Source organism: Mobula birostris, chromosome 12 (assembly GCF_030028105.1).
Source record: "Mobula birostris isolate sMobBir1 chromosome 12, sMobBir1.hap1, whole genome shotgun sequence".
NCBI lineage: Eukaryota > Metazoa > Chordata > Chondrichthyes > Myliobatiformes > Myliobatidae > Mobula > Mobula birostris.
Genome location: NC_092381.1, coordinates 82,568,147 through 82,712,325, shown reverse-complemented (window position 1 = coordinate 82,712,325; position 144,179 = coordinate 82,568,147). Strand labels below are relative to the sequence as shown.

General features: G+C 41.5%; 4 protein-coding genes across 6 annotated transcripts in view; 2 read left to right on the top strand and 2 right to left on the bottom strand.

Moving 5' to 3' along the window:
• The window catches only part of uck2a (uridine-cytidine kinase 2a), a 48,365-nt gene extending 28,172 nt beyond the window's left edge, over positions 1 to 20,193 (bottom strand). The window contains exon 1 of the mRNA XM_072274230.1: positions 19,852 to 20,193. Coding sequence (XP_072130331.1) covers positions 19,852 to 19,932 — 81 coding nt within the window. The 5' untranslated portion in view covers positions 19,933 to 20,193. The remainder of the gene's footprint in view (positions 1 to 19,851) is intronic.
• Positions 20,194 to 25,133: 4,940 nt separating this feature from the next.
• tmco1 (transmembrane and coiled-coil domains 1) lies at positions 25,134 to 41,491 on the top strand. Its single transcript, XM_072274229.1, has 7 exons — positions 25,134 to 25,328; positions 26,479 to 26,556; positions 28,971 to 29,030; positions 29,776 to 29,822; positions 30,166 to 30,233; positions 37,741 to 37,885; positions 40,961 to 41,491. The coding sequence occupies exons 1-7, from the start codon at positions 25,259 to 25,261 to the stop codon at positions 41,057 to 41,059; spliced, it is 567 nt and encodes a 188-aa protein (XP_072130330.1). The 5' UTR covers positions 25,134 to 25,258; the 3' UTR covers positions 41,060 to 41,491.
• A 7,063-nt stretch (positions 41,492 to 48,554) lies between these two features.
• LOC140206089 (4-trimethylaminobutyraldehyde dehydrogenase-like) lies at positions 48,555 to 98,142 on the top strand. Its single transcript, XM_072274225.1, has 11 exons — positions 48,555 to 48,984; positions 67,118 to 67,263; positions 80,372 to 80,501; positions 82,861 to 82,995; positions 84,935 to 85,131; positions 88,552 to 88,692; positions 90,682 to 90,870; positions 92,931 to 93,018; positions 94,998 to 95,139; positions 96,974 to 97,086; positions 97,174 to 98,142. The coding sequence occupies exons 1-11, from the start codon at positions 48,819 to 48,821 to the stop codon at positions 97,266 to 97,268; spliced, it is 1,542 nt and encodes a 513-aa protein (XP_072130326.1). The 5' UTR covers positions 48,555 to 48,818; the 3' UTR covers positions 97,269 to 98,142.
• Positions 98,143 to 98,349: 207 nt separating this feature from the next.
• mgst3a (microsomal glutathione S-transferase 3a) lies at positions 98,350 to 120,686 on the bottom strand. Of its 3 annotated transcripts, XM_072274227.1 has the most exons (8): positions 120,396 to 120,686; positions 117,647 to 117,689; positions 112,575 to 112,624; positions 106,152 to 106,278; positions 103,789 to 103,862; positions 101,236 to 101,293; positions 99,012 to 99,084; positions 98,350 to 98,601 (listed from the first exon to the last, which is right to left on the bottom strand). In XM_072274227.1, the coding sequence occupies exons 4-8, from the start codon at positions 106,266 to 106,268 to the stop codon at positions 98,483 to 98,485; spliced, it is 441 nt and encodes a 146-aa protein (XP_072130328.1). In that variant the 5' UTR covers positions 106,269 to 106,278; positions 112,575 to 112,624; positions 117,647 to 117,689; positions 120,396 to 120,686; the 3' UTR covers positions 98,350 to 98,482. The 3 variants fall into 3 exon arrangements, with proteins under 3 accessions (XP_072130328.1, XP_072130327.1, XP_072130329.1); XM_072274226.1 differs by lacking the exon at positions 112,575 to 112,624 and having other exon boundaries at positions 120,396 to 120,684; XM_072274228.1 differs by lacking the exons at positions 112,575 to 112,624; positions 117,647 to 117,689 and having other exon boundaries at positions 120,396 to 120,685.
• Positions 120,687 to 144,179: the final 23,493 nt, after the last annotated feature.

Sequence of the window (144,179 nt, the reverse complement as noted above, 5' to 3'; positions counted from 1 at the left end):
TACTAGAGTGCCTACGACTTCTGCACAAAACTGTATTTGTCAACGTGGAGCATTGCAGGAGGGGCGTGGAACTGGTAGCAGAGAAAGAGTGCCGGGGTGGGGTGTGGTGTGGGTGCAGACAAGGTCACCAGGCAAGGTCATTTGAACAATTGGTTTATTGATCATTTGCAGAATGTTCTCTGGTGCTTCCCTCTCCCTCCCTTTTCCCAACCATGATTCCCCTCTCCCAGCCTCCTTAGCACTCTCAATCCACAATAGAAACCCAACCAGAATCAGATTTATCATCACTCTGATATGTCATGAACTTTTTGTGGCAGCTGTACAGTGCAATACATAAAACTACTACAGGACTGTGTAACATCTAGGCACTCTAAGTATGGATATTTGTGTCCATAGATTATAAAGAGAGAATATAATTATTCAAAATTTAAGGATGGTTTAATTTATGTTTGTAATTGTTTTTAAGATACAGTAATTACTATGGGAGAAGGTGGGGAATGACTGATTAGACCATTAAGACTTTAACACCACAAAATATAGGAACAGAATTGGGCCATTTTGTCCATGGAGTCTGCTCCACCATTTCATTATGACTGATCCATTTCCTTCTCAGTCCCAATCTCCTGCCTTCTCCCCGTAACCATTCATGCCCTGACTAATCAAGAGTCTATCAGCCTCTGCCTTAAATATACCCAATGACTTGGCATCCATAACCGCCTGTGGCAACAAATTCCACAGATTCACCACTCTCTGGCTAAAGAAATTCCCCCTCATCTCTGTTCTAAATGGATATCCCTCTATTCTGAGGCCGTGTCCTCTGGTCTTAGGCTCCCCCACTATAGAAAAGATCCTCTACACATCCAAGCTATCGAGGGCTTTCACCTTTAGATGAGTTTCATTGAGAGCCCCCCCCCCACCCCCAGAGAGTACAGGCCCAGAGCCATCAAATCTCCTCACAAATCAACCCTTTCAATCCTGGAATCATTTTCGTGAACCTCCTCTGAACCCTCCCCAATGTCAGCACAACCTTTCTTAGATAAAGTGCCCGAAACTGCTCTCAATATCCAAGTGAAGCTGTACATTAAGCCTGAACATTACATCCTTGGGTTTATATTCTGGTCCTCACAAAATGAATGCTAACGTTGCATTTCCCTCCTTACCACAGATTCAACCTGCAAAGTATCCTTAAGAGAATCCTGCACGAGGACTCCCAAGTACCTTTGCATCTCAGATTTTTAAATGTTCTCCCCTTTTACAAAAATAGTCTACGCTTTTATTTCTTCCACCAAAGTGCATGACCATATATTTCCCAACTCTGTATTCCATCTACCTCTTCTTTGCCTATTCCCCAATCTGTCCAAGTCCTTCTACAGCCTCTCTGCTTCCTCAACACTACCTGCCCCTCCACCTATCTTTGTATCATCCGCAAACTTGGCCACAAAGTCAACAATTCCGTTATCCAAATTATTGACATACAAGGTAAAAAGAATCAGTCCCAACACAGACCCCTGTGGAACACTAGATACCAGCAGCCAACCAGAAAAGGCTCCCTTTGTTCCCATTGTTTGCTTCCTGCCAATCAGCCAATGCTCTGTCTATGTTAGCATCCTACCTGTAAATGCATGGCTCTTAACTTGTTATGCAGTCTTGTCAAAGGCCTTCAAAAATCCAAGTACACAACATTCACCGACTCTCCTTTGTCTTTCCTGCTTGTTATTTCTTCAAAGAATTCCAACAGATTTATCAGGCAAGATTTTCCTATGAGGAAACAATGCTGACTATGGCCTATTTTATCACGTGCTTCCAAGTACCCCAAAACCTCATCCTAACAATCAACTCCAATATGTTTCCAACCACTGAGGTCAGGTTAACTAACCTATTTTCCTTTCTTCTGCCTTTCTTCCTTCTTGAAGATTGGAATGACATTTGCAATTTTCCATTCCTCGGGAATGATGCCAGAATCAATCGATTCTTGAAAGATCATTACTAATGCCTCCACAATCTTTTCCAGAACCCTAAAGTGTAGACCATGTGGTCCAGGTGATTTATCTACCCTCAGACCTTTCAGCTTCCCAAGCATCTTTTCTCTAGTAATGGCAACTTCATTCACTTCTGCCTCCTGACACGCTTGATCTTCTGGCATACTGCGAGTGTCTTCCATAGTGAAGACTGATGCAAAAATACTTATTCAGGTCATCCACCAATTCCTTGTCCCCAATTACTATCTCTCCAGCATCATTTTCCAGTATCTACTCTCGCTCCTCTTTCATACCTTATATCACAAGAAACTTTTGCTATCTTCTTTAATACTATTGTCTAGCTTACGTTCGTATTCTATCTTTTCCCTTATTATGACTTGCTATTAATATTGCTTTCTGCTGGTTTTTAAAGCTTCCCAATCTTCTAACTTCCCACTAATTTTTGCTCTATTACAATATATGCCCACTCTGGCTTTGACTTCCCTTGGCAGCCATGGTTGCATCATCTGGCCTGTGGAAAGCTGCCAGTGAGTGAGTGGGCCAGTGAAGGAGTGGAACTTTGAGGTTTTGACTCGACAGGTTCTGGCAGTTGGTCTGTGCAATCAAGATTTGAATAGATCAGTAGAAAACCGTTGGATTAGACAATCAACATTTGAATGGCTCAGACTCAGCAGAAAGCAGCTGATTGGGCAATCGAGGTCAGGTGACCAAGCATTTTGAAAACCTCAAACCGATAAATAGAGGGTAGCTCAAGCGAAGCGGCCTGTGGAAAGTGGCCAGTGAGTGAGTGGGCCAGTGAAGGAGTGGAACTTTGAGGCTTTGACGAGAAGAGGCGGAGGACAAGCTTGATCACAGTTAGTCTTTACAATGCCTCCTGAGACGGTGATGTGCCTCTCATGTGAGATGTGGCAGTCTTGGGGGAACGCCCCTCTCCCGCAGAGTCACATCTGCCAGAAGTGCATACGGCTGGGAGATCTGGATGACCATGTAAGGAATCTGGAGCAGCAGCTGGATGACCTTCGACTCATAAGGGAGAATGAGGCAGTCATAGATGAGAGCTACAGGGAGGTAGTCACACCTAGGCTGTCGGAAGCAGGTCGTTGGTGACAGTCAGGGGAGGGAAAGCGAAGGTGAGCAGATAGGTAGTGCAGAGCACCCCTGTTGCCATTCCCCTGAATAATAAGTTTAACATCCTGGATACTGTTGGCGGGGATGACCAACCAGGTGTGAGCCACGGTGGCAGGGCCTCCGGCACTGAGTCTGACCCAGTGATGCAGAAGGGTGGGACGGAGAAGAGGAGAGCTGTCGTCATTGGAGACTCTGTAGTCAGGGGAGCAGACAGGAGATTTTGTGGATGTGAGAAGGACACCCGCATGGTTTCTGCCTCCCGGGTGCCAGGGTCCGGGATGTCTCTGACCGAGTGCACGACATCCTGGTACGAGAGGGAAAGCAACCAGAAGTCGTGATACACGTTGGTACCAATGACATAGGAAGGAAGAGGGATGAGGTCCTCAAGTGTGAGTTTCAGGAACTAGGCAGAAGGCTGAAGAAAAGGACCTCAAGGGTGGCGTTCTCAGGATTGCTGCCAGTGCTACGTGACAGTGATTGTAAGAATTGGAGGAGATGGCAGTTGAATGCGTGGCTGAGGAGTTGGTCTAGGGAGCAGGGTTTTAGATTTTTGGACCATTGGGATCTCTTCTGAGAAAGGGGGGACCTGTACAGATTGAATGGGTTGCACCTGAACTCAAGGAGGAGCAATATCCTTGGAGGTAGATTTGCTAGCATGGTTCGGGAGGGTTTAAACTAATTTGCAAGCGATAGAGCAGTGAAAGAAGTGAATGGAGTAAAGTCAGATCTAACATATAGAGAGGCTTTGAGGAAAGAGAAGCAGAATAAACTGTGTAAAAGTAGTAAGGTAGAAGGGCTGAAGTGTGTGTACCTCAATGCAAGAAGCATCAGGAACAAAGGTGATGAACTGACAGCTTGGATACATCCATGTAATTATGATGTAGTGGCCATTACAGAGACTTGGCTGGCACCAGGGCAGGAATGGATTCTTGATATTCCTGGATTTCAGTGCTTTAAAAGCGATAGAGAGGGGGGAAAAGGGGAAGAGGGTTGGCATTACTGGTCAGGGATACTATTACAGCTACAGAAAGGGTGGGTAATGTAGCAGGATCCTCTTCTGAGTCAGTATGGGTGGAAGTCAGGAACAGGAGGGGAGCAGTTACTCTGTTGGGGGTATTCTATAGGCCCCCTGGTAGCAGCAGAGATACAGGGGAGCAGATTGGGAGGCAGATTTTGGAAAGGTGCAAAGATAACAGGGTTGTTATCATGGGTGACTTTAACTTCCCTAAAATTGATTGGCACCTGAATAGTTCCAAGCATTTAGATGGGGCAGAGTTCGTTAAATGTGCCCAGGACGGATTCCTGTCACAGTATGTGGACAGGCTGACTAGGGGGAATGCCATACTAGATCTAGTATTAGGTAATGAACCGGGTCAGGTCACAGATCTCTCAGTAGGTGAGCATCTGGGGGACAGTGACCACCGCTCCCTGGCCTTTAGCATTATCATGGAAAAGGACAGAATCAGAGAGGACAGGAAAATTTTTAATTGGAGAAAGGCAAATTATGAGGCTATAAGGCTAGAACTTGCGGGTGTGAATTGGGATGATCTTCTTGCAGGGTAATGTACTATGGACACAATGGACATGTGGTCGATGTTTAGAGATCTCTTGCGGGATGTTAGGGATAAATTTGTCCCGGTGAGGAAGATAAAGAATGGTAGGGTGAAGGAACCATGGGTGACAAGTGAGGTGGAAAATCTAGTCAGGTGGAAGAAGGCAGCATACATGAGGTTTAGGAAGCAAGGATCAGATTTGTCTATTGAGGAATATAGGGAAGCAAGAAAGGAGCTTAAGAAGGGGCTGAGAAGAGCAAGAAGGGGGCATAAGAAGGCCTTGGCGAGTAGGGTAAAGGAAAACCCCAAGGCATTCTTCAATTATGTGAACAAAAAAAGGATGACAGGAGTGAAGGTAGGACCAATTAGAGATAAAGGTGGGAAGATGTGCCTGGAGGCTGTGGAAGTGAGCAAGGTCCTCAATGAATACTTCTCTTCGGTATTCACCAATGAGAGAGAACTTGATGATGGTGAGGACAATATGAGTGAGGTTGATGTTCTGGAGCATGTTGATATTAAGGGAGAGGAGGTGTTGGAGTTGTTAAAATACATTAGGACGGATAAGTCCCCGGGGCCTGACGAAATATTCCCCAGGCTGCTCCACGAGGCGAGGGAAGAGATCGCTGAGCCTCTGGCTAGGATCTTTATGTCCTCGTTGTCGACGGGAATGGTACCAAAAGTTGTCCCCTTGTTCAAAAAAGGTAGTAGGGATAGTCCGGGTAATTATAGACCAGTGAGCCTTACGTCTGTGGTGGGAAAGCTGTTGGAAAAGATTCTTAGAGATAGAATCTCTGGGCATTTAGAGAATGATGGTCTGATCAGGGACAGTCAGCATGGCTTTGTGAAGGGCAGATCGTGTCTAACAAGCCTGATAGAGTTCTTTGAGGTGACCAGGCATATAGATGAGGATAGTGCAGTGGATGTGATCTATATGGATTTTAGTAAGGCATTTGACAAAGTTCCACACCGTAGGCTTATTCAAAAAGTCAGAAGGCATGGGATTCAGGGAAGTTTGGCCAGGTGGATTCAGAATTGGCTTGCCTGCAGAAGGCAGAGGGTCATGGTGGAGGGAGTACATTCAGACTGGAGGATTGTGACTAGTGGTGCCCCACAAGGATCTGTTCTGGGACCTCTACTTTTCATGATTTTTATTAACGACCTGGATGTGGGGATAGAAGGGTGGGTTGGCAAGTTTGTAGACACAAAGGTTGGTGGTGTTGTAGATAGTTTAGAGGATTGTCAAAGATTGCAGAGAGACATTGATAGGATGCAGAAGTGGGCTGAGAAGTGGCAGATGGAGGTCAACCCGGAGAAGTGTGAGGTGGTACAGTTTGGAAGGACAAACTCCAAGGCAGAGTACAAAGTAAGTGGCAGGATACTTGGTAGTGTAGAGGAGCAGAGGGATCTGGGGATACATGTCCACAGATCCCTCAAGGTTGCCTCACAGGTGGATAGGGTAGTTAAGAAAGCTTATGGGGTGTTAACTTTCACAAGTCGAGGGATAGAGTTTAAGAGTCGCGATGTAATGATACAGCTCTATAAAACTCTGGTTAGGCCACACTTGGAGTACTGTGTCCAGTTCTGGTCGTCTCACTATAGGAAGGATGTGGAAGCATTGGAAAGGGTACAGAGGAGATTTACCAGGATGCTGCCTGGTTTAGAGAGTATGCATTATGATCACAGATTAAGGGGCTGTACTCTTTGGAGAGGAGGAGGATGAGAGCAGACATTATAGAGGTGTACAAGATAATAAGAGGAATAGATAGAGTGGATAATCAGCACCTCTTCCCTGGGCACCACTGCTCAATACAAGAGGACATGGCTTTAAGGTAAGGGGTGGGAAGTTCAAGGGGGATACTAGAGGAAGGTTTTTTCCTCAGAGAGTGGTTGGTGCATGGAATGCACTGCCTGAGTCAGTGGAGGAGGCAGATACACTAGTGAAGTTTAAGAGACTACTAGACAGGTATATGGAGGAATTTAAGGTGGGAGGTTATATGGGAGGCAGGGTCTGAGGGTAGGCACAACATTGTGGGCCAAAGGGCCTGTACTGTGCTGTACTATTCTATTTATTTAATCCTGCCTTTAGAACACTACTTTCTGGGATGCATCGATCCTGCATCTTTTAAATATTCCCATAAACTCCAGCCATTGCCACTCTGTCATCATCCTTGCTAGTGTCTCCTACCGATCAACGTTGGTCAGCTCTTCTCTCATGCCTCTGTAATTGCCTTTACTCCACAGTATCACTGATACATCCGACTTTAGCTTCTCCTTTTCAAATTGCATCATATCATATTATGATCACTGCTCCCCAAAGGTTTCTTTATCTTAAGCTCTCTAATCAATTCCAGTTCATTGCAAACACCCAATCCAGAAGACCTGATCCCTTAGTGGGCTCAACCACAAAGTGTTCTTAAAAAGCCACCTTGTAGGTATTCTACAAATTTACAAATTCCCGTTCCTGGGATCCAGCACCAACCTGGCTCTCCCAATATACCAACATATCGAAACCCCCCCCCCCCATGACTATTATAACACTTTTGGGCTTTTTAACATGTATTTTCTAATCACCCATTTTAAATTAAAGCCCACATCTTTGCTACATTTCGAAGGCCTGCATACAAACTCTCATTAGGGTCTTGCTGATTGCACGTCACCTCTCTCGAAAGATTTGATTTCATTTTTTCTCCTTCCCTATGACCTTCCGCATGCAGCTACCCCATTTTAATAAATCTCAACACAAGATGCCTTTTGCATGAAAAACTCCAATTTTTCCATTTAACAACATCATACAAGGCCTTTCCATGCACAAAAATCATGAAATTGGCTGATGTTTGAAACAGGGCCAAGGTGGATTAAAGCAAAAAAAAAAAAGGGAACAAAATGGGATCTGTGTAGCTCTTGATGAGATCATGCTCAATTTCGTGCTGCAGTCAGCATTTTCTCTTCAGAAGGGCATCAGTCCTGAAAGCAAAACGGACTGTGGCCAAGAGCGCACACAGTGGCTGCTATAGAGCATAGGGCACTGTAGAAATGAGGAAAAGGGCTTCACAACTCAAAGCATAATACTTGAGTCCTGGTGCATGAGATAGTGGTCAGGAGGGATACCCTGTGCAAATGGGAATGCTGGGGGGCCAGGGGAGGTGGAATAGGGATGGGTTGAGGAATGGGCAGTAAGGTGTTGGTGCAGGGTAGCAGATTTGGCAGGCACACCATTAGAATGGCTGGCAAGATGTGACTGGGATAGTACCAACCAGGAAATAGAATTCCTCATTTATAGAGCTCATTTGTCACAAGTCATTCAGCGATCTTATAAGTTAAGGCCAATATAAATATTAACATCTGTCACTTCCCACCCTTGCCTACATCACTCTCTACCCTTACTACACAAGTAACACTCCCAACTCCCACAGAGAGGCAAAGCTGTCAAAGTGGCAATAACGAACAGGACACAATGTTTTTCAACACCTCCATTTGGACAGTAAAAGAGAGTCCGCCTTATGGGACAGACAGCTCTTGTGATTGTAGTCTTCCCCAGATGGAGTTGACCAACTAGAACCTTCTCCTTAATATTAACAACGACACCCACTTCTGGGCCCTGACACTCTCACATTTCTGGCATTCCGCTACTGGCAGTGAAGGCTGATGCAAAATACTTATCAAGTTATTCTGTTACTTCTTTGTCCTCCCATTACTACCTCTCCAGTGTCATTTTCCAGCGGTCTGATAGCTACTCTCACCTCTCTTTTACTCTTTATATCTGAAAAAAGAAACAGCTCTTGGTATCCTCTTTATTATTGGCTAGCTTACCCTCATATTTCATGTTCTCTCCTTATGTCTTTTTAGTTGCCTTCCGCTGATTTTATAAAAACTTCCCAATTCTCTAATTTACCATTATTTTTTGCTCTATTATCTGCCCCCTTTTTCTTTTATGCTTCTTCAAATTCCCTTGTCAGCTACAAATGTGTTATTCTGCCTTTAGAATACATCTTCTTGGTTGGGATGTATCTATACTGCATCTGCTGACTTACTCTCAGAAACTCTGGCCTTTGCTGTTCTGTGCCATCCCCACTAGTGTCCCCTCCCAATCAAGTTTGCCCACCTCCTCTCTCATGCCACTGTAATTCCCTTTACTCCACTAATACTGACACATCTGACTTTACCTTTTCCCTCTCAAACTGCAGGGTGAATTCTTTCATATTATGATCACTGGTTCCCAAGGGTTCTTTCACTTTAAACTCCCTAATCACAACAACCAATCCAGAATTGCTTTTCCACTAGTGGGCTCAACCACAAACTGCTCTAAAAAAGACATCTGTAGGAATTCTACAAATTCCCTCTCTCAAGATCCAACACCAATCTGATTTTCCCAATCTACCAGCATAATGAAATCCTCCGTGACTATCATAACTTAGCTCTTTTTACATGCCTTTTCTATGTCCTGTTATAATCTTTAGCCCACATACTGACTAGTGTTCAGAGGCCTGTATACAACTCCCATCAGGGTCTTCTTACCCTTGCAGTTTTTTTTAAACTCTACCCACAAAGTTTCTACATCTTTTGATCCTATGTCACCTCTTTCAAAGGATTTGATGTTTTTTTTTAAAACAGAGCCGCCCCACCCCCTCTGCCTGCCCTTTTGCCACAATGTGTATCTTTGTATGTTAACCTCCGAACTATGATCTTCTTTCAGCAACAACTCAGTGATGCCCACAAAGTCATTCATGCCTGCCAATCTCTAACTGGGCTACAAGATCATCTACAATATTCTGTTTATTGTGTGCATTCAAATATAACACCTTCAGTCTTGTATTCATCACCCTTTTTGATTTTGCTTCCACGCTACACACCAACTCATCCCACTAACTGCAATTTTGCCCTACCATCTTCCTGTCCTTCCACACAGTCTCACTACACACTGTATCAACTTGTACACCGACTGCCGCATTCTCAGCCCTATCACTCCAATTCCCACCACCTTGCCAAATTAGTTTAAATCCTCCCCAACAGTTCTAGCAAACCCGCCTACAAGAATGTTGCCGCCGCGCCCCCCCCCCCCCTCGGGTTCAGGTGTAACCTGTCCTTTTTGTACAGGTTATACCTTTCCCAGAAGGGACTTAAATGACTCAGAAATCTGAAATCCCATCCCCTGCATCAATTCCTCAGCACCACATTCACCTGCCAGATCACCTTATTCTTACCCTCACTGGCATATGGCACAGGTAGCAATCCAGAGATTACTACCCTGGAGGTCCTACTTTCCAGCTTCCTACCCAAATCTTTATATTCTATAATCAGGATCTTGTTCTATATACATGTGCTTCTAATGGCTTGCTGTAGTGCATCACTAGGGCAACTGTTGAATCAGCATTTCACCACTAAATGATGGATAAAGCACTCCATTGCTTTTTAACTGTGAATGGTAAAGCTTGAGTAGCCCACAGCGTCGCTTATGACTTGCAGTCAGCAAATATTCCCTTGAACTAATGATAAAAGTAAAGCAAAGCAATGTGTCCCTAGTTTACTGGAGTTGTTAACACCGATCACACAGTGGAGCTCAAGGATGTCAATTGGGGACAAAGGTTATTGCAGGAATACTAATGATAACTGTGTACCTGAGGCTCGGGACACTGTAAACAGGACTCAGATACTGACACTACTTCGTCCAGGAAAAGTTTGTGAGTGCCTTCCATTCCAACTTAAAATTACTTCTGCAAGCAACTGCTAATTAAACCAAATTTTAAGGTCATCTTGTTTCAACAATTTCAAGTGATTCTGCTACAGTAGCTTACACCTCTGAAGCACTTGTCCCACCTTTGGCTTACACCGTCATCAAGCTGTTGTAGTTGCTGAAAATATATTTAAATATAAGCAGAAACTATGTGCTGGCTTCTTGCACTTAGCTTATTGTACAATAGTTTTCCATATCTTGACTGCAGAATCTTTCTAACCAAAACCAGGAAATTGGATTTCGCAATCCATCTGCGAGAATTTATAACAGCAGGAAAGACTCAACAAACAGAAGGTCTATTCTCCACAGAAAAATACTCTAGCAGACAAGCTGAGGCAAATAACCCGGCTTCTGACCTGAAAATCCCGTTTAATGTATAGATGCAAAGATACGGGGTTGTGATTGGAAGGCATTGTTACAGACATGCTACTTGAGGAGGCTGCAAATGGGCAGATTATGGTGATTTAAGAAACTAAATTGGGTACCGAAGCAGTCAATTGTCAAAAGGTTCAGGAATAGTCAAGACCAATTGGCTTATTCTTGTTAGCTACATGGGAATCTAATGTCTAAGGATACAAATTGTATCAGGACAGGCAGGAAGGTGGGGTGAGGAGGAAGGAGCGGCGTTGCTCTGTTGGTTTAAAAAAAATGCAATCAAAACATTAGAAAGAGGTGACATAGGGTTGGAAGGTGTTGAATCACTGTGGATAGAGCTAAGGAACTGCAAAAGTAATAAGACGCTGGTGGGAGTTGTATACAGACCCCCAAACAGTAGTAATGATATTGACTACAAATTACAACGGGAGATAGAAAATGTAGTTAATTTTACAATAGGGGACTTCAATATGCAGAGATTGGAAAAAAATCAGGTCAGTGCTGGATTCCAGGAGGGGGAATTTCTAGAGTGCCTATGAGATAGCTTCTGAGAGCATTTTGTGGATGAGCGCACTAGTGGATCAGCTATTCTAGAATGGGTGTTGTGCAATGAACCTGAATTAATTAGAGAGCTCAAGGTAAAAGAATCCTTATGGGCAAGTGATCATAAAATGATCGCAATCACCCTGAATTTTGAGAAGGAGAAACTAAAGTCAGATCAGTGTTCCAGTAGAGTAAAAAGGAATTGCAGATATATGAGAGGAGTTGGCCAGAATTGATTGGAAAAGAACACTGGCAGGGATGACGGCAGAGCAGCAATGGCCGAATTTCTAGAAGCAATTCCAAAGGCACATGATATATACATCCCAAAGAGGAAGTAGTATTCTAAGGGAAAGATGACAAAACTGTGGTTAACAAAATAAATCAAAGCCAATAGAAACGCCAAAGGGGCATATAATTGAGCAAAAATTAGTGGGAAGTTAGAGGATTAAGAAGCCTTTAAAAACCATCAGAAGGCAACTAAAATGTCATTAAGAAGGTAAAGAAAGTAAGCTAGCCAATAATATTAAAGACACCAAAAGTTTTTTAAGATATATAAAGTGCAGGAGAGGAGAGAGTGGATATTGGACCACTAGAAAATGATGCTGGAAAGGTAGTAATGGGGGACAACGAAATGGCAAACGAACTTATGTATTTTGCATCAGTCTTCACTGATGAAGACACTAGCAGTATGATGGAAGTTCCAGGTACAGGGGTCATGAAGTGTGTGAAGTTACCAGACAACTAGATTGTAGTGGCATTAATAATATTTCAAGAATCAATTGATTCTGGCATGGTTCCAGAGGACTGGAAAATTGCAAATGTCACTCCACTCTTCAAGAAGGGAGAGAGGCAGAAGAAATGAAATTATGGGCTAGTTAGCCTGACTTCATCGGTTGGAAAGATGTTGGAGTCCATCATTAAGTATGAAGTTTTGGGTTACTTGGAGGCACATGATAAAGTAGGCCATAGTTAGCATGGCTTCCTCAAGGGAAAATCTTGCCTGACAAATCTGTTGGAATTCTTGAAGAAATAACAAGCAGTATAGACAATGGAGAATCAGTTGATGTTGTGTCCTTAGATTTTTTAGAAGGCCTTTGACATGGTGCCACACATGAGGCTGCTTAACAAGATATGCGCCAATGGTATTTCAGGAAAGATTCTAGCATAGATAAAGCAGTGGCTGATTGGCACCCGGCAAAGTGGGAATAAAAGGAGCCTTTCCTGGTTGGCTGCTGGAGACTAGTGGTGTTCCACAGGGACCGATTCTTTTTACGTTATATGTCAATGATTTGGATGATGGAATTGATGGCTTTAGTGCAAAGTCTGCAGATGATATAAAGACCGGTGAAGGGTCAGGTAATTTTGAGAAGTAGGGAGGCTACAGAAGGACTTAGACAAATTAGGAGAATGGGAAAGAAATAGCAGATGGAATACAGTGCAGGGAAGTGCATAGTCATGCAATTTGGTAGAAGAAATGTAAGGGTTGACACTTTTCTAAATGGAAAAAAGAAAATTCAAAGAACTGAGATGCGAAGGGACTTGGGAGTCCTTGTGCAGGATTCCCTAAGGGTTAATTTGCAGGTTGAGTCTGGCGAGGAAAGCAAATACAATGTCAGCATTCATTTCAAGGGGACTAGAATTTAAAAGCAAAGATGTAATGTTGAGAATTTATAAAGCACTGGTGAGGCTTCAAGTATTGTAAGCAGTTTTGGGCCCCTTATCTTAGAAAGGATGTGCTGAAGCTAGAGAGGGTTTAAAAGGAGGTTCACGAAAATGATTCCAGGATTGAATGACTTGTCATATTAAGAGCGCTTGATGGCTCTGGGCCTGTATTCACTGGAATTTAGAAGAATGAGGGCTGACCTCATTGAAGCCTATCGAATGGTGAAAGGCCTTGATAGAGTGGAAGTTTCCAGTGGTGGGAGCGTTTAAGAGCAGAGGTCACAGCCTCAGAAAAAAGGCGATGAGGAGGAATTTCTTTGGTCAGAGTGGTGAATCTGTGGAATTATTTCCCCACAGACAGCTGTAGAGGCCAAGTCTTTATGTATATTTAAGGCAGAAGTTGATAGATTCTTGATTAGTCAGGGCATGAAGGGAGATTGAGGCTGAGAGAATAGATCAGCCATGATGAAATGGTGGAGCAGACTCAATGGGCCAAAATGCCTAATTCTGCTCCTATAACTTACGGATCTCAATCTATTCAAAGAAAAGAAGGACCACTTCCTCTTCAGCACATATTTCACTACTAAGCACATGTGCTCCTGCCATTTATCTGCTACAGCTCTGCACAGAACAGATCTATGCACGGAAGACAATTTTTTTTTAATATAAAAAGAACCAGGAACAGAACATGATGCACATTTATAATAATTACTGAGTATTAAGGGTTTACAGAAAAGTGCCAGATATTTCAAACAACTACATGAAGAATACAACGAAAACATTTTTAGATGCCATTACATATATTCACATCGTTTATCCCCAAGTGCATGATTTTCCGAAAATACCTCCCAAATACAGACTGTGTTAAAAACCCTAATGCATGACCCAAAATTATTTCAGGACTTAAACTGCCACAATTTAAAGCTAAACGTCTTCAGCTGGTTACGAAGGGATTTAAAGATATACAATATAATCAGGATTTAGTGCACTTAATTTTTTCCAGCATGTGGGAATCTTATAAATATTGATAGTATTGCCCTGTCCCAATTTCAAATGGACATGGTCAAATACTCAAAAACAAAAAAAAGTCAGTGCAGAGAAAAAAAAAATCCAAGGTTAAGGTGCAAAATATTTAAAAATACAGAGCTGCTGGTAAGCTGGTAGAATGCATAACTCCCAAAAGTATGTCAGCTGATCTTATAATACCTCTTTTAAAAACTTCTTTGTGGCCATGGACATCAATTAAAAAGAAACATTAATGTTTGCACAAGGCTTACATTTTCGAATTAGCCAAACCCCTAACTAAACCGTTTCAGATGTGTTAAAACACTGACATTGATCCAACAAAATGTAGAAAACTGCACAGCTTGTCCTGTTCATAAAAAGGCAAGGCAAATCTAACCTACTGTAGCTAATTACTATCCATTACACTCTCAGTTATCACCAAAATGGTGGAAGGTGCATTAAAGACCATCAATTAGCATTTACCAAAGAAAGCCCAGTTGGGGATTTGCCAAAAACGCTCAGCTTCAGAATTCACGACAGCCTTGGTCTAAACAAGAATCAGAACTGAAAACCAGAAAGGAGGGGAGATGACTGCCTTTGACACAAAGAGAACAGTTAACTGAATTCCAACGTTAAGGAACTGCTAAAGCCGAAGGCAATGGGCAAAAAGAAAACACTCTAATGGCTAAAGCCAACCCATGCACAAGGGAAGATGGTTATTATTGTTGGAGGCATATAATCCAAGCTTAAGGACATCACTACAGGTGTTCCTTAGGGTAGTCTTGTAGGTCCAACAGTATTTAATTGTTTCATCAATGACCTTTCTTCTGTCATAAGATCAAAAGTGGGGATCTATACTGATGACGTACTATTTTCCATTCCACTTGCAACTTCCTGATAAATGAAGCAATTCATGCCCACATATGTCTAGACAGGGACACCATTCAGGCATGAGCTGACAAGTGGCAAGTAACATTCACAGAGCAGAGTAGAGTCTAAACCATCTACCCCTGATATTCAATGGTACTAATCATTACCCAAATCATTCACTATTGACCATAAACTCTCCCACACTAACATTGTGCCTACAAGAACAGGTCAAAGGCTGGGCATTCTCTGATAAGCCACTCAAAATCCACAGTGTGACAGGAATGGTATATTTCAAGTTAAGAACACATTTCTCCTAATCTATAGTGAAATTAAGGAATCCAAGATCTGTCAATTTGAAGGCTAATGACACAAGCTTCATTCACTGAATAGCTAAAGCTTAGAATTCTTTAAGAACACAGATGGGGAACAAATAAAAGGGATAATGACAAAGCATCATACAAACTGAACATGCCAGAAATACAGATACCAAAGGTAAGGTAAGAGGCAGATAATACAGGGAGAAAAAAGTTAATCTTTCAAGCCCATAACATAGGATAATAAAGCATACCACATTGTGGCAGAATAGATTTTTCAGCTAAGTATCCAGTTTAGGTCTGGCTAGATCACTGATTTAGACAAGTCATTGACAACATCAGATGTTAACAGGTAATTCCTTTAGCTCAACAGCGCTGGGCTGGTTCCTAATAATTTGCTAAAAAACTGGGTTTGTAAATGTTAATTGATTGAATATTCTGTAACACTCCTTTATACTACCCTCACCTTTCATATTATATAGTGCCATTGTTTTAATTTTGATCAAAAGTCTGTTTGCAATTAAAGAAATATCTATTAAGGTTAAAAAGGATTCTTAAAAAAGTAAAGCTAGTGCTCAATTATCGCATCCTGAAACACTTCAATGACAATACTGCTGTTTATGAGTATTTGATCAGGGTAATAACTCTTCTCCGATTAAGTTTACAGACACAAAATCTAGTTCAGAGAAGAACTGTAAAGATCAGGCTGCATCTGCAGAGTAAAAGATAATGAAATTTGAGAAAAAAAGACATGAACTCTTTGCTAAGGGAAGAGACTACATTAGAAACATTACCTGGATGTTTTCTCCTGACTACTTCAACTGAACCAGCATTTGCAACTTGAATCACTAAGTTAGAAATAGTACTCAGAGTGACTTTAACACATGAAACCCAATCAGATGAGTGAGGGTGAGTAACATAAACAATATTACTGAAAAAAAAAGGGATGCAATGAAAGCTGTCAGGACACCTCCAATGAGCAATGCCTCAAGAAGGCAACGTCCATCATTAAGGATCCCCATCACCCAGGTCATACCTTGTTTTTACTGCTACCATCAGGACGGAGATACAGAAGCCTGAAGGAACACACTCAACAATTCAGGAACAGCTTCTTCCCCTCTGCCATGAACACTACCTCACTGCTTTTCAATTACCTTTTTGCACTACTTATTGATTTTAACTTTACTGTAATTCACATTTTTTCTATTATGTATTGCATTGTACTGCTGCAGCAAAGACAGTGAATTTTGTGACATACACCGGTGATATTAAAGCTGATTCTGATTCAATGAGTGTATCTTTCTAGACAAGATTTTTTTGTAACTCGACCTCCAGTGGGTCAAACTGTCAACTGCCAGACAGAACAGTCAGCAGATCAGTGAAGTACAGGATGCTGAACTGACCAATTTACCTATTGCAGCCAATATATACTGGCTATACAGCCAAGACAATTATATTGCAGCCTTCAGCATTATGCAGTATAGCATTAAGCAAGACATAATTGTGCACAACTGGCAGGAATGTGCTGCAAAATTATTTTATACTAATATAATAACACACAAACAATTTCAGCTTCAAGTAACAAATGATGTACAGACAAGTATAAACACTAATTTACACTCCACAAAAATGTCACAGCTATTAGATACAAAACAGTAAATAGGAAACTAAAAACAATTTCAAGGGGGTTAGAAATTGCTAAAACTACACATTCAGAAAGGGAAACAAAAATGTGTTAATAAGCATGTTGCATATTTCTGTACCTCCTAAATATCCTAACTGCCTATCACTACTAAGGACAAAAACAAGCCAATGACAATACCATAATCTGCAAGTTCTCCTCCAACATCTAACCCATAGTCGCTGGATCTACATTCTGGAACAATTCATCTAGCAGCACTGTGGAACCACTTTTACCACACTTCTTGCAACAGTCCTTGTAAGGTGGTGGTGAACTAGTCACTGGCAATTATGAATAGATAACTAATACCTAATTAGTTAGAATATAAAATAATTGAGGGGTATAGATAAGGTGAATGCAAGCTGGCCATTTCCATTGAGATTGGGAACTAGAACTAGAGGTCATAGGTTAAGGGTGAAAGGTGAAATATTTAAAGAGAACATGAAGGAAACTTTTTTCACTCCGAGTGGTGCCAGTGTGGAATGAGTTGCTAACGGAAGTGGTGGAAGGGAGTTCGAGGCATCATTCCAGGAAGTTTTAATAAGTACATGGTTATGGAGGACCATAGTCCAGGGGCTGGTGGACAGAACTATGCAGAATAAGTTTGGCACGCACTATATGGACTGAAGGGCCTATTTTGTACTGTAGTGCTCTGACAATGATCAACATTCACATTCCAAGAGCAAGTTCAGTTCACACCAGCTATGAATTTAATCTTTTAATCAGTTTGAAAAGTCATTTTTATGCATTTTCCATACCATTAAGTAACAAGATCAAAAGCATCAGCAGGGATGCACTTTTATATAGATACCTTGACAATTTTCTCAAACAGGTTATAATCCATGCAGAGATTATATAACAGTTACCGCTTAATGTTGACAAACGTGATGCGAAACTTTATCAATAATTTACTTATCAAGCAATAAACTAGAAGCCTCATTTTAAATCCGTAATTTCAAGGGCTCTTTTTGATTCTGGTGCAAGCAAACACTATGCTATAAAAGCAGCAGGCCAGGCAGCATCTCGAGGAAGAGGTACAGTCCACGTTTCAGGCCGAGACCCTTCGTCAGGACTAACTGAAGGAAGAGCTAGTAAGAGATTTGAAAGTAGGAGGGGGAGGGGGAGATCCAAAATGATAGGAGAAGACAGGAGGGGGAGGGATGGAGCCAAGAGCTGGACAGGTGATTGGCAAAAGGAATATGAGAGGATCATGGGACAGGAGGCCCAGGGAGAAGGAAAAGGGGGAGGGGGGGACCCAGAAGATGGGCAAAGGGTATAGTCAGAGGGACAGAGGGAGAAAACGGAGAGAAAGAATGTGTGTATATAAATAAATAACGGATGGGGTACGAGAGGGAGGTGGGGCATTAACCTCCCCCTTTTCTTTTCTCCCTAGGCCTCCTGTCCCATGATCCTCTCATATCCCTTTTGCCAATCACCTGTCCAGCTCCTGGCTCCATCCCTCTCCCTCCTGTCTTCTCCTATTGTTTCGGATCTCCCCCTCCCCCTTTCAAATCTCTTACTATCTCTTCTTTCAGTTAGTCCTGACGAAGGGTCTCGGCCCGAAAAGTCGACTGTACCTCTTCCTAGAGATGCTGCCTGGCCTACTGCATTCACCAGCAACTTTGATGTGTGTTGCTTGAATTTCCAGCATCTGCAGAACTCCTCGTGTTTACTATGCTATAAAATTTCGCTTTGGGCAAAATTAGCTTCTGCAGCTCTCAATGAATATCATGAATATAGTATCACACAGATGAATATAGAATAAATATTCCAGTCGCTAATCAATAGCTTAATTTAACTTATTCCAATCTTTAAGAATGCAACACAATGCGTTATCTTTATCCTTTGGGAACGCCTTTGCTTTAGATAGAGCAGAGAGTCCTAACATGAGGTCCACGGCACCAAAAAAGGTTGAGAACCCCAGTTTTAAAGGGAGTATAAGTAACAATGAAACAGTCCAAACTGTGCTTAGTTAGTTTTACACGTCAAGTTATTCCGTCTAGCTGGACTCTTCGGTATTCCTCTTAAAGTAAATAATCGGGCACAATTTTCACGTTCAAATTAACTACTCGAAGTATTTCCAGTCGTAGAAACATGCTGGCTTAGAAAGAAGCTGGTGCTTCTTTTAAGCCATTCGGAAATTAAGTTTGTGACTAACCTTGAAGAAATTCTAAAACACACCCAATGGGAACTTAACACATGGCGGGAAGACCGGACACAACGTGTAAGCATGGGGAACAAGGAAATAAATTTAATGCTTCTGGGATAAAACAAGAAGCGCCGGAAACATTCAACAATAATTCAAACAACTGTAACATTTTCCATGTTGATCTTAAATGCCCAGAATTTATACTTTGTTTTCGCTTTTTGAGTTGTTCTGGGCTCAGATTTAAAGCAACCAAGTTCAAATGTGATTTCCTGTCTCTCTCTCGCTCAATCCCCTCCTCCTGAACACCCCTCGCACGTTTATAACTCAGCAGTAATGTACATAATAAGCATGAAAGGCATTTATCCGCAACAGAACCCAAACAATACTCCGCTTCCATCCCAAACAATTCCTCCCGTTAAATCACAGTGTGATATGCCACATTTTAAAAACGCGTTGGTCTTGAAATTCCCATAAAGACAAAGGATGCGGATGCAGTAACTGCTGCAGGGTTGGACCAGCTTCCCCCTATGCTTCGGACTTCGGTTTTCCAAAGCCCCTGCCACGGGTGGCTAAAACATAGATTTATAATATTCTTAATACACTTAACCATTAATATAAATCACTAATTCCTGCTGCATCAAACAATACAACTCTTATAGGCTAACGCACCAGGCGAGAGAGTCTGCACCCATTCCCTCTCTGCTCGGTTTACTCTATAACGCCGCTATAAATCATACTAGAGACCTAGCAGCGAGGGCAACAGCTGGAAGCTTGGAGTAACCACCCAGTGCCGCCGCCGCCGCCGCTTTAACCCGCGCATCAATCGCTGCTGAAACGCGTCAATCGGAAACATAAGCATACTTTCCCGCTGGCGGTGCCCCCTCCAACCCCAATTAGAAAGGGTTTGCGGTTCTGGACCGTCTGATCGCTGTCTCCTGCCATGATGCACACCAGTTCTTGAGGATTCCCCTTCCCCCCACCACCTTTTCGAATCCGGTTTGGTCTGGTCCCAATGAAATAGGGCTATCTCGACTGAAATTTCTCCACCATTTCTGAAGATACCCAAATTTATAACACTATACTTTGCTGTAAATGCCCAGATACATTTCCTAAGATGAGCCAAGCCACTGATTCAGACAATCGCCATTCTCAGGAACACTGCCTAGGCTGTCTAACTTTTATACTGAAGGACGGGGGTGGAGCTGCGTCTAAGCGATGAGGAAACAGCCATTCATCACTCATATTATTCGGAACAACCAATCAATGACACCTAGAGTAGCGAGTCATATATAAAAAACAATGTCATGTTTAAAAATACGTTTGTAAAAATATTTATTTCATAACTTTAAAAAGATCTCAAAGTGGCCATAAAGTTATCTATTTATTGTAAATATTACTGACCATAGTTTACCTCGAAATCTCTTCATTCCATAATTAGGTTCCAATAAAATACTTTAAAAGTGAATATCTTGCTTTCTCCACTGGTGCAAATAAGTTTTGTCACATATAAACCATTAAATACAAGTGGATTGTAAAACTGAAGTACTTTGGATTCTGGAACAACCTGCAATATGGTTTAATTTTCTATAACCTATCCAAAATATATCTAGCAAAAGATGAGGATACAATTTCATGATGAATGCTAAAAAGAAACGTATTTATACGTGGACAATCAAATGCTTATCTAAGAATCCTCCCTATCTGGGTCATGTACTCTTCTTGCTGCCACCAGTGGGAAGGAGCTTTGGAAGACTGAAGTCCAACACTCTGGTTGAATTACCTGACGATTGCTTTCCCACAACCATCAGGTACTTGATCCCTCTGCACAATCCTAATCCTACCTCAACATCAGATTTTTTTTTTGCACTAATGTCTTGTATTGGAATCTTCTTTTCTCTTCACTGTCTTTTATAATTTATCCATAATTTATATTCTGTGTGTTGTCTGAACCTATGTGCTTGTAATACTGCTGCAAGCTTTTCATTCTACCTATACTTCAGAAATTGTGACAATGGCAATAAACTTGACTTAATTTCACCTCAGCTCAACCAATACATAATTTTCTACTTTGCACTTTGTACAATAGTGTGGTACTTTGATAATTTGCAGGCAATTTTGTTTTATGCAATAACTGGGCTGGGTGCAGAATTTGATCATCTATATAGCTTTCTTAATCTTGTCAGAATTAATATAGATTTTCTTAAAATTATCTAGTATGAGCTTGAATATGTCCTTGCCATAACTTACAAAGCAGGCATGACACTGAACTCAATAAAGAAAAAGCTGAAGAAAAAATATAGTAATAATATTCAGGATGATTGAAGATGTAAATAGACCCAATAGAAAATCCAATATATTGTCCTTGTGAACCTTATATATACAGTATAATCAAACTCAAGTTTACTTTCATAGGTGCAAGTACATATATGCACAGGTGCAATGAAAAACTTACCCACAGCATTATAGCCACATAGCAACATTCACAAGAAAAAAAATAGATCTTCCCACATTTACAAGTACACAACTAGAACCAAAAAAAAAGCAATTTTATTGCAAAGTGAATAAAATGGTCAGATGTTGCTGTACTCTAGTGATAGTGATTCAGCTTTATTGGTTGGTCCAAGAACCAAATAGTTGGAAAGAGGTAGCTGTTCCTGAACCTGCCAAGTAGGTGTTCAGGCTTCTGCACCTGCTGCCCGATGGCAGCTGCAAGGAATGCATGACTCAGATGATGGGGACCTTTGATGTTGCCTTTTTGAGTCATTGCCTCATTTAGATACTGCTGATGGTGAGGAAGACGGTGCCTGTGATATATTGGCTGGAGTCTATTCTTCTCTGAAGCTTCTTACATTTGAATTGCTGTACCAGACTTAATGATATGCCAAATATCATTAACCTTCTAAGAAAGTGAAGACACTGCTGTGCCTTCTTTATAATTGCATATATGTGCTGGTACAAAAAAACTAGTGGTGGTGTAATATATTTTAAAATATTTATTTCAGAATATATATTTTGCAATTGATATCAATGTGACCTATATAATTTGACCTCCTTGAAATTAAGCTCTCTGAAATTATAAAGTCAGCAGAGAAAGAGGGCATTTTATCTTGTGCTTCTGTTCAAATATATTAATTGGTGAGCAAATCACCTCTTAGGACAAAATTAGGTCCAAATATAAAGTGCTTGCATTCTACCGTACAAAAGAAAGATTGACTTTTGTCATTTATTGCCAGCATTTAGAGCTGTTTTTCATTACGCTACCTGCCAAAAAACCCATATTGATCTGGTACTTTCAGTGATGATGCAAACCTCATAATTTCTTTGTAGGATAAAGAGAATTGCTCTAATTTAGCCCAAGATCTTTGCTCATGGGTTAAAAGTTTGTATTTATCAAAATAATACAACAAATCTTGGGCTCCTTATTTTAGAAAGGATATACTGACATCAGAGAGGGTTCAGAGAAGAGTCATGAGAATGATTCCAGGAATGAAAGGGTTACCTTATGAGGAACGCCTGGCAGCTCTTGGGCTGTATTCCCTAGAGTTCAGGAAAACGAGGGGGATCTCATAAAAATATTCCGAAGGTTAAAAGGCATGAACAGATTAGATATGGCAAAGTTATTTCCCATGGTAGGGGAGTCTGGGATAAGAGGGCAAGGCTTCAGAATTGAAGGGTGTCCATCTAGAACAGAGATGCAGAGAAATTACTTTAGTCAGAGGGAATTTTAGTCTATGGAATTTGTTGCTACGAGAGGCTGTGGAGGCCAAGTCATTGGGTGTATTTAAGGCAGAGATAGATAGGTTCTTGATTAGCTAGGGCATCAAAGGGTATGGGGAGAAGGCAGGGGGATGGGGATGACTGGAAGAATTAGATCAGCCCATGATTGAATGGTGGAGCAGACTTGATGGGCTGAATGGCCTACTTCTGCTCCTATATCTTATGGTCTTATTTTCAATTTTTCTTGGCAGTATCATCTGGCAATTGTTAGTTTTGTCCCTGACTCATAAGAGTTCTGCAATTCAAGATGGCTAAGGACATTGCTTTATTAAAATATTGGTAACAGGAAGAGGTCATGTAGATCCTCCAGCCTATCCTGTCATCAATTGCGTCATGGCTAATTAAGTATGAAGTATTACGTTTATGTTCCATCTCTTCACATTCATATGCAAAGCAATAGAAGGCAGAGACAGACTGGTTGAGCGGAAGAGGAGAAAAATAGTCTTTACAATCAAGCCATGCATCCCATGAACTTGTAACTCCCTTCACTTTATTGCGAAGGAAATAATGCAAAAAAAATCAAAAGTATTGTTCAAGTAGTTTACTAAACATCTGGATAAGCAACAAGTGTTTTTGTGACACTCATGCTTGTGATAATTCCTAATTATATGCCAAATTACTGACAGATGTTTATTTTGTGGGTGGTCTCAGTACATGTGAAATGCTGATGGTACACAGAAAGTATATAATGGCAAGTTAGCCCACCAAGTACATATTGCGCCCAGCAAACAATCAACATGGCATCAACTACATTGCAGTATAAGACAGAAAACATAAATCATATCCTAATAGATTTATACACTACAATACTGGAGCAGTGGGTAAAGATTCCTCTGGAGACTCCAAACAAAACATCATGTGCATCTGCCCATAAAATGGAAATATCCTATTTCTCCCTAAATATGCACGAGAATGATTACAGCATGAACATCAAAATTCAAAAGTGGTGTACAAAGGGCTCTGTTTAGAAGCTGGGGTGAAGAGATGGGAGGATAGTTTTGTCATTCTGCTGCTGTTGGTATAGCAATGCATAAAATGGGGAAACATAACTACCCTAGTCAAAAAAACATGATCCTCAATGAACAAAATGCAGTCACAGCTTATATGACAAAGCCATGTGGTTAGGGGAATTTGAAAGGAAAAGTTCACTTTTGAGAATTTTGGGGCAAATCTCGTGTGTTAAGTACCGTGAATCATTATTTAGTGTTAAATGAAACACTATTATATAAACATTTTGTTAATGAAAACATCCTAAACTAGTAAATACAATTAATTTTATGCAATCTTTATTATGTAGGTGACACATTTTCTCAGATAGTGTTTTCCATACATCATAACAAAATGGGGGATTTAAGATATACTTATAACAGGAACATTATTAATACATAAATAACAGCCAAAATATATTGATAAATTGATTTTAATCTAACTAGAAATACTGTAGTATTCTGATAAACAACTATTACCCTTGTTCAAGTATGGACACGTACCTTACAGTCTGAAGATTTTCATCACCACTCCTTTTTTTAAAAAGTGTTCTGTACTTAAATTTCTGAGAAAGACGCGCCTAGTTATTTTTTCCCGCCCTCTGTGAGACAAAAGCTTGTCCAGAGGGGCCATTACACACGCTGCGCAATTTCCTTATACTATCTAGACGTTCAAAACCTCAGTTTTGATGTTAACGAAGGACTACCTCTTTAACTGGCTAGAATTGCCCCAAAATTCTCGTGAACTTTTGCTTTCAAATTCCCCTAACCACGAGGCTTCGTTACATAACTTGTGACTTCATTTTGTTCATTCAGTATCATAATTTTTTTGACTAGGGCAGTTATGCTTTTAAATTTAAATGCGGCTCATACTCTGGACATTACTCATTCAAGTCCCCTTCTCTGTCCCTCCTTTACCACTTTGATTCATGGAAATCAAGTAGCAGAACACAGTGATTTTTTTTTAAAAGGAAGTGTGTAGTAGCAATAATGGAGAGAAACAGTCGCAGTTTTACAGCCCATAGGCCGTGATCTTCACAGAAATCAAACGCCCATTAATTGACGTTTGCTACACAGCGAAGAGTGAAGGAAGGGGCCATCATACGGTCTGAATCACCAACTATTATGCCGTCTTCTCTAACGCTCCCTACCCTGCTGAATATTTGCAGCACCAGTTCCTATTTCGTAAGCCAAATATCCCGACAACTGCCTAACACAGCCATTTTATACAAGCATAGTAATAATGGCTGACGCGCATGCGCTATGCCGCGCATGCTACGTTCACCAAAAACAAACTAGTAAAAATAGTTCCAGATATCCATGGGAATACAGGGGTTCATAATGCATATAAAAGAAGAAAACGAAGTACTTAAACCCGACAATAGTTTATGCCCTTCCTCCCATGAGCCACCGCGGTGGTGGCTCGTTGCCGGAATCTCTCCGTCTGGGCCTGACCAGGGTTTTGTCCTTGCACCAAAGTGACCCGTTCACTATCTACGGTCACCATGAGTACTATGTGCGCTGACACCATCCTGATCGTCTTCATCTCGGTCTGCACCGCGCTCCTGGCTGAAGGTGAGTGGGCTTCGTGCTGGCGACCTGCGCCCGTGTCCCGGCGGCCTGCACTGTTTGTAATGGGGGAAGGGGGAAGGGAGAGTGGTTGGATGCTCTCAGATGTTGTGCGGAAAATAGAAATACAGTATTTGCAATAAATGTTTTTCCTACTTATGGTCAAATTCAGAGGTTGTCGAACCCTTTGGAACAGCTGGACATAGTTATCAAACAAGGGAATTTCTGGTTTGGGCATTTCAAGAGGTCATCATCATAGAAAAAAATGAATAAAGTTAATGATCATTTATTACAACAATAGGAGAGGTTTGGAAAGGATCTGCTTAAGTATGATTGTCAAAACTTTTTAATAATGGATAGAAATGGGAGAGGATAACCCAAACAATGTTGTGCTACTGACAGGGATACCAAGAAAATCGTTAATAATCTTTTAAATTAAGTTTAAATGGGTAAATTAAACACAACGGATAAAGCAAGTCTGTTGCTTGGACTTGAGGACCTGAGTTAGAGGGAAAGGTTGAATAGGTTAGGATTTTTTCCCCCTGGAGCATAGGACAATGAGGGGAGATTTGATATAGGTATACAAAACTATGAGGGTTATAGATAGGGTAAATACAAGCAGATTTTTTTCACTGAAGTTGGATGAGACTAGACCTGAAGGTCATTGGTTAAGGAGAATATGTTGAACTTCTTCACTCAAAGGGTAGTGTGATTGTGGAATGGGCTGCTGGTGGAAATGGTGAATATGTATTTGATTGCAACATTTAAGAGATGTTTGTATATGGATGGGAGAGGTATGGCGGCCTATGGTCTAGGTACAGGTCAATGGGACTAGCCAGAATAGCAGTACGGTGCAGACTATAAGAGGGTCTATCTCCGTGCTGTAGTTTTTAAAGAATCCAAGAGAGGAATTTGAATGTTTTGTGATTCTGCATAATATCAGAGCTATTCACTGAACGTTTGGAAAAACTTTGAAAGCCAGGTGAACCAATAGCCCTTGCCTGCTCCCTGAACCTCAATAGTTTTTATGTAACAGCATGAATTACTTCATCTTACATATTCGTGGCTTTTCAGTTTAATAACTGTGGCATTTTTGAATTGTCTTTGATGTAACCTGTAGAGGGGAAATATATATATGTTCATCTTTTATTTACAGGCATCACCTGGGTGCTGGTGTACAGAACTGACAAATACAAACGGCTAAAAGCTGAAGTGGAAAAACAGAGCAAGAAGTGTAAGTATTAAACAATCAAAAAAACAAAGGAAATGCTGGGAATATACAGCAGGTTAAGCAGCATATATGAGAGAGAGCGAGAATAACTTCTCAGTTGAGGTGATTCTTCAATCAGAAGTTGATGCTTTTATTTGGAGTTAGGAAAAGTTAGAATAAAAATGTTTTAAATTGCAGATAAGTGGGTAGAGAGAGCAAAAGTCTAATCAAATAACAGAGATTGCGATGCATTAATGGTGGTCTGAAAGAGGTCGTGAAGGCTTGTTAATTGTAATTGATCGGTATGAAAAATGATACAAGTAGGTGCTGGAGGAGGCTGCAGATGCTGAAATCTGGAGCTACAAGCGATCTGCTGAGGAGAAATGTGGGTCAAGCAACATCTACGGGAAGTTGTCAATGTTTTGGGTTGAATCCTGGCATGAGAATTTATTGGAGATGAATGATAGAGGAGTGGAGGAGGGGGAGAAAAAATGTACTGGAAATTGGAAATAAAAGATAATGCTGGAAGTATCCAGCAAGTTAAATAGATTGGCAAGGGAAAATAAATTAGTGTTCTAGATTGATTCTCTGTCATCAGAACTGGCCAGTTCAAAAATCAGATGTGCCGTGCTTAACTACATTTTATATATCTAAATTTTTTTTTGTAGGGAATTATGGATTCATCATTTCCTGTATCTCATACCTAATGCCACTTCCCAGTTTTTCTTGCTGAAGCCTAGTTGGTAGTCTTTGCTCTGTGCCACCTGATAGCATTGTTGAGCATTGCATATTCAGTGCTTTTGTGTTTGTACGTATAAGCAAGTACGTTTAATGCTGGGCACTTTGCAACAGCTGAGATACAACGTGCTGTTTTGTTCAACTAACTTCATAGCGTCACTCTACATGAGGGCTGATGAGAAAAATTCTAAGTGCTCATATCATTTAATCTTTAGTTAGTTAAGTAAATATTTAGTTAATTTTGCAGTTACATCTAGTCTAGCATACTTTGTCAAAGTGAATCTGTAAAGTTGGTTTAAGAAGTAAAAATTTTTCAGCCACCCATTTACACTAAGCCTATGCAATCCCATTCAATTCCCCCTATGTTTCTGTTAACTTTTCACATGACCTCTCTCCCCCCCCCCCCACACTGCAATTCCCCAGGGTCAGAATTTAACAGCCAGGGTCTTTGAAAGTTAGAGGTAGCAGTCCTCCTAGCTGTGCTACCCTAGTTCTTGTTATTTTTTTATTCTGTGAAAGTGGTACCAGGCTGTCTTGAATTACTGCCCTCTTTGTAACCACACTGGTTACGGTTAGGGATTTCTGATATGTTACTATATGCAGTGCCAGCAGTGGTGTCACTAGCGGTGTCACTTGAAATATCACTGTTTTAAAGGCTTCTGAGGAACTTGGAAGCTGATTGGTTTCTCACGCTATTGTTGCTCCAGGCATTCTCTGGATGGTAATATTCGTGAGAGAAATGCTGCTGAACTGAATTGCCACAGTTCATCCCATAGATTATTCAGGGCTGCAGTGCGCTGCAAATTGAAGGCATATTCATTAACGGGGTACCCATCAAATAAACTATTGTAAATGCTGTTAAAATTCTCAGGTAAAATACAGTTTGCTTAAATCATGCATGATAAAGGCTTTAAATAGTGAAGATTTGACATAAACTCTTGGCCTCACAATCTACCCGATCATTGCACCTAATGATCTACATGCTCTGCATTTTGTATGTAACGCTGCGTTTTGCATTTAGCTATTGTTTTCTCCTGTACTACCTCAGAGTACTTGTGTTCTGAAATGGTTTTTATACACGTCCCACTGCTGCCTGTAAGGAGTTTGTACGTTCTCCCCGTGACTGGGTGGGTTTCTTCCAGGTGCTCCAGTTTCCTCTCACAGTCCAATGATGTACTGATCAGTAGGTTAATTGGTCATTGTAAATAGTCCAGTAATGAGGCTAGGATTAAATCGAGGGTTGCAGGGTGGCGTGGTGCAGTGGGCCAGAGGAATCTACTCCACGCTATATCTCAATCAATAAGTAACTAAATGCCTTGCAAAACAAAGTTTTTCACTGTATCTTGGTGCATGTGACAATAATAAACCAACTCCAAGTTTTCAATCTCAGCCTTGCTTTTGTAGGTACATTGTTGAAATGGTGAATTTAATTCCATTCTTATTCAGAGCAGTCCTAAATTAGTGCTGAGGGAGTTAACAGCATGTTTCTTTGAAGGTTTTGGGAAATTGACTTTTTAATTTTGTACTTGTGCAATATGAATATTATCTGTCAATTAACCCTGCATGGACATCAGTCATATTCACCTGAACACTTCTCCTAGACATTTGTATTAAATAGGAACATAATGGGAATAGCTTGATGTCCACTTAATTCAATTTCTGGTAATTATGATTTGTTTTATTGTTTTCTTTCTCAACAGTAGAAAAGAAGAAAGAATCTATTACAGAATCTGCAGGGAGGCAACAAAAGAAAAAAATAGGTAATTATCAGCAGAGTATCTCAAGGTGACAGTTTCACTTCTAAAGAATTTTCCTATAATTCAAAATATGAGAGATTTCACAAACAAAGAAAATTAGTTTGCTTACTATTCTGTGAGTGATTGTTCCTTCGGATTGTTTTCAGTGGGGTTGTTCAGCGGACAGTTTTTAATCTTAAATTTGAGGATGTCAGTGCTGTGCAGTAGGGTGATCCAGAGAATTCAACGTGTTGTGCATTTTAGAGATGCTCTTCTTCACACCACTGTTGTAACACATGGTTATTTGAGTTATGGTCGCCTTCCTGTCAACTTGAATCAGTGTGGCCATTTCTCCTCAGATCTCTCTCATTAACAAGGCATTTCACCCATGGAACTGCGGTCTACTGGATGCTTTCTTTTGTTTTTCACACCATTCTCTGTACACTTGAGAGACTTTTATGCGTGAAAATCCCAAGAGATCTGCAGTTTCTGAGATACTCGTACCACCCCGTCTGTCAACAATCATTTCACAGTCAAAGTCACTTAGATCACATTTCTTTTCCATACTCATGTTTGGTCTGAACAACAAGTGAACCTCTTGACCATGTCTGCATGCTATTATGCTTTGAGTTTCCGCCACATGATTGGCTGATTAGATATTTGCATTAAGGATCAGGTGTTCCTACTGGAGTGACCACTGGGTGAAATAGACGAATGGAAATATACAGGAATCTATATATAAGCCTATCCTTTTTGATGTTATTTTCAGAAAGACAAGAAGAAAAACTAAAAAATAATAATCGGGATCTTTCCATGGTAAGTTGATTTCTCTTTCAAATGACAACATATAGATTATGCTGGTTCATAGAAAATGTAACAGTTTCCTTTTGGAGAATATCCATCTGCACAATCTGCTAATTATACATTTCATTTGTTTAATTCTGCTTTGCTAACACTGGAAACTATAACAATGAATGGTAATGAAAGAAATACAGCAAGGACTCTTTGAGATCATATTCCATGTTGTAATTTAGAACAGGAGCATTTTCCATATAAAAGTTGTAATTAATCTAATCAGCATGGAATCAGTCTCCAAACTAATATATAGTTCTTTAGAAATGACTTAATTATTTGTTAATAATTTTCATGATTTTGTTAGGTGCGAATGAAGTCGATGTTTGCTATTGGATTCTGTTTCACTGCTTTGATGGGCATGTTTAATTCTATGTGAGTATTCCCAAAGCAATTTCTTGCTTTTGAGTCGGTAATCTTTTGTAGTTAAACAAATTGTTCCAAGTCTGTGTAAGGATCAGGAAACTGATTTTTATTTGTGTATTTTTCACAGTAGACAGTCTTGGCATCGCAGAATTTTATAATAGATAACTGTTGAAATCAGTTTCTGCTTTTTTTTCTCTTTATGTTACTCAATACTACCTTTGCAAAGTTAACTTTAGTACTCCAGGTAGCAAAATATCAATTGATATCATTTTGCCTTGATTTGATAACTTCATAGACAACTTGCTGACATATGATATTCACTAAACTGCAGATGACAGAGATCATTTATTCTAATTCATGTGTAATCATTTTATTAAAAGTGCAGTGCATTCCAGTTAATTGAGACACAACAGGACCAGTACATTTTGGCCCAATTAAGCGACTGCCTCAATTAGCTGAATTTTCACGAAAATAGTAAAAAGGTATTAAAATAAAAAAGATGTACTACTGTTTAACTGAGTAATAATTAATGTATTTAAATGAAATGCAGAACAAATTGGAGGACTACCAATACCTCTACAGTATGATAAAACTGTGTATTAGTTCCTAATAGTCATCAGTGGAGGAAATCATCTGCCGTGTAAAGGACAAAATCAGCACAGACACCCGATAATGGGCTGCCTTGTTACGCTTTAGACAACTGCATCCTCCAAATTTTCATTTTCATTGTAACATTCAATGTCAACACCTTCAAATTATTTGTAATTCCTAACTTGCTGAAGTAATGAAATCATTTCACTTTTACTCCCGGTCGTTCCTGGCATCTCCAAGCCTGAATACTTGACACAGTGGTGAGCAAAACGGTTCCAAATTGTCTGACTACTTATTTCTCACCAACTATCAGTGACCAAAAATTACTACTTTTTGAACACAAACACATGCAACTTATGCTATTTAAAAACTCTTCACTCTAAGCATGGTATAGTGTCTAATGGCCATGCAAGTTCACGTGACTGATGCTAGTTAGAAACTGGTGACAGTCTCCTGCCCCAATTAAGTGGCATGGTATCCCAAATTTAAACAAAAAGGAATCCTGGCTATTTTCTCGATTTAATTTTTGTTCTTTAAGAGTTGACCCAAATAAACAGCTGCCCTGATTAACCAATTGCCCAATTAAGTGGAGTCTGCTGTATGCAAAATGATTGCTGCTGCTGCTGCTATTGGATTTATAAATGAGATTATGTTGTTATTGCTGAAAACACAAAGAATATCTGTGGGCATCTGGAGTTACCAGTTTGCTTGTGGTACCCTGTGATACAGATTTATATGGACCCCAAAAAAACAGGTATTTTAAGGGTCTTACTTTCTATTGCCGCGATGGCTAGTTTGCAAATGTCTTTCAAACAATTACTACATGTCATTTATGTAAGTACAGAATCATTTATTAAAATAGTCTCAGCAACTGAGTCAGCTGCAGTGATGTTTCAAATTTTCATTTTATCTTGCATGAGTTTGCAAAATTGAAAGGTGAGACAACCCTGATGATCATTGAATTTTTTCCAGTTATTTTCCTCTGTTTGCATACTTATTGCTGGTGCTTTTGTGGCTTTAGTCCTTTCCTTTTTCGTTAAATGCTGGATCATTGGGAAATAATTCTTATGATCTTGAAATGGTCCTTATTTAATATAGTATACTTTATTACCTAAAGCCATTTTGTGTCAAACAGCCAAATATTTTACAGTGGGATTCACAGATGGAAAATATTTGGCTACCTCTGCAACCTGTGTAATGTGGTGCAGGTTGTAAATTTCTACATGCCAATTATGCTTTGTTAATCATTGTACATAATGGGAGGCCTTCATTGGTCAGGGTCAGGGTCAACCATGGATGTTGCATCCCAGCTGTCTAGATACGCAAGCCAGGGCAGTGCACTATGGAGAACAAGCTGTTGCCCATGTAGCTAGCTCCACCTCTCCATGTATCTGATGAACCCAAAGGAACCATTGAGACTGATACAGTTTAGCACGAGTGGTGTCACAGGAGTTGCCAGTCAATGTTGGAGCTCAGCACAGACTGCCTTAGGGACTCCTGTTCTGATTTTTCCCTTGGGGTTTACTCCCAAAGCTTTTCTTGTGAGTGGGTATAGCTGCAAGGCAGCGGATGTTTGGGATCGGAGTGCTCCTTCTCCTAGATGAGCTGCCGACCATGGCTGATGAGCTCCACCTGCCCAAAGCAAGGTGCCGGTAACCTGCCTTTACCCCTACTCCTGTCAGTAGAAACAGTTCTAAGCCACTCCTGATGGCCAGGAGCTGGACTTAGTTGTCAGGCTATTTGAGGTGCATGCTATTGGGAGCAATAACCAGCCTCCTCCCCGGACTAAACAACCTTAAGTATACAGTATATAGTAGATGTTACATTTAGCTCCTGCTTTTTGTTCACTAATCCATGAAGGTTCTCCCACAGATGTAAAGGTGTAACTCACATTTATGAGCAGAAAAAATTTATATTGTTGTGATATCTTGAACATGGGCTGCTGCTGAAAGTATTGATAAGTGCAAATCAGTAAATGATTCCATATCAAATTGTGTACAGCGGCTTGTATGATTTAGCTTGGCTATTAATAAAGGAAAATTTTGAGAATTAAACCCTGTTAACATGAAATACGTAGTTGTTGCATTTGAGGACATTGTTTCATATCAGAAATAAGTTCTTAAGTTTTCTGTCAGGAGACTTTGAACTTTTAATTTTTACCATTCCTGAGAGAGCTGCTATTGCAATAACTGAAGCAAGAGATTCTGGTAATAGAAGTGGAAATTGCTTGGTAAGGAAATTGTGATAAAACTTCAAGGTCAAGTTCACTTTTGAAGGATCTTTGACCTAAATCTTTAATTGTTTCTCTTGTTGCAGATGCTGCCTGGCATGCTGAGTTTTTTGAGCATATTCTGTTTTTATTTTGGATTTTATTTGTCTACGTTTGACATTTAATGCCATATACTATTGATCCCCCACACCATAAATTTTCTGTGGGGCACTTTTGAACAGAAACTCATCTGGACCAGGCATATGAATATCAAGGCTGCAAGAGCTGATCAAAGGCTGATAACCCTGCAGTGAGCGACATGCCTCCTCATATCCTTTTCACCATCTACACAGCACAAATCAAAAGAGTGATGGAATACTTTCCACTTGTGCAGAGAGTTGAAGATAGATTGAGTGAGCACAGGTTTGGCAGACAGAGTTAACATTGGTAAATGCAAGGTCATCAACTTTGGAAGGAAAGGTAGAAGATTAGGCTATTATTTAAATGAATGCAATGTGCTGTCATGCAGCAGGACTTGGTGCTTGTGCATGAATTAATTTATTAAGTTGGCTTGCAGGTGCAGTAGGTTGTTAAGAAGGCAAATGGAATGTTGGCCTTGCTTGCTAGAGGGATTGAATTTAAAATAAGGAGGCTATACTGCAGCTCTTCAGCGTACTGGTGAGGTTGCGCACAGACTGCTGCGTGCAGTTCTGGTCTCGAGAATAGGAAGGGATCTTATAGAAACATAAAACTATGAAAGGCATGGATAAGATGGAGGCAGAAAAGTTGTTTACACTGCTACGTGAGAGTAGAACTAGAGGACTTGGCCTCAAGATTTGGAGGAATACATTGAGGACCGAGATGAGGAGGAACTGTTTTTTCCAGAGAGAGTGGTGAATCTGTTAAATGCTCTGCCCAGGGAAGCAGTAGAGTCTACCTCATTGAGTATATTTAATACACAATTAGATAGATGTTTGCATATTAGGGGAATTGAGATACATGAGGAAAAGGCAGGTAGGTGGAGCTGAGTCTGTGACTAGATCAGCCATGATCTTATTGAGTGATGGTGCAAGGTCAACGGACAAGTGGCTTACTTCTCCTATTTCTTGTGTTCTTATGTTGTATGGGTGATAGCAGCAGCAGGAATTCTCAAGAAGTGCAACACTATTTTGTACAAATCAATCTGATTGGCATCATTAATCAAGCTAAACATTCATTCCCTCTGCAATAGTTACATGTGTGCATCTTCAACTTGTCCTTTCTTCTCTGAGAGTATTTACAAAGACATTGTGTTTACTAAAAAGGAGGACAAGAGAAGCAAATGATTGGGACACCACCGGTTGCAGGAAGTATATTGTCTTTTTCCGTATATCACTGGTATTGATACTTACGTGACCGGTTTAGTTGAGTTTCTTGCGTAAGGTATCCCTGCAGGATATTTATGGTGAGATGATATCAGTCTTGGAACTTCCAATGTAATAGCAGTCTACCTTTACCAGAAGCACTGTAAGTGATTGATGACAGCAGCTAATCTCCACTTTATATGCTGGTTTTAATTATATCTAGATTACGAAGAAACACTGCTGATGGGTGTGGTCACGAGTCAGACCATCAGTTCTATCTTTCTATGATAAGCTTTAGAGAAATTAACATTTAGAATGAGAAATGGCACAGAATCGGGACCTTCCCTAAATTGATTGTATGGAATGATGGGGGTATATTTATAGTATGTTTCTTTTATTTGCTTTCTCTTGGGAAGTTGATTTGACTTTGTTTGATTTCCTATGTGATTATTTCATTTTTAGTCAAAGCTTGACGATCACATATTAATATGAAATGACACTACTCGCTCATCTGAGATTGGATATTTTCATGAGAGGACTTAACAAGCTTTTGTCAAGTTTGAAATCGGATTCGTTTTGAATTTAATCTCAACATCCTATTTTAATAAGGGATTCTGAATTCAAACTCTTACACATAATAACTTTAGAAAAATAATATTTCTTGTACCTTGCAAAACTTTGTATTTTTGTAAATTTCATTTTGTATTATACAATTGGCCTTCATTATTCTCTTTCCTTTGCAATACTTTCACTCCTTTGCTTCCCTGTATTTTTGTGAAGTACAGGAAATAAGGACAAGAATTTACGTAAGGAAAAATGAAGTTGATTTTTTCACATTTTAATACTTGACAGGTCTTCTCAAGTGTTTCTTATTTGTAGCATCAGATAAGCTCTCATCCATGTGTTGATCCATCATGTGGCATGCTTTTGTTGTCATTGATTATATTATGGGATAAATAGAATGGAACTAGCTGGTTTGCTCAGTGATTTTCAGTTTATTGGATGTCGCTAGAAATTTTGAATAATCTTGTTTTCTCTTCCCACCTTTTTGTGAACTCAGGGACACAGTGGAAAAGTAGATCAGTTAACATGATGTAAGTTAGAATGAGGAACTCTGCAACTTCAGACAATGGTTCAAAACCTCTTCCATTGTGAGCCACATTGTAGGTCTTCCTTTGTAGTGTAATGTTCTCCATAACAAACAATGCCTATCGGGAGGAGAAGATGGTGACGCGACACAGCGCGCACGGCCTCTCTGGTGATGAATATCTGTAATCTGTCAAGTAGGAGGCCATGCACAATTCTGATTTGATGGAGACAGACGTGAGAGCACGGAGGAACATCTGGTGAAACTTCTGAAATGCCTGTTTTGCTGCCGCCGCTACTGTGTGATCCGAAATCTCCAGAGGGGAAGGCCCCGAGTCCTCGGCTTTGCCTGTTGCTTGGCGGCCGGGGCTGAGGTCGAAGCGCTCGGCAGAGATGGTGCTCGGTGTCGGAGGGCTGGTTGGAGGCTCGAAGTTTTCGGACGGACTCAGAGTTGGACTGTGGTCGGGTGCTTCCAGGATACTGCAGTGGCAAGTTTGCGGCGCTGGAAGCTCATGGCAGGGAGAGTTTCTTCCTTCTACTGTCTGCGTGAGATGTTGGGGCTATCGGGACTTTGAGACTTCTTTTTTACCGTGCCCTTGGTCTGCTCTTATCAAATTATGGTATTGCTTTGCACTGTTGTAACTATATGTTATAATTATGTGGTTTTTGTCAGTTTTAATCTTGGTCTGTCTTGTGTTTCTGTGATAATCATACCGGAGGAACATTGTATCATTTTTTAATGCATGCATTTCTAAATGACAATAAATGAGGACTGAGTATCCTCATAATCTAATCTAATCTGTGTAATGTTTTGAAATCAGCTGATTAATTAGTTTCCTGTTATTCAGATATGTCAGGATTTCTGAATATTTCCAATAGTTGAGTGTTAGTTCCTTTGAATGACATGACAAATGAGAACAGTAATGAATCCCTTGTGAAAGGTGCATTGTTTTCAATGCCAATGCATCTGACATATTTTGAGGTTCAGAATCTTTCATCCTGCTTATGTTTAAGCCCCTTCCATTGTAACATAGATATCAACTGTTGTCAAATATTCCAAGTTACTTGTGATTTAAAGGACACTGCTAACATGAAAACAAGGCTGATCCAAAACTGACTATAGGCCATTTAGACTCCACAGTGTATGCATAAATGTAGCACAAAATGTAAGCTTAAAGTTCAAAGTAAATTTATTACCAAAGTAGGTACTGTTTATATTACCATTTACTACCTTGAGATTCATTTGCTTGCAGCCATTTACAGGAAAAAAAGAAATGTACCGTTTTTCATAAAATTCTACCATAAACAGATTGGTAAGGGCATCAAAGGTTACAGAGAGAAGGCAGGAGAATGGGGTTGCGAGATATAATAAATCAGCCAAGTTGGAATGGTGGAGCAGACTCAATGGGCCGCTTAGTGTGCACCCTTAAAGGCAACTTCCATGTGGTAGTGTCCCCATACTTTTACTGCCCTTGCCCTCCTAGCTGGTAAAGATTGTAGATTTAGAAAATGCTGCCTAAGAAATCTTGGTGGGTTGTTGCAGTGCCTCCTGTAGATGGTACAAACTGCTGCTCCTGTATGTCGGTGGTGGAGTGAGTGAATGATTATGAATGGGGCACCTATCAAAGGGGCTGCTGTGTTCTGTGTGGTGTCAAGTTGTTTGCGTGTCTTTGAAGGTGCTACCTTCTGGGCAAGTGGAGAGTATTCAGTCACACACTTCATGTCCACTGTGTGCTCGGTGTACAGGCTTTGGGAAATTAGGAAGTGTATTACTCACTGTAGGATTTTTGCCTCTCACCTGCTCTTGTAACCACATTGTAAATATGGATGCACCAGTTCATTTTCTAGGCAACATATTCTTGTTTTATACACCATTAACTTTTAGTTTTATGGGTGTCTTAATGTTTTTAATGGTTTTATTGGTTTGAATGTCTTCTTAGTAGTAACAATATAATTCTCTTGTATTTTCTCAGTCATATGTTCAATCTTTTTAATATAAGTTGTTTTTATTTTATGTGCACAATAACAATGAAACAAGTAATCAATGCAAATTTCTGAGTTATTAAGTCTATGCTTATGGTGTTGTGTTTTAAGTATGACTATGATTAAATTGCTTAATATTTGCTTTCTCTCTATTGTTTTTAGATTCATAAGCTGACATATTATGCTAATACATATTGGGTCTTTGATTATCTTTAATATTTTATGTGCACAAACCTTCACGTTTCTAGTCATGAAGTTATGAACTTTTGATTACCATATGTAAATTCTAGTTGTTTTCTTCTAGATTTGATGGCCGAGTGGTCGCAAAACTCCCATTTGTCCCTTTGTCATACATCCAAGGATTATCCCATCGCAACCTCCTTGGAGAAGATTACACTGATTGTTCTTTCATCTTCTTGTACATTTTATGCACAATGTCAATTCGACAGGTAAGCATTGTTGACTTCAGGAATAGAAAATACAGATTAGAAATGAAATAAAATGTGGGAATTAAAGTCAATATGTTGACAGCACTTGGCTGTCAGCCAGATGCAACTGGAAAGTAAATTCTAACTAGATGTCCATCTGTAAACTCACAGTTCACATAAAAATGGATTTTTCATAGTTATTTCAGTGTTTGAGAGGTAATAATTAGTGTAATAAAATTCTAGATGTAGAAGAAATTGTAATGCCTTTGGATTTTTTTCATTTAATATCAACTTAAATGTCATGCTAGTGACATCTTGGTACACTCTTGTTCTGATATGACTTGCACAGCATGGTATTTCCTGTAAGGGATAGCTGTTTTAAAATCAACACCTTTCTCTTGAGTTTATCTGTTTATAACTAACTTGAATTGTTAAAGTTATACTTCGCTCCTTGATCTTTCCAACTCATCTCTGCATTCTCATATTTCAGTAGTTTAACCCAAAGGCAACTTCTCTCTGGACTTTGTATTCTAATATAGTGTTTAAAGTTTCAAACTTTAAATGAAATCATTGTACTGATACTTTGATTGTTTTTCTTCCTTATCATATTTGATTTAGTAGTGTTAAGTAAATATTGTTTTGTGTATATTTAAAAGCATTTAAGTTCACTGAAATATTCTTACTGACCGTCATGGAAGAGAGGGGAAAAGTCTAAATGGTGCCGTAAATTGTTACTATGCATTTCTTTAGTGTTTAGAAAATACAGATGTACTTTGGATTCAGCATCACTGATAACTAATTTTTGCTCTGGAGAGGAAAGAATGCAGATACTGGAATCTGGAGCAATGATGTGTTGGAGGAAGTCAGCAAGCCATGCAGCATCTGTGGGAGGAAAGAAATAGTCAATGTTTCAGGTTGAAAACTTGCATTAAGTCTGAGTACAGAGGTGAGGTGGCCAAAATAGAGAGAAGGGAAGTGGCAAGATGGGATTCAGAGGCATCAAATGTTGTTCATTTTCATGCTGAGTTCCTTCACCATTTTGTGTGTTACACTGGTTCCAAATGTTTGTCTCTTTAATGGTTCCCATTCTCACTTCCTTTACATATCTGAATCCAGCTCTGGTAGTACTTTGTTTTCCTGCTTGTCTCCCATCAGCAGCTGTTTCCTGTCGTAACACTTGCATCTCTCACCCCATCTTGCTCCATCTTTTTTTCAAATTTTGACAGCATCCAGCTATCATTCACCTGCCACAATCTTCCAACTCCACCACTGTTCACCTCCGCAACCTGGTACTACCTACTTGCTTTTCTCAGTACCTTCCTCAGTCCACTGATTGCCTTGGAATCCTTTCTTACCAGTCCCCTCCTCCTCTTTATGGTGGCCATCTTGCCTCTTCACTCTCAATCCTGTTGCAGGATTTTGACCTGAAACTCCCATCTATTCCTTTCCTCCCACAGATGCTGCATGACTTGTTGGGTTCCTCCAACAGGATGTTTATTGAACTAAATTTCCCCATCATTATATGTATTAATTCAATCTTTCTTTGATTATACATTTGTATTTAAAAGTTTCTTGTTTTGCAAATAGAACTAAATTTAGTTTTTGTCATAAATATTATTTTAAAATAAAATGTTTGCAATTTTAAAAAATCTTTCCCAAGTGTAGAAAATCTTAAAGTGGTTTACACCCAGTGAACTGCCTTTTGAAGCATAGCCATTATAGGGAAATGACAGCCAATTTGCATGTGGCTAGATACCATGAGTAGCAGTAAAATGAGTCTGCATTTAATTATATTTATTGAGGAATAATATTGATTCGACAATGAGACAGAACTTCCCTGCTTTTCTAAATATAGTGATGGAATAATTTGCATTTAGCTGGAGAGGCACCTGAAGCCATGACTTGGCATTTTTTCTGTAAAAGCTGCAATGTTGCATCAATCTTATAAAGCATGACATAGCAATCTATAGTCTTGCGCTAAAGCCTTTGAAGTGGAACTTGCAACCTTTTGGCACAAGACAAGGATGCTGCCAACTGAACTACTACTGACAAATAGTTACTTTGCAAGCCCTTAGTTATTAGGATATGTTGTTAAGCTGAGTACAGATGTAAACAATTTTTTAAGTATTGTACACTTTATAGTACGTTTGCAAAGCCAACATAATTGATGCTGTTTATTAGCAAAATATTCAAAGATAATTTAATAACTTATAATTAAAGATGGATACAATTGGAGTAAATCAGAAGGGTTGACTCTCTTGGAGGGTTGTCGAAACTGGGCAGCACATATATTAAAACTGGAATGATGCATGGCCCCTGCACAAGTATGACATGCAAATTCATGAAGCTGTGCGGTAGCGTAGCAATTAGCACAAGCTGCTGCGGCACCAGTGACCCAAGGTTCAATTCTGCTGCTGTCTGCAAGGCATTTATTTGTCTATCAGTGACTGTGTGGGTTTCCATTTTTCTTGCTTCTCACATTTCAAAGATTTACAGATAAGTAGATTAATTGGTCACATTGGGTGGCGTGGGCTTGTTGGGTGGGAGGGGCCTGTTACTGTACTCCTAAGTAAAAATAGCATAGATTTAATATAATTAGTAGATTAAGAGAGGAAATGAGGACCTTTTCTGATGTGAAAGAGTGGTATGAATAAGAGTTCACCCTTAAAAGGTCAGATGGCAAAACCTTATCTTGGTGGTATCTTGTTGTATACTTGGAGAATTGTAACCTGAGGAAAGGAGGAATGAAGTTGGGTAGCTTTTTTATTTTGGACCAGCTTAAACATAATGGGCCAAATGGTCTCCACTGGTGCTGGAAGTTTTTCATTATGCTTCTATATTCTGTTTAACATAGTATATAAAAATGTGTTTGCCTCTTTAATGAAATATCTGTAATTGGGTGAAGGTCAACATTTCAAGGGAATGAACTGATTTTTCATTTTCACCATTCGTCTGCATAATTTTCTGAGGCCGAAGTTAAGAAAGATTCAAGCATTTGCATTGTCTTTGAATACAATTGCTTTCATTGTTGAAATTATAGGATCTAATTATACTTGTATATACTTGTGATTTAATATTTTCCTTTCTGCTTCTCAGAATATTCAGAAACTACTGGGTCTGGCTCCATCCCGTGCAGCAACCAAACAGGCTGGAGGATTCCTGGGACCACCTCCTCAAACTAGCAAATTCTCATGATGGAATGGTAAAATAGTATTGAACATCAAATGTCAGCCTGCTAAGACTCTTCACATCTAAAGAGTCAATTTAAATTCTTCCTCTTTCCATCAATAAGGGAAATATCTCTTGGATGCCGGTATGTTGAAAGGCTTTTGCGTAAAATGTAAATGAAATGTGATGGTTCTGGAAACAAGAAAAGATACATATATGATTTGCAGTTGAAAGGTTGTTCACACTGTTAAACAGTCCGTGCTGAAGGCAGGTAAAACTTAAAAGTTCCAAAGCATGAAGATTATTCCTGATGTTTGCATCCTGTTTACATCAGGAATGTGATATACACATTGAACAAAACCATGTTTTATCTGAAACAATATTTTTTAATGCATGGACCTACGAAATGCCAGATTATTTTGTGTCAGGAATGAATAAAAATATTAATTTAAAGTTCAAGTTGTGGTCAGAGTTTTTTTATTATCATAATATTAAAAGAATAAAGCTAATTTTGCCTTCACATTAGAGTTTGCAATGGAACCGACCTGTTGGAAAGGTAACGAATGTCCAAAAGCCAAAAGATATGGAAACTTAGTGTGGGAGCAATACAGGCAGTATTGAGAAACAAGTGTTTTTCAAATTGTTATTGAGCTGAAGAACATTTGCTGTAGTAAATTTAATATTTTTCCAGCTTCACATGCAGTACTAAAAGGCTGACAGGTCAGCTGCAAACTTGGTATTTTTTTAATTACATAATGCATGTGAAATCATCAGAAAAAGCTAGCCAGTATAACTATCTCATAGTTTACATTTAAGATAGTACATATATTATCAAATTATGTATACTATATACAACATCGAGATTTTTCTCCTTACAGGCAGCTACAAAACAAAGAAATCCAATAGAATCCATTTAAAAAGATCATCAAACACCCAATGTAGAAAAAAGAACAAATCGTGCAAACAATAAGAAATAATTTAAAAACATTCAGAACTGAAGTTCACAAAGGTGAGTTCATATCCACGAAGCCAGTCATCAATGCAGCCAGTCCAGGAGCTCAGTAGTTGCAGGTCAAAGCCTCAGTTCAGCACAGAGACGGGTAAACCTTTCCGAATGGACGTGGAACAGTGGTTACTTCTTTTAAGGTCTTGAAGCCTCTGCAATTTTTATGGGAATGCTCCGAGAACCTGCATTACTTGATGGGCTAGTTGACCTTCAGTGTCATTGTATATATAAAATGAGAAATGAGAAGCATCCTACTATTGTTTACATCTAATAGTATGTCACGTCCTTGGTGGCCACAAAACAAGAAACACAATAGAATCCTTAAAAACCCCACAGAACAAAGACCTTCAAACATCCAATGTGCGAAAAAAAGAACAAATCATGCAGACAATTAAAAAGTAATACACAGAACATTAACCACAGAGTCCCCGAAAGTGAGTGCACAACCACTTTCAGTGCTGAGTCAAGTAAAGCTGGTCTAGGAGCCTGATGGCAGCATGCCATAACCATGGAGTCAGTCCAGTGCTGAAGTGAGTAAATCTCGCAAAAGCAGTGAGCTGAAAACCAGTTTGTCCTTCACCCTTGCCCTTGATGCCTTGATCAAACCATGCAAACAGTAAAAAAAAGTTAACAAAAACACATGGAACATGAACAACAGAGTTCCCATAAGTGAGATTACAAAGTGAAATATTAAAATAGATTCGTTTAGATTAGATTATGAGGACATGCAGTCCTCTTTTATTGTCATTTAGTAATGCATGCATTAAGAAATGATACAATATTCTCCGGTGTGATATCACAAAAACACAGGACAGACCAAGACTGAAAAACTGACAAAAACCACATAATTATAGCATATAGTTACAAAAGTGCAAGCAATACCATAACTTGAAGAACGGGCCATGGGCACCGTAAAAAAGTTCAAAGTCTCTCGAAAGTCCCACATCTTACGCAGATGGGAGAAGGAAGAAAACGCTCCCTGCCATGCCTGACCACAGTCCGACTCTGAGTCGTCCAAAAACTCCGAGCCTCCGACACCGAGCACCATCTCTGCCGAGCGCTTCGACCCCAGCTCTGGCCACCAGCAGCAGGCAAAGCCGAGGATTTTGGGGCCTTCCCTCCGGAGATTCTCGATTGCACAGTAGCAACGGCAGCGAACTGGGCATTTCAGAAGTTTCTCCAGATGTTCCTCTGTGCTTCTCATGTCTGTCTCCATCAAATCAGAATTGTGCACGGCCTCCTACTTACAAATACGGTATCATTTCACTGGAGAGCTGCACGCGCTGCGTCGCATCCCCATCTTTTCCTCCCGCCTCAAGATTGGGAAATTGGAATATCTTGTGCATGACTACTGTTTTATGTTGAAAATTTTTATGTTAAAGATATTACATAAATCCAAGTTAATTATATACTCTGTTACTTTGTAGTTTACACTTCATGTGCAAATAGTTCTTATCATCCTTCAATTATACTGTTAATTTAGCAGTATTGTTGCTTCAGCAGGTAATTAAGATAAATTTGATTTAAAGTCCCGGAATGGAACACACTATGTTAACTCAATGTTTTCCTCAGAGTTCATACAGGTTATATACTCCACCCTTTGCTAACAGAGGTGATGACAACTATCAATTACCCATTTGTACAAATCCCACAATAATTGCATTTTCCCACATTCTCTTCAGCTTTCCTTCCCAGCCTCCACCTGAGGTTCCACCATTCACCTGCACGCTGGCAGTAGTTATTCATGGCTACTTGAGCTACCAGCTTTTGTGTCTTTGGAATGTGGGAGGAAGCCTAAGTGATTGTAGAATGAGCAAACTCCATACAGACAGCATCAGAAGCCAGAACTGAACTCACATTGTACAAGTTAGAAGACTGCAGCTCTACTAGCAGTGCCACAATGAGCTGTTCATTTTTATAACTTAATTCCTAAGAAACACAAACCGTGGCACAGTAGCATAGTGGTTAGCACAATGCTTTGCAGTGCCAGAGATCAGTGATAAGGATTCAATTCCTGCTGCTGTTTGTAAGGAGTTTGTATGTTTTCTGCTCGACTGCATGGGTCCCCTGAGCTCCAGTTTCCTCCCATATCCCAAAGATGTACAGATTAGGGTTAGTAAGCTGTGGATATGTTATGTTGGTGCCAGAAGCATGGCGACACCGGAGAGCTGCCCTCAACAGGTTCTCAGACTGTTAGTCATTGATGCAAGTGACACAATATGTGGATTTCACAATATATTTTATATACATGTGACAAATAAAGCTTATCTTTAGCCAAATGCTGCCACATTCTGAATTATTTCAAAGTATACTTGAGATATTCTCACATATACACAACAGAATAGTTCTGATTTTGCACTTAGATAGTATAGGCTCTGATTGAGCATATTTTTCCCCTACATTCTGAAGCAGAAAAGCTTAACATGGGCATATAGCAAGTGCAATTCAGCTATTGAAGAAGCAAATCGCATTTATGCCGTCACAGCCTCATCATTGAAAACCTTTTTGTTTTCTTATTTAATGGACTTCAGAGGCTTGAAGGAGTTAGTAGGTCTGATTGTTAAAGGGACCATACCATTAGGCAGCCTGTCAAAATTGGCAATGATTGTGCTGTTGTGTAACTGTATTTCACGCATCATACTGTAGCTCTTTCTGAATGCGACTCAGTTTACATTTAATGTTCAAAGTTATTAAATAATTGAAATGAGTGCAAAGAAATAGATTGTCTAGTGGACTGGATCTCTTAAAATAATTTAAGATATAGTTTTCTAAAATCAAGTATGTAATAATACAAGGAATGACTTTAGTGTAAAGTGAATTATTTGTTTATACTGTATAGCTGTAGTGGAACAGCTATCTTCATGGACATAATTCCTGAGGTTTGCAAACCAACAGCACATGTTGGTCTTGTTGGCAACACACACAGCACATAAGTGAATAAAAGAGAAAACAACAACTACTTCCGTCATATTTTCCAAGGTTTTCTACAGATGCAAACTGCAACAGTAATTTGAGTAAAAAGGAAAAGCTCAGTAATATCTTTTACAACACACATTCGATTTTAAATGTAATTGTTTGATTTACTTCCATGGTGTACTATTAAAAGTAATCATTTCACATATTGGTGTAATTTTAAAATTTCTGAATCAGAACTGCTTTCTTCAACTAACCCATATCTCTTGCATTTTTCATAGTCATAGTCATACTTTATTGATCCCGGGGGAAATTGGTTTTTGTTACAGTTGCACCATAAATAATAGTAATAAAACCATAAATAGTTAAATAGTAATATATAAATTATGCCAGTAAACTATGAAATAAGTCCAGGACCAGCCTATTGGCTCAGGGTGTCTGTCCCTCCAAGGGAGGAGTTGTAAAGTTTGATGGCCACAGGCAGGAATGATTTCCTATGACGCTCTGTGTTGTATCTCGGTGGAATGAGTCTCTGGCTGAATGTACCCCTGTGCCCAACCAGTACATTATGTAGTGGATGGGAGACATTGTCCAAGATGGCATGCAACTTATTCCACATTATATTGCATCTGTTACATTCTTAACCATTTACTTGTCTTTATTCTCTCTGAGAGGCAGGATTTATGAACATTTGGAGACGTATAATATTCGCATGGCTTTGCCAAAGGCAGGTCGTGCCTTACAAACCTGATTGAATTTTTTGAGGATGAACGTAGGGCAGTGGATGTAGTGTATATGGATTTCAGCAAGGCATTTGATAAGGTACCCCATGCAAGGCTTATTGGGAAAGTTGGGAGGCATGGGACCCAAGGGGACATTGCTTTGTGGATTCAGAATTGGCTTGCCCACAGAAGGTAAAGGGTGGTTGAAGACTGGTCATATTTGACATGGAGGCCGGTGACCAGTGGTGTGCCTCAGGGATCTGTTGTGGGACCCCCTACTCTTTGTGATTTCTATAAATGACCTGGATGAGGAAGTGGAGGGTTGGGTTAATAAATTTGCTGATGACTCAAAGGTTGGGGGTGTTGTGGATAGTGTGGAGGGCTGTCAGAGGTTACAGTGGGACATTGATAGAATGCAAAACTGGGCTGAAAAATGGCAGGTGGGGTTCAACCCAGGTAAGTATGAGGTGGTTCATTTTGGTAGGTCAAATAGAATGGCAGAATATAGTATTAATGGTAAGACTTCTAGCAGTGTGGAAGATCAGAGGGATCTTGGGGTCCAAGTCCATAGGACACTCAAAGCTGCTGCACAGGTTGACTCTGTGGTTAAGCAGTCATACGGTGCATTGGCTTTCATCAATCGTGGATTTGAGTTTAGGAGCAGAGAGATAATGTAGCTATATCGGACCCTGCTTCGACCCCACTTGGAGTACTGTGCTCAGTTCTGGTCGCCTCACTACAGGAAGGATGTGGAAACCATAGAAAGGGTGCAGGGGAGATTTACAAGGATGTTACCTGGTTTGGAGGGCATGCCTTATGAGAATAGGTTGAGTGAATTCGGCCTTTTCTCCTTGGAGCGACGGAGGATGAAAGGTGACCTGATAGAGGTGTATAAGATGATGATGAGAGGCATTGATCATGTGGATAGTCAGAGGCTTTTTCCCAGGGCTGAAATGGCGAGCATGAGGGGGCACATTTTTAAGGTGCTTGGAAGTAGGTATAGAGGAGATGTCAGGGGTAAATTTTTTACACAGAGAGTGGTGAATGTGTGGAATGGACTGCCGGCGATGGTGGTGGAGGCGGAAACAATAGGGTCTTTTAAGAGACTCCTGGATAGGTACATGTTCAGCACAGCTTTGTGGGCAAAAGGGCCTGTATTGTGCTGTAGGCTTTCTATGTTTCTATCCTTCTTACATCCCACCTTTGTACCATAAGCTGTCTTACATATATTACTCTTGATCCAGATTATTGAATGATATTGTGAACATTTGAAGCCCAGCAGCACCAGACAAGCACAAACTCCCTACCTAAAAAGTCTAATTGTTGTTTTGTCTTACAGTCCATTTATTAATCCTTCCGATATGCCAATCCACCACCCTTTATACTGTGTGTCCTAATTTTGTTTATTGCTCATTTTTTTGTAGTTTATCTAAGGAATTATTTGGATTCTGAAAATCCAAATAAACCACATCATTTGTTTCACTGTTATCTATTTTGCTAGTCACAACAAATAAAAATCATAACACAAACATGAGGAAATCTGCAGATGCTGGAAATTCAAGCAACACACACAAAATGCTGGTGGAACGCAGCAGGCCAGGCAGCATCTATTGGAAGAGGTACAGTCGACATTTCAGGCCGAGACCCCTCAGACTAACAAAGAAGAGATAGTAAGAAATTTGAAAGTGCGGGGTGGGGGGGGGGGGAGATCCGAAATGATAGGAGAAGACAGGAGGGGGAGGGATGGAGCTAAGAGCTGTTAAATAGTAGCAGACTTGACAGCCTTGAACTTCAACATGAACCCATGATAACACTGCCCAATACATTTATTATTTTTCACATGCCTGTTACAACTTTCTTATTAACAGCATTCCTCCCCCCCCCCCCGCAAATCAGGCTATCTATACTTACCTTTTTCCCCTGTCCCTTTGACGAAATAGGGTTGCATTTGCTGTTTTTCAATCTATGGGAAATTTATTAAAATTATTCGAAAAAAATAAGACCGGAATCTGGAGCAATAACAAACTGGGAGGAACTTGTGAGCAGAATCCGTAGAGAAACTGTACGTACTCCAGGTTGAGATACAGGGTTAGGAATGAAAGGTGGAGTATGAAGGAGCTGGTATAAAGAATGGAGGAGGGGTGAGTGGAGGAGTGGAGGCAGTGGGTGATAGGTAGACAGAGAAGAAATATGAGGTGATATATGAGGCAGATAGAGCCAGGTGGAGAAAGGGAGCGTGAAGGCGTATTTGGAAAAGTCATTAAAAACCATTGGAAATTTGCATCCAATATCTCCATAGACACTATTAAAACTCGGATGCAGGTAATCAAGTCCCGAGGACTCGTCCTGCAGACCTATTAATTTCTCCTTTTTAATTCTATTACTATTTTCTTTGATTTCCTCATTCACTCCAGACCTACAGTTTCCTACCGTTGGAGGTAAAATATTTTATTTATCTCCCATTCCTTATTCCACATGATCTCCCATCTTGGTCAGTGAGGGACTCACATATACTTAATTAACATTTTCTCCGTTATATATCCATTGAAGTTCTCTCCGTCTGTCTTTACCCTACTCGTATTCTAGTTTCCTTTACCTTTTTCATTATTTTGATGAATCATTAAGTTTTCTCAGTCCTAGAACAGCCTATTTTTATACTAGCAACGTTTCCTTTTATCTGATACTTAAACCCGTCTTCTTTAACCATTAGTTTAAATTAGGCATCGGCTCACTTTCCAACGGGGCGGGCTCCAAGCTTGATCGGCAGACGTATTATTCAATCAGCTTCACCCTGCCCGGTACTTCCAGCACCTGCCGTCTCGCTTGTATCTATCTCTGCTCAGCCCGGATACAACTTTGTCAGTATACGCCCCTTTTACTCCGGATTCCTGCAAGCTTCCTCCAATCAGAGCGAGAAACGGCCTTGCAACTGTAGTTCAAGGGTTGATACTAAGTTCTTTTATTACAGAGTCCAGTTATTCGATTGCATTTTTAAAAAAGCATCTGCTTGCTCCCCTTAGACATTTTGAAACAAAGAAAATACGGCAGATTCTGCTGCAGAAGTTTTTACTTTTTGCAAACTGCTCTTCCATTCCTGTTTTACTGAAGCACAGTGGCCAGCATAGCTGGGCCCAGCAAGGCCTCGATGGAAGTCTTACGCACTCGGCTGATTCCAATTTCTCTGCTCCGTGCCGCCTCCACGGGTGCTTTCCAGCTCAAGGAACCGCTCAACTACCGACACGGAGGCCGGGTGCAGCCGTGTGCAAGCGGAGGGGGCAGCAAGAGGGAGCAAATACATGAGCCCGCCACAGGTACAGTGTTTGGATGTGGACTGAAGGTATTCCCTGCAGCCACCGCGACTAGAATTATGACTGTTAAACGTAGAAATTAGGAACAGGAGTAGACTATGCATTATGAGGAAAGATTGAGTAGATTAGGATTTTATTCCTTGGAATGTAGAAAATTGAGGGAAGATTTGATTGAGGTATACAAAATTATTAAAGGTAAATGCGAGCAGGCTTTTTCCATTGAGGTTGGGTGGGACGACAACTAAAGGTTAGTGGCGGCGCCAGAGATTTTTTCTTGCTGGTGCTATGGAGGGGCTGAATGATTCAGTGATGGTGCTGAGGGGTGCACTGTATTGTAATATGTATTCGCAAGGCCAGACGCGTAGCGTTAAAAAGTCAGTTTCAAGCATTATGTGCCTACTATAAATGTCTCTGTTGATTCACAAGCAACAGCAATTGATAGATCTAATATAGAAGTGAACTGTTACAGTGTCAACGGCATTGGAGACAACCTGGGCTACATGGAGCATAAACAAAAAAAAAACAGCATCTGAGCAACAGCGGACAACGTGAATCACGCACCAATCCCGCAATCAGCGTGAAATGCGTGCTTTTCAACTGAAAAACACAAAACGAACCCAGTGCTATTCGCATTAGATAGACAGCGATGCCAAAAGATACACCGTTATTAAAGTCAAATAAGGCAAACAACAGATGCAAGGCTTTACCAGGAGTTGGACAAATCATACTCTGACCATGCAATACCTCAATTAATTCTGCTATTGAATTTAAGACAAAAATCAATAGAATCACCATTTGGAAGTCTAAGCAAAACCAGTAGGCTTAATAGCAGTAAATGTAATATTTTAGGATTTGCAGGAAGCATCAGGACTATGAGGTATCCACCACAAAATAATAATAATAATCAGCATTAGTCTTGGCCCATATTTTTAAAAAATCAACTGCACTCGCCATTAATGTTTTCAGAGAAGCACAATCCGTCTGTTGTTGTGATTGGTGGTGAAAGCATCAATGATTTTCTGGATGTCAAGTGCTTTGGTCCTCCGGCTGTTTATGGCCAACAGGGCCAAGTTGCTGCTCCGAGCATCGCCGCTGCTACTCCTTAGGCAGTTTTTGACGCGTTTGAGGCAAGAGAAACTCCGTTCGCATGAGGCAGATGTAACAGGCAGAATTAGTGATATGCAGATTAGTTTGTATAAATCTATAAATGCATTGCGGTAAAGTCTCATTAGAGCTAGAAATTCCACTGTCATTCATTGTCTGTCCTTGCTTTTGTTTTATTTACAGCAGACGCCGAACCTGATGTAGCTCTGCTGTCAGGTTCACTTCAGTCACTCCATAGTATTGGGCCATTGGCCAAAGACATTTCTTGTCTAGGAAGAACTTGTGTTTGAGACTAAATGCTGAGACTCCATTCAGAACACCCCCAGTCTCAATTGAGAACTGTCTTTTCATTTCAGTCAGAAGTCTGTCTATAACCGGATAGAAACAGTGGTTGCGAAGGTCATCAGAGGATGTGACAGGTGTGCGTTCAGTTTGGGCCTCAACAACAAAATCATGTAGATGGCGGGGTGGCTGGGCCTGTCTCCTTTCATGTGGTCTGCTCTGTATACCGGTCTTGATGCACAGGTCCCTAGCTCTTGTCTGAATTTCATTCCATGATTCCTCTCCCCGTTTTGCTGAGAGTGCATCGGTAACAGACTGAGCCAAATCCACAGTGGATGAAGGATCCAAACTAGGAGATTGTAGTTGGTCTGACATGAACTTAGTGACTCGGAATAAATCCTCAAACAGAGTGAGAAGTAAAGCAAACTGCTCGTCAATCAGTCCATTTACAGCTCTGGCCTCCATTTTCCTCGGTGCATTTGGTTGACCCATAATATCCTATAGTGTAGCTAGAATGGCAGGGAGTGATTTCCTTATAGCCCTCAAAGCTGTATACTGCCATGCCCAGCGTGTATCTGACAATTTCTTCAACTCCACGGGCTGTGCAGTTGATTCCAGTTCTCGCTGCTTCTTTATGAAAAGATCGTGGGCAACAGAGTTTGAAAAGAAGTTGTAAAGCAGCTGCACAGTTTCAGAAAACTCACCCTTCCTGCTTGTTGTACATTGCTCACAACATCCACTAAAACAAGGTTCAGTCTGTGAGCATGGCAGTGTCTATATAATGCCTGCGGGACCTCCTTCCTGAACCTCTCTTGTACCCCGTTATTGCACCCGGGCATCACTGCCGCCCCGTCATAACACTGACCTATACACACATTCTTATCAAAACACACTGGGTGAGTGTCTGTTCAATGCTTTTAAGAAGCAACTCTGCGTCCAACCCTTCTGCTGGAGTGAAGTGCAAGAATTCTTCAAGCACTGTTTCGTTATTCAAATACCGCACCACCACTGATATTTGCTCCTTTTTACTCAAGTCTTTACTTTCATCCACCATGATGGCAAAATATCCAGCCTCCTTGACTTCTGCACTTATTTGACATCTGACCATACCTGCCATAATACCCATAATTTCATTTGGATATAGTGATGGGTGTCTTTTGCATTTCCAGGATTGTCCTTTTTTAGCTACAGTTTTATCAAACTTCCCAATTACACTAAGCAACTCAACAAAGTTTCCCCTATTGCCAGATCCATCATTCTCCCGGTGTCCTCACTGGGCAGTGCCTTGGCACGCGGTACAGCATAGAGACTCAACCACTGCTCTCAGATACTCACGATTTTCTTGGACAATCTTTGCATGTCCTTTGTCAAGCATATTTCCCAATCTTGAACCGTCTTGTTTTCTCAATCTGAATTTGGCCCATGCCTCCATCGCAAACTTATGAGCTGCACTTACATGGTGGGTTTTGAAAGCTGTTGTAGCTTTCCGCCAGTTGCGGTAACCGGTGACAGTGAAGGTAGACACAGAATGGAACCCATGTCCTCCACACAGGAAATGCCTGCATGCGAAGCAGGATGTAGCATCTATTGTGATTGAATATTCCGGCCAGGAGTACAGGTCAAACCAGCCACGAATACTCCTTTGCTGATTGCCAAACTGTTGCGAAGGGTACTTTTTCAATGCTGGCCGACGGGGTCCTTCCTCAGGCTGCTGGCTAACATCGCTAACAGTATTCCCACTAGCACTAAGAGCAGCTTCATCCACATTCTCTTCCGAATCCCGCTCCATTTCTTGTTCCTCTACTTCACCCTCACACTCCTTCAATGAACTGCTGTCGTCCTCATCCCCACTTACTTCTTTCTGCATGTCACTTTCAATTAAGACATGCTCTGGCTGAGACACCACTAATTCCTCTGGATGAGGTCGTTTTCTGACTAAAAATTGATCCGTTTTTCACGCCGGCCAAAATAATGCACGGGCCAGGCCCACGCTGGCTTGTAAAAGCACAATTTGTGTGTGTGGCATCTGTTAGTCTCGCGAGGTCACGGATCAGCGCCTGGATGTATACTATCAATCTCTCGCGTGAGTGAGAGTGAGTGACATCACCACCTTAAGTGATCATAGATCAGCTTAACTGATCTGAGGACAGCAACGGCAAGTCATTGACAACGAACGAATAAGCAGAAGTGTAGGGTGGATCTGACAGAGTTTATAACTTTATTGCTGCATGGGTGCTATGGTAATTGGGGGCGCTGTTTCACTAGATCAACCGGAGAAACAAGCTGTATTCAAAACTATACAGAGAAAGCAAAGCAGCTGCAGTTAATTTCTTGGTGGTGCTATTGCAATTCCTGCTGGGGCTATAGCCTCAGCTAGCACCACCTTAGCGCCGCCCCTGCTAAAGGTCATGGATTAAGGGTGAAAGGTGAAAAAGTTTAAGGGGAACATGAGGGGAAACATCTTCACTCAGGAACATCTTCACTCGTGAGTGTATGGAATGAGCTGCCAGCACATGCGAGCTGGATTTCAACGTTTAAGAGAAGTTTGGCAATAGGTACATGGATAGTAAGGACACAAAGGGCTATGGTCCCAGTGCAGGTCGATGGGAGTGGGCAGTTTAAGTGAACTGGACGAGATAGGCCGAAGAGCCTGTTTCTGTGTGTACTTTACTATGACTCTTTTGGGCGTGCTCCGGCATTCAATATGATCATGGCTCAGAGGTCATCTACCTCCTTGAGCCTGTGGTATGTGCTTTCAGGATTTTGTATCTTCTGTTCAGTGGAAGGGAGAAGAGAGAGTGGCTGGGGTGGGTGGGATCTTTGATTATGTTGGCTGCTTTACCGAGATAGCGGGGAGTGGAAATGAAGTTCACGGAGGGGGAGGTGCTGAGTAACCTGCTGTTCTGAGCTGTATCCAAAATTGTATTTTTTTTTTTTTAAATTTGGCGACCCCAGCTAGAGCAGTTTCCATACCAAGCCGTGATGTATGGAATATTTCCTATGATGCATCTGCAAAAATCGGTGAAGGTGAACGGGACTGAATTTCTTGACCATACTGCCTTTGTCATTGGACTAGCACAGTCTAATCCTCCTTGAATGTACTTAATGATGAAAATAAATTTATTATCAAAGTGCGTATATGTCACCATATACTACCTTGAGATTCATTTAGAGTCATAGAACTTTACAGCACAGAAACAGGCATTTTGACCCATACCAAACATTCTGATGAGTCTCATCGACCTGTATCCTGATCCTAGCCCTCCATACTCCTCACAGGAAAACACAGAAATACAATGGAAAATCAGTGTTAAATTATATGCAACCCTCTCACCAGCTGCCCCACCAACTTGGCTCATTATAAAGCAAGTACATTTACCTATTTTCAACTTTATCAAACTGTTAACAGAGAAGGAAAAAGAAATATAAAGGGGCCGATTACAGTTGAACAAATCTAAATGTGCACATAAATGTCAGAGCTCATTTCTGTAGCAGCTGGGAGTAGCTTTACTCATGGCGCTGAATTCTCCTTACCGACCACAGGTCTAACAGCCCTTTAAATCCTCCACCTCGTTAAGCAGTCCTTGCGATCGGGTCTCCCCTTCGGATGGGATACTCCAATCGTCTTCTCTTTGCCCCTCCCGCCAAAAGACCCAAACCAGACTACTGTTCTTCAGAAAAAAAACTTCCTGCCCAGCTCCCGAGTATGTTCCATGCCATCCCACTCCTGATTGGCTGACACAACATTCCTAAGTTGGACAACATGGCTCTTTATCTTTAGCCGAAGCCAAAACACTTGCTAGTGGGACACACTGCTTTTACAGAAAACTGCTGAAGTAAAATACAAAGAACTAATGTTCAAAAGAAGACAAATTGTGCAAATAAAAGTAATAAGTAAATAAATAACATTGAGAACAAGAGTTGTGAAGTCTTTGAAAGTGAGTCCATAGTTGTGGAATCAGATCAGTGTTGAGTTGAGTAAAACTGTCCATGCTGGTTCAGGAGCCTGATGATTGAAGGGTAATAATTGCCCCTTCCCTGCTGGTGTGGGTCCTAGGGCTCCTGTACCTCCATCCCAATAGCAACAGTGAGAAGAGAGTGTGGGCTGGATGATGGGGATCCTGTAGCTGCACTCCTTGTAGATGTGTTCAGTGGTGGGGAGGGATTTGCCTGTGATGGGCTTGGCTGTATCCCCCACTTGTTGTAGACTCTTCTGTTCTTGGGCATTGGTGTTTCTATTCCAGGCTGAGATGTACTCAGTCAGAATACTCTCCACTGAGGTTTGCCATATTTGACAAATTTGCACAAACTTCTAAGAAAGTAGAGGTGCATCTGCTGTCCTTTATAGTAGAGAATTCAAGAGGTTCACCACTTAGGGTGGAAACAAAAATGATCCTAGACACAGTCTTAAGACAGTAGCCACTTGATCTGGAAGTGTGGACATCTTTGCATTTAGCCTGTCTGGTCGTGTATGTTTTCTTGAGGTCCCCTCTTATGTTTCTAAAACTCCTGCAAGTTTAAGCCCAATTATCCTAATTTCGTGATGTCAGTCCTGTTAGCTCAGGAACCTTCCCTGTACTCAAGGAGAGCGCAGTAGCACAGGTAGTGGGGCTGCTGCCTCTGAGCTCCAGTAGTTTAGTCACAAACATGAGAAAATCTGCAGATGCTGGAAACTTGAGCAAAACAAGCAAAATGCTGGAGGCATTTGCTCCAGCATTTTGTGAGTTGCTCTAGATTTACAACCTCTACAGAATCTTCTGTGTTTATAACTGATTGGCTTTCTTTCCACCTCTCAAAGATGTGTAGGTTGGTGGATTAATTGTAAATCATTTGTAGCATGTAGATTAGTTGTAGAATGTGGGGTTATGGGGAGAAGAGGAAATTGGGATTAGTGAAATGTTGCTATAAACAAGTGCTTACTGTTCAGTGTAGACTCAGTGGCCAAAAGTGCTCATTTTCCCTGAGTCTGAACCTTTTTCGGATAGAGGCCAAAGTTTCAAACAAATAGTCTTGATGTGGTCTGTAATGCCTTGTGCAAATGCAGATACACAACCCTGCTTTATCTACTTCTGCTGGCCGTGAAGAGTAACAAACCTTTTGTTGTCTTAACCACCTGCTGCATTTGGATGTTTATGTTCATCAACCAGTACACATGGGCATCCAACTTTCGCTGCACCTCTTCTGAATGTGCCGTGAACTCATTCATTACTCCTCTAGCTATTGCCCTTCCACTTGGTATCGGATCTGCTTATTCTTTACGGTTTGCTGTCTACCAACCAGCATTCCGTTACGTTGCAGCATATTACACAAAATAATGTGTGCTTTAGTTTTGCACGCTTCATATCTATGGAACCTCCTCGAGAGTCTTCTGAAAGTCTAATTGCATCACATCATCTAGTGTTCTCAATCACTGCTCTACACTTCTCAAAAAAAAATCCAGTAGATGGTCAAGCATGGGCTCTTTTAAGAATTCATGCTGCCATTGATAGATCTTAAGCTTCTTTTTACCAATACTTTGCTATTACGCCTTTAATAATTTTCCTTGCTATAGATGCCAGGTGACCAGCCAGTACTTCCCTGTTTTCATTTTTAAATAATGGGATTAAATTAGCCATTTTCTGGTCTTTTGCAACTGATTTAGAGTTAAAGATTTTTGGAAAACTAACAGCTATGCATGCAGAGTTTTAGGATCTTTTAAATATGCTGCAATACAGGGAATGGATTTTTTTGCATTTGTTGGCCTCCAATTGTATCAGTTTCCCTGTACTAATTTAGATTTCCTTCATTCCCTCTTTCACTAGATCCTGGGAGTTTACTTGCATCCTCCTTTGTCAAAACAGACACAAAGAATCTTTTACGAAGGGTCTTGGCCTGAAACATCAACTGTTTACTCTTTTCCATAGTGTTCTTCATGTAGCATATTTGTTCCTTATTACCAGTAACAATTTCCAAACGCAATGGTCGTACATTTGTCTTCACCAAAGGTTCTCTCTTCATGTTCCCATAGAAGCTTTTACAGTAAGTTTTTGTGTTCCCTTCAAACTTATTTTAATACCTTATTTTCATCCTTTTAATCAATCTCTTAGTCCTCTATCATGCTCCAGACTGATCTCAGACCTTAGGTTCAATGCTTCCATTGCCAATTTTTACATCTTCTCCTATCAGTCTCTAACTTCACTTGTTTGGTATCCTGTTTAAATTTTGTCCCTGTTAGGACTAAATGATTGTTGTAATTCATCCATTCATTCCATAAAATGTTTTCTATTGCCAATTCAACATCAACTCCATAAGCACCATTCCCCGATCTATTTTTACCAAACGTTGCCTCATACCATTGTAGCTTCTGTTATCACAAGCATGAGAAAATCTGTAGATGCTGGAGATCCAAATGAGCACACAACGTGCTGGAGGAATTTAGCAGGCCAGGCAGTATCTCTGGAAAAGATTAAACAATTGAACAGTTGACGTTCCAGGCTGAGATGTCGGCTGTTTACTCTTTTCCATAGTCAACAACCTGGTCTTTCAAACCACTATCTCTTTCTCCAACTAAATGAAGAGTTCTGACACAAGACCATAAGATATAGGAGCAGAATTAGGTCATTTGGCCCATCGAGTCTGCACCACCATTTTATCATGGTTGATCCAATTTTCCTCTCAGCCCCAATCATCTGCCTTCTCCCTGTATCCCTTCATGCCCTGACCAATCAAGAATCTATCAACCTCTGCCTTAAATATACATAAAGACTTGGCCTCTACAGCTGTCTGTAACAAAGAATTCTACAGATTCATCACACACTGGCTAAAGAAATTCCTCCTCATCTCTGTTCTAAAAGCGCGTCCCTCTATTCTGAAGCTGTGTTGTCTGATTTTAGACCCCCACATCCACGCTATCTGGCCGGCTGGTGGTGCAGTGGCATCAGCGCTGGACTTCGGAGCGAAGGCTCCTGAGTTCATCCAAGTCGGGCCACCCCCTGAGCACGCTTTCCATCCGTGCCAGGTTGAGCGTCGAGCTAACCACTCGGCCTGGTAAAAAACAAGAGTCGCGTCAGGAACGTTCATATCGTGACCCAGTTAATCCAAAAGGAGACCAATCCTGACACTACGCGCCAGAAGAGAATGGCTGACTGGTATGACACGCTAGGAAGGATCCACTCTATCAAGGCCTTTCACATTTCAATAGGTTTCAATGAGGTCAGCCCTCATTCTTCTGAATTCCAGTGAATATAGGCCCAGAGCCATCAAATGTTCTTCATATGACAAGTCATTCAATCCTGGAATCATTCATGAACCTCCTTTGTACCCTCTCTAGTTTCAGCATATCCTTTCTAAGATAAGGGGCCCAAAACTGCTCACGGTACTCCAAGTAAGGCCTCACCTGTGCTTTATAAAGTTTCAACCTTACATTCTTGCTTTTACATTCTAGTCCTCTTGAAATGAATGCTAACATTGCATTTGCCTTCCTCACCACAGAGTCAACCAACAAATGAATCTTTAGGGAATCCTTCACAAGGACTCCCAAGTCCCTTTGCATCTCAGCTTTTTGTATTTTTTCTCCATTTAGAAAACAGTCAACCCTCTCATTTCTTCTACCAAAGTGCATGACCATACACTTCCCGACACTGTATTCCATCTGTCATTTCTCTGCCCATTCTACACACACATTGCACTCATATCTCCCAAAGGGGTTGGGTGATGATGTGACTATGGAGTTACCCAGGAAATTAGAGACAAGAAGAGAACAACAGTAATTGTGGGTGACTTTAATCTTTATATAGATTGGGCTAGCCCAAGTTAGTAATAATACAGGCAAATGGAACCTGCTGAGGTAGGCACCGTGGTTGGCATAGAGCAGGGCCTGTCTCTGTGCTGTAAAACTCTGTGACTTTGTGATTAGTGTAAATACGTGCTAGATGGTCAGCGCGGACCTTATGGACTCAGGAGCCTGTTTCAGTCAATGGAGGTAACTTGAGCAAGCAAAAGTGGACTGGAGATTAATTAGTGGAAGGCATGCTCTATATTTCTAGAATCTCTTGGGGTTCTCCTTTACAGCTATCTCATATACTCCTTTTGCCTTATGATTTCCTTCTTGAATACTCCTATGTCCCTTACGCTTGAGGAATTCACTTGACACCAGCTCTCTCTACCAGACGTGCACCTTTTTCTTTACCAGGCCTCAATGTACCTTGTGAACCAGGGTTGCCCAATCCTGCCAGCCTTGCTCTTCACTCTGACAGGAATATACTGTCCTTGAACTTTTCCTATCTCATTTTTTTAAAACCTCCCATTTGTTAGACGTTTCTTTATCTACAAACGACCTCTCCCAATCTACCTTTGCAAGTTCCTGTCTACTGTCATTAAAGTTTAGCTTGCCACAATATAGGATTTTAAATTGTGGACTAGTGTTATACAATTTTTCCATAACTATTTAAAAACTAATAGAATTATTGTCACTGATCGCAACATACTCCTTCACCGACACTTAAGCCTCATTTCACTGCTGTCCTCTCTCTAGTTGAACCATCTACATAATACTTGAGAAAACTTTCCTGTACATAATGAATTCTGCCATATCTAATCACTTTGCACTATGACATTCCTCGTCACTATTAGGGAAGTTAAGATCACCTACTGTTACAATCCAAAGCTATCTTGGATCTCCCTATGTATTTGCTCCTCAAATTTCCACTGATTGCTGCAGGCCTATTGTACAATTCCATTAAACACCACCTCCTTATTTCTGAGTTTCACTGCACACTCCTCCCAGGAATATGCTCTCGTGTGTATTGCCGTGATGCTGTCCGGAATCAAAAATGCAACACTCTCCTTCTCTCATATCTTCAGCTTGGTAGCAACTGTAGTACAGAGCACTGAGCTGGCAGTCCTGCCCCCCTCTCAACCAGATTTCTGTTATGGCTGTACTATCCCAGTCCCATGTACCTATCCATGCCATTCAACTGCCTAGCCTGGCAGGTTTCTTACATTAAAATAAATGTTAAGCAGCAGACCTTGCTTGTTTGCTGTTGTGCCCCTGCCTGATCTTGCTTACAAACTTCCCCCTTTCCCATCCGTTCCTCTCAGATTCAACCATTCAGCTACACACTAGCGGCTGTTTACACTTCCCAGTTAACCTACTAGATGACACATCTTTGGCATATGGAAAGAAACTGCGTCACCCAAAGGAAACTCGTACACTCAGGGAGTGTGTTGGTAACTGCACCCAAAAGGCACCTGAGAACGGGGTGGTCTGGGTTTCTGGTGCTTTTTGGCAGCAGCTATGGTCACTGCACTAGTGAATTATCTGAAGCAACACACACAAAACGCTGGAGGAACTTGACAGGTCGGGCCGGGACCTCACTTCAGGACTGAGAAAGAAGGGGGAAGATGGCAGAATAAAAGGTGGGGGGAGGTGAAGGAGGTATAGCTGGAAGGTGATGGGTGAAGCCAGGTGGGTGGGAAAGGTCAAGGGCTGGAGAAGAAGGAATCTGGTTGGAGAGGGGAGTGGACCATAGGAGAAGGGGACCCCGGGGGTGGGGGGGTGGAGAAGTACTGTGCAATGTGCTCTGTGTTTGCATTCAGATTGCACTGGATTTCCCTACTTGCAGTGCAGCTTTGTAGCTTTGGAAGCAGATACTGCTTCTGAAAGATACCTGCAGCATTAAAGGAGTCGAACTGCCTCTGCTTGTGGAGTTGCTGGGATTAGTTGATGCAGAAACTTGCCACATTACTGCTTGTAAAACTGGGAAAATTGGCTCATTGGAACACTGAATGGAAGTGATTTGCACTGGATTGACTCAGACCACCATCCTCCTGAGGCTGAGGTAGGCCCTGCCCCAGAGTAACAGGTGTTCAGAATGCGAGAGCAAACCCTCGTGAAGATACCACGAAGCAGTTTGCACCTGGCAGTAGCAGTTGCTAGTGCAGCCATTGTAACATGCTTTGCCTAGCGATATGCAGTTTATAAGAGTTGTTCCTCACTGTGCCATGTGGCACATTGGGTGGAAACCTTGCCATTTCTTTAGCATTTGTCTTTCTTTTTAACGAGGCCGAGTTGCTAGCTCGGTGCTCAACCCAGCACAGATGGAAAGCGTGCAGGAAGCCAGCTGGATTCGAACCCGAGACCACTCACCTCGAAGTTTGGTGCAGATGCCACTACGCCACCGGCTGGCTAGTTTATGAGTAGTTTTGTACTAAGCGCAGTGGATTGAAGCAGGTTGTGCTCTGATTTCTTTTGAAACATGCAGACATTTAAAAAAAAATATTCTCATAGCGCTTTTTCTATTTACTTCGTGTTCACTCAAATGTACTGTTGAGGCTTATTTGTCTCCTTTGCCTTCTTTCCTACATTCCAAAGTTTAAATTATTATAAAGTTGTTCCTGGTACTGATCGTTGTAGGATCCTATACAGTGGTATGCAAATGTTTGGGCACCCCGGTCAAAATTTCTGTTACTGTGAAGAGCTAAGCGAGTAAAAGATGAACTGATTTCCGAAAGACATAAAGTTAAAGATGACACATTTCTTTAATACTTTAAGCAAGAAAACTTCTTTTATTTCCATCTTTTACAGTTTCAAAATAACAAAAAAAGGAAAAGGGCCCGAAGCAAAAGTTTGGGTACCCTGTATGGTCAGTACTTAGTAACACCCACTTTAGCAAGTATCACAGCTTGTAAATGCTTTCTGTAGCCAGCTAAGAGTCTTTCAATTCTTTGGGGGATTTTCGCCCATTTTTCCTTGCAAAAGGCTTCTAGTTCTGTGAGATTCTTGGGCCATCTTGCATGCACTGCTCTTTTACTCGCTTAGCTATTCACAGTTACAAAAATTTTGACCAGGGGTGCCCAAACTTTTGCATACCACTGTATGTCATCTTATGTCAATGTGAATGCTGACCTTCTTCCTCTTTATTTTGATATCTTTCTCACTCATTCTCTGACCCTGCATGCTTTAACCTTATTTAGTGAAGAGTAAGCAGAAAATATAAATATAAAAAGGAACTGGGGGAGTGTTAGATATTTTTGAGGGGTTTAAAGAAATGGTGATGAAGGCAGGATCCAAAATTGTTTTCAAAAAGGAAAATATGAACATTTGAAAAATTTTAAGTGCATGTAAAGAGAACAAGTGGGTAACCCTTCAGATACCTAACAGAAAAAGACATTGTGTTCTCATCATTAAGTTCAATTTGAGATATAAAATAGAAAATGCTGGAAGCACTCAGTAAGGTAGGATAGTGTCTGTGGAAAGAGAAATGGATTTAATGTTTCAAGCCATGACTCGTTTGAAAGGACTTGTTTGACAAAGGGTCCAACATCTGAAATCATGACTCTTGGTTTTTGAATTGAATTGAGTTGACTTTATTGACTTTATTTCTTACATCCTTCACGTACCTGAGGAGTAAAAATCTTTACATCTCTATCTAAATGTGCAATCATAATGATTTATAATAATTTATAATAAATAGAACAGTCAATGTAATATAGAGTACACTCAAATCAGCGTTAGTTCATCAGTCTGATGGCCTGGTGGAAGAAGCTGTCCTGGAGCTTGTTGGCCCTGGCTATTATGCTGTGGTACCACTTCCTGGATGGTAGCAGCTGGAATAGAGTGTGGTTGGGATGGCTTGGGTCCCCAATGATCCCATGGGCCCTTTTTACACACCTGTCCTTGGAAATGTCCTGAATTACGGGAAGTTCACAACTACAGATGCACTGGGCTGTCGGCACCACTCTCTGCAGAGTCCTGCGATTAAGTGGGGTACAGTTCCTATACCAGGCAGTATTGCAGCCAGGAGAAAACTCTTAGGATTTGGGGGCCCATACCAAACTTCCTCAACCATCTGAGGTGAAAGAGGCGCTGTTGTGCCCTTTTTACCACACAGCTGGTATGTACAGACCACGTGAGGCCCTCGGTGATGTGGATGCCGAGGAACTTAAAGCTGTTTACCCTCTCAACCCCAGATCCATTGATGTCAATAGGGGTTAGCCCATCTCCATTCCTTCTGTAATCCACAACCGGCTCCTTTGTTTTTGCGACATTGAGGGAGAGGTTGTTTTCTTGACACCATTGTGTCAGATGACTTCTTCCCTGTAGGCCACTTCGTTATTGTTTGAGATTGGGCCAATCAATATAGTGTTGTCGGGAAATTTAATTAGCAGGTTGGAGCTGTGGGTGACGATACAGTCATGGGTATATGGAGTAAAGGAGGGGACTCAGTACACAGCCCTGAGAGGCACCTGTATTGAGAGTCAGAGGGTTGGAGGTGAGGGAGCCCACTCTTACAACCTGTCGATCTGACAGGAAGTCCAGGGTCCAGCTGCACAAGGCAGGGTCAAGGCTGCGATCGACCCTGGATGGAACTATGCTGTTGAATGCTGAACTGTAGTCCAAGGTTCTCACGTAAGCATCCTTCTTCTCCAGATGTGTAAGGATGGTATGTAGAGCAGTGGCTATTGCGTTGGTACGTGAATTGTAGGGGGTCCAATTTGGGGTGTAGCAAGCTGCAAATATAATCCTTGATCAGCCTCTCAAAGCATTTGCTTATTATTGAGGTGAGTGCAACAGGACCCAGTTGTTCAGGCATGTTACCTTGGTCTTTTTTGGTACAGGGGCAATGGTGGATAATTTGAAGCAAGAGGGCAGTCTACACTGGGAGAGGGAGCAATTAAAAATATCTGTAAACACACCAGCCAGTTGTTCTGTGCACATCCTAAGTACTCGCCCTGGGATGCCGTCCAGTCCCGCAGCCTTGCGACTGTCCACTCGTTGGAAACAGCTGCGTACCTCAGCCTTAGAGATGACCAGGTTGCAGTGGTGGCTTTCCTCGGAGGCTCAGAGTTAGCAACATCGAACCTAGCATAAAAGCGATAGCGCTCATCTGGGAGAGGCCGTGATGATGGCGGCACCACTATGTTTTGCTTTGTTGTCTGTGATGGTATGCAGCCCTTGCCACAAGTCACGTGTGCTATTCATTGTGAATCTTGGCTTAATCTGCTCCTTGTTTCGCTGCCTCCATGCATGATGTCTAGTCATAGAGAAGTACAGCACAGAAACAGGCCCTTCTGCCCACCTAGTCCATGCCAAAAGTATTTAAACTGCCAACTCCCATCGACACGCATTGGGACCATAGCCCTTCATATCTCTACTATCCATGTACCTATCCAGACTTCGCTTAAACATTGAAATTGAGCTCGCATGCGCCACTTGTGCTGGTAGCTCGTTCCACACTCTCCCGAACCTTTGAGTGAAGACGGTTCTCCTCATATTCCCCTCAAACTTTTCATCTTTCACTCATAACCCATGACCTCTGGTTGTAGTCCCATCCAACCGCAGTGGAAAAAGCCTGCTTGCATTTATCCTGTCTATGCCACTCATAATTCTGTATACCTCTATCAAATCTCCTCTTAATTTTCAACGCTCTAAGGATTTGAGTTCTAGCCTATTTAATCTTTCCTTATAACTCAGGTCCTTCAGACCCAGCAACATCCTTGTAATTTTCTCTGCACTCTTTCAAAATAGGTATGTGACCAAAACTGCACACTATATTCCAAATTAGGCCTCACCAACATCTTGTGTTGAAGTTGTATAACATCCCATTTCCTGAAGTTGTATAATCCCATTGTATAACATCAATGTACTATGTGCCAAAAGTTTTCTTTATAACACTATCTACCTGTGACGGCATTTTCAACAAATTATGGACCTGTTTTCTCAGATCCCTTTGCTCTACCACACTCCTCAGTGCCCTGCTGTTCACTGTGTAAGACCTACTCTGGTATTACCAAAGTGCAACACCTCGCACTCTTCTCCATTAAGTTCCATTTGCCATTTTTCAGCCCATTTTACCATTTGGTCCAGATCCTGCTGCAAGCTCTGATAATCTTCCTCGCTGTCCATTACACCCCCAGTTTTGGTGATCCAGTTAACCACTGTCTGCTGAGTGTTTCTAATATCTTCTATTTTTATTTCAGATTTCAAACATTTTTTGTATGGATGTTTATTAGATGTACATTGTTCCTTTTGTAGCTCTAAGCTTCTGCATTGTGTTTGGTTTTGTATGTGTTTTAAGCCAGCTAACGTTTGTAACGACTGCTCGGCGCCCCCCGTCAACTGGTACCCAGATTCTGGTCATGCTGGTCGCTTACATATTCTGTTGCATAAGATAGCAGGTGGAGTCACTGCCTGCAAGAACCTTTATGAATTACGAATACTGTTAAATGTGGAATAGAAATGCAAATTGTTATTTTGCCAATTTATTTCTCATCAAATCCAGCACATCCTGGTGACTCTCACCAATGTTTTATAGGTGCTCCATAGAGAGCATGCTAGCCAGATGTATCAGAGCTTGGTATGGGAGCTCCTTCCTCTATGGGAACTCCTCTGCCCAAGACTGCAGGTAATTGCAGAGAGCCCAGTCAGTCCATCATGAAAACCAGCCTCCCCTCCACTGACTGCATCAGGAAAGCAGCCAAAATAATCAGACTCCTCCCACCCAGTAATTTTCTCCTCTTCCTTCTCCTATGGGGCAGAAGATACAAAATGCTGAGAACACATACCACCAGGCTCAAGGATATCTTGTATCGCACTTTTATAAGACCATTGAACCGACCTCTTTTATGCTATAGATGAACTCCTGATTTCCTAATCCCCCTTGTGTTCCTTGCACTGTACTTTCTCTGTAGCTATAACATAATATTCTGAATTCTGTGTATTTTTTTTCTTTTTGTACTACCTCAGTACACATGTGGATGGCATGTAAACAAAAGTTTCTCACTGTATCTTGGTACACATGACAATGATAAACCAATTACCAGTTACGAGTTCATCAAGCTGAGATGAATTGGCCCCATCATCAAAACTTTCCCTAGCTGAAGATTTACTACTTCATTGTGACAGTATGGAAGATAGATAGGTGTTGTACCATCCTTACAGGTTGGTGAGTCTTGCATCACTTGTAAGTAAATGATCGGAAAAACTGAGAGGAGGAGTTTATCTGGACTTGGACAGACAGTGATAAATCAAAAATATTTATAGAGTGGCTTTGTTAAAGGGTCATACTGTCTAATGAATTTGATTAGAATTTTCAAAGTGTCATTTAAATATATTTATGAAATGATGGCCCAGATTGGAGGTGAAAGCCAGTTTCGCTCGCTCTCTGCGATGTTCACCCTTCTTTCCAGGGTGTAGGAGCCTTTTGCTGAGGTTGCTCCCAGGCACAGTCCGTTGCTTGGTCAATTTAAATGCCGACTGAAAAGACAGGGTGTAGGGATCCAAGGTGAGAGCTGATTTTGCTCACTGTCCGTGATGGTCACTCCTCTGTCCATGATGTGGAGGCTAAGCAGACCACCCCAGCTACTGTGCTCTGTGCCCGTTAATATGTTGAACTGATGAGACCATAAGATATGGGAACAGAATTAGGCCATTTGGCCCATTGAGTCTGCTCCACCATTTCATCATGGCTGATCTATTTTTCCTCAGTCCCAATCTCCTGCCTTCTCCCCATTTCCCTTCATGCCCTGACCAATCAAGAATCTATTAGTCTCTGCCTTAAATATACACAGAGACTTGCTGAAGAGATTCTTTCTCATCTCCATTCCAAAAGGATACCCCTCTATTTTGAGGCCATGTCCTCTGGTCTTAGACACTCCCACCATAGGAAACATCCTTTCCACATCCATTCTATCAAGACCTTTCACCATTCGATAGGTTTTATTGAGGTCACTTCTCAGTCTTCCAAATTCTAGTGAATACAGGCCCAGAGCTATCAAACGTTCTTCATGTGACAAGCCATTTCATCTTGGAATCATTTTTGTGAACCTTCTTTGAACCCTCTCCAGTTTCAGCACATCCTTTCGAAGTTAAGGGACCCAAAAATGCACACAATAGATAAGTGAGGCTTTGGGCCTACTCTGGGGTTTGGATCTGAGAAATGATCAATTTGGTTCTGAATGTTGTTGCTGGCTTCAGTTGTCTGCATGATTTGTGTTTTATTTTCTTTCTTTTGCACATCAGGTGTTGGTTTATTATTATTATTATTTTTAAATTGGATTCTTTTAGGTTTCTTGTTTTGTGGCTGCCTGTAGGCAAACAAGTCTCAAGGTTGTATAATTTATACATTCTTTGATAATAAAGATACTTTGAATTTTTGAATCTAGGATCATTGAATATAGTGCTTGCTAGCAATTGTCTTTCTGAAATTACATTTACAGATAAATTACCTATGCAGGTCTTCCAGTGTGTAGGGGAGATATTCCAATTTGCTCTTTTGCTGTCATACGATAACCTTTCGAATCAGAAATATGTGACTTTTGTGTAATTTGAACCAGAGAGGCTTCAGTCAGATACCATGATCCTATACTCACAAACTTCTCAGGAGGATGTTTTGGCTTGGATGAAAGTGAAATGCTAGGACAAATCAAGTTGATATTTTAAGCAAATGGCTGCTCATCAGAAGTATTCTAAAGCAAAGTTCTTGGCCTGAAATATTGACTTTGGCTTTCTCTGCATAGCTGCTCCCCAACCTGCTTGCTTACTAGCTTTTTCCTCTTTTATTTAAGATTATGAACATTTTGCAGCAGTTGTTTTTGCAAAAGATTCAGCCTTCACAATTCAGGCTATCAATCAAAAGGTGAATATTCATAAACCGTGTGTTCTAAGTAAGCCAATTGATTTAGTAATTGAGCAAATTTTAAGAATTGGAATATTTCACCACTAGCAGTTTTCCCTCCATGATTTGTGTTGTTTTCCTGTTTTTTACTGTAGGTCGTGTGATATGTGACTTCGCTTGTTCAGGGGAACAGGAGATTGATCTGGCAGTGCAGAGCGCCAAGGAAGCATACACAGCTTGGAGTCGACTTTCAGGGTTAGAAAGAGGTCGCATCTTACTAGAAGCTGCAAGACTCATAAGGGTATGAGAAATATATTTATGACTGTGTTTGTCTTGACATAGCTAATGTTGGAAAATAGTTCTAGGGAGATATAGTCAGTCAAAATTTCACACCATGCCGTATCATTAGCGTGAGTCACTCAAAGGTAGATAAAAATTACAGAGCAGAGAAATGGGCCCTTCGACATTCTGAATCTGGGCCCACTAACGTCAACTATGGACTGACATTAATCCGACACTAATTCCATTTTATTCTCCCTAAGCTCTCACCAATTGCTCCCAGATTCAACCACTCAGCTACGTGCTAGGGGCATTTTATAGTAGCCGACCCCATCTCCCCTGCAGTTGCCTATGGAGTGTGGCAGGAAACGGGAACTCCTGGAGGAATTGCACATGGTCACAGGTGGAATGTGCAAACTCTGTGCGGACAGCATCAGCAGTCGGTATTGAACTCTAGTATCGAGGTCTGAGGCAGCAGGTCTGCCATCTGCCTCTTTGTCAACTGGTGTAGTAAGTGCCTTAAAGAAGGGTCACGATAGAGAGTGTGAGTGGGTTAAGGTGGCCGTTTTAGAGTTTGGTGCTTGATGCAGAGGAGCTCGGGGTTGAAGGTTCAGAGAGTGTTCAGAAGCTGGTGAAGGTCAGGTGGAAGAAGGCTTTGTGGAAAAAAGTGGCACCAAGATGGAAATTTTTTAAGTGAGGTATTGCTGGACTGGGAGCCAAAGCTGCACAGGAAGCATCTGGAGGGCCCTGGGACTTGGTTAAGCTCAGAGCAATATCCTTGATAGACAAGTTCATAAAGTAATGGCTGAGAGGCTGGCCAAGATTAAAATAGTCATGGCAAAAGCATTGATAATGGAAGATAAATTGTTGATGCAGTCAATGGACAATTTTAATGTGTTATGTATATGCAAAAAATATATAAATCGAGAATGTTGCCTTCAAGAATTACTGAGCAGAAACCAAGTACTTTAGAAAATGTGAATATCACCATTTGTGGTATATAAGTAACATAACATCATAAGATATAAGAACAGAATTAGGCCATTTAACCCATGGAGTCTAATCCACCATTTCATCATGGCTGATCTAAATTTCCTCTCAGCCCCATTCTCCTGCCTTCTCTTCATATCCCATCGTGCCCTGACCAATCAAGAATCTATCAACCTCTGCCTTAAATATACATAAAGACATGGCCTTCACAGCTACCTGTGGCAAAGAATTTTCCATAGATTCACCACTTTTCTGTCTAAAGAAATTCCTCCTCAGCTCTGTTCTAAAAGGGAGCCCCTCTGTTCTGAGGCTGTGTCCTCTGGTCTTAGACTCTCACACCATCAGAAACATCCTCTCCACACCCACTCTATCAAGGCCTTTCACCATTCCATAAGACATAGGAGCAGAATTATGGCCATTTGGTCTGTTTAGTCTGCTCCGTCATTCAATCATGGCTGATCCTTTTTTTTCCCTCCTCAGCCCCACACCATGGCCGCCTTCCTGTAACCTTCGATGTCATGTCCAATCAAGAACCTGTCAAGCTCTGCCTTAAATATACCCAATGACCTGGCCTCCGCAGTCGCCTGTGGTAATAAATTCCACAAATTCACCACTCTCTGACTAAAGAACTTTCTCCACATCTCTGTTTCAAAGGGACACCCCCTATCCTGAGGCTGTGCCCTCTTGTCCTTGACACTCCCACAATGGGAAACATCCTTTCCACATCTACTCTGTCTAAGCCTTTCAACATCTGAAAGGTTTCAATGAGATCCTTCTTCATCCTTCTAAATTCCAGCGAGTACTGATCCAGAGCTATCAAATGTTCCTCGTATGATAACCCTTTCATTCCCAGAAGCATCCTTGTGAACCTCCTTGGAACCTCTCCAGTGCCAGCACATATTTTCTTAGATAAGGAGTCCAGAACTATTCACAATACTCATGATGAGGCCTCACCAGTGTCTTATAAAAGCCTCGGCATCGCATCCCTGCTCTGGTATTCTAGACATCTTGAAATGAATGCTAGCATTGGATTTGCCTTCCCCACCAGCGATTCTACCTGCAAATAAATCTTTAGGTTGTTCTGCACAAAGAACCCCAAGTCCCTTTGCATCTCAAATTTTTGGATGTTCTCTCCATTTAGAAAATAGTCTGCATATTCTACAACCAAAGTGCATGGCAATGCATTTTCCAACATTATATTTTATTTGCCACTTTCTTGCCCATTCTCCTAATCTGTCTAAGTCCTTCTACACTCTACCTGTTTCCTCAACACTAGCTACCTATTTAGATTAATCAGCCTATTTAAATTGATCTCCATAGGCTAATTACAAATTGAAACATCAAAGTAAAAGTACGTTTTATTATCAGAGTACATATATGTACCACATATAACCCCGAGATTCATTATCCTGTGGGAATACCCAGTGAATCCATAGAATAGTAACTGTAACAGGGTCAATGAAAGATCAACTAGAGTGCAGAAGGCAAACTGTGCAACTGTAAATATAAATAAATAGCAATAAATAATGAGAACATGAGATAACAGATAAAATGTCCTTAAAGTGAGATCATTGGTTGTGGGAACATCTCAATGGGTGTAGTTAATCCTTTGTTCAAGAGCCTGATGGTTGAGGGGTAGTAACTGTTCTTGAACCTAGTGGTGCAAATCCTGAGGCACCTGATGGCAACAGTGAGAGAAGAGCATGTCCTGGGTGGTGAGGATCTCTGATAATGGATGCTGCATTTCATGTAGATGTGCTCAATGTTTGGGTGGGCTTTACTCATGATGTACCGGGCCGAATCCACTACCTTTTGTAGGATTTTCAAATTTTACTTTGAGATTTTTGTCTTGCAAAAAGCATAATACATGTTGAGCTGCTGTGTGGTAATGTTGGTTGGAACACTGGGTCTGAAGTGGGACGTGGATGATCGATTGATGGGTACGTTTCGTCATGTTAGACATCTCCAAAATTTTTGTTTTGCGTTTTCAGTTTCCAGTGTTGAGCGTCAAGCCAAGATTTCAACAGTTCCTTTTCTCCACAGATCCTGTTCAGCCCAGAGTTCCAACAGTAGGTTGTTTGTTGCTCCAGATCCCAGTCCCTTGTATCTCCAGTGTGTATATCCTTGCTGCTTCTAGGGAAGGGTTAAGTTAGTTTCATTCACTAAAGTCAGGTGGTTTTTCTGCCGAGAATGTGGTGCTGGGATAACATTGTCAACTGTCGGAGATTACGCTGACAGTGTGTTTTCTGCCTGAAGGGTGTCTGACGTGCTGTAGGCTGGAAGCACTGATTGACTATTTTGTCTTTATGTCCATGATATTTGTAAGGCTGTGGAGTGGAAGCAAGTGTCTCTCTTTGGTGGACTCACTAAATATGTGCTGCCTTTCCTAGTTTCTGATGTTAACCAAATGTAATACTGGGCCATCTTTGTGAACTGTGGGTGGTAATTTGATACAGTTGATTAGCTCTAGTAAACCAATGTGGGCTGGAGTTAGCCTGAATTGAGATAGGAATACAATTTTCCTACGCTAAGTGATATTTGGAAATGGTTGGTATTTTCAAGCTTTGTTTTCCATATTTTTATTAATAATGACTAATTATTGCCCAGTTATGGTAAGGGGGTAATGAAGCTGGGAAGGGTGCAGGAAATATTCAGGGCATAAGATAGATGGTCAGTCTTCCTTCTCGGATAGGGGAATCTGAAATTAGGGAAATAAGTTGTGGAGGAGATTTAAAAGGATTTTTTCCACACAGAAGGTAACGGATATAAGGAGCAAGCTACCAGAGGAAATAGTAGCAATGGGTACAATTACAGTGTTTAAAAGACAACTACCTAGAGAGCAAAGTCTAGAGGGCTATAGGCCAAACACAGGCAAGCGGGATAAGCACAGATGGATATCTTGGTTGGCATGGATGAGTTGGGCCGAAGGGCCTTTTTCACAACTTTATAACTCGAAGACTATAGTTTTTCAAATGATGGGACTGGAGTGTCATTCTGTGACTCTTGGTTCAGTCTTCTGAATTACGGGTCCTATAGCATAACCACTGCACTGCGCTATGCTCCTTGTGAATCCAACTGTGACCATGGCTAAAATCAGCTGAGTCAGTGTAGACTGAGGTTAAATGCTAAGATGGTCTACAGTTCACATTAAATAGTGTCTTTATCCACAAGTTGTTAGTGCAAATCATAATGTGGTTTTGCTGTAGTGTCAATGATAGCTGCAAAATTCAAATAGAGGTTGTATCCAGAGTTCCCTATGCACAATTTGCTGTCTGTTTCCTATTTATGAAGAATCCCAGCTATTTATATGAAAGCTGAAATAAAAACAGAAAAAGCTGGAAAATAGAATCAGGTTGGGCAGCATCCTTGGAGAAGGAAATGGAGTTAATATTAGTTTGATGACCTTTCATTAGGTATAGGAAAGGTTAGATATCAAAGATAGTTCAAAGCAACACACACACACACACACACACACACACAAAATGCTGGAGGAACTCAGCAGGTCAGGCAGCATCAGTGGAAAAGAATAAATAGTCAACATTTCAGGCTGAAGGCTGAGACCCTTCTTCAGGACTGAGAAGGAGGGGAGAAGATGCCTGAATAAAAAAAAGAGTGGGGGTGGGGAAGTGGTTAGCTGGAAGGTGATTGTTGAAACCAGGTGGGTGGGAAAGGTCCCCTCCCCCACCTTTTTATTCTGGCATCTTCTCCCTTCCTGAAGAAGGGTCTCATTCTGAAACGTCGACTCTTTTCCATATTTGCTGCCTAGCCTGATGAGTTCCTCCAGCATTTTGTGTGTATTGCTTTAGATTTCCAGCATCTTTAGACTTTCTCATGTTAAGGATGGTTTAAGTTGCAGAAAAGCAGGAAGGCTGGAGAGAATGGAGGGATTGTTTGTGATAGATTGGAGATCAAGAGAAACTGTGGTGATGCCTGAAGAAGGCAATGGAGGCTTGTCATAACTGATAATCTCTTTGGAGTTGTAGGTAGAAAAATGTGAATGAGCATAAAGAAGAGAGAAGGAAAAACAGTGCTGGATCTCTGGAGTACAGAATACTGCAGTCATTGGAAATGGAAAATGAAAGACAATGCTGGAAAGACTCAGCAACTTGGCCAGCATCTGTGGAGAAAGGAAAAACATGGAATAGTGTTCAAAAACTCGTGATCATTTGTCAAAATTGGTTGGTTCTGATACAAACTAGAAAGCCTGGTTATCTGAAATTGTAGCGTTCAACATTACCCTTTCAGTTTTTCCAACCTCACAGTTAGTTTTTTTCACTTTTTTAAAAAGTTAAATCCTTCATCCTTGATCCACCCAATATCCTTTATCCAATATAAAGCCACAACAAACTGTCACCACACAATGAGAGTAAATTATGCAAATACCTGAATTTACATGTGCCAGGCTTAGAAAACAGACAAAAATGTGGAGTTGAGGCCAAGATTCTTTAAATAATGGAGAAGGTATGATGAGCTTGATGGCCGCCTTCTGCTATTTCATGTGTTTGAAGAAGAGGGGTATACAGGTGTGTCCCGCTTTTCGAACGTTTGCTTTACGAAACCTTGCTGTTACGAAAGACCTACATTAGTTACCTGTTTTCGCTAACAGAAAGTGTTTTCACTGTTACGAAAAAAGGCAGCGTGCGCCCTGAGCAGCCAGGCTCCTCCCCCGGAACTGCATTCTAGCCGGCATTGCTTAAACACGTGCCTGTGAGCAGCCGTTAGCAAGATGAGTTCTAAGGTATCGGAAAAGCATAAAAGAGCTCGTAAGGGTGTTACGTTTAGCGTAAAACTAGACATAATTAAGAGTTTTGATCGTGGTGAACGAAGTAAGGACAAAGTGAGTTTGGCTTGTGGAAGTTGACAAAGATGATGTTGAAGAGGTTTTGGCATCCCATGACCAAGAACTGATAGATGAAGAGCTGATGCAATTGGAAGAGGAAAGGATAACAATTGAAACCGAATGCAGTAGCGAACGGACCGAAAGTGAAGTCGTCCAGGAACTGAACGTGAGGCAACTGCATGAGATTTTCACTGCAATGATAAAGTACAACTTTAATTTTGAAAGGGTACGTCGGTTTAGGGCGTATTTGCAGGATGGTTTGAGTGCTTACAAAGAACTGTATGATAGAAAAATCCACGGGGCTAAGCAGTCAAGCATACTGTCGATTTTCAAGCTTTCCACATCAGCCACAGCAGACGACAAACCTCGACCTTCGACATCGAGGCAGGCAGGCATAGAAGAAGATGACCTGCCTGCCCTGATCGACGATGAGATGACACCACCGTGTCCCACCACCCCAACCCCTGGGCCGCGGACTGATACATTGCCGCGGAGAATGCAGTGGTAGCTGGGATGCACCCAGCACACCTTTAAGGAAAAAGCCGAAATAAGCAAGCTAATTAATTAGGTGCCGCCCGGCACGTAAATGTCAGCGCAGATCAGAGGCGATTGCTGATTGCGTCACCTCTGATTTAGGCCGACATTTACGTGCCGGGCGGCACCTAATTAATTAGCTTGTTTATTTCGGCTTTCTTCTTAAAGATGTGCTGGGTGCGTCCCGGCTACCACTGCGTTCTTCGCGAATCAGTATCGGTCGGCGGCCTGGAGGGTGGGGGCCACTGCACCACCCCAACCTCCGACGACTCAGCCTAACACACCATCATCAGTGTGCTCGGTGCTGTCTTCCCAATTCCGGTAAGTGATACTACGCTGTACATACATTATTTCTACTTTATAATGGCTGTGTATTTTTATTTGTTATTTGGTATGATTTGGCAGCTTCATAGCTTAAAGGTTACTGGAGAGAGTGTTTCTGCCGAGAGTGCTATTTTCGCTACGGAGAACAGTGCGGCAATGATTGTAGAAAAGTATTTCTACTTTATATAGGTTGTGTATTTATCATATCATTCCTGCTTTTACTATATGATACTGTTATTTTAGGTTTTATGTGTTATTTGGCATGATTTGGTAGGTTATTTTTTGGGTCTGCGAACGCTCACAAATTTTTCCCATATAAATGATCATTGCTTCTTCGTTTTACGACATTCCAGCTTACGAACCATTTCATAGGAACACTCTACCTTCGGATGGCGGGGGAAACCTGTAGAGTTTTGAACAGATTCTTTGCTCTTTTCTTCATTTCCCTCAAACCAGAGGCACAGGTTTGGTGTCCCAAGGCTTTCTTGTAATCGGTATTTTAGTCTCTGAGGAGATGAATATTACACGATGCTTGTTGAGGGGACCAGAGCTGAGCTTCCTTCTGTTTCCTCAAATTGAGATTTCCAAGCTGGTTGCTGGGAAGGGATCAGAGTTGGAGCTTCGACTGACCCTGAGATGTACCAGTAGCTCCCTTCCCTTCAACCATTCTGTTCTTGTGCCAACCTAACGACTACCCCAGTGGCAACGCTTGTAACCACTGTGCATTATTGTAGATTAAAAAAATTCTACTTGTGTTCTTATCATTTCAATTTGTATTTTTCTTGTGAATGTTGTACGTCTAATCAAGTAAAGTGCCTGTGATGCTGTTTTTCATTTCACCAGTGCATACATGTACTTGTGCATTTGAAAATCAACTCAGCCTTGACTAGTTACATGGACCATTGCAGGTGCCTATTCTTTCCTCCCTACCTACAGTCGTTTGATAAATGTCTTAATCCAGGTCTTTTGAGATTAAGTGATCTGTAAACAATCAGAGAATATGATGATGTTTATTCAGTAGCTGACAGCAAGGCCTTTGCTGTTATAGAACTGGAACTACAGCTGTGATTTTAAAAAAAAATATATATTTATATATATTTTGCCTTTATTCACACAGCAAGTTTTTGAGTCATCATATTACAAACAAGAGAAAATGTGAGCATCACACGCACAAAGTGCTGGAGGAAGTCAGCAGGCCAGGCAGCATCCATGGGGAAAAAGTACAGTTGACGTTTTGGGCTGAAGCCCTTCAGCAGGACTGGAGAAGAAAAGCTGAGGAGTAGATTTAAAAGGTGGGGCGAGGGGAGAGAGACCCACCAGGTGACAGGTGAAACCTGGAGGGTGAGGGATGAACTAAAGAGCTGGGAGGTTGATTGGTGAAACGCTGCTCTCAACCGCATCTCTTCCATTTCACGCACGTCTGCGCTTACCCCATCCTCCTGCCACCCTGCCAGGGACAGTGTTCCTCTTGTCCTCACCAATCACTGCACCAGCCTTCGTGTCCAGCACACAACTCTCAAAAATTTCCGCCGCCTCCAATGGGATCCCACCAACAAGCACCTCTTTCCCTCCCACCCCCACATTCCGCAGGGATCACTCCCTACGCGACTCCCTTATCCAGTCATCCTTCCCACTGATCTCCCTCCTGGCACTTATTCCAGCAAGTGGACCAAGTGCCACTCCTGCCCCTTTACCTCCTCCCTCAGTACCGTCCAGGGCCGTAAACAGTCCTTCCAGGTGAGGTGATACTTCACCTGTGAGTCTGTTGGGGTCATTTACTGTGTTCAGTGCTCCCGGTGTGGCCTCCTGTATATCGGTGAGACCCGATGTAGACTGGGAGACTGTTTCGCCCAGCATCTACGTTCTGTCCGCCAGAACAAGTGGGATCTCCCAGTGGCCACCCAGTTTAATTCCACTTCCCATCCCCATTCTGATTTTTTTTTTACCAAAATATACTTTATTCAAAACTAAAATTATGTACAATAAACCATTCAATATCTGTCAATCCTTTACAGATATTTCCATTATGGTCTATATATTTCCACACTTTTGACCACCCACGTGGCGCTCCGTTGGTTCACCTTTCCACACCATTGTTGAGGGGTATACTCCTTGCCACCCAACCCCTCCCACTTCCACGGGAGAAGAACCCTAAACTACGGTCCTTCCCCACCGGGCCCTTGCGGTGGCTGCACCAAGTTTCAGTGCGCCCCTCAGCACGTACTCCTGCAGCCGAGAATGTGCCAGTCGGCAGCATTCTCCCACGGACATCTCCATGTGCTGGGAGATGAGAACAGATTTTTTTTATTCTGGTATGTCAATCCATGGCTTCCTCCACTGTCGTGATGAGGCCACATTCAGGTTGGAGGAACAACACCTTATATTCCATTTGGGTAGCCTCCAACCTGATGGCATGAACATTGACTTCTCAAACTTGCATAATGCCCCCAACTCCCCCCCCCTTCATTTCCCATCTCCTTTTCCCCCTCTTGCCACATCTCCTTTTCCCCCTTCTCGCCTCATCTCCTTCCCCCCCCCCTCGCCTGGCCTCCTTCCCCCCCCCCTCGCCTGGCCTCCTTCCCCCCCCCCCTCGCCTGGCCTCCTTTTCCCCCCCCTTCTCGCCTGGCCTCCTTTCCCCCCCTTCTCGCCTGGCCTCCTTTCCCCCCCTTCTCGCCTGGCCTCCTTTCCCCCCCTTCTCGCCTGGCCTCCTTTCCCCCCTTCTCGCCTGGCCTCCTTTCCCCCTTCTTGCCTCCCCCCCCCCCCGCCTCCCTCTGGCGCTCCTTCCTCCTTCCGTAGCCTTCCGCCTCTTTCACCAATCAACTTCCCGGCTCTTTACTTCATCCCTCCCCCTCCAGGTTTCATCAATCTCCCCTCTCCCCACCTTTTAAAATCTACCTCTCAGTTTTTCTTCTCCAGTCCTGCTGAAGGGTTTTGGCCCGAAATGTCAACTGTACTTTTTACTGTAAATGCTGCCTGGCCTGCTGAGTTCCTCCAGCATTCTGTGTGTGTTGAGTGGTTGGTTATATTGTCGTGCAGTGCAGAACTCAGTTGTTACCCAGATCCGTTTCAGCACCGAAGAGCGCTCTTTTGTCCATTTTGTCTGTACTTGCTCTTTGTAAAGATAATCCAGCTGCCTTTACATTTCTACTCACTCAAATATTCCAAAACATGTCCTGAAGTTTGTGTGTACTCCCTGTGGCTCCATGGGTTCTCCTGGCTGCTTAAGTGAGCTCTTATATCGCTAAAGACAAGTTGGTGGGTTATTTAGTGACGATGGGAGAGCCAGGAGTGGGTGAAGTTGTAAGAAACAATAGTTTATTGGAAAATGGCAATGCTCTGAGAGCTGACATGCGCTCAACAGGCCGAGTGACTTCCTCCTTATGTTGCTGTTGGTTTAAATAGGAGAAGAGTCTTGCTGTGATGTCCAACTAATAGCCATAATGTCACGTCCTGTGCACAGATTGTCTCAGTCCTTTCTATTGGGGATTAGTACACGAAGACTTGGAGGAGAAGCAATTAATGTTTCGGGCAAGCAAAACAAAAGAATCCAACCAACAGCTTGTGAAACATATTTTTCTGGCTGTAATCCATGGTCCTGTAAATAAGGGCTTAGTCTGAGGAGGAAATAACCCAAGAGGGATGTGTCATTTGTTTCTAAGCAACGTCACCATGGTTACAGAAGTGTGAGTGAACAATTGAATTCTGTGACATTTGGAAGATTTCATTGATCATCAGGTGGAGTTCTACGAATTTCCATTCCCAACCGCTTGACAGTGTGGCTATGATGTTTAAAATCAGTTGCTCTTGGACAGTTATTTTTGTAAAATTCAGTAAAAATAGTATGTCCCAGTGGAGGTGGTACATACAGAAAACCATTGTTTAAGGAGAATGTTCTCACCAGATGCTGTTTTTACCATTTGTTAATGAATGTTCTCGTACCTCCTACATCCATCACACAAGATTATTCCAAACTGACTACTCCCTGTAATAACAAAAACACCCACAAAGACAAGCCAGGCTGATTGCAAAGTGCCAACTAATTTACATTTGTGGTGAGAGGCTGATATCCCTAGCTCCCAAATGAAACATTAAATGTCTGATTTCCTGGTTAATGCTTACTTGATCTGTCACATTTTCAGACACCCCACCTCTCCCAGAAGTTCCGATGGTCTCCCTGATGCCCGGAAATTACATACAATATCCCAGAAATCAATTTTTTTGAGAAAAAAAGGGACGGGGAGAACAAGCATCCTGATTGGTCTCTCTTGGTGCTAAGAGTGGTCCCCAACTACCGGGCGATGAAGAAACAATATGATTTCGCGATATGAGTCAGTTGCACCTTTCCTCATTCTCTGTCACGCTCTGTTGAACTTGAACGCATGCGTCATCCATGTCAGCGCAGGAAGATCAACTCCTCGAGCTTGCAAGTGACGGCGGGCTGAAAAGTATGTTTGACATAACATCTCTGCCGGCATTCTGGGTCAAAGTCAAGGCTGAATATGCTGAGATTGCCACAGAAGCACTGAAAACGTTGCTTCCATTTCCAACCTATCTCTGCGAAGCAGGGTTTTCTGCATTGAATGCAACGAAAACTAAATTGCGGAGTAGACTGGACATAAGGAACCCCCTTCGAGTATCGTTGTCTCCCATCTCCCCTCGATGGCACGTCTTGTTGCAGGAAAGCAATCCCAGAGCTCTCACTGATTCAGCGATATTGGTGTGTTGCAATGATTTTATATGTTAATACGAGGAAAATATGTGCTGTGTGTTTAATATCCAAATGTTACGATGCTATTGACTTATAATTGACTTATCACTACATTCATGCGAGGAACGTATGCGCTGTGTGTTTAATATTAAATTTGTTAGATAAACCCTTTTAGAAATGAAATTGAATATACTAGCCATTTATAAGTGACTTATAGTTGACTTATCACCTATATTCCGGTAGTGATTAACACCCCCGCCCCTGGTCGGCCGGTCGGCAAGAATATTGTCAATATTAAACCGGTTCACGGTGCAAAAAAGGTTGGGACCCCTGCTAAGTAGACCTATCAGTTTTCTCTGTGGGCGGGCTTTATAGTCAACCTCAAAAATAATGACAGTGTTGCTCGCTGCACTGTTTGCAACAGTGACTTTTCTATTGCCCATGGTGGGTTAAAATGTAAAAGACATGTTGAGGTGAGTTTAACAGGTGTCATTTGTTCATTAGCATAGCTAACATTATTTAAACTAGCTGAATGGCTGCTAAGGAGCTACTCTGTTGATGCCCTATGTGATGAGGCCAAACTCCCTGTAGACTTGCTTAAAGTTGTAATAGAATAAACATGATAATATAGTATGTACATATTTTAATGTCATATTTTCTGCATATACCCAACTTGGTTTACAGATTAGACAAAATCACTAAACAAAGTATTACATACACCCTTGGGGGTCGACTGGGTGGGGGGGATATGGGGTTGCGGGTGGGCGGGGGTGCTACCTCCCTGAAATGTGTTTTTGCAGGGTGGGATGTCTGCATTTTTCTAATTTGTTCACTTTTGTTTTGGATGCCTTGTATTGGCATTCTTACTCTTTATAAATCCATTTTCTGTTGGAATCTGACCCAGCTGATATGAGGAGCATACAGTATAGAGGACTGTTGGTATTAGCCCCTATACTTTGTCTTAGTGACCTAAAGTTACTATTCTGAACAAGGCACTGTCCTGAAGAAGAGAAAATGAGTTCTCCTCATTGCTCTGGGGAGTGTTTGTACTTCCACCAGTATGACTAAATGAAATAATCCGATCATTACGACAAGAGATTTTGTTGGGAATGTGATGTGTGTAATGTGGCAGCCATGCATTCTTACATTATAACAGTGATCATAATTTTAAAATATACCTTGTGGGCTTTGAAACATTTTAAGTAGGATGTGACTAGTGGGTCTGAACTTGATGGAAGCTGAAGTGCAGAACTTGACCTGGCTGATTACTTTATCTGCTTGTCTCTGTTCTTGATTGCCACATCTTCTAAACCATTGTTGAGGTTGTTATATTTCAGGTGAAAATTAAGTATGAAAAAGTTGTAAGTGCTTTCAGTTGTGTTTTGATTGGATGTGGTCAGATTATAATTTTGCCGCCAAGCAAATGTCTAATCTCAAGTTATGAAAAGTGCAATATAAGTTCTTGTCTTTGTTGTAGTTCTGTTTTTCTTATTGGCTTGTTTTGAAAAGGTTGGCGAAAACCTCCTGTGCGCATTGTAAGGGTAAGTGAGGAGGAAGTTATTGAAACTGTCTTCATTTTCCCCTAACAGCTAGTACTAGATGACACTCTGGGGGACGTGGAGGGAATCGTAAAAGAATAGGGAAAGGGCAATAAAACAAATGCAACAAGATATTAAGAGAAAATGGCCATTATTCTGTGCAAACAACTGAAATGTTTGTTTCTTCTTGGAACAGGAACAAAGGGAAGATATTGCAATTGTAGAATCCATCAACACTGGAAAGCCCATAACTGAGTCCAGGAGTGACATAGACACAGCATGGCAGGCTGTGGAATATTTTGCTGGCATTGCTGGAACACTAGCGGGTAAGAACAAGTATGAAGCCATGAATTCTATCAACATACAACAAAGGCTGGAGGAACTCAGTGAGGGAATAAACGGTCAACATTTTGGGCTGAGACGGACTAGAAAGGAAGGAGGCAGTGGCCAGCATCTTCAACAACTGTGTTTGATAAAAGTGAAAGTAACGATACAAAGCCTAGTTGGGACTCAGGTTTTCAAATTTCAATCTCCTGTGTCAGTGGCTGTGATCTCAACTAGTGGAATTTCCACTCCGTTCAAACCTGTGTCTCAGGCACCCTCACCTCAATAACTGCTTGAAACTGAAGAAGAAAAGGAACTGGAGCAGGGGAATACCATATGGCCTCTGCTCCAGCACTCAATCAGATCATAGCTAATCTGATTTTGGTGTCAGCTCCACTCTCTGTAGGCCTTGATTCCCCCTCTGGTCCTAAAACACATCTTCCTCAGTCTTGAGTATTTTCAGTGATCCGTTCTCTTGGAGAATGAACTTGGACCACACTTGAGAGTATTTTGTGCAACTCAAGGTCACCCCATTTATAGGAAGGAAGTGGAGAGGATGCAGAAGTGGTTTCCCAAGCTGCCGTTTGCATTGGACGGTATGAGCTACAAAGAGAGGTTGAATCCTAGAGTGTCAAGAGGTTGAAGGAAGACCTGATGTAGGATTTTATTTTAATTAGGAGAGGCATAGATAGGGAAGATGAACCTTTTCCTCAGTGTAGGAACGTTAAAACACCAGACGATATGTTTTTAAAGTTAGAGGGGGATTTTTTTTTTTTAAATGTAGAATGGTTTACTGGATTAGTAGTGGAACCAAGCAGTTTGTTCGGGTTTAAGAGGCTTTTGGGTAGACACATGAACATGAAGGAAAGGCAGTGATTCAGATGACACATGGAAGGAAGACGTTTCGTATAAATTGGCGTCAAGGTTGGCTCAACATGTGGGCAGAATCTCCCATCCAACGCTATACTTTTCCTTGTTCTATGTTCTCCATAGCTTTCCACATGATTCTCAGAGAGGAGAAATTCTTCCTCATTCACTCTTAGCTGGGAAATCTGTTCTAGAATGAAATTCCCTAGTTCTATATTCCCACAGGAGGGCAAACTTTCTCAGAGCATCTATCCTACCAAGGTCACATCTCCTCCTTTCACCGAGGTTTTGCCCATCTTGTGTTATATCTGTGCTGAATTATGTGAAACCCCTCGGAGTATTTTAACCTATTAAAGTTTTTAGATAATTGCACGTTGTTTTTCTTCATCTAATTTGTTGACAGCATTGATTTGTTTTCTATTATCTCTGCTCATCGTACTTGTTCATGAAGTACCATATTTGATCACAATATGACACCAAACATTTCGTTCTACCAGTGCCCCAAATCCTGCTTTGACTTGGTTGAAGTGAGTTAAGACATTTTTGAGGAGAACTCCTGGTTCTGAGGAAAGTGATAAGGCCAGTGCAGGACCACAGTGAGCAGGTGATACCTGAGATGTTCTGAAGCTTCACCACTCTTTGCCCCTGCTTCTGGCCTGCTCCAGTTAAAACAACTTGAGCTTCTCAGAAGATGAGGCTCTGTTTTGAGCAGTCACTTGCCGGGGGTTCCCAGAATTGATGAGGAGATCACAGTTTTCTCAAGGAAGGATTGCAAATATCCTTAAACCGTTGTCTAACTCTTCCAGGAAGTCGCTTGCACTGATGGGGCCGGAGTACAGCACCTGTCTCAAGGGCCTGGGATAAATGCTGGCTGAGAGTAATCAGAAATATAATGTACAGTGATGGTCTGTCAATCCTGTTAATGGGTTTGGAGGATTTTTGGGAGAGACATTGGTGGTAATTGTGCCTGCCATGGGTAATTTCCAAGACATACAGGAAGCAGGGGTTGTTGCTGCCTGGTACATCATGAACATAGTGTCAGGTCTTGTGTCTTTATTGTTAAACACATTTTTCCATGATTGGATGTTAAAACAAGGTGGTTTAATAATGACATTAGATTTTATGGTTACACTAGTCTGTTTGCATGAAAGAGAGAATAAATATTGAAACCATTTCACCTGTTGAAAAATAAATGGGAACACTTCAAAAATGTAATTTAAATGGCAATGATAGCTACCTAGACCACCTTGCTTAGGTAAAGACATGTTGAATTTCTGACTGCGTAAGTGACTGATCGCCAATCCTTTAAGAAAGTTTATTCACTCTGTACTAACATTATTCTCAGCCTGGATCTTGTGCGAAAGGCTGGAAAATTGACTATGAAATCGCTCTTATGAATCACTGACTGGAATTAATGTTGCTTTTGTTCTTCTGGAATAATCATCTGTTTCCCAGGACTTGTGCTAAGTATCTTCCCTTCATTCCTGAGCACAGGCCAGCACATTCAGCTGTCTGGAGGATCATTTGTTTACACCAGAAGGGAGCCCCTGGGTGTGTGCGTGGGGATTGGGGCCTGGAACTACCCGTTCCAGATTGCCTGCTGGAAGTCAGCCCCAGCGCTGGCTTGTGGTGAGTGCGTCCATTATCTTCCTGTTCAGTAAACTCATTCTCAATGGTTATCTCGCATCTGATGCATGGGCAATTTCTGAGGAAATCATAGAGTTAAATAGCACAGAACCAGGTCTATCAACCTAACTGGTCTATGATGCCCAAGGAGGCTAGTTGAGCTAGCCCCATTTGCCCCATTTCACTTTAAACTTTTCCAGTCCATCTACCTGTCCAAACATCTTTTAAACATTGTGATTGTCCCTGTCTGTACCAACTCCTCGAGTAGCTCATTCCACACATTAACTGTGAAAACATTCCTCCTAAGGCTTCCTTGAAATCTTCCCCCTCCCCCCCATCTTAGAACTGTGCACTTTAAAGACCCTATCCTGATTACAAAGGCCGTGACACCTTATCTATGCCTCTCGTGATTTTATGTACCAGAGGATTAATCCTCGGCCTGTAACACTACAAGGGAAAAAGGCCCCAGTCCATCCAGTCTCTTTATAGTCAGAGAAATTTTCCAGATCACATACTTGGCATCATGATTGCTCTCCAATTACTTGCCTAGCCTGTCAGCTTCAGAGCTTCGCATAATTGCTAATTCCTTGGCACAGGCTTCTGACGAGAGGTTAACATTTCACTTAATGTTCAAGGATTTCTTTACAAAGTGTGGTTGAATGACAAAGACAAGAAGCAGGAGTAAGAATACATCAGTCAGCCCCTTGAGTATGATCTGCATTTCAGTAGATCATTTCTGATCCGGTTTATCCTCAACACCATTTTCAACTCTCTCTCTCTGCGTATCTCTCTTAGCTTCAGTGTCTGTTGTATATATTTAATGACTCCATTTCCATGGCTGTCGCGGAGAAGACTCCCAAAGAGTTGCAAGTCTCTGAGAGGAGAATTTTTCTCTAGTCTTCCTCTGATTTGCGTAACCCCAGATTCAGAAACCTCCATTCTGAGGAACAGCCAGCTTGTTAATTCCCCTCAGAATCTTGTATGTTTCAGTAATTCATCACACTCCAGTGAACTTCCTCCCTCATGGCCAAAAATACTTCCTACATTAATATATTTATTCCAGGATTCCTGGATAGCAGTAGAAATACTCAGAACAGCGTTGTGCAGCAGCAGTCTTAATATTTATTTGTCTAAGAATGATTTACCTTCCAGATGCTGCTAACTTTTTGCAATGCATCATTTAAGTCTTTTCCCTTCACAGTTACCAGTGTTTGGCAGATTATTTCATAATAGCAGATAAATGTGTCCTAGGTCATTCAGTTACAAATGAGTACTCCAGGTGATGCTAATAAGGGACTGTTTTTCAAGTTGACAGTGTGTCCTGGTTTTATATCTGGATGTTACATCCATATGAATTTAACACTGAACGTAGCACAGTACAGATCTTTCAGCCACGATGTTGTGCGAGCCTTTAACCTCCTCCAAAATCAATCTAACCCTTTTCTCTCACGTAGTCCTCCATTTTTCTTTCAGCCATGCTTCCAACTGTGGAGAGAATCAACTCAATGTCTGAAAAGCAGAACCGGTTCTCGTCCGTTACCTAGGGATGGTACATATGCCTGTATGTAGTTTGGGGAGAAAGGGAAATTGACTGCAAAATCCCAAATTCCTATCCCATCTAATATGATTGGGATCTTTTCCCCCAACCTAAGAGTTTTTTAAAAGTCCCTAATGCATCTGCTGCAATTGTCAGCTTTGGCAGTGCATTCCAGTCTTTGTGTAAATAAAAAAAAAAAAATGCTATCTCTGACAATCCCCTACAATCACCTTAAAATTCTGCCCTCTGGTATTAGGCATTTCCACCCTGGGGAAAAGGTGCTGGTGGTCCTCTCTGTCTATGCCTTTTATCATCTTATACAGGGAAGTGGAAAGAAATGCTGTCTAGTGATTCAGAGGCAAAGAAATCTGTAAGTATTCTGGAACTTCTGTCTGTTGAAACCAGGAAATGCCATGGTTTTCAAGCCTTCACCCCTGACCCCACTGACTGCGGTGATGTTAGCTGAGATCTACACTCAAGCTGGAGTACCGAATGGCCTGTTCAACGTCGTCCAAGGATCAGTGGAAACCGGAAACCTCCTCTGTAGGCACAAGGGTGTGGCCAAAGTCTCTTTTACTGGTAGTGTGCCAACTGGGATCAAGGTAAGGGCTGATTGTGGTTATATATGTGAACCAATGAATCTCTGTTTGATGCAGCTGTTTCTTTAAACTAACTGTCCATCCAAAATAAGGTTCCTGTGACTGTAAGGCAGCATACCACTGAATGCTGGCCCATCAGGCTTGTGGTCATGATCTTGATCGGGACAATTGGGTCTTCAGGATTGATTGTGGAACGATGGTGAACAGAAGCCACGAGGAAGCAGAGCACAGCTGCTCTAGCACAGCTTTTAGCCTTCACTTTAAAAGTGGTGCCAATACAGGCTGTCCCCAGGTTATGAACGTCTGGCTCATGGACAACCCTACATACGAAGGTGTCTCCATGATATTATTAAATTCAAAAGTCTGAGGTACATACACTTGTTTCTAAAAATGGCAGAGCTATCTTCTTCTTTCTCTTTATTTTTAGTAATTGTTTCAAATCAGTTTTGTGTGCTTTTGATATTCATTACAATATTGAGGAGTGTGGTTATCATATGGAGGTATTTTTGTGTAGCTTTCACCTTCTGGAGAGAATCAACTTAAGACCATAAGATATAGGAGCAGAATTAGGTCATCTGGCCCATCGAGTCTGCTTCATCATTCAGTCGTTAAGGGGAGGAAGTAAACCAAAAGTAGGGGGAAGAACCAGCTGGGAAGGATGAATGACATTAGGCCATTTGGTGCACCCTGGGGAAGTATTAGGTTGGCTCTGGTAATGATTTGGGGCAAATACTATTGAATGGGTAACTTACTGAAAGCTTGCCATAAGGTCTGCTGAAGATTGTACAAAATAGCCTAACAGATAGATCCGATGTTCTGGTATAACAGTGACAGCAGCATTCCATCTCTACAGGGCAGTTGCATCCCTCCTGCAAATTTGTGCCTCAGAGCTGCTATGGATGCTCAAAGTTCAATTCAACAAGTGGGAAAGGCTGTCTGGCGAGGGCAGGCATCGCCAGAGAGATGGTAGCCAGGGTTGAGGAACTCAAAGCACAAAGCAGCAAACGCCAGAAATTCGAAGTGAAAGCAGGGAAAGTTGGAAACACTCAGCAAATGGGGTCACATGAGATCATAAGACATAGGAGCAGAATTAGGCCATCTGGCCCATCGAGTCTGCTCTGCCATTTAATCATGGCTGATCCTTTTTTTTTTTCTCCTCCTCAATCCCAGTTCCCGGCCTTCTCCCTGTAACCTTTGATGCCATGTCCAAACAATAACCTATCAATCTGCCTTAAATACACCCAACAACCTGGCCTCCACAGCTGCCTGTGGTAACAAATTCCACAAATTCACCACCCTTTGCCTAAAGAAATTTCTCCACATCTTTGTTTTGAAAGGGCACCCCTCTTGTCCCAGGCTGTCTCACCATGGGAAACATCCTTTCCACATCTACTCTGTCTAGGCCTTTTAACATTCAAAAGGTTTCAATGAGATCCTCCCCCCCCCCCCCCAATCCTTCTGAATTCCAGCAAGTACAGACCCAGAGCCATCAAACGTTCCTCGTATGATAACCCTTTCATTCCTGGAATCATCCTTGTGAACCTCTGGACCCTCTCCAATACCAGCACATCTTTTCTAAGATGAGGGGCCCATCACAGTATCTCAATTGGGTTAAGGTCTGGACTCTGGCTTGGCCATTCCAAAACACAAATTTTCTTCTTTTTAAACCAGTGTTTGATTTACTCTTGTCTTTCAGGTCATTGTCTTGTTGCATCATCCAACTTCTCTTAAACTTCAGGTGATGGACCGCTACCCTGACATTCTCCTGTAAAATGTCTTGATACTATATTGAATTCATTGTTCCCTCAACAATTGCAAGCTGCCCAGGCCCCAAAGCAGCCCCAAACCATGATGTTTCTTCCACCATGTTTCACAATTAGGATGAGGTTTTGGTGTTGGTGGTGAAGTGCCCTTTTACCTCTAAAACATAGTGCTGTGCATTCTGCCAAAATGTTCAACTTTTGTTTCATTGTCCCAGAAGCATTGTAGAACATCTAGGTGGTCCTTTGCAAACTTGAAACATGCAGCAACATTTATTTGGAGAACAGTGGTTTCCTCTGTGGTGTCCTTACATGAGCACCATTCTTGCTCAGTGTTTTTCTTATAGTGGACACATGAACAGAGACTTTAGCTAATTCTAGAGATCTCTACAAGTCTTTTGCTGTTACCCTTGGGTTCTTTCTCACCTCCTTCAGCATCGCACATTTGTGCTGTTGGTGTGATCTTTGCAGGACGCCCACTCCTAGGGAAGAGTAGCAACAGTACTGAGTTTCCTCTATTTGTAGACAATTTCTCTTCCTGTGGACTGATGAACACTGAGATCTTCAGAAATGTTTTTGTAGCCTTTTCCAGCTTCATGCATCTGTACAATTCTTCTTCTAAGGTCCTCTGAAAGTTGTTTTGATCGAGGCATGGTGCACATAAACGGATCTTTCTTGAGAAGAGCAGGCTCTGTCAGTAACCTGACTTTGTCTTGTCCTTTTTTATAGGGGAGGGCACCTCTACAACCTACATGTTCAATCCCATCTCATTGACTGGAACACCTTACTCCAAATAGCTTTTGTAGATGGCTTTACCCCAGAGGTTCACATACTTTTTCTGAACCTAGAATGTGATTGTATTCAGTATTTACAAAAAGTATAATTGTGTGTTACTAGTTTTAGGCAGATTGTGTTTGTCTATTACGGAGACTTAGATGAAGATCAGACCACATTTTATGAGTAATTAATGCAGAAAAACGGGTAATTGCAAAGGGTTCACAAACTATATATATATATATATTTGTGTGTGTGTATGTCTTTGAGTCAGAAGACCTTGCAGTCAATCCTCGCTGCAGGATTTGATGATATTATCTGGGTTGAAGATTCACGCTGTGTAGAGGAATGGGGTGTGCAATTATTGGAGGTACTAAATCTAAAATAAAAAGTTTAAGTGGGTTTTAGTCTTGTATCAGGCATCGGTCCACAAAGTCTTTCCACTAAGCATGGTTACATCAGTTTACTCCGTGCATGGCTGTACCAGAATTGGCAGTCAGGAAGTCAGCCACAGCAGTGACACTCTTCAAAGAAGGCAGAACTTACCAGGTATCTTAACCAATTCTGTTTGTTCCCTTAGTTACAACACCAGGCAAGAATTCCCCATATTCTGCAGTTTGTGGTATTCCATGTCAAGTAAAAGTAAACGGGGTCACTGTGTTTCAGAATAACTAGTTGTAACTTAAGTATTTTTAAATTATCTCTCAGTCACAATCTATCACCATGTAAATGCTGTTGTCCTCAAATGTTTAATACACATGGAACAATTACAACTTTGGATGTTATTCTCACATAAATTTCTGAAATAAAGTTTAGACAAAGAAATCTTGAAGTCAGACCGATGTACACAGGACCGAACAAATATTCTTTTTCTGTGCTACATCTCTAGATTATGGAAGCAGCAGCAAAAAGTATCAAGCATGTCACCCTGGAGCTTGGCGGGAAATCTCCACTCATTATTTTCTCTGACTGTGACTTGGAGAATGCTGTGAATGGTGCTTTGCTAGCGAATTTTCTGAGTCAGGGAGAGGTAGGTAAAATAAGGTATCTTTTTTCATAGTACAGCACATGCCCTTCGGCCCATGTTGTGCCAGCTTTTTAACCTACTACCAAAATCAATCTAACCCTTCCCTCCTACATAGCCAATGACCCTTCATTTTTCCTTTATCCATGTGCCTTGCTATCTTTTCTTATCCGAGAATATTCTTCTAAATGTTTAGACACGCAGTTTACCTGCGCAGATCAATTAGCAAAATCTCCAGTTATTGACATGATCACTTAAATGTAAAGGAACAATTCTCATTCTAAATATTTGCGATGCCAAATATGTGACTGACCTGCCCTTGGCGTGCATCGGTGTCCATTCCCCGCCCCTCACCAACACACACAAGGTAATAACACTGCACATCTTAGTGAAGGCAGGCATTGACGCCACCTTCAATGCACCAGAACAGCCTTTGGCTATCTAAGGAAAAAACGTATTTGGCGAGAAAGGATTTAAACCAGGCAAAGAGCTCATCGCCTACTGTTTGCAGTGATGCTGTAGACTTCTGAGAATTTGCAAGCATAGAAAGGTACTGCCACCAATACTTATGCTGAAAAATCTTCCAAGTCCACTGGCAGGATTAACAAACGAACAAGCAATCAGCACCCTCTCCCAGGCCAACATCTCCCTCTGATAGCACCCAGCCACCTTTGGTGAGCAGGCTGTGTCATTTATGTGCCCATCCCCAGACTTCCAAAAAAAAAGACACTCCCATCACAACAAAATAACCAGGTGAACAAAAGAAAATATTTTAAAAGAATCTTTTCACAAACTTGAAAATCTTTTAACATGTCCTATGATTCCTGGGAAACATCACTTTAAATGGAGAAAAAAGCATCCAGTGAAACATTGAGAATATTGGGTTCATTTGGCACAAAGAAGCCCAGGATAAATGGCAGAAAAATCACAACACTTCCCTAACATCCCACCTACCCCATCTAGCACCAGCTGCCTCATCTGTGGCAGAATCTACAGATCCTGTAATGACCTCATCAGCCACCTTGTAAATAGCAGAGCTGGAGTGAAGGCAAGTTGGCTGAACACAAAATGAAGCACTTAAAACAACTGCATTGGAGCTCAGTCTGGACATTAATCAATATGAACCAGCTCATGTAAAATCAGGCCTTATTTTTTACAGGATTGTTACACGTGGCTGAGTCTGTTAATCCCTACGCACACTAGCAACTGAACTTGGAATCTTGCTGGATTGTACATACTTAGTCAGTATTCAGAAGAAACCCTTATTATTCATCTGCAAAACAGATCAGACGCACAGAATTTCAATTTCAAAAATAGCTTCCATTTGACGCTGGGTTTTCTCAATGGTTTAGTTATCTTTTGTGCATCTCCTGATTTTTCTAATGCAGTGTTCAACATCTTGATATAACAGAAAGAAATTGTAATTTTCATCCACTTCTGGTTCCCTTTATTGCACACAGTAAACAGTAGCTGCATTTGTGGTCTAACACAAAATTCTATTTGATGTTTTGAATTTCCTTGTGCAATTACATCTAGAAAATGAAAATAAAGGTCTATTTCAACATCTTCCATAAAAAGGCTTCCAGTCAACAGAAAAGTGAAAACTGAGGGGAGGAAAAGGTTTTATCATGAATGATCAAGGTTGGGAATGCCTTACCAGATTTAGTAGGAGTCAGATTTGCCAGATTCCATGGTAGCATACAGTGGGGAGCTGGATTAGTATCTGAGAGAAATTTTGCAGGGTTATACAAAGAGGGTGTTTGAGGTGGACCAACTGAATTGCACTTGCATAGAGCTGGTACAGATATGATGGCTTTAAGGAGCTCCTGTAATATAATTGATCTGCAGTACTGCTTCCTCCGTATACGACTGGAGTTTTCTACTGTGATGGAGTTTGAAGTTAAAACTTTCTAGCCGAGATGAAAATGTGTAGACTGAGTCATTGCTGGAAGTTATCTTTATTTCTGTGGAATTGTATGATAACCTTCCTTTCAGGTGTGCAGTAATGGTACCAGGGTGTTTGTACAGAAAGACATACTGGCAACGTTTCTGGACAAAGTAGTGGCAAAGACAAAAACAATAAAACTCGGAGATCCCCTGCTTGGAGATACTGGAATGGGAGCACTCATTAGTCGGCCTCACCTGGATCGAGTGTTGTCCTACATCAAGCAGGCCAAGGAGCAGGTAAACAAGCATTTTTGTTGCACTGTATTGGCAGTTGTAATTGTTTCAATCTGCCCTGCACACTGCTTGGTTCAAAGGTTAGAAGTGTGGGCGGGGACTCTGAAACAGTGTGATTCTGTACAGTGTATAGTTTGACTTGTTTTGAGTCAGACTTCTCACTGGTTGTCTCTGGGACTCCTTTTTATATTGTGCACCCAATGGACTTGGCTTAAACATCCCAGCAGTTGCTGTTAATTATTTAACTCATTGCAGAGGAACATGGGCTTGGTATCTCTGCAGCCTCTGGAAATAAGATACAGATAGAGAGATAGCCCAGGAAATTAGACCAGTGAGTCTTATTTCACTGGTTGGTAAGTTGATGGAAAAGCATCTGAGAGGCAAGATTTATGAACATTTGGAGAGGGATAATATGACTAGGAACAGTCAGCATGTCAAAGGTAGGTCGTGCCTTACGAGCCTGATTGAATTTTTTGAGGATGTGACTAAACACATTGATGAAGGTAGAGCAGTAGACGTAGTGTATTTGGATTTCAGCGAGGCATTTGATAAGGTACCCCACGCAGGGCTTATTGAGAAAGTAAGGATGCATGGGATCCAAGGGGACCTTGCTTTATGGATCGAGAATTGGCTTGCTCAGAGAAGGCAAGGTATGGTTGTAGACGGGTCATATTCTGCATGGAGGTCAGTGACCAGTGGTGTGCCTCAGGGATCTGTTCTGGGATCCCTACTCTTCATGATTTTTGTAAACGATCTGGATAAGGAAGTGGAGGGATGGGTTAGTAAATTTGCTGATGATACAAAGGTTGGGGGTGTTGTGGATAGTGTGGAGGGCTGTCAGGTTACAGCGGGATATCGATAGGATACAGAACTGGGCTGAGAAGTTGCAGATGGAGTTTAACCCAGATAAGTGTGAGGTGGTTCATTTTGGTAGGTCAAATATGATGACAGAATGTAGTATTAATGGTAAGACTCTTGGCAGTGTGGAGGATCAGAGGGATCTTGGGGTCTGAGTCCATAGGACATGCAAAGCTGCTATGCAGGTTGACTCTGTGGTTAAGAAGGCATGCGGTGGCATTGGCCTTCATCAATCGTGGGATTGAGTTTAGGAGCCGAGAGGTAATGTTGCATCTATATAGGACCCTGGTCAGACCCAACTTGGAGTACTGTGCTCAGTTCTGGTCACCTCACTACAGGAAGGATGTGGAAACTATAGAAAAGGTGCAAAGGAGATTTACAAGGATGTTGCATGGATTGGGGAGCATGCCTTATGAGAATAGGTTGAGTGAACTCTGCCTTTTCTCCTTGGAGTGGCGGAGAATGAGAGGTGACCTGATAGAGGTGTATAAGATGAGAGGCTTTGATTGTGTGGATAGTCAGAGGCTTTTTCCCCAGGGCTGAAATGGCTATCACAAGAGGGCACAGTTTTAAGGTGCTGGGAGGTAAGTACAGAGGAAATGTCAGGGGTAAGTTTTTTTACGCAGAGAGTGGTGAATGCGTGGAATGGGCTGCCAGCAACAGTGGTGGAGGCGGATACGATTGGGTCTTTTAAGAGACTCCTGGATAGGTACATAGAGCTTAGAAAAATAGAGGGCTGTGGGTAACCCTAGGTAATTTCTAAAGTAAGTACACGTTCAGCACAGCATTGTGGGCCAAAGGGCCTGTACTGTGCTGTAGGTTTTCTGTGTTTCTATGTTTTTTGTATTTGCAGTTTGTTGTCTTTGCATTCTGACTGAATGCCCAATTTGGGTGGTCTTTCTTTCTATTGTGGTTATTATTCTATAGATTTGTTGAGTATACCCAAGCAAATGAATGGTGACGTGTACTTTGATAAAATTTACTTTGAACTTTGCTTCTTTAAATATCCATCTGGACATTAGAGAACCTGTTGGCATTGTGCTCTCTCGGTGAATTTTTTGGTTCAAGGGCATCTCCTGGGGAAAATTTTGAAAGCTGTGGTACTCTCTTGTGTGTAAACAATGATGTATGCTTGTAAGGATTTGCCCTTGACTTTGAATGATACTAGTTGGTGCGTGAATGATATGTTAACTTTTTGTTTGTAGGGTGCAAACGTTTTGTGTGGTGGTGACCTGTTTGTTCCTGATGATCCAAAGCTGAAAGATGGATATTTCATGACGCCGTGTATTCTAGGTATTGCAGTCTAATTCTACAATTAATATTCTTGAAATGTAGCTTAAAAGGTAAGATAGGAGTGAAACAAGATTAAGTAAGTGGACAAAAAAAGGTGCATAATATATGAATAAGTATAGGGAGTGTATTTTTTTTAAATGGCAAAGAACTCTTAAATATTAGAGTTTAGAGGAATTTGGATTTTCTAGTCTATGATTACTTCCCGTTATGCCACTGGTGTTTAGGGCAGCAATGAAGGTCCTCCATCTCTGGTGGTGTTTGGGGCTTCCTTCATGTAACTTCCTCTCGGTTTTCACTACTGTCAGCTATGCAATCCCAGAGACTCGGGGATACTGTCACACTCAGATGTAGAAGGATTCTTCATTGCTGTTTCAGTAACAGTTTTGTTTGGCCAGTCAGGGTTGTTGGCCCTGAGCTGAACTCCTGAACCTGGAGGTCCAGTGGGAGCACTCTAGTCTGGCCTCTACCCTTTGACCAGTTTGGTATGGGTGACCCTATCAAGAGCCAAAGCATAAAGCCCTGACGCCAACCAACGTAGCTCTCCGGGCTACTGAGGCACGTAAGCTGAAAACCCAACCACAAGGTTGTGGTCCTCTTGGAGGTCGTCTATGTAACATGATACTTGCAGAGAAGGCAGCGTTGAAGGCAAATGCTATGTTGGCCTTTATTGACTCAGGATATAAGAGTAAGAAAGTTGGTGAGGCTGGAATAGTGTGTTTATTACTTAAAGTAGAATAAATTTATGATTAATTTCCTTGACAAGGTTGTTAGTATGAGCATCACGATAGAGTGATACTATTGCAGATCAGTGCATTTCAGAGTTCAATTCCGATGCCATTCTGTAAGGAGCCTCTGTATGTCCTCCCATGGAGTGTGTTGGCTTTCCCCAGGTGCTCTGGTTTCTTCCCAAGTCCAAGGACATACCGAGTAGGTCAACTGGCCATTGTAAATTGTCCCATGGTTAATTGGGGGTTGTGGGTCGGTGTGGCTCAATGGGTCTATTCCACGCTGTAATGCTAACCAAATAAATAAATTACAGTGAATTGGAGATGGTGTCTTTAAAACACACAGGATTCTGCAGGATTTGACCTGGTAGGCAGAGAGAAGCCATCATCTCAGGTAGGAGACCCTAAAACTGGTCAACGTAGCTTGGGATAGCTGCTCAACAATTTGTGGTTACAGTGAAGAGTTTTCTTTAGAGGGTTGTTAATTTTTAAAGCTGCTTTTTTTTTTTGTCACATTACCTTGGGAATAAGGATGACCTGCTTCCACTCCAGTTTTGTGGAACTGCTGATGTCTGTATGGGATCCAGCGCTGGGGTGGGGATACTTGACGAGGCATGTGAGGTGGTGTAGCCCTCCTGCCATTTCTGCTGGACCTCATTGTGCCATTGAATCATTGACTCAGTTTTTCATAACATCCCAAATGCTGCTTCCCCACTTTAAGCAGTCTGGGTCTGTCTATCAATGGGGAGGTTACATTTTCCTCTACAAAGCCTTGAGCATGTTCTTGAATCATTTCCTCTATCTGCTTGGTAATCTTTTACTGTTACAACAGAACGGCAGTTTGAGGAGTTTGTATTTTTCAATCTTTGGCTAAGATCTATAGTGAAATGGGGAGATTAGAAACAATCTGTTGTGCATGACCATCTTGCAAAATGAAACACCATCTCTCTGAAATTTAAAGGATTCCTTTAAGAGTCTTAAGTGAACCCTTTGATGAGTTATTAACATAATGTGCCAAACTGGCAGTTAAAGAGTTCTGTCTTTCCACAGTTAACTTGTAGTCTTGCTCTAAATCTGGGGTTCCCAACCTTTTTTTTTTAAATGCCATGGAGCCTTACCATTAACCGAAAGGTCAGTGAACTCCAGGTTGGGAGCCCCTGCTCCAAATAAAGGTACACAGCTACCTTTTGACTTACTTGGGAAATGACTCCAACTTGTGCCACTCATCATCTATATATCTACGTGTGTTTGCAGGAGACTGTAGAGATGACATGACATGTGTTGAGGAGGAGATATTTGGACCTGTTATGTCAGTACTGCCATTTCATACTGAGGAGGAGGTTATAGAGAGAGCAAATAACACGAAACTTGGTTTGGCAGCTGGCGTATTCACCAGGTACAGAGATGCTTTTTCTTTGAACACTTAGATCATTCAGTTAGCAGTTTATTTTGAACTAGACTGCCTGTTCTTTCCCGAAATGCCCTTGGCAGGAAGAGTTGGACGGAGATGCATCCCTGGGATGGCAAGGGCATTCCAGCCAGAATTCCTGGTGTATAGCACTAAGGGAAGTGATTAGCCCACTGCTACTTAGCAGTCCTCCAAGAGTGAGCCTTCGTGTTGTTTACAGCATGTTGAATTTTAGCTTGGGTCAGATGGGACATAAGACCAGTACCAACACTTCATTCCATTAAACTGTTAAACCTTATTGACTCCAGCAAAATAAGATAATGTGGTGATTTGTCACTGTGTTCCCTTAAGAAATTACTGAGTTGCAAGGTGTCCACTGCAGAGCTTTTATTGGATATAAAATTAAACCCCAACTCAGCCCAAGCTCTTCAAGATTCAGATAACTGGCTGCAGTGTCTCCCATGTATGTACCTGTGTCGTATTTATCTGGGGCGCCTCAGGCTCTGTTCCGAGAGCTCTGACTGGAAGGAGAGCGGCTGTAGTATACAGCTCCCCTTTGGCTTTACTGCCAGGATTCCCCAGGCTGTTCCCCTAGCCTGTCTACCCCCCCCCCCCCCACACCTCCTTTGTGTTCACCATCACTTTGTCAGCTTGTGCATCCCATTACCCTGGCTCTGGAAGACACATCACTACAGCAAAGTCAAACAGCCCCATTCTATCTTATCATTAAGCAGCCTGTCCCAGCCAAGGGACGACTTCTGCCCATGGCTGACCCAAACCAAAACCATAATTTTTCCTCATCAGTTCAGATTATAGTCTGCGCTTGTAGGAATATCACACAGAATGCTCCAGGAACTCAGTAGGTCAGGCAGCACCTTTGGAAGGGAATAAGCAGTCAACGTTTCGGAATGACAAGAGTCTCAGCCTGAAAAGTCAGCTGTTTATTCTGCCGGGCCTGCTGAGCTCCTGTAGCATTTGGTGTGTCCGCTCCGGATTTCCAGCATCTGCAGAATCCCTTGCCTTGTAAGAATATATCATCACTACAGATGTAAAATATATTGGTCAGATTATTGTGTTTGGGTCTCACCCAGTGTTTGGTGATCTACTCGCACTATCCATTTAGAGATACTGGACAAGCAAAACCAAATATATCCTACCTCGTACGCTCAGTGCCTAAGCAAGGAGAACTGTAGCTGCCTTGTAGCACATCTTCCACAGTCCCAAGGGTACAGTGAAGAGGAGGAGGAATGCTGTCTACAGTATACTTGGCTCTAAGATATAGGCTGGACAATTATCAAAGTAAGGAAAAGTTACTAGTGAACACAGCAGGCCAGGCAGCATCTCTAGGAAGAGGTACAGTCGACGTTTCGGGCCAAGACCCTTCGTCAGGACTAACTGAAAGAAGAGTGAGTAAGAGATTTGAAAGGGGGAGGAGGAGATCCAAAATGATAGGAGAAGACAGGAGGGGGAGGGCTGGACCCAAGATCCCATGATGCTCTCATATCCCTTTTGCCAATCAACTGTCCAGCTCTTGGCTCTATCCCTCCCCCTCCCACTTTCAAATCTCTTACTAGCTCTTCTTTCAGTTAGTCCTGACGAAGGATCTCAGCCCCAAACGTCGACTGTACCTCTTCCTGGAGATGCTGCCTGGCCTGCTGTGTTCACCAGCAACTTTCATGTGTGTTGTTTCAAATTCCAGCATCTGTAGATTTCCTCGTGTTAAGGAATTGTAAGGTTATTTTGCATTTGATTGGGCAGTTGGAGGGTGGGAACATGTTCAATTGTATTGAGACTTTTTGCTGCTGAACCTGTTTTCCCACAGAGATTTGACTCGCGCTCATCGATTGGCAGCTGCTCTGGAGGCAGGAACATGTTTCATAAACAACTACAATGTCAGCCCAATTGAGATGCCTTTTGGAGGATACAAAATGTCAGGTATGGAGCATTTTTGCTTTTCTGGAAACACTTGTTTACAAAACAGACTTGTGGCCAACTGAAAGGTAATTCCAATTCTCATTGCAGGATTCGGGAAGGAGAATGGAATAGCAGCAATCGATTATTATACACAGCTAAAGAGTGTGTATGTGGAAATGGGAGATCTAGAATGTCCATTCTAAACTGCCACGTTCTTGTCTCTTCCTAAATTCAATCTGTTTCTAATGGTATAAATCAATTCAAGCTAATGAAAAGTTAATTTACTGAATGACATTTCAGCTCTGCTGTTGTTTTGCAGTTAAATAGTTCGAACTGAGTTTTGTTCAGTTTATTGTTTGGATCCACTAAAATTTTGCTTCCTGCAACATTTACTGAAAATTTCTTTAAGATTAATTAATCCATTTTTATGGATTTTAACTGGTACTCATCTACATTTTACATAAAGACATGGAACAAACTCTGCTTAAATTCAAAAATCTAGCAGCGGCACTGACATCACCCTTGGTCTGTCTGCTTTCTTGATAAGCCATGGGCAACTATAGTAAAGTGGGAAATCTTTGAAATATTAGCATTGTGATAGTGAACGGCTGCGGATAGCGCTTGTGTGTTACAGAAGAAGCCAGAGGGCATGATAAAATTGTAGGAGATGTCAGGCTGCAAGATCCTCAAAGTGATACCAGGTTCAGGATTCCCTTGTGAACTTACTAGTTGTCTCATGGTGTTAAGTCTTTGACTAACGTGGTAATTCTTCAGTCCTTCAGCTGTGGAATCTGATTAGGCCTAATCTTGTACAGGATCAACAATGCGGAAACTGAAATCACAACAAGGACAAGTCCTTCCCAAGCATCCAACTGATGTACAGCTCATACTCAAACAACTGTTTGGGAGACTGTCAGGATGGTCTTGCCAGGTGGGAGGCTCAACTAGTGGCCACATTTCCAACTTGTGAACAGTTAGCGTTATAAACCGTTCTCTCAGGTCTGGAAACTTGGGAGAACCTGTACTAAGAAATTAAAGACAATTGTGTAACTAATTTGAATAAAATGGTGAATTAATTGTTTCTGAAGTAGGTTATTGAAAGCAGAGGGAACTAGTTCAGTTGGCTGTCACTAATTTATGCCTTACTGCCCCTTCCCCTTTGACCAGCCCTCTGGCAGCATTACACCATACAAGGCAAGGAAGTTAAGAGCACGGGGTTAAGCTCTTGGACGAGAATCCAGAAAGCTGGTCTCATACTGAGCGATTAATAAAACAACTATGTGGTAACTTCATTCGCTCTTTATAAAAGGTTCAATATACAAACGTTAGAAGCAAATAGATTGCTGTGAAGAGTTAATATAGTTGAAACTATACGTTCTGCAAATCAAGTATTCACCTTTCACAAGTTTATTCAGGATTAATATTTGCCACAATTCCTACCCCACCCCAGTTTGTGAACCCCAAATGATATGGAGATTCCCATCAGTCCCAGGAGAGCCAACGAGCTAAATCCACCACGAACACTCTTACTCGGATCTACATGAAGGAAAGAAGAGATTAAATGTTAAATAGCTGAAGCCATTACTTTGGCGTAATATTTTTGGAAGTCCAGCACAAACAAGTTACTTTTGCCTAATGTTAAATTGGAGTACAACTTTGAATGGATTCTGTAGTTTTGGCTTAATATAGCCAGACCTAAGGAAAGATAAGATTAACTAGCCACCTATCTGAATTTGACACTCATTTCAATTTAAATTTTCAGTTTAAAAATGCTAAATAATCTTTCATGAAGTAGTGATTTATTTAAAAAAATACCTTTCATTACTACAAAACCAGAATAAGCAAGATCTTATCTTGTCCTCAGACCTTAAAGTTCTATGAATTTTTATCTCTAATCACATCGTAAAATAAACTTTGTTTCAAAGTGTGTATGTTAAAGCACTCACCCCCAGTGTAATAGCCATATGCATAAACAACTCTTCCAATTATCCAAATTCCTCCAAGTCCACTAGCTAGATGCTGAAAACAAAAGGTACTGTTAACATGGCACATTTGGTAGGACGTGTGGCAGTCTAGAACTAAATTTAAGGCCAACACAATATAATACCATATCTGCTTATTTGACTGTAGAGCTAACGTTAGCTTTCAATCACTTACTGTAAAATTTTCTAGAGATGTTTTATTGGGGGGGGGGGGAGAGGAAGAGAAGAGAAATTGGGAGATCTATGCTAAGTGGCTCCTGCTGCCTTCAAGATTTTTTAAAGCTAGAAGCCATGTTCTGCTTTTGGTGGACTCCCGCAACAAGAAAATCGGTTTTTGCATTATCAGTATGGATGTGTATTTTGGAGCTATCACTTGGTTTAAAATGAAATTCAATTTTTACATCTATTACCTGAAAAGTTGCACAATAATCAATTGTGTGAAGCATTTAAAATGTATTAGGGAAGAAGGCATTAAATTTTAAAACATACCATAACAAATTAACTTGATTTCCAAGGCAAATTCAGCTACTATTTTGTTCAAATGATAAACCAGTATAACAAACGTCAATTTATTTGATTCAAAACTATGAAGGAACTTTTGAATCCTCAAACTAAAGGTGATTTAATTTGAAGAATAACTTGAGTCTTACAATGTGACAAACTTGTTCAATGATGGGAAAATGCAATTTAAAGATTGACATGGGAACATCCATAAGAAACTCAAATGGTGTAAAGGTAGTTAAGAATTAATTGAAAAGATTGAAAATAATGGTTTGAATAGCTTTGTTCACTCAGCTTCATTGTTAAATATCCCTACTTCCTGTACGAGCATAGAGCAGCAATCAGTATGGATACACTTTAGACACTGAGATGAGACTGGAACTTCAGAATCTATTTAGGAAAAATTCTGTCAAATAAGTCTGCAGAGGAGGAAGGATTGGAAAAATCTTGGGACTTATCAGCCCTCCAGGGAATATTTTTCCCCAATGAATAGATCTGACAAGTATCAATCCTCATCTGTATATATGCTGTGATATTTTTGAAAAAGTCAATTTTCATGAGTGAATTGCAACTTGCAAATGTGTTTTGCACCATAGTTTTCTGGATGTAAAGGCCTTGACTGAGACAATGTTACAATCCACTTCTAACATCAGGCATTTTATGTCAATCTAAAGTATGCTTTATTTTTATGAAATGCCTTAAAGAGTTTCCTTTTAGAAGAGCAACTCGAATAAAATTTGAGAGAGATCGTTGGCACTGTGTAGGTCAATGAAGGGAAATGAGTCATAATAGGAATAAATAATGTCTTCCACTGTAATTCCTACCCACTACGAATAACATTTCTTTCACTTAAGAATGGGAAAGTGGGATGCACCATTGTATTAGGCAAGTGACTTTATAACCACAGGGCCAGATCTAGCCTGATTAATAGATTGAAAATGGCCTAAATGTGGTTAAGGCAGCAGGTGTTCATCCAGCTACTTTCATTGCAGTGACTGATACCAACTCTGACACTCAAGACATGGAGATTCAGAACACCCCCGTCAGCTAGTCTTTTGGGATAATTATTTTTCTTCAGTTCTTTTGTAATTCTACTACTTAAATCTGCAACCCTATTTATCACCTTATGTACAAAAGGAAATAAATCTTGCCTGAGCCGCAGTTCTAGAAACAATTTAAGTCTTCCCTCAGTTTCCCCAAGTTTCAAAGAAAACTGTCTTAAGATGATTGAAACCAGCTCCACATTTCAACAATTAAACATTTCAACATTCAGGCCCCAACTGGTTAAGGAGTAGAGTCGAGCCTGCAAGGAGGCCTTCCTGTGTTGTTCAGACTTAGAGGGAGTATTATGTCTCCTGTTTGATGCTAACACTGGAATAGAAAAATCAAGTCATCAACATCTTTTCATGCTAACAAGCTCAATTTTTTTTTAAGCATGCTTTAATTGTTATAGGAGTAATTGCCAATTTAAAAGTGAACTTAAATTTTCCCAGTTACAAAAGATTAAGATCTAAATGACAACAGAAAGGAAACAGTTAATAGCTTAAATCTTAAAAGCTACTTTTTCAACAATACTAGCAACTGCAATCTCATTATGTTTAAAGTTAAACAGGGCAGTGTTTTTCAAAATCATTTCTTCTGATCATTTGCTACAAGCTTCAGTCATAAAATGGTAAACATTACTTACTGGGTACCGAATTCCACCAGTTGCCAAGAAGAAGAGGAATGGTGCGTAAACCTCTAATCTGAAACAGATTTTAAAAAAATCATTCTAGATTTTGGTTACAAATAAAAGGAATTATTTTTAGGCAATGATACAAACTCAGATAGCAATCGGGAACAAGATGGACTGCCTTGTAACCTGGCACTTTCCCTCTTCACTCACCCCTGCCACTTCTCGCAGGGATCGCTCCCTACGCAACACCATTGTCCATTTGTCCCTCCCCACCGATCACCCTCCTGGTACTTATCCTTGCAAGCAGAACAAGTGCCACATCTGCCTTGCTCCTCCCTCCCTATCATTCAGGGCCCCAGTCCCTCCAGGTGAGGCGACTTCACCTGAGAGTGTGCTGGGGTCATCTGTGTTCGGTGCTCCGCGCGTTGCTTCCTGTATATTGGTGAGATACAACACATATCGGGAGACTGCTTCACCGAGCCCCAAGCCAGAAAAAATAGGATCACTTGCTGGCCACCCATTTCAATTCTATTTCTCATTCCGATATGGCAGTCCATGGGCTCCTCTACTGCCACGATGAGGCCACACTCAGGTTAGAGGCTTAACGCCTTATTTTCTATCTGGGTAGCCTGCAACCTGATAGCATGAACATTGATTTCTTGAACTTCTGGTAGTTGCCCTCCCTGCATTCCCCCCTCCCATGTCATCTCATCTCCTTACCTGCCTATCACCTCCCTCTGGTGCTCCTCCCCCCTCCTTTTCTTCAAGGTCTTCTGTCCTCTCCTATCAGATTCCCCCTTCTCCAACCCTTTATCTCTTTCACCCAGCTTCCCAGCTCTTTACTTCACCCCTCCCCCTCTCCTGGTTTCACCTATCACCTACTACCTTGTACTACTTCTTCCCCTTGCCTCATCATCTTACCCTGACTTATTTTTTCCCCTAGTCCTGATGAAGGATCTCAGCCCAAAACACTGACTGTAACTCTTTTCCATATTTGCTGCCGGGCCTGCTGAGTTCCTCCAGCATTGTGTACATTACGCTGATTTCCAACATCTGCAGCTCTTCTCGTTTGTGATATTACAGTACCTTGCTGTTGGGCAAGATCATCTTCCACTCCCAAGCACATGTTATCCAATAGAACCCTCATTGATTCTGATTGAAAAGTGATTGTTTCAAAATGTTAACAGTTGCTGCAGCCTGAGCTGCTGAGTATTTCACCTCTGAAACCTTCATCACTTGGGGAATAATAAATAACCATTCCCCCTCCCCCATCCTCAAGTTCCCAGATGTCAGAAAGGGTAAATATTTGCTGCACTCAAATATTCTTCCACTTAAGAATTCTAGATAAATGTAACTAACAGTGTATTGTTACTACAAGGCAGAATTGTGGTCCACAAGAACAAGTTCCTTGAATTATAAACGAGATTCTGCAGATGCTGGAAATCCCAGGCAACACACACAAAGTGCTGGAGGAACTCAGGTTAGGGAGCATCGACAGAGAGGAATAAACAGTTGTTATTTTGGGCCAGGATCCTTTATCAGAACTAGAAAGGAAGTGGAAAAATGCCAGAATAGGGTGGTGGGGGGAGGAAACAGAATAAAAGCTGGAGGTGATGGGTGAAACCCAGTAAGGGGAACGTGGGCAAGGGGCACTGATGAGCTTAGAAGCTGGGAGGTGATAGGTGGACAAAGTAAAGGCTTGAGGAGGAAGAAACTGATTGGAGAGGATTGTGGAGCATAAGAGGGGGAACACCACAGGAAACTGATGGGCAGGTGGGGAGCTGGAATAGGGAATGGGAACAGAAGGGAGGAAGTTAGCGAAATCAATGTTTATGCCATCTGGTTAGAGGTTGTCCAGAAGGAATACGAGGTGTTAGTCCTCCAACTGAGTGGCCTCATACAGGAGGCCATGGACAGGCATGTCAGAATGGGAAAAGGAATTGAAGTGGGTGGCCACCAGGAAATCTCATATTTGTGGCAGATAGACCGGAGGTGCTCCACAAAGCAGTCCCTGAATCTACATTGGGTCTCACTGATGTAGAGGCCGCACTGGATACGATACAGTAGATGATTATGACAGACCCGAGAAGGTCTGTTTGGGGCCCTGAATGGTGGTGAGGGAGGATTTGTAGAGGCAGGAATAGCACTTGAATTATGAATTTAAAAGTGATTAAAAGACCAGAATTTGAAAGCAGAAGGCCAATTCTATAAACAACATACATAAAAGTTGCTGGTGAACGCAGCAGGCCAGGCAGCATCTGTAGGAAGAGGTACAGTTGACGTTTCGGGCTGAGACCTGTTAGTCGTGACGAAGGGTCTCGGCCTGAAACGTCGACTACACCTCTTCCTATAGATGCTGCCTGGCCTGCTGCGTTCACCAGCAACTTTTATGTGTGTTGCTTGAAATTCCAGCATCTGCAGGTTTCCTCATGTTTGGGCCAATTCTATAATTTACCTTTGTCATTATTTCATCTGAACAGGAATCATATTTTCTTTCAAAATAATTTTGGTGGAATATAATGCAAATTATTGTCCATGACCAAGTACGTTTTTGATACCACTTACGTATTTTGGTGAGCACGTTGAATACAGTTGAACATGTGGCCATCCTCAGAATTATCACTGTACATTATAGGGTACTGGAGACATTAAAGAGAATTACAAATGATTAGAAACTGATTATCCTATTACATTGTTGTTATGTGCAGGATTATCTAGTCAAGTGATTAAATACAGTCTGGAGCTTATCAGACCTAGACCTGGGGATCTAAACCACACTTGCAGATCTCTACCCGTAACATGGGTTGTAACATCTATTGCATTTAGATGTAACACTCACACAACTTAGTTTTTAAAAACTGGAAACATCAAAATTATTTTCAAGTGGGATGTCAGATGGCCTGCAGAAACATACTTTCCTTTTCAACACTCACAACGTGCTGGAGGAACTCAGCAGGGCAGGCAGCATCCGTGGAAAAGATCGGTCGACGTTTTGGGCCGGAACCCTTTCAGACAGTCCTGACGAAGGGTTCCGGCCCGAAACGTCGACCGATCTTTTCCATGGATACTGCCCGACCTGCTGAATTCCTCCAGCGTGTTGAGTGTTGCTTTGACCCCAGCATCTGCAGATTATTTTGTGTATACTTTCCTTTTGCAGAGCAGATGCATCTGGACAGCAGATTGTAAATAGGGTCATTGGACTATTGTACTCAAACAAATTGCCCAGGCCACATTATCACAAAATCATTAGCAAACTAGAAAACCTGGACAACCTATAGCATTAATCAGGTGCGCCCACTCAGGCGAGGATAAGGGAATCACATCAACTGAGTAACAATCTTCACATTGAACCAGACTACTGTTGTATACAGCAAGGGAAGATTCACTCAAAATAAATGGCAAATCTTGCAGGTGACATCATCCCACATTTTGAACTTCCTATCATTTCTGTCTGCTTTACAAAATACATAAATGTTAAATTCTTTAAAATGACTCACTCCAAATCACACATTGGTAGCAGCTTCACTGGGCCTACGGTAGGGGGCATCTTTACCACCAGTAATTCTAAACACATTCAAACTAGTATTAACAATTCACTCTTGTGCCCAGCAATCGGGAAGCAAGAATAAAAATCCATAAAAACTTTATAAATATACTAGCCAATCCTGATGTTTTCACTTTCAAATCCCCAGATTCCACGTCCAAGTTTAAACTCTAAAGCATACCATTTTCCAGTAAAACTCAGAGACATGCTTGCTTCTCCATTGCACTGCTGCTCATCATGGACTGATAGTTGTGAGCATCCTTGAAAAAACAGCGAAATTCCTGCAATTGCTCTCAACATTTCAACTTGGGGAAGAAACAGATCTCATGTGACACTGTTGCGCATTGGGCTGTACTGCTGAAAAATCCAGTGCTGGCAGGGCAGTTTGGAATGAACGTCAAGACTAGAGCATCTTTCTGAGCTTCAGCTTGTAACAAGAAGCAAACACCAACTGTTCCTGAAAGTTCAGTGAAGGACACTGAGTCTTGGAGGCTGTCCATTGTAAAAGAGAAGTCCATGACTGAATTCTGTAGACTGGCACATTCCAAAGGTTGGGGGGATGCATTGATGTGGCAACAGCCAGGGTTTGAGGTCCTGATGCCAGTGCACAGTCGGGGAATGTGGGGGGCAGGGGAGAAAAGAGAAGGGTGGTGTATATGTAGTTACCCACAAGCAATGTATATGAAGGATTTCACATTGATATAAAGTGAATGAAATGGTGTATATTGCAAATGGTGACATACAGACATACTAATATATATATATTTGCAACTATAATAGATCATTTTGAAAAACTGCATTTTTGGGGTGCCATTCAAGGACAGGACTAGTAGGGGCATTACTATCATGCGGGGTCAGTACACCAGTCACTGAGTTTAAAATTTGATGGACAGGGAGACAACATTCTGCTTATTCCTGCCTTGTTTCTTTTAAGTTGCCATCTCATTTAGCAATTGTTGGCTTAAGAATGAACTTTTAGGTTACGAGAGGTAGATTTAAACAAAGTTCTTCAACTTGAGGACAATTAAATAAGAGTTTGTGATTACATGTTGTTGGCTTCATGTCACACATTGTTCTGAAAATAGCATCCCAACACAAAAATGGAACCAGTGTTGAATGGAGGCCAGGAGAAAAGACTGCGATAAGGAAGTGAGTAACTGGCCATACATACAAGCAGCACAGTTAATAGACAAATTATGAATGGTACAACTCCAACAATTTCTACAACAGCTAAGCAAGGTTTTGTAAGTGTTGTAAATTCCCCGGATCCTGACATCTTAATGATTGTTCGCAATAGATGAAAACAATTAGATACATAACTGGCTCAACTGATAAGTGGCCCAGTGGTTGAAGACACTCAACGGCTTTTTTGGCATAAACTTACTTCCACATTGTACTTCTTACGAGCAGCTGCGACTTTATAAGCAAGGAAGGAGACCATGGCAAAGCTGGCCGCACCAGTCAGCACCACGTACCCATATTCTTTTGATAGTACCACCATCTTTTGGGTTCTAAAAGCACAGAAAAATGTAAAAGTAGTGAATTTGTTCCAGTGATGAACATAATGAAACAGAACAGTTTCTTAATTACACCCCGGCAGTAGCCAGTGCCTCAAGTCTTTTGGCACCCTCTTTCCTTCCATCTCCCCACCAATTCCTCCTTTGGATTTCCCAGAACCTCTAGAGATAGGATCTTTCTGCATCCAAGTTCTGAGTTACATTTCCTTCCTAAAACAGTGACTGCACGTACGTGTCCAGAGAATGGCAGAAGTATTCATTCTTCTTTCCCCCAAGGAATAACTGTCAGCAACAGTCAGAGAGCAGCAAAGAAGTAGTTAAGAAAGGAACCACATTCTATTAAGTTAATGTAGATGAATTATTAAAACATATCACCATGTAACAAGAAATGCAATCGAGAACCTGGAGTGTGTATCACTCAGGCCAATCAACAACTTAGGAAGAGCTGACAAAGCCCACAGATGGAAGCATAAGTAGAAAGCAAATCGTGTGTATGTCTGTCTGTTACACACCTGATATAATGATTAACTCTGCCATCACTCCAGATACACATACTGCTTACCAGATGAAAATTGCAACATTGCATGCACAAAATCTCAACCCACAGGATAAGGTATCTTCTAGCAAAATGTACCGTTTTGCTTATTAAAATGTTACTCAAGTTCCAGCTTACAAAGAAAAATCTACAAATTGCTTCACATACTTATTTCTGAGACACACTGACCATAAAAGTAGACAGCCAGCATTAGAATGTGAGTGTGAAACAATGTTTAACTACCAAGTCATCATTAAAGTTACGAAGCAACCTTCAACCTGGTTGTGAAGTTTACATTGCCCATTGACATTTATCAGGAAATGCTAAAGTGCATGCAGCTTTAAATGTAATAGAGCACAGGGCTACAAAAATCTCCTTAAAAACAGACCAGGTTTATGAAACACACATCAGATCATTTGTAAATTAGGTAGATTTCTAAAGTTTATGTATGGTTGTTGAACTGGCAAACTGCTTTTCAATTTACAGATCACATTGCTGTTATCAATCCTTTACCTCTCCCACTGTTTTCTCCAACAACTCTATTTCGTAATTGGACTGGGGCTGTGATGGAAATGTAAAATATCTCCAAGTGTTTTCCCAACTACAGTAGAGAACAACACAGCTTCTGAAAACTCTTCCTGAATTTACAAGTAACAGCAATAGGTGCTGTGGATGAAACTGAAGTCATAACTGGCAATTTAGGCTCAGAGCCTGACAAGCCAGGATTGGATGTTAGTTATCACAGAAGCTTAGCACCTAAGGTAGAAAATGGAAAAGCACCATTTTGATATTATATATCTACAACACAAGTAGCCATTGCTTGTGCTGTCATCAGAATCTTCAGCCTTTCTAATGAAACCCCAAGCTTAACCGGACCCTGTAACAGCAATAAGTATTCCTGCTGATTATCCCTAATAATAGCAAGCTCACTTTCTAATCAGACACTCTCTCGGCGAATAGCTTACTACTTCTTACTTGGATTGATTAGCAACCACTTTTGGATCCTCTTTGTGGAAGCAGTTTCTATGTATCTTTTCTTTATTCATCTTTTAATTGATTTAAAAGGAACATAAGTACAAACAAGAGGAGAATTATCTCATATATATCAATAACAATACCAACCGAGATTGATACAGACATTATCAACATCATAGTGTTGATAATGTCTGTATCAATATATAATAGCTAGTATATAAAAGCTAGTATATAATATATAATAAAAAAGAAAACAGCAATTCTCCTCTTATCAGTTCATAAACAGGAAAGAAAAAACTTTGGACTTCAAATGAAGAAAAAAAACCCACTACACTATAAAAAGAAACAAAAAAAAGGACTGGGCAGTCCATTCTGAGGAAACGAACAAAAAAAAAGAAAAACTTTCTGATCAAATCAAAAACTTTGAAAAAAAAATTGGAAGTGTAATAAATCAAGTTAAATGAAAATATTGAATAAAAGGTCGCCAGATTTGCTTAAATTTAAAGTTTGTATCAAATGTCTGACTTCTTATTTTCTCTAAACTTAAACAAGACACAATGGAGGAAAGCCAATAACAGACCATAGGTGGAAGTTTCTATGTATCTATCCAAAACTTAACCTCTTCAATCAGGTCATAGCTGGAGTACCATGTACAGGTCTGGTTGCCACATTATGGAAGGCATGTGATTGCACTGAGCGTAGAGAAGATTCACTATGATGTAGTGTTTCATTTGAGGAAACGGAACAGAATTGAGCCATACAGTAGCATAGGAGCAGCATAACACTTTACAGCGCCAGTGACTGGGGTTCAATTCCCACTGCTGTCTCTAAGGAGCTTGAAAATTCTCCCTGTGACCACGTAGTTTCCTCTGGGTGCTCAGCTTTCCTCCCACATTCCGAAGTTATACGGGTTAGTAAGTTGTGGGCATGGGTCGTTAATGCAAAATAACACGTTTCACTATATTTCGATATATACATAACCAATACAGCTAATCTTTCAAAAGAATAGATTGGGTTCATTTGCTTTGGAGCAAAATATGGTGACCAGAACTGTCCGTAGTATTCCAGCTGGGATCTAGCCAACTTTTATGAAGTAGTACCATAACCTCCCTGTTCTTCTATGCCATGCCCTCACTAATAAAGGCAATCATCCCAAGTGCCCATTTGACCATCTTACCCAGCTGAGCTGCCACCTTCAGGGATCTTTGGACTTGTACACCAATGGACTTCCGTTCCTCAGTTCTCCAAGGTCCATCCATTGATTGCACTCGCCCTACCCCTGCAAGCTTACAAATTACCTCCAATATGCATACCTAAATTGATAATGCACAGTAACAGATAGGGTCCCAGCACCGATGTCTACAGTATCTCACTGGCAACAGGCTTCCAATCACAAAACAACTCTCCATCAATTCTGCCTCCTATTATCAGACCTATCTAGGGTCCTACTTGCTCTGGACCCCATGGGCAACTATTTGGACCGGTCTCCCATGTAGATTGGATCAACTACACCGCCCTCAGTGATACATTAGGTCAGGCAGGATTTCCCTCAAATAAAACCATTCTGTCTTAACTCATTAAGCCTGCTTTTCACATGTAGATTACTTCTGCCCCTCAAATATTTTCTATTGGCATCCCTACTACTGATATGAAACTCACTGCCATTTAGTTACATCTCCACTGCCCTTCTTCGATAAAGATACCACATCTGCTGTTCTCCAGTTATCTGGTAGCTCATTTAAAATCTCTTGTCAGGGTCCTAGTAATCTTCTCCCTTGCCAACCACAACAGTGTGGGAAGCATCTCATCAGTGCCCGAGGATTTATACAACTTTGAGCTCACCAAAACACAAAACACTGGAGAAACTCAGCAGGTGCTCCAGTTTCCTCCCACATTCCAAAGATGTACGGGTTAGTATGTTGATTAAATAAAATAGAAAATAAAATCTGCAGTCACTCGCACCTTCAGCGCTTTAACTCACCTGGAAATGCTGCACCCTTCTGAAATCAACATTGAGTTTTGAATTTCCGAATGGGCACAGAACCCGTGAACACTACCTCACTACTTTTTTAAATTTTTATTTTTTCACTACTTATATTTAAGTATATACATTTACTGTAATTCACATTTCTTCCTCCTATTATGTATTGCATTGTACTGCCTCCGCAAAGACAAATTTCACAACATATGCCGGTGATATTAAACTTGATTCTGATTCAGATAACTTCATTTCTCAGTCTGTATCAGCCATCCATCTGTGATATTAGCTCAATTTGCTTTTCCCCTGCCTCACTCTGGGCGTGAAGCACCTGTCCAGCCCGACCTGCTGGGCCTGTCTTTCTGCTCTGCATTTTACAACTCCCGTGTTCTTTTGTCTATGTTCTAGTTCTATAATCACCCCCATTCACCAGGTAACCCCTTTATAACTTATCCCTGAGATCACCCTGCTTTTATCCTGTCAGAGGCATCCCTCCTCCTTCCACTCCCTTCCTGCAGCTTAACAAGCTTCTTGTCTTCCAAGTTCTAATGGAGCCCAGAATGTTGACTTGGCCTCCTATCTTACACATACAGTCTAAACTGATTTAGAATGAGGTTCTTTATCTGAGATCTGTTGTGAATTTTGAAGTTTTGTGGCAATATACAACACAATAAATTTTTAAAAAGACTAAAAATTGCAATAATACATAAAAAGATAGTGCAAAAAGATTAAAATACTGTAGTGAGGTTTTCTTCATGGACCATTGAGAAATCTGAAGGGAGATTTCTGCACAGTATTTCCAGCGTTTTTTTCCTGTTTGCTTTAGACCACCAGCATATGCGGATCTCCCCCCCCCCCCCCCCATTATCCCTTGGCATAAAGAGTTCCTTAGACTTCTTGCCTATACCTTCCATGCTTAAGGGAACATATTGGCCGTGATCATTTATTATTTCACTTTTGAAGAACTCCCACTTGTCTGATGTTGACCTACTTAATACTGGCCACTTCCAAATCAACTTCTGCCAGGTCCTACCTCAAGATATTGAGATCAGCTTCTCACCAATTCAGGAAAGCATTTTCCAGACTCTTTCTACAACTAACTTGAAACTTATGTGTCATGGTCACCATCTCCAAAATGCTCTCCCACCGATATGTCAACCACCTGTGCAGCTGCGTTCCCAGAGTCTGAGCTCTGGACAAACGCCTCTGAGGCAACTATCCACATACTGGCTCATGAAGCTCTCCAGGCCGTGCACCTCCAGCATTTTGTGTGTGTTGCTCTGGATTTCCAGCACCTGCAGAATTTCTCTTGCTTGTATTCTATGACTTGCCTATTCAAGTGCCTGTCTAAATGACTCTTAAGTGTAGGAATTGTATCCTATTTCACCATTACCCTGACAACGCATTCCAAATCTCAACCACTCTTAAAGCAAAAGTCTTTCCCCTGCAACCCTCTTTAAAATTCCTTCCTCTCACCTTAAACATATGCCCTTGTTTTTTGATCCCTCCACCATGAAAAAGATCTATTCTGTCTATCCACCCTAGCAATACCTCACAACCTTAAATATTCCATTAAGTTCACTACTAAGCCTGCGTTGGACCAAGGAACAGAAAGTCAACATTTCCAGTTCCTGGGAAAATGCTAGGAACATACTGGTGAATCTCCTCTGTTCTTAGCGTGACAGCGTCAGTGGCTCTTGAAAGGACTTTGCTCTAGGATTGAACTCAATGGACTATGTGTAGCTGTGGCAATTTCTGCTTCTGCAGTACAACATTTGAAACGAGCCACTGACAAGTCAGTCACGAGAGGAGACCAAGCACAGCAAGTCACAGGCACACTTACTCAATCTGACTTTGTCTTTACAGGAGTTCAGATCTACAGGAGGAGATCTCGTTGAGCAAAAAACACAAACTGCTGGAGGAACTCAGCAAATCAGGCAACATCCATGGAGGGGAATAACCAGTCAATGTTTTGGGCTGAGACCTTTCATGAAGACTGGAAAGGAAGAGACAAAAGACAGAATAAGGTGGTGGGGGCAGGCATTGCAAATGTATGCCTGCATTCCAGAAAGCTACTCCCCCCCAGCCAGGGTTTTATGTAACCAGGGGTCACTCTCAGGGTATGGAGACAGATATCCAGGACAAATATCTTCACTTTGGGGATGCAGAACTCTCTGCCATGAGGATGTGAATGCTGCCACCGAATATATTTAAAGAGACAGGTAGATTTCCAAAACATTAATAGGTATCAAGGGGTATGGGGAGAGCAGAAATACAGTTTTGAGAAAATCAGCCATTATCAGGTCAAATGGTGAAGCAGTCTCGAAGGGTTCAATGGTCTTTCCTGCTCTTAAGTTGTCTACAGAGGGCAGTGGTGAGACCACACAACTGCATTATACTAAATCTAATTCTATGTCTAAAGATTCAACTCTTTTTGTGGGATGTTTGCAAGGGCAGTATTTATTAATTGATTGCCTCTGACCGTGGATGAACTCAACACTTGCAATCCATCTGAAGCTATTTCCAAGTGTGGTTGGAGAAGGAGGTCCAAGATCAAGTCCCAGCAATGGAGTAGGAGATATTTAGTTCCAAGCAGGCCAATGTGCGATTGGAGGCTACCTCACAGGTGCACCTGCTGCCCTTGTGGTACAATACATTTTATGAATGGTACACAGATGGTATGGTGTGCCAGTAGAGGAGAAAGGTTAATGCCTTGGATGGTGTTTGGGGTGACAAGCAGGATGCTTCGCCTTGGAAGGCACTGAACGTTGCCAAGCTGTACTCATCCGCCTGCACTCTTACCTTGTGTCTCATGAACAGTGGAACTGCCTTGAGGCCCTCGGGGTCACATTCTGGGAGGAAGAGAAAATTCTGTGAAGGGGGACTGAGTTAACTGGGCCTGTATTGCACTGAGATTATGAGAATATGCAGTTAATCATACAACATTCTCTTGGGGCTTGACATGGTCAATGTGACACTGCCTTTTCCCTGGTTGTTAACCATAAAAAAAAAGAGACTCACTATTTCAGGAAACAAGGGTTCAGTCACTTAAAAAAAAAATCTCTTCTTGATCTTAAGATCGAGTATAAAAACAATTTTGCAAATCTTTATTAAATACTTCCCAAGCAGCATTGCAGGGAATCTGCAGGGGAAAATGAAAGGATATTGTGGGAAGGAACGGGTGGAGAGAGTTGCCAAGGTAAAAGCTCAGCCCCAGTTATTCAGAAAGGACAGGGTTATATGGTCTACTCCCACTACTTATTTTCAAAGTTCATCAGTCTTATCAATTCTAACATTATTTAACATGCCCTGGTGGTTAATGCATCAGAAGAAAACAATCAAATGTCAGGGGATCTGAAGTGAGAAAGGAAAGACTTGGAACACCAATGAAACACTGATTTGGCTCTAGTGGGAAGGTGGGCATGTCTAGGAGGCAATGCATGGAAAATAATTGATTGATACACTAATGCAACTACAGTAGAAATAAAGAGCCAGGGAATGTGCAGAACCTGTCTGGCTTCCGGACAAAGTTGGTGGTCACCATAAATCTCAGAACCAAAAATTTCTAGGCGTGAATCAGACTAATGCTGAAACTAGACTCATGGGATAAAGATATTGCAAACTAGGACTAGCCATTTTAAAAATGTATGAAATGAATAGCAGATTAGAGCACAGAAGCTCACCTAAGTGTGGAACCCTTGCAGTGAGAGAATTCCAGACCTCCTGGACATCTCTAGGAAAACTACTGGACTGGGACCATTTACTGTAGTCTGATCTGCTACGATCTGATCCAGATTTAAGGTAACTTTATGCAACCTCAGGTGGGCAAGATTGATTATAGCTTCAACTCAGCAGTTAGCTTTTAACTGGGGCTAAAACACAGCACAGCCTATGCAAGAGTAGGGTCTGCACAGCAGCAAGCAAAGATACAAGAGGTACTTAGGAATATTATAACACTGGAGTTAATTTTTTAAAAATCACAACACCAATGGTTAAACTTTAACCACCCGCTTGAAATGGTCTGAAAAATAATTTTAAAAAGCAGTATCATTGATGGGGTTAAAATACACAGTTTATACATTGTACTTTCACCTTCTAAGAGCAATTAGGAGAGTTAATGTTTGCTAGCAATTCCCAAATATCAGTTAGCAATAATTAAAATGACACGACAGTCAAATCAGTTGTTATTTAGGCATTTCTTCCACCTCGGCCCATTTTCAAATTAAAAACTCTTCCACGTCATTGCTATTCTTATACTTGGCCACCCCAAAGTATCTGTCTCTCATGTTCTATAATCCCCAGTGATTCAAAACTCTGTTGGATGACTAGTAACTCAAGCTAGTTCTGAGTGATCATCACCTCAGCCTAGTTAAGTAACACAACCATTTTGAAATGATCACCCTCATTGTTAATTTCTTCCAAGGTCGTCTTCTTTCCCAGTCTCTAACCTCTAAATCTCTACCAATCCCTTGCCTCCATCCCCTTCAAACTTGGTCAGTTCCCTTCTGCTGTCAAAATAGTTTTCCCCTTCCTTCTTCAGATTGCTCTGCAAAAATGGTCCATTAAGAGCAAACGTCTGTCTGTTATGCAGTTTAGTGTCAAGTTCTGTTTGATGATAATTTGGCACATCTAGAACCACTTCTACTAGAATTCTATAGATAAATACCAGATGGACAGCTGATCCTGTTGGACACAAAAACAGCCTGCACCATCTGGAGTGGAAGTGAAGCACTGAGGAAAAAACACGAGGATGGCGAGATGGGATGATGCAGCATAATGGAGAGAGAGACTGGGTATGACAAAGCAACTCAGCTACCAAAGCATTTCAGTGAATGAAAGAAAGCTGAATAGCTTCAAGTTTGAAAATACTTTCGTAAGTGACAAGAGCTAGAGGGGAAGATATTTTTGAGACAAACCCAGCAGACGCAAGGTCGAAAGACACGGTGTAGGATGAGAGGAACAAGAGGGAGGTCTGAGATGTCTCCTTAAATAACCTACACAAGTCAGAAAGGTCAGGTATGTACAGTACTGTGCAAATGCACATACAGTATATATAGCTAGAGGGCCTAAGACTTTTGCACAGTACTGTAGTAATTAGGAATTGCACTGTTAACTGCCACAAAAACAAATTTCATGATAAACCTGATTCTAGTATGGGTCTTTATAGTGGACTATGACTGGGAAGGGGACCAGTAGAGGGGAATCATGGTTGTGGAAAAGGGGAAAGGAGAGGGGAGGGAGCAGGAAGCACCAGAGAGACAGCCTGTAATAATCAATAAAGCAACTGGCTGCAATTGAATGACCTGCTTGGTGTCTCAGGGCTGGGGCTGGGTGTGTGTACATCTGTGCCGACACCCCCCACCACCCTCACCCCCAGAGCTCCCTCTCTATCCACCTGTCACTCACTGCTCCCTCAGCACTCCACCCTCACCATTCCCAACATCCTTTGCTGCTACCAGAGTTACAAACCTGTGCTCTGCTCCATGGTGGCAAATACAGTACTGTGCAAAAGTCTTAAGCAGCTTGGCTATATCGATGTGCCCAAGACTTTTGCACAGTACTGTATAGGAAGTTTCAACAGATAGTGGATAAGAAGACCAATTTTAAGACGAGATGAATTATGAAGGTGCCAGAAGAAAACAAGAATGAGGCCAAAACATCAATAAATTTAAATCTCTGGAAGTAAACAGGAGATTTATTAACAGTTCCAATAACACATTGTTAAACCAGATAAGCCAAAACTGTTAGAAATACTCAATAGGTCAGACAGCATTAATGGAGGGCAAAATATCAACGTTAAGTGTCAACTACCTTTCATTAGAGCAAATGAAAAACATTCAGCTGGAATCATTGTGCATTTCCCCCTCCATATATGTTGCCCCTCTCCAGCATTTCACTATTTTTACTTCAGCTTTCAGCACCTACAGTATTTTGCTTTCAGAGTCAGAGACAGATAGGACAGAAACAGGCCCTTTGACTCAGCGCCCACACCAGTCATCAAACACCCAGCTAAGTGCAATGCCACTTTCCTTCTGCCGCATAATCAATATTATCAGCTTACCTCTTGCAAGCTTAATTTACCAATCATAAAAGATTTAACATGGGTGGTGATCCAAAGTACCCAGAGAGTCAGAAACCCGGCAACTCACAGGAGATAGATAGGACTACCTCGAGCCCAGCTTTCATTATGCCCCAAGTGACTGACTGAAGACTCCCAAATGAGAGCGAGACTCACACCGACACACATGGAGATTGGGTGGAGCTTTATATTTGTATAAACCTTGCACCAGTTTGACATGACTGATCACAACATCTCAGTCCACTGTCTGGCAGAACGGTTGCCATGACAGGATCCTTTATTAGTATCTTATTCCCATTTCCAGTTTTAGCCTTTGATATTACCAGCCTGTATCACCCAGTTTCACCTGCAACCCTACCACACGCCATTTAATTTCTTCTATTCCCACCCTATCAGAGACTTCCCCCTCCTGTTCTCTCCACCCCTCCCTTCTTCCCAGCTCTGACTAAAGGTGATCAACATGAAATGCTCCAGAGGTGCTGTCTGTCCTGTCGAATATTTTCAGGTTTGTTTTTTTTAAAAAATGTTGGAGTCTTCTGACATCTAGAATTAACCAAGCAACACACACAAAATGGTAGAGGAACTCAGCATAGATGCTACCTGGCCTGCTGAGCTCCTCCAGCATTTTGTGTATGTCGCTTGGCTTTCTAGCATTTGCGGATTTTCTTTTGTTTGAGTCTAGAATTAACCAATTGTGATGCATCCAGAATTCACTTGATCTGAAACAAGTAACTTGAAACAGACGTTGGGAAAGGCTTAACACAGTCATAGTCGTACTTTATTGATCCCGGGGGAAGTTGGCTTTCGTTACAGTTGCATCATAAATAATTAAATAGTAATGAAACCATAAATAGTTAAATAGTAATAGGTAAATTATGCCAGGAAATAAGTCCAGGACTAGCCTATTGGCTCAGGGTGTCTGACCCTCCAAGGGAGGGGTTGTAAAATTTTGATGGCCACAGGCAGGAATGACTTCCTATGACGCTTTGTGGTTCTCAACCAGTGGCCCATGGTCCCCTCGGTTAATGGTAGGCGCCCATGGCATAAAATAAGAGGTTGGGAACCCCGGCTTAACAGAACATGGCTTCTTTCCCAAGACCAGAAGGGGGGGGAAATTAAACTGATGGATTTTAAAATGATGCATAGCCTTGGTAAATTCTAGGGAAGTACAAGAGTATTTCAGCAGTGGCCCAGTTAGTAAAAGTGCTGCCTCACAGAACCAGGGATCCAAGTTTGATCCTGACATCAGGAGCTGGCTGCGTGGCTTGTACGTTCTCCCTGTAACTGCATGGAATTTCTCTGTATGCTCGAGCTTCTTCCCACATCCCAAAGACATGTGGGATGGTAAGTTGGGAAATTATCTCCGGTATTTAAGTGACTGATAGTATCTGGGGGAGTTGGTGAGAATGTAGGAACAATAAAAATTTGAATTAATGAATAATTCAGGTCAAGGGGGTGTGGATGATGGCTTTGGTTGGCCCAAGGACCTGTTCCTGTACTGTATCTCTCAGTGAAAATTGCAACATCATTGGGAGAGATCAAGACAAATAGCACAAACACTGTAGGGGGAGGAGGGAGAGAGGGAAATTATTAACAAGAAGAAATAAAAGCAAGAGAAGGCCAAGTGGCATCTCCATCCAGCTCCATCATTGTAAGATCCTGACTGAACTTCAATAATTTACTACCCATTCCTCATGCCCAATCTACCATCCCAAGTTTCAGTTGAACACAAGCAGGCTTACAGTCAGAGAATTCTAAAGATTCACAATGCTTGTGCAGAGAAATGTTCCCTTACCGCAGTCCTAAAAGACCAATCCACACCCGAGAGAGTCTCCTACCTGTGGAAACAATTTTGCAGTGTTTATCCTGGAGGTGCACATGATTCAGTGGGATTAAGTCCATTTTACTTGATACTTTCACAACAGTAATCAAACTCGGAAAATGTTTGCTTTTCAGGTGACTAAATAGAAAAATTGCAAAAGATCAGGAATGCATTCTTCCCTTACCTGGCTGCAACATCTTAAAAACATTACAACACAGCAGTCAGGACAGTCTGTAAAGCGTTTGAAATCAGAACACAAGTTCAGTCCTAAAGCTGACTTGAATCTATAGTCTGCAGTGCATCTGTCCACAAGCCTGTGCGCCAGATGGACAGCTCGTGTCTCAGCGCCAGACCAATACATTTAAAGCCAGCTAGGTATGCGGTAACAGAGGAAGAATGCCACTGCAGCTACTTCAGAGGCAAACTTCTCATCAGATACTTGGGAGTTTTTAACTTCAACTGTGGAAATCAGGGCAAATGACATTCTGACAGTAAATGAAAAATTATGTTAAAAAACCAGATGCAGCATGTCTAAAAAGTGGAAAATTCTTGACATACTCAAGTCTGGCAGCATCTGTGGAAAGAGAAGCAGAGTTAACATTTCTGATACAAGACTGTCGTCAGAATTGGAAAAAAAAGATAAAAAGGAAATATCCCAGTTCTGGTGAAGAGTCCCTGTCATGGAATATTAGTTCTGCTTCCCTTTCCACTGATGCTGCCTGACCTATTGAGTGTTTCCAGTATTTATTGTTTTTACATCCCCCAACAGTAGTTTTATGGGACACAAGACAATACTGTTGGCATCAGCAAACTTAACTGTGCCCTGTCATCTAAATGCACTGAATCAGAATGCAAATACTACAACTGAAGCTGTAGGTTTCCCTCTGTGAAATTGGAAATAACATCTCCACCTTGCCGATACTCAACATTGGTGCACTCCAAGGACGTGTCCTTAGCCCACTGCTCTAATCTCTCTACATCCACGACTGTGTGGCTAGGCATAGCTCAAATGCCATCTATATATTTGTTGATGACACAATCATTGTTGGCAAAATTTCAGATGGTGATGAGAAGGTGTACAGGAGCGAGACAGATCAGCTAGTTGAGGGGTGTTGCACTAATAACCTTGCACTCAACATCAGAAAGACCAAAGAACTGATTGTGGTCTTCAGAAAAGGCAAGACGAGGGAACTCACACTAGTCCTCAGAGGGACCAGAAGTGGAAAGAAAGCAATTTCAAGTTTCTGGGTGTCAGCATCTGAGGATCTAATCCTGGGCCCAACATATCAATGCAGTTTCAAAGGCAGCACAAGGGTGGTTACATTTTATTAGAAGTTTGAGGGGATTTGGTATGACACCAAAGACACTCACAAATTTCTACAGATGTACCATGGAGAGCATTCTAACTGGCTGCATCACCATCTTGAGTGTGAGTGTGAGGCAGAGGATTCTTAGAAGCTGCAGAAAGTTGTGAACGCAGTCAGCTCCATCACAGGCACTAGCCTCCTTATCATCCAAACATCTTACTGAATGCTGCCTCAAAAAGACAGCATCCATTAAGGGCTCCCATTACCCAGGACATGCCCCCTTCTCATTGCTACCCTCAGGCAGGAGTAACAGGTGCGAGAAGGCACACACTCAGTGATTCAGGAACAGCTTCTTCCCCTCTGCCGTCCAATTTCTAAGTTGATATTGAACCCATGAGAACCACCTCGCTACTTTTTAAAAATATATACACACACAATAATTCAGTTATATATTGCAATGTACTGCTGCCAATTAACAAATTTCACGTCATATGAAACCTAATTCTGACCCTCCTCCAACCCAAACTACACCCTCTGCTCACCTCTCACTGTCACACCTTGCCAATCCCAAAACGCATCCATTTGTTCTAACTTCCTGCTTATTTTCTGTTAACCAATTCTGTATTGCTGCCTACATCTCTAATCCCACCGAGTCTTCCACAACCTCTTGTAGAACTTCTTTCTCCGTGCCTTACGAAAATCCGAAATACACCATTAAAAACGAGTTTCACCTTATTCGCCCGGTGGCACAACCTCCAAGAATACAAGGACAAATAGGAGAGCGATCTGATGTATTGCAGTCCCGATGTAGGGTCTCGGCCCGCAAGGTGACCTCCTTAGATGCTGCCTGACCTGCTGAGTTCCTTTAGTATCTTGTGGGTTACTTTGAACTTCGAGCATCTGCAAAACCCTTTGTGTTTCTGATGTATATAACGCTCAGCAGTTACATTAGAACAAGAGAGTGCTGCAGTACCCGTGTCAGACAACGGCTGGGGCTGTTTAAATGTTAATAACGGCTACACAAATTGTTCTGCTGCCACAAGAAGAGCCAGTTTGTATGTTCTGGGAAAAATGCATCATTATTATCCCAGGGCGACTGACTGACTGCCTGGGAGTTACAACTCCATATTGCGTGCACCAGGAATAGACAACCACCTGAGATTTATCAAGTAAAAGCATTATTTTCCGATTACCATCAAACTCACCAATTAATTTTAGACAGAAGTCTGACGATTACCAATCGGGATCACAGACATTTATAAATTTTTTTAACACTAACCAGTATTTCCATTCAGTTTCACCCACTCTGACCTCTCCCCTTATCCCAAAAGATTCTGCCCTCTATTTGAAACAATGAAAGCTGATTATTAGTTATTAATACCCTTTTTCCCTCATAGTGAAAGAAAAGGACGTACCTAATATCTGTCCTTCGCCTTGACTTTGCTGGATCGTATATACGCACCAGCCGGCCCACGGGGAAGTCACGATTATAAACCAGGGCGGGCCGGCTACGGCACACTGCGGAGAAACAGTCCGAAAAAGTGGAGCGAGGAGCACTTAAACGCAGGAACACGGATTTTTGCTTGAGTTACATTCTCAGGGAGGGGACAGGTCGACAGCTCTCTTTACAGATTTTTTTTCAGTTGGATTGCGGTTCACTTTCTCGAACACTTATATTTAGCGAGGTTATTTCAGATAATGCGAGCCCGGCTTCGTAGCAAAACAGATCACAGATCCAGTATTGAAAATCCACCCTGCAATTTAGTAAGTTTTGAGAATCTCGCGTGCATTTCGCATTGTTCTCCTTCAATATCTCTTTAAAATCCTGCCTTGGTTTGATTAAGTGGGGAAATTTAAGGCGGGGTACGGAAGCTGAAAATATTTTATATCCAAATATCACTTTTTGTTTCTTCACCCCACAACCACCCACCTACAGCCTTGGGGTGTTGGAACCTCACCAATCTCCCATCAACACACACAAAATTCCGCCGGAACTCAGCGGGGTTCTCAGGGTCTTGGTCCGAAATGTCGACTATTGTTTTTTTCTGTAGATACCGTCTGGCCTGCTGAATTCCTCCAGCATCCGCAGATTTTCTCTTGGTTTGTTATCTCCCATCGCCACCTTGTCTGAAATTTATTTTTTGCTGCTTTGCATTTGTGAAGGCGGTAGTTGAGATGTTCGGTCAATTGGCTACTATAAATTATCCCTAAGTGTAGAATAATAACAGAAATGGGAGTTGCTGGGCATATGTGAAAGACAATGAGTTAGGGATACAAGAGAGGAGAATGGAATTACTCTCCAGGAAAAAGAAAAGGCCTGATATGTCGTTAATAAGTACAGATAACGCGTTTCAGCATCAGATACCTTCAGAGATAGCACGGACATTCGCAAAGTAAAGCACTACAGTATTTCAAAATATCAAACCACTTTTAGACTTCACTCTGCAATGTCGCTGTGATACTTTATTACAAAAGGCATTCTATTGTTTCTGAGTAAAACAGTGTTTAATCCGGACAAGTGTGAGGATGTAAAATGCAACAGCGAATAGCAGGGCCATTATAAGCATTCATATACAGAGGGATCTTGGGATTCAAATTCATACCCACACAAGTGGTAGGGTGATAAAAAAGGTATATGTCATACTCGCCTTCATTGCTTGGGCGTTGTGTATAAATGTTGGGAAGTCATGCTGCATCAGTAAAACTTCAGACAGGCCACATTTGGAGTATTGCATGCAGTTCTAGTCATTACACTACAGGAAAGATGTGGAGGCTTTGAAGAGGTTCACCAGGAAGTTGCCTGAGTTGGAATGCATTAACTATAAGGACAAATTTAGATTGATTTAGAGCATCAGAAAGTGTGGGGCAACCAGAAAGACATATATAAAATTATAAGAGGCATAAATAGGGTAGGTAAAGTCTTTTTCCCGGAAATGCCAAATCGGAAGAATGTAAGGGGAGGAAAGTTTAGATGAGATTTATAAGGCAAGAAGTGGATACAATAGCAATGTTTAAAAAATATTTAGACAGACACATGAACATGAACCAGAAGGGAAAAGAGGGACACAGACCATGTGCAGAAAAATGGGATTAGTTAAGATTGACATTATGGTAGGAACAGACATGGTGGGCAAAGTTAGAAAAAACAAATTTTTTGTCCCTGTTCATTCTCAGTTAGTTCATGAATGGAGGTGCGTCTATCATAAAATCTTAGATTGATTTTAAAATTATACTTGTTTTACTAGTTTAAGGGTGGGTCTGACTGAACGCAGTGTGCTTCCACTTAAAAAAAAACCCTCTCTTATTAATGGATTATGAAAACTTCTTTTTAAAGCACCTTGAAAGAAATGGGATGTTAGGTACACAATATTAACAAAAGCAAGTTTTTCCATTTGAGTCTTAGACACCTCTTCATACAAAGATGATAAAAAAAATAAAATCCTATCAAGTAAGAGCATCTGTAAGGAAATATTAGTGCTTTTAGTGCCTACATTTCTGGTAACGGCAATATATTCATTAATCAAAGTTCTGGTGGTCAGACTATTGAACCTCTAATACTGACATTTTTAATGTAAAAGGAAAATAAAACATTCAGATTAAATATTAATAATTTTACCTTTTCACTGCTACTTTGTAAATGACGTCCTTGTTTTTATTCAAAGTTCAAAGTAAATCTAATATCAAAGTACATATATGTCACCATATACAACCCTGAGATTCATTTTCTTGCAGGCATACTCAATAATTCTCCTGAAAATATAACAGAATCAATGAACAGGACATAGTGGATTTTTAAGAGACAACTCCATTTTAGCTTTAAAGACTACCTCGTTCTTCCTAGTAGTGTTCCTTCAACTTCAGAATGATTTACTTCTAACCACTCCCAAGTTTACTTTTCTGTTACACATTCAAGATATAAATGTCTTACCATGTGCTTTAACAATGATTCACCAGTCTATGTGGTAGGAATGAAAGACCTTTAAGCTGCATGGAATAAATTAAAAATAAATGGCCACAGTTTCAGTATAGTATCCATGCACACTGAGCATTGAAATTGATAAAGTCAGGACAAAATTCTCTTACCCTTTAGCAACCACGGAATTGCTTGTAACAGTATTCTGGTTTGACAAGTTTGCAGCAGTTTCCCTGCCCTTATCTGCAATAAATAGCCAATACATCCAAAGGTTGGCATCTATAGAATGTAACATTGGAGTTTGAAATGATATTTGGTACTGATGCAAGATTCTTTTACGGGATTTACAGTGACTCCCTCCTTAACTGCCTCTGGATCTAATTGATAAGTTTCAAACTTTTTTCTTGTTCTCAGTTGTGTGCATGTGGTGGGAGGGAGAGTTCTGGGTGTACAAAGGGATATTTGGGTGCCTCTTCCCTTAAAAAATATCAGCCCAAGAAAAAGTATACGTAACGTGAATAAATACATTGGCTGTTTGATGTCATGTTGGTGTCATGGCCAATAAAGTTCACCTACACCTCTACTTCCTCAGGAGACTAAAGAAATTCCATATGTCCCCATTGACTTTCACCAAATTTTTATGATGTATTCCATCTGGATACATAATGGCTTGGACTAGCAACAACACTGCATGTGAAAAAAAAAACTGCAGAGAGTTGTGGACACAGCTTAGTGTATCAAGGAAACCAACTTCCCCTTCATAGACTCTGTCTTTATATGTCTCAGTAATGCAGCCAGCTGAAAACCCTGAGGATCCTGGGCATTCTCTCTCTTCCCTTCTCCCATGGGGCAGAAGATACAAAAGCCTGAAAACACATACCAGCCTGAAAGGGCTGGTTAAAGAGGAGCGACTCAGCCTGTTGTAAGGCAAGGGGGGGGGGGGGGGCTGCAGAAACTCTAAAGAATGGTTGAAATTGCATGTTACCATTGAGGGGAAATGCACAAGAGTCATGAGTCAAAAGAAAGTTTGCATGCAGTTGCAGAGAGAGAAAGAGTAACTTCAGATGAATTCAAACAGAGTAAGAATTATACATTGGAGCATCTGGAGACCAGGACAGAAGTGAAGCTTCTAGGAAATTTGACAGGGAAAGGATAAAGACAGAGTGTTTTGTCTCTCATGCTTGTCACACTTATTTTTACCTTTTCTAAATTAGATGCTGGAATGTCCTCCTACCATGTGCAGGACTTGAACTTTGAATGCTCCATCCACAGTGGCATGAGAAGTGAGCAGGTTGTAAGTTGTTCCAGGTACTCCAGTGATCCTGTAGGCGCTTGTAGTTACTAGTCCACCTCACCTAACAACATAAACTTATGGGAGTAAATGTTCTGGCAGAATCAAATTCTTGCTGCACAAGGTACAACTTCTATGTCCTTAATACCAGTGTCTGGAAATATTTTGGTGAAATACTTGGACTGGTACCCAGTGCCCACATTGGTAAAATCAATTATAATTTTTTAGGTTTGATTGGTTGAAGAATTTTACAGCTATGAATAGCTGGAGATAATATAAATATATATCCAGTATGTTTTGTTAGGTTCATAAGAACAGAGAAAAAGCAGGAATAAGCATATCAGCCCCTTGTATCAGCTCAGCCTTCAGAAGATCTTGGTCATCTTATGTTGAGTTAATTTATTTGAATTTATTTTATGTTTGTAATGTACTGTGCTGCTGCTGCTCTGAATATGCTAATTACATTTATGCCCTATGTATTTATGCCTATAACATGAATAAACTTGAACTTGATCCATTATCTCAGCATCAGATTACCTTAATATCTGTGAGTCTATTGATTGCTACCTCAACAACACTACCTTTGCTGGCAGAATCTCAAATGGCGACAAGGAGGCGTACAGCAGTGACATAAATTGGCTGGTTGAGTGGTGTCACAAGAGCAAACTTGCACTCAATGTCTGTAAGACCAAGGAATTTATTTTGGATTTCAGGAAGGAGAAGTCGGGAGAACACACACCAGTCATCATTGAGGGATCGGCGGTGGAAAGGGTGAGCAGTTTCAAGTTCCCATGTGTGAAACTATCAGAGAATCTATTCTGGGCAGAACATATTGATGCAATCACAAAGAAGGCATGCCAGCAGCTATATTCATTAGGAGTTTGAGGAGATTTGGTATGTCTTTAAAGGCTCTAGAAAATTTCTATAGATGTACCACTGATGCCTGACCGGTTGCACCATTGCCTGGTACCGAGGCTCCAATGCACAGGGTCAAAAGAAGCTACAGGTTGTTGCAGACTCAGCCAGCTGAATCCTGGGCACATGTCTCCACCATTGACAACATCTTCAAATGATAGTGCCTCAAGAAGGCATCGTCCATCGTTAAGGATCCTCACCATTCAGAGAGTGCCCTCTTCTCATTACTACCATCAGGGAGAGAATACAGGAGTTTGAAACCACACACTCAACGGCTTCTTCCCCTCCCCCATCAGATTTTTGAAAGGTCCTCTTTTGTTTTATTCCTTTTTGTAATTGATAGTAACTTTGAGTCTTGCACAGTACTGCTGCCACAAAACAACAAATTTCATGACATACGTCCATGATAATAAACATGATTCTGATTCCAAATGCAACTGAGCATCTGTTGCCAACTTGGCCAGAAGATTACAAAGAGTCATGACCTTTCCGTGAAGAAATTTCTAACAACCTTGCTATCATTTCTTTAATAACTGAATCTAACATTTTCCATATTGTTGATGTCAGGCCAATTATTGGTCATTATTTTCTTTCACTCTCCTGTCATAAATGGAAGGATTACATTTACTATCTTCTAATATATGAGAACTGTTCCAGGATCTTTGTGATTTTGGAAGCTAATAACCAAATAACCAATGCATCCACTATGTCCACTTTGCCTTTTATTCATGTTTTGGGCTAAAGGCATCTCTGACAAAGGAGGCACTTATTGTCCATCCCCAAATGCTCGAGGAGCCAATGGCGTGATGCACTTTTCTTCCACAACACTTTCAGGTCAGGAGTTCCAGGATATGAAGCCAGAAATGATAAAGGAAGAGCAATTCATTTTCCAGTCAGGATAATGTGCAGCTTGGAGAAGACTCTGCAGACGGTGGCATTCCCATGTGCTTGCTGCCTTTGTTCTTCTTGTCTGTAGAGGTTGTGGATTTGAGAGGAGCTGCCAGGTTAGCCTGGGTGATATGGCATTTCATTTAGAGGTCCGTACACACTGCCGCCGCTATGTACCGGTCCTGGAAAGAATGAATATTTAAGGATAGGGTGCTAGTCAAACAGGATTTGTCCTGGATGCTGTCCTGCTTCTAAGTGCAGGATATACAATCATGCTCCTGAGTTGAGCACTGAAAGACACAACTCAGAAGTGAGGCACTCATCATCAAATAAGAATTCGCTACCTGCAGGAATGGGATTCCATTCTTTTAATTGTTCAGTTGTTGCTTAAAAGATGAATATTGTCAGTCTTTAACAATTCTTATGCTTCTAAAATTTCTTAAACAACTCAATCACAGAGTGGTTATGGCTGTGATGTTTTCTCACAGAGTCAACAGTGGAGTGGTGCAAATTGTTTAACAGTTATGTAATTGTTTGGAATCTGTGAAATCTCTCTTCCCTAACACAGTTTGTCAGCCAGCTTATGGACTAATAAGCAACACACATCAAAGTTGCTGGTGAACGCAGCAGGCCAGGCAGCATCTCTAGGAAGAGATACAGTCGATGTTTCGGGCCGAGACCCTTTGTCAGGACTAACTGAAGGAAGAGCTAGTAAGAGATTTGAAAGTTGGAGGGAGAGGGGGAGATCCAAAATGATAGGAGAAGACAGGAGGGGGAGGGATGGAGCCAAGAGCTGGACAGGTGATTGGCAAAGGGGATATGAGAGGATCATGGGACAGGAGGTCCAGGGAGAAGGAAAAGGGGGAGGGGGGAACCCAGAGGATGGGCAAGGGGTATAGTCAGAGGGACAGAGGGAGAAAAAGGAGAGAGAGAGAAAGAATTTGTGTATATAAATAAATAACGGATGGGGTATGAGGGGGGGTTGGGGCATTAGTGGAAGTTAAAGAAGTCAATGTTCATGCCATCAGGTTGGAGGCGTTGTTCCTCCAACCTGAGTGTGGCTTCATCTTTACAGTAGAGGAGGCCATGGATAGACATGTCAGAATGGGAATGGGATGTGGAATTAAAATGTGTGGCCACTGGGAGATCCTGCTTTCTCTGGCGGACAGAGCGTAGGTGTTCAGCAAAACGATCTCCCAGACTGCGTCGGGTCTCACCAATATATAGAAGGCCACATTGGGAGCACCGGATGCAGTATATCACCCCAGCCGACTCACAGGTGAAGTGTCGCCTCACCTGGAAGGACTGTCTGGGTCCCTGAATGGAGGTAAGGGAGGAAGTGTAAGGGCATGTGTAGCACTTGTTCCGCTTACAAGGATAAGTGCCAGGAGGGAGATCAGTGGGGAGGGATGGGGGGGACGAATAGACAAGGGAGTCGCGTAGGGAGCGATCCTTGCGGAAAGCGGGGGGGGGGAGGGGAAGATGTGCTTAGTGGTGGGATCTTGTTGGAGGTGGCGGAAGTTACGGAGAATAATACAGTATGTTGGACCCGGAGGCTGGTGGGGTGGTAGGTGAGGACCAGGGGAACCCTATTCCTAGTGGGGTGATGGGAGGATGGAGTGAGAGCAGATGTATGTGAAATGAGGGAGATGCATTTGAGAGCAGAGTTGATGGTGGAGGAAGGAAAGCCCCTTTCTTTAAAAACTGGCCTCCTGTACTGTGAAGATGAAGCCAACCTCAGGTTGGAGGAACAACACCTTATATTCCGTCTGGGTAGCCTCCAACCTGATGGCATGAACATTGACTTCTCCAACTTCCGCTAATGCCCGACCTCCCCCTCGTACCCCATCTGTTATTTATTTATATGCACACATTCTTTCTCTCTCTCTCCTTTTTCTCCCTCTGTCCCTCTGACTATACCCCTTGCCCATCCTTTGGGTTTTTTTCTCCCCCTCCCCCTTTTCCTTCTCCCTAGGCCTCCTGTCCTATGATCCTCTCATATCCCTTTTGCTTATCACCTGTCCAGCTCTTGGCTCCATCCATCCCCCTCCTGTCTTCTCCTATCATTTTGGATCTCCCCCTCCCCCTTCCACTTTCAAATCTCTTACTACTCTTCCTTCAGTTAGTCCTGACGAAGGATCTTGGCCCGAAACGTCGACTGTACCTCTTCCTAGAGATGCTGCCTGGCCTGCTGCGTTCACCAGCAACTTTGATGTGTGTTGCTTGAATTTCCAGCAACTGCAGAATTCCTCATGTTTATGGACTAGTAACTTATTTTTGGCAGATGATTGGCCAATAAAGGAGAAAACTTAAAATCAGGGTGGTGAAGAGAAGTGAGGCTTTCTTTTGAATGTAAGAGGCATCTTTGTCAAAAAACACAGTAACAAACTCAGCAAATATGGATCAACATATGTTGTGGACCAGGGCTGTAGAAGGAGGATAGAAAATCTAACAAGTGGTGATGGAAACTTGCATGATGTTGAGACATTGATTTTGAAGACTGTTCATGTTTTGTGAACAGAGATATTTTTGAAACCATAAACAGCTTAGTGCTGTGAATTTCTTAGGGACATGCTAAGATTATGGTATATACCATCTAAATATAAGCTTTTGTTATGTGTTTGAACACTTAAATGTGTAGAAACATATCATCGTGGTGTTGCATAGCAGTAGTGAGGCAATTTTTTAAATAGACTGAGGACAGGTTGATTCATTCTCTTTGCAACTTCGTTTTCGACTGGCAGATCAGATGTAAAAATTGTCTTTATTCAAGTTAAACAGAGTAAGGGTACAGTGTTTCTCTCTTTATCCTAAGTCATTATATACCCTGTTAGTTCTAAGAGTGTTTAATTTTAACAAGAGTCTTTGGGCTATTTGGGCTGTTTTGCGATATCAAGTCACCTTATTTTTTAGTCTGAAGGTATGACGAATATCACATAGAAGCCCGGGGTGGGGTGTTTGTTTTTGCCAAGCTCAGCTTTCTAACACAACAGCTAATACTTCCAGGGATCAAGGAGTTGTTATTGAGTAAATTATACTTACAACCAATATTCTTTGGTCAGCTTCTTGTCATAAACAAGAACCTGTCTTCAGTTCTTAATGTAAATTGCTGGTAATAAAAAGCCTGACAGCTTTGCAAGCAAACATCACTATCTATGCAACATGAAGGTGGCTGCTCAAGAGATGCAGTTTTGTTAATTGGGCCTACATCAAACTAGACAACACTGCCGAAGTTATTTGGTTCAAGGAAGTTTGCAGACCAGACTGATCCTATCACCTAGCACATCAAATAGTGGATCTATCAACGCTTGGGAGATTTGCATCCTCAGAGAGTCAGACTTCATAGCATTAATTTTAGGTGTCTGGGATCTCTGTTCCCTAAAGCTTTTAGACCATCTGTGTGAAATGGTACATTTAAAAAAGCATATGCATATGAAATCACAAAGTAGCAAAATATAGTATAAATGTAAGAGAGCAGTCATGGTTGTTAGGAATGGTCAAGGAACAAGAAGAATGACAGAAAGATGGGGGTGACTAGAATCTACTCCACTGCCTTCAATTTCTGTGATGGATGACTTGTTCATCTGCAACTTGTTGGTATATCTTTTTAGCATAGGAATTGTACCTAAGTTTTGGAAATGCTGTATGTTTTAGACTTTGTAATTTGGAAATTGTTTATAAGATAGAAAATTTCTTTGTTTTAAATGTGCGCTAAGAATTTAAAGTGTGCTTTAAGAATTTTATCTAAATTTAAACATGTATCACTAAAATAAATAAACTATATTTAAAGTATTTTGTTGGATGGAAGTATCTCCTCCTCGGTGGTAAGGGGGGGGGGGAGGTTACCTTCTTCTCAAACAGTGGGCATTGGCAGCTAAACTTGCTACATATACTGGGCCTTTAGAAAGCTTAGTTCTCAACAAATTTATCAAAAACAAAATGTCCAAACACTCTGAAAATCATTCCATTATTCAGTGCATAAAAATGAGGAAAAAATGCTTGTTTGGCACATTGCACAAATGCCACCTTTATGAATCATGGAAAGTGTACCTTTTAGAAAACAAGAAAAACAATATCACAAATAATAGTATAACATTTCACAAAAAACATACTCAACCATTTTTGAGATCTATATGAAAATGGCTGGTGGCTTGCTTTCCAATTCTTGTCTTCATGTGGGACCTTGGGCATTAAGAACAATACTTACTGTATGCATTTGAGTAACAACTTTCACAATAACAATGTGTGAGTTCAGTACTTTGCATGGCGTTCTTGAGCTCTCTGAGACTTAAGTGTTTTTTTTAAATTCTGCACAGAACTGCTGGCATTTACAGTGAACTCTAGCACAACCTGCTTTTCAATAATATCAGGCAGCCAGCATTGCCCAGAAAACTGACAGGAATTCTCCTATTTATGTGTCAGATGGTTCCCAATCCTGTCCCTTACTCTAATGCATGGGATTGATACGAGGCCTCATCTAAAGAAAAGGCTGCAAGTTTCCCTTCAAATTTTTATCTAATTGTTTTTTGATATTTACGTGTAAATCTGCTTACGCTTTATCAAACACTAAATTGAAGGACTGGAAATTGCTGCATGATAGTGATTGTCCATGGCTTGCTTATGGTCCTATTGCCTGTTGATTTAAAACCTTTCTACTTCCCACTACATCTCTGCGTATCGCCTTCCAGCCTCTGAATCTACCGCTAACCACAACTCTTCCCTCCCACCCTAACCCACCTCCACCTGCTTCTTTCTTTCTTTCTCTCTCTCTCTGGGTCTGTGCAGAAGTTGCTTGACCCAGTAAGCTCCTTCGGAGGTTTGCTCCAGATTATAGCATCTGTAGACTGCCTACCTTAAATCTGTGCCTTTTGGTTATTGAACATCTTGTCAGCAATTACAATTTCTCCTTATTTACTCTTCAAAATCCTTCAAGAAGTTGGAGTACCTGCCTCATTTATTGATTACTACTTGCAAAATCCTGGCGATTGCAAATGGCTGTAAAGCATACCTACATTGAAATCACCTCTACACTTCTAAAGCACCTTCAGTCATTTGTTTCTTTTCTCCAGTGAAATCAGGGGTCTGAAGAGGTGTGAACCAAAGATTTTGGTTGGTTGCCAGATCACAGCTAGTAATTCTACAAAAGGTAGTGGATTCAGTCCAGTACATCACGAGTTAAGCTCTCCCAACCGTTGAGCACATCTACATGAAACGCTGTCATTGGAAAGCAGCATCCATCTTCAGAGATCCCCACCACCCAGGCTCTGCTCTTTTCTTGCTGGTGCTATCAGGTAAAAGGTACAAGAGCATCAGGACTCGCACCACCAGGTTCAAAACCAGTTACTACCCCTCAACCATTAGGCTGTTGAACAGAAGGGGATAACTATGCTCACTTGCCAATCCATTATGATGTTCCTGCAAACAATGATCTCACTTTAAGGACTCTTTATCTCATTATCGTATGTTCTCATTATTTATTGCTATTTATTTATATTTGCATTTGCACAATTTGTCATCTTCTGCATTCTGGTTGATCTTTCATTGATCCTGTTATAGTTCCTATTCTATAGATTTGCTGAATATGCCTGCAAGAAAATGAATTTTAGGGTTGTATATGGTGACATATATGTACTCTGATAATAACATTTACTTTGAACTTTAATCATACAGCAGGAATTGCTGGGAGTAAGTAAACCCTTTAGTACAATTGTCAGCATTCATTCTTAAACTGTTCAACTAGTCACTATGTGATTAAGCTGCGAAGAATGCTGCTTTGTAGGTCTACATCACAGCATCACTTGTGTCAGGAAATAAGACTGTTGGCCAGAAAGAGCTACAGTCTACAAATCAGTGAATTCAAATGAAGCGAGGACAGTGGAAACAGACAGACCAATTACCTTTGTTCTGGCCATGAGGGAGGAGATGGAGACTGATGAGAGGAGAACTGGATGAATTATATATGTAGAGGATGAAGATGGCCAGGAAAGGTAAATTATAACTTTAAAGTTACCCAACCCCATGAGTGCATAGGCAGCAGAAGTGGTTAGCCACCCCAAACATTTCCTACCCAGATCAGTCATACATGCTGATAATATGTACATTTGTAATGGCCCAACAGAATATTTGCCTCTTTGGGAAGAAAGAGGGTTTGTTTCAGCTGATGGAAAGCTTTTCCAATCTGCTGTCCGGTTTGAAGTCAAGTCAAGTCAAGTCACCTTTTATTGTCATTTCGACCATAACTGTTGGTACAGTACACAGTAAAAATGAAACGATGTTTTTCAGGACCATGGTGCTACATGAAACAATACAAAAACTACACTGAACGACGTAAAACAACACAAAACTACACTAGACTACAGACCTACCCAGGACTACATAAAGTGCACAAAACAGTGCAGGCATTACAATAAATAATAAACAAGACAATAGGCACAGTAGAGGGCAGTAGGTTGGTGTCAGTTCAGGCTCTGGGTATTGAGGAGTCTGATGACTTGGGGGAAGAAACTGTTACATAGTCTGGTCGTGAGAGCCCGAATACTTCAGTGCCTTTTGCCAGATGGCAGGAGGGAGAAGAATTTGTATGAGGGGTGTGTGGGGTCCTTCATAATGCTGTTTGCTTTACGGATGCAGCGTGTGGTGTAAATGTCTGTAATGATGGGAAGAGAGACCCCGATGATCTTCTCAGCTGACCTCACTATCCGCTGCAGGGTCTTGCGATCCGAGATGGTGCAATTTCCGAACCAGGCAGTGATGCAGCTGCTCAGGATGCTCTCGATACATCCTCTGTAGAATGTGGTGAGGATGGGGGGTGGGAGATGGACTTTTCTCAGCCTTCGCAGAAAGTAGAGACACTGCTGGGCTTTCTTTGTTATGGAGCTGGTGTTGAGGGACCAGGTGAGATTCTCCACCAGGTGAACACCAAGAAATTTGGTGCTCTTAACAATCTCTACGAAGGAGTCGATGTTCAGCAGAGAGTGGTTGCTCCTTGTCCTCCTGAAGTCAACAACTATCTCTTTTGTTCACATTCAGAGACTTGTTATTGGCTCTGCACCAGTCCGTTAGCCACTGCACCTCCTCTCTGCTGATGAGACCCACCACGATCGTGTCATCGGCAAACTTGATGATGTGGTTCGAGCTGTGTGTTGCAGCACAGTCGCGGGTCAGCAGAGTGAACAGCAGTGGACTGAGCACACAGCCCTGGGGGGCCCTCGTGCTCAGTGTGATGGTGTTGGAGATGCTGCTTCCAATCCGGACTGACTGAGGTCTCCCAGTCAGGAAGTCTAGGATCCAGTTGCAGAGGGAGGTGTTCAGGCCCAGTAGGCTCAGCTTTCCAATCAGTTTCTGAGGAATGATTGTGTTGAATGCTGAACTGAAGTCTATGAACAGCATTCCAACGTACGTGTCTTTTTTGTCCAGGTGGGTTAGGGCCAGGTGGAGGGTGAAGGCAATGGTGTCGTCTGTTGAACAGTTGGGACAGTATGCGAACTGCAGGGGGTCCAGTCAAGAAGCAAAGGGAAAGAATATGGAGTCATGAAGGTGAAAGCCCACTCAAAATTATCCCCTGAGGGGAATACAAAGGCTGAATTAGTGAAGGAGGGTGCTTCAAATGGGCAGGAATGGTAGCCGCAAGCTGGGGAAATGAGAAGGCAGAAGGAACAACAGTTTAAGGTTATGGATTTAACCAAGGAGCAGAGGAAAGATAAACAATATAAAAGTTAATAGAAGGAGCAGGGTCAGAAATGTAAAAGAGCACAAGGGTGTACATGTTAAAGATTGAATAGTCCTCTATGAAGGGGAGTTTGTGGTCTCAGAAGGAGGAAGAAATCAGATGATCCACGGTACCATGATTTATGGTGACACCAGGGAGCCAACAGCACCCTGGAAAAGATAAAGGAGATATGTTAGTGGCCTAGGATGAAGAATTGTTTGATTTGTGCACAATATGATTCTGATAAGAACGTAAAGAAAGGAGCCCTCTGACATACCAGACCAGTGGAGGGGCCTTGGTCTAATTTGCAGATATATTTGTCACCCGCCCCTGGAGGGTACAAATATATTTTTGTAGTGGTAGATACTTTCACCAAGTGGTGGAAGTTTTCCCGACTAAGACATACACAACCAACTGTAGAAATCTTATTAGAAAGGATCTTCACTCATTGGGGATTACTTCAGATCAAAATCGGGTTTATTATCACTGGCATGTGATGTGAAATTTGTTAACTTAGCAGCAGCAGTTCAATGCAATACATAATCTGGAAGAAAGAAAAAATAAAATAAAAATAATAATAATGAATAAACAAGAAAATCAATTACAGTATACGTATATTGAATAGGTTAAAAATGTGCAAAAAACAGAAATACTGTATATTAAAAAAGTGAGGTAGTGTCCAAGGATTCAATGTCCATTTAGGAATTGGATGGCAGAGGGGAAGGAGCTATTTCCGAATCGCTCAGTGTGTGTGCCTTCAGGCTTCTGTACCTCCTACCTGATGGTAACAGTGAGAAAATGGCACACCCTGGGTGCTAGAGGTTCTTAATAATGGACACTGCCTTTCTGAGACACCGCTCCCTGAAGATGTCCTGGGTACTTTGTAGGCTAGTACCCAAGATGGAGCTGACTAGATTTACAACCCTCTGCAGCTTCTTTTGGTCCTGTGCAGTAGCCCCTCCATACCAGACAGTGATGCAGCCTGTCAGAATGCTCTCCACAGTACAACTATAGAAGTTTTTTGAGTGCATTTGTTGACATGCCAATTCTCTTCAAACTCCTAATGAAGTATAGCCGATGTCTTGCCTTCTTTATAGCTACATTGATATGTTGGGACCAGGTTAGATCCTCAAAGATTTTGACACCCAGGTACTTGAAACTGCTCATTCTCTCCACTTCTGATCCCTCTATGAGGATTGGTATGTGTTCCTTCATCTTACCCTTCCTGAAGTCCACAATCAACTCTTTCGGCTTACTGATGTTGAGTGCCAGGTTGTTGCTGTGGCACCATTCCACTAGTTGGCATATCTTACTCCTGTACGCCCTCTTGTCACCACCTGAGATTCTACCAACAATGGTTGTATCGTCAGCAAATTTATAGATGGTATTTGATATGGCTAGCCACACAGTCATTGGTATATAAAGAGTAGGGCAGTGGGCTAAGCACATACCCCTGAGGTGCGCTAGTGTTGCTCATCACCGAGGAGGATATGTTATCACCAACCAGTATGGATTGTGGTCTTCTGGTTAGGAAGTTGAGGATCCAATTGCAGAGGGAGGTACAGAGGCCCAGGTTCTGCAACTTCTCAATCAGGATTGTGGGAATGATGGTATAGAATCGGATCAAGGTACACATTATACAGCCCAGATAATGCAAGATGTCGTGGCACCTTTAAGGATCGAGCAGAGATTTCATATGCTCTATAGACCACCGTCTATTGGAATTGTGGAAAGAATGAACCGAACATTGAAAAATATGATGGCCAAAATGGTGCAACAACATGGAACAACTGGGTAGATAGTTCTGCTTTATGTACTGATTATAATAAGGAATACAAAGGAATCATCGATGGGTTACACCCCTTATAAACTCATAACTGGAAGAGACAGAGAGGGCTGGATGAGTTGTTAGATTAGATTTGCCAGGACCCGAATTAGATGGGAATGTGTCAGAAAAGTGGGAACAATAATTGGTAGAGATAGTGAAAGAGGCCAATTATGTGGCACCCCATCAACTACGAAAGACAAGGCAAACAGACTTAAGGCCCACTTGACTCAAAAGTCAGTCCCAGGAATTAAGTCCGGGAAAAGGTGATGATTAGAATACACTAATCCACCTCATTTTTAAATCCAAGGTTTGCAGGGTCCTATGAAATTATAGACAAAGCAAGTCTATCAGTATACAGGGCACTGACTTCTCCAGAAAAAAAGCAGATGGTACCACATCACTCAGTTGAAGTTAGTGGTGGAGAAACAGGAATGCCATCATCATCGGCACGGAACAAACATGGTAAGCCTGATTTGGAAGATTTGAGATTGGAACAAGTAGATGGTGACAGATTTGACCAAGGAAGAATTTTTCCATTCTCTCATTCTGAGAATCAGGTGAGTTGTGTCAAGAAAAGGAAAAAAAAACATGTTGGTTCCTGCCTCCCCAAACCTGAAATGAAATTGGGTGGGAAAAAAAAAGATGGATGGCTTGAGTCCAAAGACAGTTGGGAGGCTGGATTGGATGGGCTAGAAATCAAGTAGCAAATATGGACTTAAAATGATTTATGATTGAAATTTGAAACTGGAAATAAGAGCAGAAATTACAGGTTTATTTGACATGATGAGAATAATGTAAAATTAAGTACCCCACAACCTCAATTAGCTGAAATTATACCAGAATATAAACGTAGTAAGTCCCAACATAACACAAAGTTGTCAGTGTTTTTGGAAATTCAGAGGAATTTGTTGCTTTGGTACCAGGGTACCAGCAAGTGCTGGTTATTTTTAATCTAACTGAAATAGTGGTGCCTGTATGGTGCTCATCTACAATGGCACAGTTTTTTACTCATCTTCTTGGGAGACAACTGAGCAGGAGTGAGATTAAATCAGTCACAAAATAGAAAGACGAGAGGACTATTGGAATTAGTGGAAGTATGTTATGCATCAAAATTTGCAATGGTTAGTAATTTAGATACAGCAGAATAAGAAGCCCAATATAGTCCCTCCAGCAGAAGGTGCGAGATACAACTGGAGAAAATTATTGGAATGAGATACAGATTTACCATATTGGTCAGAGTGCACCATAGGTATCTCTGGATTCAATTATATTTAAAAGCCCCTTCAAGATACCGTGAATTTGATAATTGACCGCATAGACCTCATATCTGAGGGAAAGCATAAAGCTGAGATCTCTGCTACATATACTAGTTAGTTGCTTGCCATGATTGGCACAAATTTATTTCATCTTGATACATCAAACTTTACAACTCCTCCCTTGGAGAGTCAGACACCCTGAGCCAATAGGCTGGTCCTGGACTTATTTCCTGGCATAATTTACATATTACTATTTAATTATTTATGGTTTTATTACTATTTAATTATTTATGGTGTAACTGTAACGAAAACCAATTTCCCTCGGGATCAATAAAGTATGACTATGACTACACATCAAGTACCAAATTGGGTATCAGATGATCAACTAAAACAAGGGGTTGGGGAAGGTGCCCTTGTGTCATATAAAAATTATTACACTAACCAATAGAGTACTGGTACATGTGATTACAGAAAGGAAGGTTTTATGTCAGTGTGGTATTTCATATTCCCCAACCCGGAAATAATTTAATCCACTCTTTGTAGAGACTTCACCATGTGGACAAATATCACGAGGAGAATTGGATATTCTTAAGTAACCCACCAGCACCTGCCATTGTTATGAGTGTTACTGGGAAATGGATAGATTTATCAAGATATCATAAAAGGGGACTACTCACTGGGCTTGTCCAGAAGAGATGATAAAACAGAAACTTCTAAATTGTGGTTTCAGTACTTGTGAGAAATGTTCATTGTCTATTCTGCCTGTAAATGAGTTTTTCCTTACCATATGCATTGGTGAGACAGACATATTGTAGCAAAAGCAACAAGGGATGGAAGTAGAGTCCTTTGGAAAGTCATAATATTGCAATTGGGAGGATGACTTTAGATTTGCCTATCGGAGGGCAAGCTTTGTCTCAGCCACCAATAATTGCAGTAACAAAGGAGAACGTACCAATCCAACAAACTGATAAGGATCAATATCTATGGGACTATGTTACCAAGTTGCCACCGATTCTTCTTTTTTGAATCCAGATTTGGCACATGTTGTGAAGGAGGCAAAGGAGATAATCCATTAGTGGTCTAAATATACAAAAGTTAGTAAGACATTTTGATAATACAAATAAAATATTGAGTGACTCAGACTCTTTGGAGAAGTTTTGGAATTGGAGATCAAATGTTCAAATAGATCCCTGGCTGACTCTGAGGATAGTATTGTATGCTGCAGTAATATCAATTTTATGTAAGCTGATAATGGTATTGTTCAATGTGTATCAGCTTAGAAGGTGGAATTCTGAAATTGTGCAAAAGGAAGAGGATGATGGTTTTGTAATACAGAGAACGGGATTGTCTGTAGACAGAGTGTATTAATTCAGTAAGTAATTGGTACCTTTGTCTCTGTGATACAAGTGTCACACAACTGCCGGGGGTTCATGGCAGTTCTGTGAGTAGTCAATAGAACAGAGGAGGATATTGATCCTAAGATAAATATCTCTGGATCAAGAGGAGAGAGATTTGGCCTAAAAGAACTACAGAATTCGAATGAAAGTGGAAGCAGACAGACCAATTTCCTTTGTTCTTGCCATGAAGGAGGCGATAGAAGCTGCCATTTTATGAAGTGACAGTGTTCTCCATTTTGTGAGTCAGTCACTTGGTTTGATCAGTGTTTTAAAGTAGACACAATAATGCCCCAGGTAATCTGCTGAACTAGAGATAATTTCCAAATAAGAAGTTATTGGCAAGGTGTTCTTTGGTTGGATATAGCATGCAGGTTTTTGACTGTTGGGGTCTGTATCTGTTCTGCAAGATTCAATCTGGTTGCTGATTGAGAACAAAGAGCCATAAATTGCTGATTGTCACTTGCTGGGAAGAGGATAATAAATGGATGCTGGCTTGAAGCAGTGCCAATAAAAAAGTGTGTTAAAGCTCAGACATGTGATCTACAGCCAATGACACTGCAAAGCAATATTTGAATTGCTAAGGAATGAGTATAAAAGCAGAGGTCTTCACATACAGCGCAGCAAAGGCTCAGTAGGAGGTTCACCATTGTGAATGTGAGGTGCCCCATGGATGTGTGGAGATTTGAAATGGGACTACGAGGAACACGTGGCCAGCAGCAGAAACTCCATTTTCACTAGTATTATATTCTTGGTTCTTTGACTGTTCATGGAAGGTCAGGTAAACCCAGTAGGTGTGCACACACATACTTGGTTGTGTAAGTTCACTTGTTTTTCCGTTGAGACAATAAAGGTACTTGTCGGGAATTACAGATTCTCTCTGTGCCTCCCTGATCATTATTACAAGGGATGATTCTTGTAACAAAGCTAACATTTTCTTTTTGAAAATGATGATTCAACATTTCTCTGCAGAAATAGACACACAAAACGAAGCTATATTGGGAAATTAACGAAATTGTAGAGATGATGCTGTTGACTGTGGATTGCTTTTGCAGCTTTCTGTGGTTTTGCCAAGAGGACGCGGCACCATGGGAGATGCTGCCTTTAATGGGATGTTAAAGTGAGTTTTATTTACCCCTCTCAAATGGACAAAGATCTCAGATTCTGTTTGAAAGGGCAGTTTGTTTCTCCCCAGTGTCCTGGTTGATATCGATCCTCAACAAACAACATTAAAAAATTGTCCTGAAGAAGAGTTTTGGCCAAAATGTCAACTGTTTATTCATTTCCATAGATGCTGCCTGACCTGCTGAGTTCCTCCAGCATTTTGTGTGTGTTGCATTAAGAATGGTTTTGTATTAACCAGAATTTTCAAACATACTGTTTGTGGCTGTTTGATGTAAATTGTTCTTCTTCTTCCTCCATAACAATAGTGACTGCAGTTGGGAAGTACCACAGTGGTTGTAAAGATTTTGGGGGGGTGGTGTACTGAAGTTGTGAAAACACAATACAAAAGCAAGCCTTGCTCCTTCATTAAAAAAAAATTCTTTAAAATCTTTTGTTTTGCCTGTGAGAGTTTTCTTTCTCTCATTTCCATATTTTCCCATTGTTGCCAAGACAACAGAAACAAAATAAAATTTGCCTCAATTGAAATGTTTATGTGCCTGACTTGCTTACTGAAAGATATTTTGCATTGCCTGGTCTTTACCACTAAGTGGCAACAAATCCCATAAAACAACACTTCTCTGAAAAAGGAGCCATTTTCAGAAGGTTGTTCATGAGTTGTGTTATTCCCTGGTGCTTTTTTCCAAAAAGTTCAGTCTCAGGATTGGTAAAAACTGATCAAATTATTGGAAATATTTGCTGTTCCTCATCTGCCCTCTGCTTGATCACACACCTCAGAATCTAACTGTTTCACTTTGCACAGATGTTCCCCTACTGAGTAATTTCACTATTCTTTTTTACTTCAGAATTTTAGCAATTGTATAGTGATAATATGCTTCCAGGTTGTGTAAAAATGGAGCTTTGGTCTGTGGCCTGGAAAGCGAGTGGCCTTCAAAGGTGATTCTTCTAGAAGCACTGAGCAGGAAAAGGAAAGATTCCCAGTAAATTGTGGAACTGGGCTCGGGCTGCAATAGAAGCTAGTAGGTGCTATGTGAAATCCATTGAGGAGGAGATGATAGGCAGATGGAACCAGGTGGAGGGAGGAGATTGGAAAGGTGAACAAAATGAGTAGAAAACCAGGTGGACAGGTAAGTGTGTGTGTGAGGAGAGCACCAGGGCTGTGGGTTGCCTGAAGATGGAAACCTCAACCTCTAGAGTGGTAAGCTAAACAAGCAGAACCTGAGATGCTGTTTCTTCCAGATTGTGTTTGGCCTCTCCGCAGTAAGGATGGACTGGTCAGTTGGGGAGTTAACTTGACATGCAACTGAAGCTCAATCTTATGTTCTGTAACTCCAAAACATAAAAAGCTATTTGTAAGGAAAAGAAGGGTGCTGGGAATGCAAGTCTAACTTTGTTTATACTTTTAGAAACACGTGCACGTATGATGTGGATGTGTTCCATTTACATACTTCTACAAATAACCCATAATGCATTATGTAAACAACAATGAATGCTTAATCAAACAATACATTTACAATATTACTCAAACATTACTGATATATTCAATACACAACACTCAAGATGGACAGGTGCACTGCAAAATGGTTGCATAATGTTTTACCTGTTTCGAGGAGATCACATTTTTAGCACCAACTGCGGTAGACTAGGCAGAGGAGGCAGAGGTGAACCTCTGCCTTGCTTGGAAGGGCTGATTAAGTTCATGGACAGTGGTGAGGGAAGAGGTCAAGGGGCAGGTGTTACAGTTGCAGAGGAAATTGCCTGGGGATTGGTGGGGGGGGGGTGGAAATAATGAGTGAACCAGGGAATCATGAAGAGAATGGTCCTGAAGAAAGCTGAAGGGAGTGGGGGTGATGTTACTGTTGGTGGGATCATGTTAGAGTTTCCAGAAAGGTAAGAGGATAGTGCATTGGATGTGGAAACAGGTGGGATGAAAGGTGAGCACCAGGGAAGAGCACCTATTGCTGTTCTGTCTAGGGAGATGAAGGTGAGAGCAGGCATGGAGGGAATGCTTGTGGGAGCTCCATCAACTAAGGCAAAGGAAATGCCACGTTTCCTGAAGGAGAACATTGCAGAAGTCCTACAGCAGAAGACCTCAGCCTGAGATCAAATACAGCTGAGAAACTGAGACAAAGGAGGCAGGGTAGGAGGAAGTATAGTCCAGGTAGCTGTGAGAGACAATGGGTTTATAGTGGGTTTTCAGTAGCTAGTCTGCACATCCTTGAGTGTGTTGGTTGTTAATGCAATAAATGCATTTCACTCCGTGTTTTTATGGTCCTGTGATAAATAAATCTGAACCTGAGATGGAGATACAGAAATTTAGAAAATAAAGTGTAGTGTCAGAAATTGTCCATGCCAATTTGAAGACAGAAGGGAAGTTAATAGAAAAGGTGATAAAATTGAAGAATTCCACATGACTTCAGGAGATAATACCAAAGCTATCACCGGTGTGGTGGATGAAGAGTTGGGGGGGTGGTGATGGGAGGAAGAGTGAGATATTGGCATAGGCTTGGAGCAAGGACTGTTCCAGACAGTTAGCAAAATACAGGCTAAGCCAGGGTCCATGTGGGAGCCCATGGATACCCTATAATTTGGCAAAATTCAGAGGAATTGGAAGAGAAACTTACCAATTTAAGATAACTCACAGTCCAAGCACACTCACCTGTCCACTGAGTTTTCTTTTCTTTTGTTCACCTTGCTCATCCCCTCCCCTATGGGTTCCATCTGTCTATTATCCTCTCTTCACTTGGTTCCACTTACCACCTGCTGGAACCACACCCCCCTCACCTCATACCACTGGCAATCAATCAATCAATCCTCTTCACTTCCATCCCTCTCAATTCAGCAGCTTGACCCGAAATGTCAGCTTATGCCTTTTGTCTCTGCAGATGCAGTCTGTCTTACCAAGTCCTTCTAGTGGCTGTTTCTTTAAAAATCCAGGTTCCAGCATCTGCCTTCTCTTTTTGTCTTCATCTTTCCCTAAAGGATGCTTTCGGGCTTGCAAATTTGGAGAGGATGAAGAGGCAGTGGAAACTTTACTGCAGAGCCCTGCCAATCTGAGAGAAGAATAGAGGTGTGGATTGTAAGGATGCTGATAAAATGAGATCTTGCTTTTACTTAAAGCACTGAAGCAGGCAAATTAATGAATCTCATTACTGCAGGGGCTTCGAATGAACTTTGTTTTGTTAATTGGTAAGTAAATAAAGAACAGAATGTGGTGTGGGATGATGTGGTGCAGATAGCAGGGACAATATTAAATAAAATACCCATCCAATCAGGCTTGAATAAGAGGGATTTTGCCACAGAAGGATACACTTACTATCATTAACTAGTCTGTTAGTAGTGAAAGCAGAATCATGATAATCATACTATCAAACCTTTTCTCAGTTTGCTACCTGTTATGTTCTCTTCTGGCCTTGCATTTTTTCCTTTTGTTCCAATATGGCAACAAGAGGACAATTCATCTATTTTGAGAGCTAATTCGTTGATGATTAATTTAAAATTGGCAGTTATGAATCGCACAACTGGAGGGTGGAGTTGATGCCATGATGGGGGTTTGTGGTTATTGGGATGAAATGGATTTTTGGATGATGAGGTCATTTGGCTGGCCAGCAATGGCATACCAAGTGATTCATTTTTCACCATGTTCAAGTTTTAGAAGGAGGTGTGGTGTGATGACACAGGCTGCCTCTTTCCCTGTATTGCAATCTGAGACCAATTCCACTCCTTCTCAGGGTAGTGCCGACCTCTAGCACATTTCCTTTAGAGTCACAGAGTCATAGAAAACTACAGCACAGAAACAGGATCTTTGGCCCATCTATTCCATGACAAACCATTTACACTGCCTAGTGCAATCAACTGGCACCTGGACCAGAGCCCTCCCATCCATGTACCTAATCAAACATCCTCTAAATGTTGAAATTGAACTGGCATCTACCACTTGCTCTGGCAGCGTGTTCAACACTCTCAGTACCCTCTCCTAAGTTACCTTTCACCCTTAACCCATGACCTCAGTGGAAAAAGCCTGCTTGCACTTACGCTATCTACACTCCTCATCGTTTTGTATACCTCTATCAAATCTCCCCTCGATCTTCTACATTCTAGGGAATAAAGTTCTAACCTATTCAATCTTTCCTTATTACAGGAATTCTGCAGATGCTGGAAGTTCAAGCAACACACATCAAAGTTGCTGGTGAACGCAGCAGGCTAGGCAGCATCTCTAGGAAGAGGTACAGTCGACGTTCCAGGCCGAGACCCTTTGTCAGGACTAACCCTTCGTTAGTCCTGATGAAGGGTCTCGGCCTGAAACGTCGACTGTACCACAATCTCTCCTTATAGCTCTTTATAGTCCTGGAAAACTCCTTGTAAATTTTTTCTGTACTCTTCCAATATTACTTACATCTTTCTTGTAGGTAGGTGGCCAAAACTGCATACAAAACTCCAAATTAGGTCTCACCAACGTCTTATACAACTTCAACATAACATTCCAACTCCTGTACTCAATGCTTCCTATGAATGGCAATGTGTCAAAAGCTTTCTTTACTTCCCTATCTACCTGTGATGCCACTTTCAATGAATTTTGGACCTATATTCCCACATCTCTCTGTTCTGCACTATTCCTCACTGTGTAACTACCCTGGTTGGTCCTATTGAAGTACAACACCTCCCACCTGTCTACATTAAATTCCACCTGCCATTGTTCAGCCCATTTTCCCAGCTAGCCCAGATTCTGCTGCAAGCTTTGATAGTCATCCTCCTGTCCACCACACCTCAAATCATGGTGGCATCTGCAAATTTGCTGATCCAGTTAACCATGAAACACACTGGTTCCATTGGCTATATAAGTCTAGGGAAGACAGTCTCCATCCCTACCAAATGTGTGAGATT

Excerpts from the sequence above, each read along its gene's own strand:
- tmco1 (XM_072274229.1), top strand. The coding sequence starts at position 25,259 with ATGAGTACTATGTGCGCTGACACCATCCTGATCGTCTTCATCTCGGTC. Across the intron at positions 26,557-28,970 it reads GGAAAAACAGAGCAAGAAGT|TAGAAAAGAAGAAAGAATCT; the intron begins GTAAGTATTAAA and ends CTTTCTCAACAG. Across the intron at positions 29,031-29,775 it reads GCAACAAAAGAAAAAAATAG|AAAGACAAGAAGAAAAACTA; the intron begins GTAATTATCAGC and ends TGTTATTTTCAG.
- LOC140206089 (XM_072274225.1), top strand. The coding sequence starts at position 48,819 with ATGGAAGTCTTACGCACTCGGCTGATTCCAATTTCTCTGCTCCGTGCC. Across the intron at positions 48,985-67,117 it reads AATACATGAGCCCGCCACAG|GTCGTGTGATATGTGACTTC; the intron begins GTACAGTGTTTG and ends TTTTTACTGTAG. Across the intron at positions 97,087-97,173 it reads TGGAGGATACAAAATGTCAG|GATTCGGGAAGGAGAATGGA; the intron begins GTATGGAGCATT and ends TTCTCATTGCAG.
- mgst3a (XM_072274227.1), bottom strand. The coding sequence starts at position 106,268 with ATGGTGGTACTATCAAAAGAATATGGGTACGTGGTGCTGACTGGTGCG. Across the intron at positions 101,294-103,788 it reads CAACGTGCTCACCAAAATAC|ATTAGAGGTTTACGCACCAT; the intron begins GTAAGTGGTATC and ends AATCTGTTTCAG. Across the intron at positions 98,602-99,011 it reads ATATGGCTATTACACTGGGG|ATCCGAGTAAGAGTGTTCGT; the intron begins GTGAGTGCTTTA and ends TCCTTCATGTAG.